The sequence below is a fragment of the Choloepus didactylus genome, chromosome 4 (assembly GCF_015220235.1).
Source record: "Choloepus didactylus isolate mChoDid1 chromosome 4, mChoDid1.pri, whole genome shotgun sequence".
Taxonomy (NCBI): Eukaryota; Metazoa; Chordata; class Mammalia; order Pilosa; family Megalonychidae; genus Choloepus; species Choloepus didactylus.
The window spans coordinates 149636656-149780834 of record NC_051310.1 but is presented as its reverse complement, the minus strand read 5'-3'; the positions used below and the strand labels follow the sequence as shown (position 1 = coordinate 149780834).

The following is a 144179-nucleotide window of genomic DNA, read 5'->3' as shown; positions in this document are numbered from 1 at the left end:
AATTATAATTAACAGTACGAAAATGTATATCTGAATGTGCTTAAAAGGGGAAATGTTATGTTTTATGTATAGTTATAGAATGCAAGTTTTTTAAAGAAAATCATGGAAATGCGCTACACAAAGAGTGAACCACAAGTTAATCCATGGACTATAGTCAATAGTATAATCATAAAAATGTGCTTTTATCAATTGTAACAAAAGTAACATACCAATGCATGGTGTTAATAACATCATGGTAAATGGGAATTCTGTATTTTATGCATGATTTTTCTGTAAATCAACAACTTCTCTAACAAAAAATAATAAATGTTACCAATTCCCTACAATCTCTACAGAAAATAGAAACAGAAGGAACACTTCCTAATTCATTATATGTGGTGAGCATTACAAAAATACAAAGATCAGACAATTACATTATAAGGAAGAATAATCATAGACCAATATCCATTGTAAATATTCATGCAAAATTGGGGAGAAAAAAATAAAACTGTCTTTGTTCACAAATGATAAGATTGCTGATGAAGAAAATTCCAAAGAATGGGGAAATAAAACTCCTGGAACAAATAACTAATAATAAATATAACAAAATAGGTTTAAGAACTATATGAGGAAATAGATGAAACTGATGAAAGAAATCAAAGAAGATCTAAATAAATGGAGAGATAGTACATGTTTCTGGATAGGAAAACTCAATATTATTAACATGTCAATTCTTCCCAAACTCTCTATACATAAAATGCAAACCCAACCAGAATACAAACAAATTATTTGTATATTTCAACAAACTGATTCTAAATAAATAAGGAAATGCAAGAGTCAGATATCCAACAAAATACGAAAGAACAAATTTTGAGGACTGACATTATCTGTCTTCAAGGCTTAAAGCTACATTAATCAAGAAAGTGTGGTATGGGCAAAAGAAAAATGACAAATAGCAATTGAAAAGAATAGGGAGTCCAGAAATAGACCGGAACAAATATGGTTAAATGATCTTTGATATTGGAAACAAAGCAATTTCAATAGAGAAAGGAAATTCTTTTCAATAAATGATGCTGGGATAGTTGGATATTAACACACACAAAAAAAATGAATCTAGACACAGACCTTACACCTCTCACAAAATTTAACTCTAATTGGAACATAGGCCTAAATGTAAAATGCAATACTATAAAACCACTAGAAGAAAACATAGGAGACTATCTCCTTCAATTTGGTGATGACATTTAGATACGATATGAATACAGCATGATCCGTGAAAGAAGCAATTTATAAGTTTTACTTCCTAATAGTAAAATCTTCCGATCTTTGTAAGATACTATTAAGAGAATGAAAACACAAGCCACAGACTTGGTAAAATATTTGCAAAAATAGATCTGAAAAAAATTTTATCTAAAACGCACCAAAATGTTAAAATTAAGCAATAACAAAGCAACCAAATTTAAAAATAGGCAAAATATCTGAGCATACACCTCATCAAAACAAGATAAACCAATGAAAAATAAGCATATGAAGTGTTCACCATGTGTCATTAGGGAATGGTAAATTAAAACAGTTAGATACCACTATATACCTATAAGAATGGCTGAAATCCAAAACAGTAAAACATAATATCATGATAAGTATGTGGATCAACAGGGAATCTCATTTATTATGAGTTGGAATGCAAAATAGTATAGCCACTTTGGAAGATAGTTTTTCAGTATCTCACAATGCTAAACATGGTCTTACCATGACATCCAGCAACCACACTCCTAGGTTTTTAACCAGCTGCGTTGAAAACACAAAAACCTGCACTCAAATGTGTACAGCAGTTTTATTCATGATTGACAAAATTTGGGAGCAAACAAGATTTCATCAGTTAGAGAATCAAAAAACATCCTGTGCTATATCCACACCATGGAATCTTACTCAGCAATAAAAAGAAATAAGTTTCAAGCCATGGAAAGACATGCAGCAACTTTTAATGCATATTGTTAAGTGGAATTAGCCAGTCTAAAAGGCTACATCCTAAATGATCCCAATTATATGTTAATGTGGTAAAAATACAACTATACAGATTACAAAAACTTCGGTGGTTTCTAGTGATTCGGAAGGAGGGAGGCAGGAATGAATACAGGAAGCACAGGGCAATTGTAAGGCACTGAAACTATTCAGTAAAATATTATAACTGAGGATACATGGCATTATGCATTTTTGAGAAATGCACAGAACCCTACAACACAGAGACAGACCCCTAACATAAACTATGTACTTTAATTAATAATAGCATATCAATGTTAGTTAATCAAATGTAACAAAAGTATCAAACTAATACAAGATGTTTGTCAGAGAGGAAAAAATCTGTGGGGAAAGAGGAGTTACGTGGGAATGCCTGTACTTTCTGCAGAATTTTTCTTAAAACTCAAACTACTCTTTAAAAATACTCTATTTAAAAAAAAATTGGCAGTACAAATGTCCTTCCTCAAGAGGATCCAAACTTCCCTTCATTCAAAAGGGTTTTAGGTTGACAAAGTGGATCAAATGTCAGAATTATCTGAATATAAAACAATATTCATATATTATCTACATATTATGTAACATAATAAAATTGTCTATTGTGGTGATTCCAGTCAAACTTTTGTTCAACAGACCTTTATCTGACATAATAACATTATCTATTGTGGTGATTCCAAACTTTTGTTCAACAGACCTAGTCATTTTTTTTTAATTCACCTTATTTTTGAAGTTTTATTGAGACATACTCACATACCATACAAAACAATCAAAGAATACAATCACTGGCTCACAAGTAACACTTCAGAAATCTGTTCATCCATTTCAGTTCTAGCAACACCCTGACTATTGAGCCCAAGCCAAAGATCTCAGCATCTCTGACCATTCTGATTATTGCTTAGGCTCTGGTGCCCTTTAAAGAAATCATGTCTACCTGTACTTTTCAGTTAAATACCACCACTTGGACCTTGCCACCCTGGAAATCCTATTAGATTCAAAAGGCAAGTGTAATTGTAGTGTTTCCCACAGTAATTTCTGGCCACATCAGAGCTTTCACAGATGCCAGGGCTTTAATCAATAATGTATTTCTCACTATTCTCTCCTTAGTCCTGCCTTTACTTCCAGTGCCAGGGAAGCCAAGCAGTGAGAGGTCTTGCCTCTCAAAGACTTTTAGGAGCATCTGTGTGGAACAGGATTTCCACTGAGACTCCTGGCCTTACCAGTCCCCAGATTATGTTACAGAAAGGGTAATTTTATTTTAGACTCTGAATATGTGTGGGAAAAATGTATTTCTCAAACTCTTGGTGAAGTGAGTGTTTGCAGGATCCTTCAAAAAGACATGGCAAGGAGGTGGGTAAATAGGTCTTACATGATGAATCCATTCTAGCATTCCAATATTTATAACTCTGGCAATAACTTCCTTAAGAGTATAACAAGGAAGTTCTAAACTTTAAATTTCATTTTAAATTTTGTGTATTCTACTTTTGGGCCCAGGTTTCATTCAAGTAGCCAAGGAAACCAAGTCAGTCAATCCAAGCTCCTTAAAATAAACATTGAATTTGGAATCTCTGCTCTGTAAAAATTTTAGCTTGATATAATTTGGTATTGCTTCTACCCTGATCCCACACACTTAGAATTCATTCTCATACATGTTCCCCAAGTTTCAATTGCTACCCATTGACAAAAATGCAGTTCTTTGGTTTTATTGCAGTCTAGTTATAGGAACTAGAATGAATGAGATGGAGGCAGGACTTGAGAAGGATGAGGAATCCTTTGCAAATCAACCACCCAAGGAAACGGAATTTCAGATTCATCAGGCAACAGGAGAAAAATCTTATCAGACAATGCTAGAAAGTATCTTTCTACAGGAAAAGAAGGCTCAGAGAAATTCAGAGATTCAAGCTTCATCAGAATATGCCCATATGACTCCATTCCACTCTTCATGGTACCACTCTGCTGCAATCAATGCCCTAACTACAACATAAGAAAACCTACAAGGTTAGAAATTAAATTGATTGGTAAGTCAACCAGCCACGTGATAACAATTAATGTTTTGTTTCAGAAATATCAACCATGCAGCTATGGAGATTAGGGTTTTATTTTCAGAAGAAATAGGAGATTTTACTTTACTTATATGGTCCATAATCTGGGAACTTCAGGCATAAGAGCTTATCATTTTCTTTCCTTTAATTCTTCTGGACACTTACAAGGAAGGAATCCCTCCTGTTGTATGCTTAATTTCCACTAAAACAGACTCTAGCAGATATTACCTGGTCACAAAAACCTTCACTTCTACAAGCACTTGATTACAGGTATCTACAGTAATAATGTAAGTACTTATGTTGACACAGCATTTTCTAAACAACCAGTGTTTCATTTACTATTGAAAACCGTTTGTTTTTGTCTTTAAATGTACATAAAAAAGAGACCAAAGTTGTGATAACCCAAGACCAATTCAGCAACCACACCCTTAAAATTCTGTTCCTTTGAAACTGCTTTAATTCCAAAATTGCTATCAGTCACAGTCTTTAAGAAAAACATAAGCACTAGGAACCATATAAACCAAGGGAATTTTAATGGTATAGACCTTCTGCAATCATGGGAAGTATATAAATAGTTTACACATAGCTCTTAATTCTACGTCACACTCTGGGACTTAAGTGTGCAGGGCAGGAAAATGAGAATAAAATACTTTGTATGTGCATGAGAAAAAGGACAAACAGGAATATCCAAGGAAAATCTGTAACTCACCTCTGTCTCTCATTACCTTCAATCTTCCCAACTTGTATATAGGTGATCTGAAAGAGAACTTGACACCCATTGCCATAGAGTTAAATGTGTACTAGTCCAGGGGTCAGACAAGGTGAAAGAGGAGATATAGGAGAAGTTGAAGGAGTTGAGGGCCCAAATACTGACCCAAGAGCTGCACATACTAGTTTAGGATCAGAGGCTGCTTGTCTCAGACCTCTGAGGTGAGGTAGAAGAATAGTAACAGCATTTTTGAGTTACAATACCTCCTAAGACCTTGAATTGACCTTAAATGTATAAAATAATGTGGCTGCTGCTTCATTTTGCATTCCAAATCTCATACAAAATATTTTTGTGGTTCATATGAACCTGGCACTATTCAAGGAAGAGAAATCTTAGAAACATATTTCCACCTTAGCTGAATTGACACAGTACAGTTCACCACAGGCATTTCATCAAATAACCCGCATATTGTAATGATATATTGATATAATGGTGGAAGGCATTGGAAGTGTGGACTTATCATGGTCCAGAACAATTTAATGCTATATAATGGGAACAAAAGATAGAGGAGTATTTTATCTAGCATATAATTATAACTCCAAGCTTCCATGTTTCTGAACATATTGGACACGATAAAACAGTAGTTTCTCCTTCTGATTTTGATCAAGTAAATACACATAATAAATCACATAATAGTATTTCCACATTGTCTCACTGTTTCATCTTGTTGGCATTATAAAGAAAAAGAGTAGAATTGGGAAACAATAGGGAGTTTAGCTTTTTATAACCTTAGTTCTGAACTCAGTGGCTGGTATAGAGTAGTGCTCAGTAAATATTCAAACACCTTTAATATCCCTATCTCTATCCACAGTCTCTTCAAAGCAGTCCATGCTATTTCCATCAAGTGCCTCAGCATTCTTCCAGCTTCACCCAGTGCCAAAACCACCTCCATATTTTTAGGTATTTACAGTAGCAGTATCTCACTTTCTGGCATCAAAAACTGTCTTAGGTTGCCAGATTGCTATGACAAATACCAATTTGCTGGCTTAAAGAACAGGAATTTATTGTCTCGCCATTTTGTAGGCTAGAAGCACTGCTTCCTCCTGGGATCAGGCCCATTCTGGTGCTGGTTGCTGCAGTCCTTGCAGTTCCTTGACTTGAATTCCTCCCCTCCCTTGCATAGCAATGTTCTCTCCTTTCTCTCTTCTCAGTTCCACTAAATTCTAGCTTCTCCCTGTGGGCTTTGCCTAATAATGCTGCAATAATCCAGATTAAGAACCACCCTCATAAATTTGGGCCAAATCTTAACTAAAAATAACACCCTTGAGAGGTCCTATTTGCAATCAGATCATACCCACAGGGACAGGGATAAAGATTAAGAACATGTCTAATTTGGGGTACATAATTCAGTCTACCATATATTTGTATCAAGAACATATAAAGAGATGCTAAATTAAATTACAGCAAAGAAATGACAAACTACATAATTGAAAAATAAGCAAAAGATTTTGACAGACATTTCACCAAAGTAGATGTAAGAATGGTTAATAAGCATATGAAAAGATGGTAAACATCATTAGTTACTTGGAAAACTTAAATTACAACCACAATGAGGTAGCACTTCACATACACCAGAATGGCTATTAATGAAGCCAATAAAAGGCATTAATATAACCATTGAAAGACTCAATAATAAGGTTCGACAAGGATGTTAAGAAATTGAAAAACTCAAACAACATTGGTTGTAACAAAAAATGGTAAACCCACTTTGAAAAAGTTTTGTGGTTTCTTAAAGATCTAAGCATAAACTTACCATGTGACACAGCAATTGTACCCTAAAGTATACCCTAGAGAAATTGAAGCATTTATCCATGCAAAGACTTAAACATAAATGTTCATAGCAGTATTCATAATCACAACAAACTGGAAATAATCCAAATGACCACCAAGTGTTATACGGATCAATTAAATGTGGTATATATGTAATGGTATACTCTTCAGCAATAAAATGAATAAACTAGTTACACATGCTACAACACAGATGAACCGCAAATACTACACTTAAGCAAAAGTAGCCAATCAAAAAAGTCTACATGTTGTACAAATCCATTAATATGATATATCAGGGAAACGCAAATTATATAGACAGGAAGCAAATTATTGGTCAACTGCATATGGAGGTGGGAATTAGCACTGACTGTAAAAGGATATTAGGGACATTTGGGGGGTAATGAAAAAGTTCTAAAACTAAATTGTGAAGATGGTTATACAACTCTATAAATTTAACAAAAGTCACTAAATTATACACTTAAAAGAGGTGAATTTGCAATGTATAAATTAATCCTCAATTAACCTATTAAAAACTTCAAGTGAAATTTGCCCAGTCTACTTTTGCACTACCTTTGGAACACCCATAAGTTATCAAATACCACTTTCTTATTTATCAAAACTCCAACAAGCAGTTAAGGATGAAAAGTGATGGTTGTTCTTATATCTGGCAGTGGTGCCAAACATATACTATCAGTGGTTCAGTTGAATATCAATAAATCAGTGAACATCTATAGAAACCTAAAATATTCTAATTTGGATAAAAACAATTACCAAAGGGACAAAATCACTAAACATCGCACTGAACTGCTCAATTTCCCTGTGCCTCTTTTCTGCAAATTGTCATAATTTACCATCTGGGAAAACCAATGGGCGCAGAAGACCTGGTTTCCATGAGAAGCAATTATGGACTATGTATTGGTCACTAATATCCAGTCTTGCTAATTAGCTTCTTTCTTAATGGTATGGACTATTTAAAAGTCTTTGTCTTAAGGAATGACGCTGATTCAAAAGGGGTGTTAACTTTTCTGTGTCTCAATTCCATGAAGTGCTGCTAAGCGAAACCTGAGCCTGAACAGGTACATAGGAATCCTGCTCCTATTTTTTTTCCTTTTTGTTTCCCAAAGACTTCCTCCAGTTGCCTTTTGCATTTGAATTATTTGAATTATCTTTACTCATATTGTTTTAAATCCCTCAGGTCTATTTTCATTGTTGCAGTTTTATTATGAGATGAATATATAATGTTCTTCAATGAGATATTGTCTTTAATAAAGTGGTATGGTCTTAAATGTTCCATCCCTTTCTCTCAGAAGATTAGAATCATGGAAATAAAAAGTTATGTCTAAGGCCTGCCTATTCCATTCCAAATGAGCAAAACCCAGCAGAATAAGATCTCTATGTTTGGACAGAATTGAACGACGAAGTCTTAAAAATCATCACAATACTAAACAAAATTCTTGGGCATGTACATAACCAGAGCATGCTCTGATGTTTTTAATGTATTAACTCATTTAATCTTCACAACAGTGCCATAAGGTAAGTGCTATTGTTATCCCTATTTTACAGATGAGGAAATTGAGGGGCAGAGAAGTGAAGCAACTCACCCAAGGACACATAGCTCATAAATCAAGGAGATGGAGATTCAAACCCAGGTTGTCTGGCCCCTGACTCTCTACTTCATAACCAGGCATTATATTAGTGCTTTGGAAATGTCTCATATCATTTTTTTATTTCCCTCAGTACTTTTAAACTTCTTTAAAAACTGTTAAATCCATGAAGTTTTCTTTTAAAAATATAGAAAATAAAGGTTAATATTAAGAAAAACATAAAATCACCTAATTTGCCACAATCTAGAAACATTGGGATATGAAGTCAAAACAATACATATGTACTGTTTTATAATGTTTTTAACTTAAGTGACATTATATATATATAATTTTAAGTTGTTTCAATGTTATAATCACTTTTAAAACCTACATTGTATGAAGTCACCACCTTTCTTATTTAATCAGTCCCTTCTTCTCGGACAATCATTTCCATAACTGAGGTTAATCCCTTTTTTTGAAATATATAGTTTTCCAATTATTTCCTTACAATAAATTTCAGGAAATGGTAATGGCTACTTGTCCATTAGAATATTTACAACCTTACATATCTATCACCTGGGATCACCTGGGAATGAGACAAACTGATTCCATAACAAAGCCGGGTTTAATCTTTCCTATCTGGTGAGGGAAAGAGATATCAAAGGATCTAGTTTCTAGACTTGTAGTAAAACTTAGAAAGGCCTTCTTCATCTCAAATTTATATAGAATTGGTCAGACTTTTATTTTTTACATTTAACCTTCAATTTATCTAGATTTCACTTGTTGTAAGGTATACAGAATGAGGCTAACAAAGTTTTTGCCCTAGTGTTGAGCTGCTAATGCAACAACTATTAAATACAACTATTGAATAAAGCACATCTTTTACATATTTGTAATGTCTCCTTTATGATATAATAAATTTTCATGTATATATATGTCTCAAATCTTTACTTGTGCTTTTGTTCCAATTTTTCTGTTCTATTCTGATTAATCATTTCTCTAGTTATTGAAGACTAGTGGTATATTTCACTATTTTTTTAGAGAAAATATTTCCAACATTTCCACAATTCCAATTATATTTATTTTCCTCAATTTTCATGGCTGTTAAAATTAAAAATGATGATTCTATCATGTTCCAAAAGAATACCCCTAGAATGTTCCTGGACACTGCAGTTTTGTATAGCAAAGTTCTGAGAGAATTGACAATTTAAAAACATTGAGTCATTCTATCTTTTACCATCATTTGACACTGTGTATAAGTTATGTTTTATACTTACTGTTTATTCTATTTTAAATTGTGTCTTTTTCATCAGTATTTTAACAGGTTAGATTGACTTTGTGTACTTATTAAAATGCTTTGATCAGATCTAACTTTTTAAAATTTGGTTTCTTGAATTTTTCAAGGTGTCAGTATTAAGATCTGCACATAAAAATGGTTTTGTTACCTTTCCCCTCCAGTTTTACTACTGCTATTTAATTGTCTTGTCGAATTCTTAGAACAGAATTAAACTCTGGTACTAGCAGTTTTTCTCCGCTGTGTTTCTGATTTTAGTGTACCACCTGTAGTCATGCCTCCAACAGTTAGATTGAAAATTCTATTAAAACACCAAGTTAAAAAAAAATGTCTACTTTTCTTCCTATTTTATGGAGAGTTATTGTCAGGAAGATGTCTGAAAAATATCATACAACTTTTTGTTATATCTGTTTATTAAATTTTTATTGAAAGTCACTGTGAAACCAAGTGTTTCTGGTGCCTTTCTTTTTAAGCCATTCCATTTCCACATATCTTCCATAAGTTTTCTGTTTCTACAAAATTATGCCCTTCATTGAAAAAATCAAATCCATAAACATCAAATTTAGCATTTGATTATCACATTTTTTTTTGTTTTTGTGGTTTTATTTCCTCACTATTAATATAGAATTTGTATATGCTCTATTTTTTCTTTGTCAGCCTTGCACTAGCTTTTTCTACATTATTGATTCTTTTAAGAAACTATTTCATGAAATGTATTATTTTTTCCTTTCTCATTTATAAATTTCTCATTTTCTTTTAACGCTTTCATCCTTTTGCTTTTTATGAGGGCTGATTTTCTAAAATCCCTTATAAACATACAGTCACTTTTCTTTCATTCTCAGTCTGTTGCTTATAAAAGCAACACAAAATATCATTTTTCCTTTCACATCCATCCTATATATTTTGGAATTCTATTCTTGCTATTACAATTTTGTAAATAATTTATGAATAGTCCCTTGATATTTTCTGTACTTAGGAGTTACATAAGGGTACAGTTTTATAAATTTCTAATTTATTTCCTTACTTATTTTTTTGTTTTAATTAAAAATCTGCTTTTTTGTTAAGAAAAAATAGCTTATAAGATTTAATTTTTTTCTAAATTTATTGAAGATTTTCCTTGTGTCTTAGGATATAACCAATTAAAAAATAATGTTCTTTACTAATACAGAGGATATGCATTTTCTGTAAAACATAAACATGTATTTTATGTAGGATATTGTGATTAGATACAGTTTCATAGCTGCATTATCCACTTCTACTTTTTCCTTGCTATATTTAATACCTAATTTGTCAAAAATAAAAGTTTGGCCAAAGTCTTTCAGAATGAGTCTTATTTTATTTAATTTTTTTGACTCAAGCTTTTTTCTGTAATTCTCTCAATTGTAATAAAGTATGTGAACTTCAATGTTAATTCTGTAGTTGATCCATAAATTTTGTGCCTATATAATGTGTATAACACTCTTTAAATTATACTTTTCTATATAGTAACATTTCAAAGATGGGATTTTTTAGTGTATTACATTTTAATTATTAATACTTCAGGTTTTAAGTTTGAGCAGGTAGTACCTGTCACTTATCAGCTGTGTGAATCTTTAAATACTCAATCTGTACATATCTTGATTTGCTGTACTTCATATTTCATGACTAAATGACATAAATAAGCTTAGCACATAATAATCTCTAATTAACAACATTAACTGTTAGCTATTATTATTACTTCTTTCATATTTGTCATTTCATTTTTCCTCAAGTTTGTATTTATGTGTTACATGTCCATTGAAAAATCATGTTCATGTAGCAAATCTCTTTTCAGAGAGGCTCTGATCATGAAATCACGCTGTTCTCATGAACTACTGAATCTTTTAAAATATCTTTCGAATTTTTCCTATTCAGTCATAATTGTGTAACCTGCTGTATGTTAATACTCCATTGTAATTTGAGAAAACGTTCAGATATTCTATGATACCTGCACACATTGTTCTAGGAAAATGGAAAGGAGAAACTTTACACTTTCTTTAGTTTTATTTCATTATATGTAGGGTCTAGCTCAGAACATGGAGAAGAGAGGTTGCTCTGAGTGCACAGTCCTATGACGGGAACTTCGCTGGCTGCCTGAGTCGTGTCTGTTCATCTGCGCCGTGTGCAGGTGCTGGTGAGTTCAAGTCCCAAAGTATTCTTATGGTCAAAATTTACTCTCTCCAAAATTCCCTGTAATCTACCCTTCTTTCCAGGCCCTGGTTGTTTTTATCTATTGATATATATTCACATATCATATAATCCATCCAAACTATACAATCAGTGTCTCACAGTATCATCACCTAGTTGTGTAATCATCATCACAATCAATTTTAGAACATTTTCATTACCCCAGAAAGAAAATACCCAACAAACATAAGAAAGAAACCCCAAATCACCACATACCTCTTATTGCCCCCTATCAGTGATCCCTATTATTGGTGTTGTACATTTGTTACTGTTGATTAAAGAATATTAAGAGATTATTGTTAACTATAGAACACAGTTTACAATAGGTACTTTTATCCCATATATCACTCTATTATTAACTCTTTGTTTTAGTTCATGAAAGAACTTATTTAAATTTGTAGTGTTAATCATAAACATCTTCCATAACAAGGATCACTGTGTTATACACTCCCATATTTTAACCTCTAGCTTTCCTTCTGGTGACATGCATGACTCTAAACATCCCTTTCAAACATATGCACCTACAATTCACTGCTATTACATAAAATCCCAATAATGAACTACTGTTACTTCTATCCATTTACAAACATTTAATTTCAACTTCAGTAAAACATCTGTGGATATTAGGCAACTGCTTACAATTCTCTACCCTCATTCTATCTCTTGGTAACCCAGCTTCTAAGTTTCATAACTATGATTTTACCTATTCTAATTAGTTCATATTAGTGACATCATACAGTATTTGTTTTTTTGTGCCTGACTTATTTCACTTAGCATAATGTCCTCAAGGCTCATCCATGTTGTTATATGCTTCAGGACTTCATTCCTTTTTACAGCTGAATAATACTCCATCATATGTATATACCACATTTTGTTTATCCATTCATCAGTTGATGGACACTTGGATGGTTTCCATATTTTGGCAACGATGAATAATGTGGCTATGAACATTGGTGTGCAAATATCTGTTCATGTCTCTCTTTTCAGATCTTCTTGGTACATACCAAGGAGTGCAATTGCCAGTTCATTGGACAACTCAATCAGTTGTTTTTCTGAGGAAACACCAAACTATCTTCCACAGTAGCTGGAACATTTAACATTCCCACCAGCAGTGAATGTGCCCCTATTTCTCTACATCTTCTCCAAACCTGTAGTTCCTGCATGTTAATTAGCAGCCATTCTAAGGGGTGTGAGATAATCTCTCATTGTGGTTTTGATTTGCATTTCCTTAATAGCTACTGAAGATGAACATCTTTTCATGTGCTTTTATGCCATCTGTATGTCCTCTTTGGTAAAATGTCTATTCATGTTTTTTGCCCTTTTTTAAATTTGGTTATTTGTCTTCTTTAAATATTCTGGATCTCAATCCTGTATAAGATATGTAGTTACCCAATATTTTCTTCCATTGAGTTGACTGCCCTTTCACCTTTTTGACAAAGTCCTTTGAAGCACAGAAGTATTCAATCTTGAGAAGGTCTCATTTGCCCATTTTCCTTTCATTGATGTGCTTAGGGTGTAAAGTCTAAGAAACAACCACCTATCACTAGATTTTGAAGATGTTTCCCTGTATTTCCTTTTAGGATGTTTTATGGTATTGCCTGTTATATTTAGGCATTTGATCCACTTTGAGTTAATTTTTCTATAGAATGTGAGGTAGGGGTCCTGTTTCATTCCTTTGAATATGAGTATCCAGTTCTCCCAACACCATCTATTGAAGAAATTATATATCCCAATTCAGTGGACTTGTGGGCCTTGTTACAAATAACCTGATAATAGATCTGAAGGTCTACTGAACTCTGAATTCAATTCCATTGATCAATATGTCTATTTTTTATGCCTGTACCATGCTCTTTGAACACTGTGGCTTTATAATATGCTTTAATGTCAGGAAGCATGGCAACTCCATCTTCACTCTTTTTTTAAAGAAGTTTTAGGGTTTTCATGTCCCCTTACCCTTCCAAATAAAATAGATAATTAGCTTTTCCAATTTGGAAAAGTACTTTGCTGGAAATTTTATTGGTATTGCATTAATTTTATAGACAAATTTCAGTGGAATTGACATCTTAACAACATTTAGCCCCCCCGATCCATGAACCCGAATGTCTTTCCACTTATTTAGGTCTTCTTTGATTACTTTTAGCAATGTTTTGGAGTTTTCTTTGTACAAGTCCTTTAGATCCGTGGTTAAATTTATACCTAGGTACTTGATTCTTTATGTTACTATTGGGAATGGAATTTTTTTCTTAATTACCTCATCAGAGAGCTCATTACCAAATGTAGAGGAACACTACTGATTTTTGTGTGTTGATATTCTATCCTGCCACTTTGCCTAATTTGCTTATGAGCTCAAGTGTCTTTGTCATAGATTTTTGGGGATTCTCCAAATATAGGATAATGCTGTATGCAAATAATGAGAGTTTATGACTTCCTGTCCAATTTGGATGAATTTTATTTTTATTTGCCTAATTCCTACAGAACTTCTAGCCCAATGTTAAATAACAATGGTGACAGTGGGCATCCTTGTCTCATTCCCCATCTCAGAGGGAAGACTTAGAGGAGAATGATGTTAGCTGTGGGTTTTTAATATATGCCTAATCATGTTGAGGCATGTTGCTATATTTTGAAAAGTTTTTTAAAGAAATGATGCTGAATTTTGTTAAATACTTTCTCTGCGTCAATCAAGATGATCATGTGGATTTTCCTTTTTGTTTTCTCATTGTGTTGTATAACACCAATTTATTCTCTTGTGTTGAATTACTCTTGCAGAACTGGAATGAAACACACTTGGTCTTTATTTATAATTTTTTTTAATGTGCCGTTGGATTCAATTTGCAATATTGTGCTGAGAATTTTTGCATCTATAATCATTATGGAGATTGGTCTGTAGTTCTCCTTTCTCGTGTTATCTGTATCAGGCTTTGGTCTTATGGTGATGCTGGCTTCATAGAATGAGATAGATAGTGTTCCCTCTTCTTTCATTTTTTAGAAGAGTTTGAGCAGGAATGATGTTAATTCTCCTTAAAATCTCTGGTAAATTTTCCCTGTGAAGCTATCTGCTCCTGGGCTTTTCTTTATAAGGAGGTTTTAGATAACCGATTTAATTGCTTTATTTGTAGTTGGTTTGTTGAGGTCTGTTTCTACTCAAGTCAGTTTAGGTTGTTGGTGTGTTTCTAAGAAATTTTCTGTTTCATCTAATTTGTATAGTTTGTGGAAATATAGTTGTTCATACTATCCTTTTATGATCTTTTTTTATCCCCTTCTCATTTCTGATTTTATTTATTTGCTTCTTCTCTTTTTTTTTTCTTTGTCAGTCTAGCTAAGGTTTTGTTGATATTGTTGATCTAAAAATCCAAATTTCAGTTTCATTGATTATTTTTTGTTCTTTTCATTTATTTCCACTTAATCTTTATTATTTCTTTCCTTCTTGCTTTGGGTTTAGTTTGCTGCTCTTTCTCTAGTTTCTTCAGATTTTCAGTAAGATCTCTTGTTTTTTCTCCTCCTTTTTAATGTAGGCATATAAGGCTATAAATTCACATTGCAGCAGAACCTTCACTGTATATCATAAGTATTGAGGTGCTGTATTCTCAATTTCATTTGTCTTGAGATACTTACTGATTTCTCTTGCAATTTCTTCTTTGACCAACTGATTTTTTACAAATGTGCAGTATAACCTCCATTTATTTAAATCTTCCAGTTCTCCAGGTTTTATTGATTTCCACCTTATTTCCATTATGATCAGAGAAAGTGCTCTGAATAATTTCATTTTTTTTTATATTTATTAACACCTGTTTGTGTACCAGCATATGGTCTATCCAGGACAATGATCCATGAGCACTCAACAATATACATACTGTTGTTTTGGAGTGTGATGTTCTATATATGACTGTTAGGTCTAATTCACTTATCATATAGTTCAGGTTCTCTAATTCCTTGTTGATTCTCTGTCTAGATATTCTGTCTATTAAAGAGAGTCATGTGTTGAAGTCTCCAACTCTTATTGTAGAGATGTCTATTACTCTCTTCAGTTTTTCAAGTGTTTGCCTCATGTATTTTGGGGCACCTTGATTAGCTGCATAATTATTTATGATTGCTATTTCTTCTTAGTGACTTGCCCCCTTTAACAATATACAGTGACCTTCTTTGTCTCTTATGACATTTTTGCATTTATAGTCTATATTGCCTGATATTAGTATAGGTACCCCAGCTTTCTTTTTTTTTTTTTTTTTAATTTCTTGCATGGAATATCTTTTCCATCAATTCAGCACTCAAACTATTTCTATCTTTGTGTCTAAAATCAGTCTCTTGTAAACAGAATATAGGTGGATCATATTTTTTTTATCCACCCTGCCAATCTGTGTCTTTTGATTGTGGAGGGTAATCCATTAACATTCAATGTTGTTACTGACTAAGCCATCCTTATTTCAACCATTTTATGATTTAACTTTTATTTCTGAGATCTATTTCTCTTCCTTTTTGTCCTTTTAATTGCCTTTATTAATAATCTATACTCTCCTTCAAGCCTCTATCTCCTTTTACTTTTCAGCTAGCAGAATTCCCTTTAGTATTTCTTGCAGAGTAGGTCTCTTGTTAACAAATTCACTCAGTTTTTGCCTATCTGTAAAAATTCCTTGCTTTTAAGAACAGCTTCACTGGATAAAGAATTCTTTGCTGGCAATTTTACTCTTTCAGAATCTTAAATATACCGAACCACCACCTTACCAATGCCATGGGGCTGGATGAGCAGTCAGAAGCTTAGCCATATGTGGCTTCCCTTGTATGTGGTGAACTGCTTTTCTCTTCCTGTTTTCAGGATTCTCTCCTTCTCTTCAGCATTTGACAGTCTGATTAGTATGTGCCTAGGAGTGAGTCTACTGAGTTTTATTCTACTTGGAGTATGTTAGGATTCTTTGATTAGCATATTTGTGTCTTTTATGAGGGTTGGGAAATTTTCCACAATTGTCTCTTCAAATATCCTTCCTGGCTCTTTATGACACTCTTCTCCTTCTGGGACACTTAACATTCTTATATTTATGTGTGCTGTGTTGTCAATCATTTCCCTGATATCCAGGTCAAATTTTTTCCATTTTTTTCTCTGTTTATTCTTTTGTGTGTTCGAATTCAGTTGCTTGGTACTCTAGTTTGCTGACTCTTCTGCCTTGTTAAATTTGCTATGGTGGTGTCTCCAGTGTATTTTTAATTTCATCTATAATACCTTTCATTTCCATATGATCCACTATTTTTCCATTCATTCTTTCAAATTCTTCTTTATACTCTTCTAGTATCTTCTTCATATCCTTTATCTCTTTAACCATCTTGGTGAAGTTATTTGGGGATTTGTTTGAACATCTTTGATTAGTTGTTCCAAATTTGGTATCTCCTCCAACCTTTAATTTAATTGTTTGGCTTGGCCATATCTTCTTGCTTGATGTGACTTGTGATATTTTGCTGGTTTCTGAGCATCTGATTATCTTCATAAGATTATTTTGAAAGTTTGTTTCTCTGTCTTGTCTAAGATTTTGTTAATGCTTAGGTTCATTGAAGGACACCTTCAGCACTTGGTTTGCCAGTATATCCCACTCAATCCAAGACCAGGGTCTCATGCAGGGGTACGACCCTTTACAGAAAGCTCGTAGAGGCTGGGTAGAAAAGCAGCTTGCCAGGATGTACTTTCCCAGTTTTTCCAGCTGATGGCAGTCTTGAGCCACCTATTCCCCAAACCCTGTCTCTCCCAGACTGCAGCAGGTAACTGGGCAGAGTCCAGACCAGGTCAAGATCCAACTCAGGACTGTGGGAACCAGAGGGTTGCCTCTCTATCCAACTGTTAGCTCAGGACTGATCTTCTTCTCCCTCTTTTCCTGAGGGGAGGGCAGTCCTGTCTCTCCCAGTTCCAGGTGCACCCAAAGCTGATGGCCTTGGGGTTGGACATTGGCACTGGTTACCATGGTGAAGACTGCTTGTGGTGCAATGGAGTGAGTGGTTCCCAGACACTACATGGAAAGACTCTAGGCTATATGACTGAGAGGGTTAACTACTCTGGCTAGCAGTCAACCTAGAAGTCCACTGGGTTTTGCTGGCCAGCAAGACCCAGGTCAATGCACAGCTGCCAGCCTAGGGTGTGGGGTAACTGTGCCTGGTGTCACAGTAGAGTTCCCTCCCTTGCCTAGCCTCTTCATTTGTTAAAGTGGTCAAGACATAAGCAGCCTGGTTCCTCTTGCAAAAAGGATCAAGGCTGTGGAACTCAGAGGATCTCTCTCACTGGCAAACCCTCAGATCAGTTCTGTTCTACATTCCCCTCCCTGTCCCCCAGATCTAGGCAACTAAAGCAGCTAGCATTGTGGGTGGAGGATGGGGACTGGGAAAAGCAACAGGAAATCTGCATGTTGATGTAATGGATCTGCTGGCTCCCATGCTCTCACAGGGAAAGACTGTAGGCTGCAGGACTGAGAAGGTTAACTTCACCTGTTAGCAACCAAGCTAGCCATGCACTGCTTTTCACAGGCTGGCAGGACCTAGGCTACCTGCCTGAGGGGTCAGTGCCTTTGAGTTCAATCATCCCTTTTTCGCAGTCATATCTTCACTGCTTTTTCATCAAGCTTTTCCTTCTATGTTGCAGAGGCCGTTTCTCTGGTCAACTGAGCCCCAAAAAATGTTGCTTTGGACAGTTTCTGTCTGTTCTTGAGGTGTCTTTGGTGGAGGAGTGAATTTAGCTTTTCCTTATCCCTGAGTGTGTTTTAAGTGATTTCTTGAACTTTCTAATACAAATTTTAGTGAAGACAGTCCTACATGAGTGCCTAAATTGTGTCAGAAATTGTGCTAAGTATTGGGGTATAAAAAGGCAAATAAAAGATCCTTTTCTCAGACACTATAGTCTAAAATGAGAACCTAACTTAAAAAATTGCAACAAAATATAATTATAAAGAATGTACAAGATGTAACCATAGTTCATAGACAATGGTTATTTCCTCTCTTTAGAGATTTCAATGAAAAATTCAGAGTAGGTGGTATTTGAACCATGTCTTGAAGGAAAAAAGGCAAACAGAAGTGACATTTGCTCCAAAGAGTTTTACATATGTCATCTCAAATCCTCATAGCATCCAAAGAAGTAGTCTACATTTCTTCTCTTTTATACATAGTGTCAGCATTATTTGGTAGCTATCTCAAGTTTATGATGCTCTTAATTGACAGAGTTGGGATGACAACCACAATCCATGTGGCCTTAGAAGCAGTGATGGTTTTGCTTTGTAATGACCAGGAATAACCCAGGTGAAAGCATATGCAAAGGCAGAAAAGACTGATAAAACATAGAAAGTAGTGTCAAATTCATCAAAGGTCTTAGGTGATATGCAGTTAAATTTACATATTCTCCTGAAAGAACCAGAAGCTTTAATAGGAGGGTAACATAACAATATTTGATCTTTATGTAGACATATCTGAAAGCTTATTCTAGAATGTACTGAACATGGTTAAGATTGGCAAAACAGAGATCATTCAGAAGGCTTTTCACTCACCAGTATGAGAAAACGTATAGAACTGAAGTAAGAAAATGACAATGGAAATGGAGAGGAGGAAATTAAAGTGAGAAATACTGAGGAAGTATAATGGTCTACTTGGGGATGTAAGACAGGGTGCCTCATAGATTCCTGGATTGGGCCTCTGTGACAATTATTACAATATTTTTTAAAGTATTGAGATAGAATATAAAATCACCAGTTCATCCATTGGCAGATTAATTTTCAGACTTGTGAGGGTTTTCCTTCTCTTTATTCAAATACAATTTTTGGCAATATTACACTGAAAACCAAGTATACAGCTATAGGTATAATCTTCAAAAAGTAGAAAGAATTTAAAACAACAAATGTTTGGTATAAAAAAATTAAGATTTAACATAGACCCCTAAGACACCTCAACAATTAAGTAAGCAAAAGAAAACCAATCTACATTTCAGTGAAAGACACAAAGAAGTATAAGTTAGAAATGTAGGGAAAACTATTAACATAATGCTTTCATACAAATGTTAGAAATGCATTCAGATCAAAGTAACAGAATGTCCGATTTACAGTCTGTTATAAAAATTTCGGTTTATTTTTTTCACCTTACAAAATGCCAGGAGGTGAACTTTTGCTAGCAGCAGTTAAGGAATGTAACAAAATCTTAAGGGAAGGTTTTACTCTGCCTGCTCACCTTATCATATTTAACATGTTAGAATCTCATGATTGCTTCACCTTTAGGCATCATGTAAGTATTACATATAAAAAGAAAAAGGCCTTTTCCACATGAAGCATTATATATTTATCTGGAAAAGAAAACCTTCCATGGAAACCACAGAACACACAAAAATCAAAAGATCCCTGCCAAACACCTAATCAGATAGATGTTCTGTTGTGGGGATGGAAAAGGCCTTTGGATAGACAACAAATATAGCAGCTAATGGCAGAGGAAATTTCACAAACCAAGACATAAACATTGGTAATAAGTCTGGATTGGTTTAAAGTAGGATAATGGCTAAGTCATTTTGGAATGTAATACTTTTTATATGTGTTTTATCACTGGATGACTTCTCTAAAATGAGGTGTTGGGGTGGAAGCTAGATTTTTTTCTCTTGTAGAACAAATGAAAGATTTAAAACTTAAGATATCTTTTCTTGATTTCATCCTCATATTGCTCATTACTACTGTATAGGAACAGTACTGATTTTTGCCTGTTGATCTTGTACCTTGATACTTTGCTGTACACATAAATTAGTTCCAGTAACTTTGCTGCAGATTTTTCAGGAGTTTCTACATATAAGATCATGTCATCTGCAAACAGTGAAAGTTTTACTTCATCTCCAATTTGGATCCTTTTTATTTCTTTTTCTTGCCTAATTGCTCTAGCTAGAACTTCCAGCACAATTTTGAATAACAGTGGTCACAGTCGACATCCTTGTCTTGTTCCTGATCTTACTGGAAAAGCTTTCAGTCTTTCCCCAGTGAGTATGATGTTAGCCGTGAGTTTTTCATATTTTTCCTTTATCGTATTGAGAAGAGTCCCTTCTATTCCTATACTTTTGTGTGTTTTCATAAAGAAAGGATATTAAATTTTGTCAAATGCCTTTTCTGCATAGATTGAGATGATAATGTGGTTCTTCTGCTTTGATTTGTTAATGTGGTGTATTACATTAATTGATTTTCTTCTGTTGAACCAGCTTTGCATACCCGGAATAAATCCCACTTGGTCATAGCAGGTAATTCTTTTAATGTGCTAATGGATTCAATTTGCAAGTATTTTGTTCAGGATTTTTTCATCTATATTCATTAAAGGATTGGTCTATAATTATTTTTCTTGGAGTATCTTTAGCTTTGGTATTAGGGTGATGTTGTCTTCATTAGAATGAGTTAGGTAGCTTTCCTTCCTCCAATTTTTTTGAAGAGCTTGAGAAGGATTGGTACTAATTCTTTCTTGAATGCTTGGTAGAATTCACATGTGAAGCCACCTGGTCTGGACTTTTCTTTCTTGGGAGTTTTTTGATGACTGATTCAATCTCTTTACTTATTATTGGTTTGTTGCAGTCACCTTTTTCATTTCAAGTAAATGTTGGTTGTTTGTGCTTTTCTTGGAAGTTGTCCATTTTGTCTATTTTGTCTAGTTTATTAGCATACAGTTGCTCATAGTTTCCTCTCATTATCTCCTTTATTTTTGTGGGGTAGGTGGTTATGTTCCCATTGCCATTTCTGATTCTGTTTGCAATTTCTCTCCCCTCCCCCCCCCATTAGCTGAGCTATGGGTCCATTGATTTACTCAAAGAACAAGCTTCTGGTTTTGTTGATTCTCTCAGTTGTTTTCATGTTCTTAATTTCATTTATTTCTGCTCTAATCTTAATATTTCTTTCCTTCTGTTTATTTTGGGGTTAGTTTGCTGTTCTTTCTCTAGTTCTTCCAGGTGAACAGTTAATTCCTTGATTTTTGCTCTTTCTTTCTTCTTTTAATATTGGAATTTAGGGCAAATAAATTTCTCTATCAGCACCACTTTTGCTGCATACCATAAGTTTTGATATGTTGTGTTTTCATTTTCATTTGACTCAAATATTTACTAATTTCTCTTGTAATTTCTTCCTTGATCCACTGGCTGTATAAGAGTGTGTTGATTAGCCTCCATATATTTGTAAATTTTCCAGCCTTCTACCTGTTATTGATTTCCAACTTCATTCCATTAATATCCAAGGAAGGGTTTTGCATAATATCATTATTTTAAAGTTATTGAGACTTTCTTTGTGACACAACATGTGGTCTATCCTGGAGAAAGATCCATAAGCACTTAAGAAAAATGTGTATCCTGTAAATGTGTAGTGGTCTATAAATATCTGTTAGCTCAAGTTTATTTATCATACTATACAACTTCTCTGTTTCCTTATTGATCCTCTGTCTAGATATTTTATCCATTAATGAGAGCAGTGTATTGAAGCCTCCAAATTTTATTGCAGAGGTGTCTTCTTTCTCCCTTCAGTGTTCATCAGTGTGTCTCTCATGTATTTCGGGGTGCTCTAGCTCAGTGCAAAACTAATTATGGTTGTTATGTCTTCTTGATGAATTGTCCCTTTTATTAATGTATAGTGTCCTTCTTTGTCTCTTTTATTTATTTTACATTTCAAGTCTAATTTGTCTGATGTTAGTATAGCTACCTCTGCTCTTTTCTCATTGTTTTTTGCATGAAATATCTTTTCCCAACCTTTCACTTTCAACCTATCTTTGTCTCTGTGTCTAAAGTGAGTTCCTGTAGAAAGCATATAGATGGGTCCTGTTTTTTAATCAATTCTGCCAGTCTGAGTATTTTTATTGGGGAGTTTGATCCAATAACATTTAATGCTATTACTGTAAGGAGTGTAATTTATTCTACCATTTTGTCTTTTGGATTTTTACGTGTCATATCTTATGTTTTTTGCCTCTTAACTTTTACCCTTCTTGATAGTTTTCAATTCTACAGTCTTCTCCAAACTTCTTTCCCTTGTCTTTTCCTATCAGCCTGTAGCACGCCTTTCAGTATTTATTGTAAAGCAGATCTCTTGTTAACAAACTCTCTGTTTCTGTTTTTCTGAAAATATTTTAAACTCACCCTCTCTTTTGAAGGACAGATTTGCTGGGTATAGAATTCTTGGTTGGCAGCTTTCCTCTTTCAGTATCTTAAATACATCAAAGCACTGCCTTCAAATCTCCATGGTTTCTGCTAAGAAATCCACACATGGTCTTATCGAGCTTCCCTTGTATGTGATGGATCATTTTTCTCTTGCTGCTTTCAGAATTCTCTCTTTGTCTTTGACATTTGGAAAACTTATTAGTAAGTGTCTTTGAGTAGGTCTATTCTGGTGTATTCTGTTTTGGATATGCTGTGCTTCATAGATATGTAATTTTATGCCTTTCATAACAGATGGGAAATTTTCAGTGTTTATTTCCTCCATTATTCTTTCTGCCCCTTTTGCCTTCTCTTCTCCTTCTTGGGCACTCATAACACATATATTTGTTTGCTTCTTGTGTCATTCAATTCCCTGAGACCCTGCTCATATTTTTCCAATCTTTCCCTATTTGTTTCTTTGTGCGTAGGATTTCAGATGTCCTCTAGTTCACTAATCCTTTCTTCTGCCTCTTCAATCTGCTGTTGTAAGTTTTCATTGTGTTTTTCATCTCTTCTGTTTGTGCTCTTCATTCTCATAAGTTCTGCCACTTGCTTTTTTTCAAACTTTTGAGTTCTTCCTTATGTTCACCCAATGTCTTCTTTATATTCTTCATATCTTTTGCCATACCTTCCCTCAACTCCTTGATTTGATTTTTGAATTGATTTAGCATGTTTGTTTGAACATCTTTAATTAATTTTTTCAACTCCTGTATCTAGTTTGAAGTGTTAGTTTATTCCTTTGATTGGGCCATATCTTTGTTTTTCCTACTGTGAGTCATAAATTTTGGTTGCTGTCTAGGCATCTGGTTTCCTTGATTAGCTTATTCTGGAGATTGTTTTCACTCTTTCAGCTATGGATTTTCTTGTTGGTTGACTTTGTTCTCTGTCTGTACTTTGGTGTCCAATTCAACTTATTCTTGACCTCTATCATAGCTTCTGTATAACTGATCAGAATTTTTTAGCTCTTGCCCTGCCTATATGTCTCTTGCTGGGCAGTTATCAGATTAACACTGCCCTCAAGTCTCCTCCTAAAACCAGGTACCCACAGGAGCCTGTCTCTGGGGGGTAGACACTGGGCACCACATCAATTTCACTGTGTGTGGGTAAAACAAGTCTGCTGTCTCCCAGTGGTGCTCTGTTTTTCACCAGCCAGCAAGCACTGGGTTAGTTTTGGAGCGCTTCTTTAACCATTGGGTCATCCATATTTCTAAACTTAAACAGGGCCAGTTTCCAATGCAGGGGGTGTAGACCAGCTTCAGTAGGCCTGGGATAAGGTCTGCAGAGGTTCTGAGAAGTCTTAATGTTCCCTTGCACTTTCTGGTCTGCCCAAAAGATGGCTCTGTTTGGTGACTAAATCATTTACCTACTGAACCCAAGGCTGTGTCTGACCCGGAAAGGCTGAATTACCTCTTGGAGCACAGCTGAGATGGGCAGTGTGGGGCTGAATTACTTTTGGAGCCCAGCTGAGTCTGTCTGAGCAGGGCTGAATTAACTCTTAGAATGGTGCAGCCCATCTGGAGGGCAGTGTGGTGGTTCCACAGGAGACTAAGTACAGGGTTGCAATATGGTCCTGAAACCCTGTTATTGGGTTTATACTTGGAAGAACTGACAGCAGGGATGTGATTGCATATTATCACTCTGATGTTTATGGTGGGAGTATTCACAATTCGCTATGGATGGAGGTGGCCTAAGGGTGCATTGACTGATGAACAGGATGGTGAACTGTGGTGTATACATACAATGGAATTTTGAGTGGCTGTGAGAAGAAATGAATTTGTGAGGTAATTGGATCTTGAGGACAGTGTTGTGTGAATTAAGTGAGAAATGAAAAGGCAGACATTGTAATGCCTCACTAATACGGACCAACTACAATTTGCAAACTCTGAGATCACAGGTTATAAGGGGGAGGCTTATTGAAGTGGTTCCTAGACTGCAACCTATTATAGCTGTTACATTTACTCCTGAGTTGTAATTGTTATTTCTAAATTCTGAAATGCTGAGCTCTTTGTATGTAACCTGGTAAATCCCTGGAACTTCAGGTATCTGTGTGACATCTGAGGCTCAGAGCTGGAGTTTGGCAGCTATGAATGTCAGCATTACCCCATACAGCAAATGTTAAAGAAGAAGAAAAATAGAACAGACTTCAATTAGAGATATGAACAAAATGAACTTGGTTAGGACTAAGGTAAATCAGACTAAAGGGTAAAGGAACTGTGTTTTAAGGCTTCAACTTCTGTGTGAGACCAAAGGAAAAGAAGTTTATTCAGTGGAAAATCTATATTTTCTGTAGCATGCTATATAACTTAACGTATATGTTCAGTTTATTCAAACATCATAATTACATGGAACCTTGAATAGGGAGTGAGATCTGGGGAAAAATGTGGAAATATTATACTTATCCATATGGGGAATTCCTTGTATTCCCACAAGCTTTGGGGATTACCAGTTCAGTAGGCTGAGCCCTCAATCTTGGGGCTTGCCTTTTAAAACCTGTTGCTGCAAAGGAGAGGCTACACCTACCTATACTTGTACCTAAAAGTCACTCTCAGAGAACCTCTTTTGTTTCTCAGATGTGGCCTATCTCTGCAAGCCAACTTGGCAGGTGGTCTTGCTGTCCTCCCCACGATGTGAGACATAACTCCCATGGGTATAAACTCCCTGGCAATGTGGGACATGACTCCCAGGGATGAGTTTGGGCCTAGAATCATGAGACTGAAAAAGTCTTCTTTGCCAGAAGGGGAAAGAGAAAGGAAGTAGAATAAAATTTCAGTGGCTGAGAGATTTCAAATGGAGTCAAGACATCATTCTGGAGTTTATTTTTATGCATTATATAGATCTCCCTTTTTAGTTTTTAGTGTATTAGAATAGCTAGAAGGAAATACCTGGAACTTCTGAATGGCAATCCAGTAGCCTTAATTCTTTTCGAAGATTGTGTTATGAAATAGAATATACGTTATGACCATGTGGTTGTGAAAACCTTGTGGCTCACACTCCCTTTATCCAGTGTATGGACAGATGAGTAGAAAAACAGGGGCAAAAAAGTAAATGAATTATGGGGGGCTGGGGGTGATGGGATGTTTGGGGTGTTCTTTTTTACTTTTATTTTAATTTTTATTTGTATTTATATTTTTGGAGTAATAAAAATGTTCAAAATTAAGTGTGGTGATGAATGAACAACTATATGATGAGACTGTGAATAACTGTACACTTTGGATGATTTTATGGTATGTGAATATATCTCCATAAAATTTCATTTAAAAATCTTAAGATAAACTTGCTCATGAAGTGTTGGAGAAAGAAAGGGGAAATCAGAAGGGAATTCTGCTATTTCAGAGATATTTGATATTTGAAAGGAAAGTTTCTATTTGTAACAGAGCAAGAGGAGTGAGAAGTTGAAGATATAGGAGAAGATTCAAATTATGCATCAATATCCTTAGGGTGATCCAGGGTTGACTTGGAGGTATTAATCTTGAAATGCATAAAGTAGTGATAAAGCATGGATTCTGGACTTCTAAGGCCCTAGATACAAGCCCTGGCTCTGCCAGTTCATCTCTGAGATGCAGTTTCTTCATTTACAATACTGGGATAATCAAAATCAAACCTATCTTATCGAGTTGTGGAAAATTTAAAAAACATAACTGCTTCATACAGCGTTCTTCACTTAGGAGGCTCTCACAAAATGTTATCCAGATTATTATTCTTAATTAATTATCATTGTTATGATATGCTAATCTTTATTCACTGATATCCAATTACTTATTTTTAGTAGACATTAAGTAGCCTATTACTTAAAAATGGCTATTAATTACAACAATGTATTGTGTATCTGGATTTGGCTAAAAGGGGAAATTTTAGGTGGTATGTGTGTTCCTAGAACACCAAAAACAATAGGGCCGTACAGCTTAAACAGGAAACCCTAATGTAAATTATGGACTGTATTTAATCATTCAAATACAATCATATTTTCTCATCAAATGTAAAAAAATTACCACACTAATACAACATGCTAAAAATGGGGGCAGGTGTATGGAAACTATGTATTTTCTGCAAGATCTTTCAGTAAGTCTACAACTCCTTTAATAAGGGAAAAAAAAATGGTTATGGACCAAAACTAACATTTTGTCATGAAAGAAATGTTATAATTAATAATCCTCTGTGTCTGAGATCCTGTCTTCAAGTAGTTTTGTCCTAGTAATATCTATAGACCACAGAGTTATGAGATTAATAGCCTAAGAAAGGTTTGGCTAAAGAGAAAATACCATCTACTGTGAAAATATTAATGATGGTGTTATAGAAAAAAAACTACAGTGATACAGTGAAGGACACCTAGGAAAACAGGAAAAAAGTATCCAGGAATACTAGAGAAAAAGAATAACATAGTTTAACAATTGGATGATAAATTAACCCTAATTGGCTTTCTCTGTGTAGTTTCCAACACATTTTACCTACAGGTGTCCCCTTTGTAATAAACCTACTGCTAACCTTATTTTCCCCTTATCCTTGATTTTTCTCTCCCCCAAAGAGTAATTGCACACCTAGAATATTAACCTAGGATAATTAATTAGCAGGTTAAATAGGGAAATCTATTTCTTGCCTGTGATATTTACTATGTTTCATTTCTTCCTCAGATCACTTGAATATCAGCTCTTTTGTCCCAGTCAATGAATGGATAGACTAAATGACTCTGTGGTCACTGAGCTTGTATTGCTGGCCCTTTCTTGTTCATCAGAGACAAAATTTGCCCTTATCTTGACATGCTCTTTGCTCTATTTAGGGATCTTCCTGGGAAACCTTCTCATTTTGTTTTTGGTGATTTTTGATTCCCACTTACATTCCCCCATGTACTTCCTGCTGGCCAACCTGTCCCTCATTGACGTGGGCCTTTCCTCTACCACAGTCCCCAAGATAATAACAGATCTTTTAAATGACTTTAAAGTGATTTCTTTTCGAGGTTGTATGGCACAGATATGCTTCATTCACACCATAGGAGGAGTGGAGATGGTGCTGCTCATAGCCATGGCGTTTGACAGGTACATGGCAATCTGCAAGCCTCTTCACTACTTGAAAATCATGAGCCCTAAGACTTGTGCTTCATTTTGCATCACTGCCTGGGTGACTGGTGTGGTCCATGCTATGTCTCAATTTGCTTTTGTTATAAACCTACCTTTTTGTGGTCCCAATAAATTAGACAGCTTTTATTGTGACTTTCCCAAGATCATAAAGCTTGCATGCATAGATGGTTACAAATATGAATTTATTATTTCTGCCAATAGTGGATTCATGACCATGGGCACCTTCTTCCTGCTGATCATTTCTTATATATTCATTTTGGTCACTGTCTGGAAACGTTCTTCAGGGGACTTAACAAAGGCATTTGTCACATTATCAGCTCACATCACTGTGGTTTTTTTGTTTTTCATTCCATGTATGTTTCTCTATGTGTGGCCATCACCCCCACCATCAATTGATAAAAATCTGTTCATCGTGGATTTTGCCATCACCCCTGTTTTGAATCCTGCCATCTATACTTTAAGGAACAAAGAAATAAAGACAGCAGTTAAAAGATTAAACAAAAAAAAAATCTTTTGCTAAATTTTGTGGACAAGATTTCCTTTGAGAGTTTTAGAACTGCATGCTGGCCACCTCCATCTAGGCATCTCAAATTGAGCAAGTCCAGAATAAATTCATCATCTACTGTCTTATAGCTGCTTCTGCTTCATCTTTAGAGTATGAGGCCCTCACCATTATCAACGTGGGAAAAGAAAATCTCCTGTACTAATCACTGATAGTCATACAGAGAAGATTACTAGACATCTGCCAAAGAATATTTTAGTCTTCACATTTTTATTATTTTGCAAATAAACCAATATAATATTTCTTCTATCTATAAGGTCTAAAAATAACCTGTAAAATTGTTGTACCTTTTTGTTTTACTTACTAAAAGACCCAAGACAAAATTTGAGTGCAGATTCCTAATAGAAACTGGTTCAGAACTATGGAAGTGAGACAGGGAAGGGACGGCTGCCAATAGAGAGTGCAGTAATTGGCATCCTGCTTCTGTGGACAACTGGGGAACAGTGTTGCTGTGGCCCTCTAAGAGACTGCTAAGATTCTTTGACTTCCACCTGTCCAAACTGAGAGGCCCAGAAGTTTGTAGTTCTTTATTGGTAAAGGACAGCATTGGGGAATTAAGTCCATGGCTTTTCTAGCCTTCCGAACACAGTGGATTGACCACATCTGATATCCAGAGGAACACTTTCAGGCAGGGAATCTAATCAATGAACATTGTATGGGAATAATTAAGGGCAGAGAAATGTGTGTGAAGTATTGACAGCAGATACAGTCCACATCTTCCCAGGCTAAGAGGTATTCATGTTCCACATTAGTTTACTCCATCACTGATTATTCAAAGTTGTGTCTACTTGCAATTTCAAAAAAGAAAGGCCAACAGCCAAATTGTTAACAACGCAAGCTATGACCACTGGTTATACTTCTTCCTGGGACCTAATTGGTGTTCATCATCTTTCTCCTCTGCAACCCATACTAGATTTCCCTTGCCTTTATGCATCACTTCTCTTGGTCTAAATCACTTCCCAGACCCGTATTTTCCTCCTGGGATTCTGGGACCACAAGGGACCCATTTACAGTTACCATCAACCATGGTTGGTGCAAGTGTAGCAGCAGTTCTATTTCTTAATGATACATAAGGTCAATTATTCCTGTCATTATTTTTTTTTTTTTGTCTGCTGATCTACACACGTGAGGAAGTTCAAATGACCAGGGAACAATTAAAAAGTAGTTTTATTGGAACACTCACTGTGCCCCAGAAAAAGCATTCTCCACACCACAGCAGAGCTTCAAGTTGTAAAACCAGGAAGCTCAAATTCTTAAAGGTAGTAACTGTCAGAGCAGCCACTCCCATATCTACCCTTGGTTCCCCAGATTCTTCTGTTTTATCTGTCTGGAACACAACCCCTTATAATGCACCTTGGTTCAAAGTATATATTAAAACTTAACAATAGAGCCCCAGCTCTACTGGGTATCTTCCCCAAGTTGTTCCTTTATTTACACCTTTTAAAAGCTATCCTCATCTTCTATCAGACTTACAGGTTTTGGTTGATGCAGTACATTGCAGCACCAGTGGATCAGTTGGTTATGTGCCTACTGTTATACTTTCCTTCCTGTAAAGTGTATTCCTTGGCCTATCAGTGTCATGAAGGATGTGAATCATTCCAGGAGACATTGGATAGTTCTTCTGGCCAAGGTACTGCCAGTAGGAAAGACAAACCCACACCTGGAATACACATTTATCCCAGTAAAGGAAAAGTTACTTTTCTTCCAAAGTTAAAGTATCCAAGGTAAACAATTTACCATAATGTTCCTGACTGAATGCCTCAATATATGGTATCATATTCAGGGGTTAGCATCCATCTGTATGCTGAAAAGTCAAACATAAAACAGTGGCAGTAGTTAGAACTGCCTTACTGATAGGTGGACCATGCAAGAACTTCATCCTTCCTTTTTAGCTAGTTCACTCATGTTTCCATTGTACAAGATATGAGTGGCTGAGCCACCCATTTAACACTACTATTGGAGAACAGTAAGATATAAAATATAAACACAAGTATATATGTCTTCCTTCCTACATCTTCCTGGTTAAGGAGCAATTATATCACATCTCAAACTGACCCACCTAAACTTAATCCTATTCCAGTTATAAAAAGACTATAAAGTTAACCCACACATAAAAAGTGATTAAGAAGACAGTATCATAAACTACAGTCATTTTACAACTCCCTGTGGAGCACTATTCTCTGATTGTCTTTATACTGTTTTCAGGTGGTAAGATATTCCATGAAAACTGAAGGAGCAGCACTGACAAAAGATAAATTTCTTAATGAGGACTGATCAGACTTCCATGTCATTGTAACTTTGCATTTGGGAAACATTCTTTGAAATCCTGTTGGAAAAAATCTCTTTGATGAAAATCAATACACCTCTTTTAGGTTAAGTGTGGCAGGTGTTAGAATTTGGTTGCTACTTTTGTTTTCCTCAAATACACAAAATAGAAAGATTATCTGTATGCTATGGAAAAGAAAAAAAAATGTCAAATATCAGGTCGAGAAACTAATCAGTTAGCAGTAAGGAAGGAGAAGAAGTAGAAAGCCTGTGCTTCTGAATTGAAACTAAAAAGGCAATAATTAGAATAGCAAAGAAAGCCCAGAAAGAGATGAAAAGTTTAGTCGATGTAGTTTCTCCAAACAGAAGTTAAACAATCCCTACTTTGTGATCAAATAATTAAGCATTTGAATAAACAGAAGACTGGATTCTTCAAACATCCATGGCTAAGACATGTATTATTAAATGAATTAATCAGATTGATATATTTTAGAATTGCACCAAAAAATCACTTGTAAATATATTGGGTGAAATTCATGTAAACTTGGAGAAAAGTATGACTTTTTATGAACAGCAACAGAAGAAAACATAACCTTAAATTTGTCAAAACAAAAGTAAAGGTGTTGTAGGTTGAGTTGTATTCCAGAAAAGAAAAAAATCAAAAATCATGTTTTTAATCTTAATGACATTCTTCTGGGTGTAAAGGTATTGAAAATTGGATTTTGAAGACTTTATTTTTAGTTAAGGTGTGGCCAACTAAATCACGATGGGTCTTAATCCTATCATTGGAAGCTTTAGAAGGAGAGAAAGTCATACGTAGGAACCAAAAGCCAGACAACAGCAGGAACTGGACGAGAAGATGAAGACATCGCTATGTGCAGCACCTTGTGACAGGAAATCCAAGGAACCCGAGCATCACGGGTGGCAGCATCAGAATGCCACTGTCTTTGGCAGAAGCATCACCTTGCTGAATCTAGATTTTGGACTTCTCTTACCGTGAACCTGTAAATTCCCATTGTGTAAACCAATTTGTTTTGTGGTATTTGTCATAGCTTCACTGAAACTGAGACAGAAGCAAATTACAACATGGGAAGGTTATTGGTACTCCATGTATGACAAGGGATTGATACTAAACTTATAGAATATTCTAAATCTTTAAATCAATAAACACAGCAGTTCAAACAGGCAGTTCAGAAAGGTAAATAATACGAATGCCCAACACATAAACTGTACTTCTGTAACTGGTAATTAAAACAATACATACTCAAAATTCCACTTTTTGCTCTTTACTTATTTATAGATTTATTCAGCAATTACTTAACAGGAACAATTGTAGATGCTGGGGATACCATGATGAAGTACTTTCATTCATACAGTTTGCAGTGGTTGAATTGCAACCATTTGTCTCATATTATAAAATTCATTTGTTAACAAGGAATGAAGTCCACAAAAAGTCATTGAATTAAAATATCCAAGTAACAAAAAAATGCCTCAAGCTCCCATTTTTATAATATATATGCAAATAGAATATACACCAAAATTTTAATGTTATTTTTGGTGTTATGGCTTTATAAGTGGGTTTTATTTTGCTCTAGTCTCATATGTGATTTTAATTTTTATTGACATAATTTAATTGGGTAATAAGGGTGTTATATATATAAAAGTAAATTGTGACATATTGTATTTTAATTGATATCTGCTTGATTTTTCAATAGGACTTATCACCTTCTCAAATACTATATGGTTTATTTATTTATTACTGCTATTACATATTATCTCCTTCCCCCCACTAAAATATAAGCTCCACAAAGGCAGAGATTTTGTTCATAGCACCAGGAAGAGTGCTTGGCACATTGGTGATCTGTAAATATTGTTGAATGAGGACTGGTAAATGAATGAATGATTCTTCCCATCTGATTCTCGGTTTGCTTAAACTGCTTCAAGCTGTTTCTGTTTACTGTTTACCTTCTAGTTAATTTATGAGTAAATGTGCTCTTAATCCAGACTCCTATCATCTGGTGTGCTTGGGGCAAGGGGACCAAGGAGAGAGGTCCCAGGACCATGCTGTGCAGGGAAGAGGAGAGAGGCGACAAGATCAAAGGAAGGACAGGCTAGAATCAAGGCACCTCCTTGCTGGAAGACAGACGGTAGAACTCACTGGTCAAGTTCCTGGTATTGGATTTGAAACTGGAGAAGAGGAGACTGCCTCAACGTATTCTCCATCCAGACAAAATTCAATATGGTCTAACAAAAGAATAACTACACAAAGACGTATTTTATTATTTTGTTGTCTAGACAACATATTTGAGAGTTCTATGATAAATTTTTAAAGTAGTGTTAATAGATAAAATGTGTTGGATGGGAAGGAATCAAGACTGCTTATGGAATCATTCCTCTTGTATAAAGCATCTTGTTTCTTTCTGGAAAAAATATTGATGTATACAGTTCAGTGCCCCCACATTCTGCTCCAAGAATGAAGGCATTTGAATCCATTATGGATGACTCCCACTCTCCCTCACCTCAGTAAACTTAAGTAGGACCATGAGCCCATATTTTCTGTGCAAAAACTTCCCACCCACCAGCACATTCTCTCTCCCAATACAGAGGTATTCTTACATATTTCTTCTTTCCTTGTGCTTCATCACCATGTAACTCTTTTGATATTTGTCTCTTTGGAAAACAATATGACTCATGGACTTTGTTCCCAGGAGAAATCAATAAAGGCCTGATCATTAGAAGTATCGATGGGTCACTAACATGTAGTACTACTAATTAATTGTATTCTCATTGGGAAGGAACTTAAATACTTTTCTCTGAGGTGATTATACTACAAAGGAAACATAAAAATTATGTAGAGTGCTGCATATCCTAGAAAACAGGTAGGTCAAGACAATGCCCCTAATATTAAGCAAAACTACAGTGATTTTTTTCTTCTTACCTTTCCCTTCCACTTTCTGTCTTTCTCGTCTGTTTGTTTACTTTGATTCTATCTCCTGTTATTCTAAACTTTTATACCATTCTTGCAATTTGCATCAATAAATTATTTTAGGTCTGAAGATGGAGATATGTCTAAAAGAATTGACATTTATTGCATCTCTATTTTTGAGCTGATATATCAAGAATCCTGTCTTTTCACCACTTTCATTACCATCTTGTGTGGTAAATTACACTTTCCATTGTGGGAAACTATTATGTCCATGTTCTACCCTTTCCATTCCCACCCATGGTACTTATGGATTATACCAAGGGAAATGATTCTCTGTCCTCATGTAAGGAATTATGGAAACACTTTCCTAGGCTTTTTTGGAGCATTTAATAGCATTAGCCAATGTGTGGGTACAGCGTTAAAGGGAGAATGATCAAGATGCACATGGCTTAATGGAACTGGTGTCCATCATTCAGAAAAGGACATTTATCACAAGTAAGCTAAGGTGGTTATGAGTAGAGATAAAAAAAAATAAACAGTACTTGGGTGAAATGAAGTGGGAACAGCTGAGCTTCTCTGTTTCATTCTTAAGATGGTTACCATTGTTCTTGGCCACTTAAGGTAGTGGAATTTTCAATCACTGTGAAGTCAGGGCACCTGAATTCTATTTCATTTTCTGCATTATCTGCTTTAAAGATGAGTTCCAGTGCTTAGAGTGTTAAAGCCAAAATATCCAAGAGGAATAGCAATAGGAATACCGAGACTTCCAAGAGGACGTCTTATGGGACCCAGTCTCTGGAGAATTTCTGACTCTTTAATATTTTCTAAGAAAGGAAAAGAAGTAAATTTTGTTTCTTTCTTTATGACATATTGAAAGAGATTTTTCGCTCACTGCTGTCAACATGAATTCAAAGTTTTAGAATGAACTAAATGTTAGAACCAGTTCCTGATATGTCATGAGGAAAAGATGGGATCATCTTTAAAAAGGGTAATAACAACATAGCAGTATTTGGAGTTACTACTAAATCTGATTTCACTCCACATTTTTAGCCTTTCTCTTTAGATATATTGCTTCAGTCAATGTCATCTGACTGAATATATGTTATAGTGAGACTTTTTCAAACTTTCCCCATATATGTAATTATAACAGATATTCACTGTAAAAATGTACTGATAGTAACTTTACTCACCATCAAATAGCATTTTAGCAGCATTAAGATTCAAATATGTGAAGACCAGTTAGCATGCACTTTATCTTGATGACTCTCTGTTCTCTGTAGTTTTTACATGCAGTTCATGTGTTATGATTAAATACTTTGTTTCAGTGAGGACCCCATTATTTCTCAGCTTCATGTTTGATTTACCCAAAGTTATTAAACCTAGAACAAAGCACTCAAAAGCACCACTCAGTCAAAATACTGAAATACCCCTTTTTTGAGTCTTGATTTGAAATGAGTCTGATTTTCCAATAGCGACTAATTGGAACCATACGTGTTGCATGGAGGAGCAGGCCTTTGCATTTTATGCTGCTTCCCCTCTTAGATTCAATCCTCTTTCTCTCATTGGCTGGTCACTATTCTATGTGTGATTAATGCCTGAGCTTACTTAGGGGTGAAGTAAAACAATGATTGGGGAATGTGTGCTCTAAGAATATGTGCTGATTAATGTGATTAAGTGTTTGAATACTCCAAATACAGCTGACTATGCATGACATGGAAAATAGTTTACGGAACATATGTGGGATTAAAGAAGTGAGAGATACTGTACAATAAGTATGCAAAGAAGCACACTGCCAGGGGAATATTACTCATTATAAGCCACTTTGCCTCCCTTATCTAACTTCTAATTATCTCATTTCTCTTATTCCTATTCATTTATCTTCCTTTCCCCAACCCTCTCTGTGTTTTTTCTAACCTCATATTTTGGTGCTTGCAACATATTTCCCACAACATTGTTAATGGGCAAACAACACATCAATGTTTAGTGCCCTTAATTCTGAATTCTTCCTTACTTTTTGCTTTCAGGATACTTCTGTTGCTTCTCTACTGATTGAGTCAATGGGTAGAGTAAACGACTCTGTGGTGTCTGAATTTGTATTGATTGGACTGACAAGTTCATGGGAGATTCATATTTTCCTTTTTTGGTTCTTCACTGTGTTCTACATAGCAATTATCCTGGGAAACCTCTTCATTGTGCTCACAGTTATTATTGACTCACATTTGCACTCACCCATGTACTTTCTACTGGCCAACCTCTCTCTTCTTGATTTGGGTCTTTCCTCTACCACCATCCCCAAAATGATCTCTGACCTTTTCACTGAGTGCAACATCATTTCTTTTCCAAAATGCATGATACAGATATTTTTTATTCATGTCATGGGAGGAGTTGAGATGGTGCTACTCATAGCCATGGCCTATGATAGGTACACAGCAATCTGTAAGCCTCTCCATTACCTGAACATCATGAGCCACCAAATGTGTATTTCCTTTGCAGTGGCTGCCTGGATAGTGGGGATTATCCATGCTGTTTCTCAGTTTGCTTTTGTCATAAACTTGCCTTTCTGTGGCCCTAACAAAGTAGATAGTTTTTACTGTGATTTCCCACGGGTCATGAAACTTGCATGTGTAGACACTTACAAGCTAGAATTTGTAATCATTGCTAACAGTGGGCTGATATCCATGGCCACCTTCTTCTCTTTAATTATATCCTATATTTGCATTTTGCTCACTGTCTGGAAACGTTCTTCAGGGGATTTATCCAAAGCTTTTGTCACATTGTCAGCTCACATCACTGTTGTGATTTTGTTTTTTATGCCATGTATGTTTCTCTACGTGTGGCCTTTCCCTACAACATCACTGGATAAGTATTTATTCATTGTCGATTTTGCTATCACTCCTGTCTTGAATCCTGCCATATATACATTAAGAAACAAAGACATGAAATTAGCCGTGAGAAGACTGGGCAAACAGATTGTGGGTCCGAGTGGGATCTCATAATTAATGCTACAGACAAAGAATATAAGATGCCTCAGGCTCACCAGGAACACTGAGTCATATGACTGTCAACATTTTCTGGTAAGAGCAACTAGTTGGGGAGATAGCACATTAAGGTACATGTGTGAAAAATGAGCATAAGTCAGAGGTGACAAAATACCAACCACAGAAAATAGATTGAGTTCATCAACCGCCACTGAGAAGGGAGATGAGAATAGAAAACTGAGCTGATTTCCAGGAGTAAATTTAGTATACAAATACCGTTTTCCAGGTGACATTGCTAATTGTAATTACCTTCAGTTGGTAATAAATACCTCACTAGGTGTGTACTAGGTTGGAGCTGTTATGTACCCCAGAAAAGGCTATGTTCTTTTAATCCATCCCTGTGGGTGTAGACTTATTGTGGGTGACACCATTTGGTTAGCTTATTTCAATTGAGATGTTACCCAGCCCATTCAAGTTGTGTCTCAATCCTTTTACTGGATTCCTTTATGAGGATAAAAGAGAGAAATACCCAGGGATTTTTAGGGAGAAAAGTCCCAGAGAAACAAGCAAGGACCCACAGAAACTGAAGGAGAGACTGAAGCCAGAACCTGAAAGCAACGAAACCCGGGAGTGAAGGACTAGCGGACGCCATCCACGTGCCTTCCACTGTGACAGAGGTGTACCAGATGCCAGCAGCCTTTCTTCAGAGAAGGTAGTCTTCTGTTGATGCCTTAATTTGAATATTTTCATGGCCTTAAAACTGTCCATCAATAAATAAACCAATAAGTCCTCTTTGTAAAAGCCAAGCTATTTCTTATATATTGCATTTTGGCAGCTTTAGCAAACCAAACCAGGTGGATAAATATCTCTCATAGTAAGCTTAGGGATCCAATAGATAAAATGTGAGCTTATATAAATCATAAAACAATAAGGAATTTTTTTTTAATTTCTATTTTAATTTCAGTTTAAATTAGAATAAGAAGAAAATCAATTATATGCAAGCCCTAAACTCAGACTTGACTTTATTAGGAGCTTTGCCAGTTTATGATGCTATTTTAGTTTTGTGTTTAGTTTTGAGTGATTTCAAATGGAAGTACATTTCTTTTAATGGTGTCGATATTCTAGACAGATACAGACAAGAGCTTTTTGGGCTATTCTTCCTGATTATTCTAAAACTGAAGACTTTCCAATATTCAATAGGCCCAGTTCTTTTCTCAACAAAAGGCATAGGGAAAATAGCTCTTTCACAGGGAAATAATCACCCAAAGATGTGTGTTTAGGGAGATTGATTTCTTTGAATATGGTTTCCAGGTCAGGAAAAAGCTCTCCCAGAGCTCATGCAGCTGTGTTTGATAATCTTGGATAAGTGTAAAGCCACAAATGATGAAACATTCAATTTAATTGAGGATTTCTACATTTGGAATTAAAAGCTTTATTAAAGTTACACATAACTGTATGTATTTGTTTCTACTGCTCTGTAAATAAAAGCTGCCAAGTTAATAGCAACTAAAGCCTGTTATTTTGTTCTACAGTTCTCCAGGAACATTTCCAGTAACATCTCTGGCTTCTTCTGTGTAACTAAATCAGCGCCGTTGCTTTCTGTTGCCTTGAAATTCATCTGACAGAAATTTCTTCTCTTAATCATTGCTAATATCCCTCAAGTATTCTACTGGGTTTCTGAAACACCTCCTGGTTTTCCTCCTGACTCTTGAGTGATTCCTTCCCAGTGTCCTTTGTTGAGTTTCCCTCATTTTTCCAACTACCAACACTGGTTTTCATCAGAATTCCATCTTTAGCCTCTCCTCACTCTATGTTCTCTCCCTAGCTAATATCATCCATTCCCATGGCTTTTATTAGCATCTAAACACTAGGGGCTCTGAAACATGGTACTAATTTCTTGAGCTCTAGATACACATACCCAACTGCCTCCCTACTTGGATTCCTCACAGGCACCCCCCATTTATCATGTCTAAAACTGAACTCATTGTCTCCTCCTCGAATCTGTTCCTCATTCAGGGTTTCCTGTCACAAATGGCACCAACATTTACCCAGTTGCTCAACAAAACCGTGGGAGTTATACTGTCTTCACTCTCTCTCTTATCTCTAATATTCAATAAATTAACAAGTCCTATTAATTTTAACTTCCAATGCCTCTTGAATCTGTCCTCTTATTTTCTTCTCAAAACCCACCATCCTAAGTCTTCACATGTCATTTACGGAATAGAAGATTAAGTCAACTATGTGGTCTTCCTTCAAATCTTAGTTGCCTTAATTCCCATGATCTATATTTCTGTAAGAGAGATTTTTTTAAAACGTAAATCTGACCATGTAATTATCTTGCTTAAGACCCTTAACAGGCTTGCCACTGGGCTTTAAATTAAAATGCTACCATCTTCTTGGGGATTATCAGACCTACACAGACCTGGCCATCCCCCTCTCTAGCCTCAGAAAACAGCATGCTTTCTACAAACAAGACCACAACCAATTTTGGATTTCTTATTCTTTCCTGAAAACTTCAAACTCTTTCACCTTTGGTTCTTTACACTGGTTAATCACTGTGTCTGAAATCACATCTATTCATTCTTCAGATCTCTGTTTCAACATCATTTTCTCAGGGAAGTTTTCCCTGAACATGATTCCAGAAGAACTGCTTCCATTGTATATTACCTTAGCACTCCCTATTACCAAGTTTATAACATTATTCTCACAGAAAATTTCTTAGTCAATGCATGTCTTCATCATTACATTGTAAGTTCCATGAGTGTAGGGGCTGTGCCTATCATGTTTATATCTATAACATCAGTAACAACAGTATAGAAAATGCTCAATAAACCTTTGTTATTAAATAAATAAACCCAACAGAGTAAAAATTTGCAACATGATTTATCCAATGAATATTTTCCAAACTTTCTCTTCATATTTGATCAAAGGGCATGTGTTTAAAGAACTTCTTCATTTTTTTTTTTTTTTCTCTTCTCAATCAATTTTTTCTGCCACTATCCTCCTGAATTCCCTGCAGCTAAATCCACTGATAAGCTCCATTTGTAGGCTTAGGCCAATTCATATCTTGACCCAATGTCATCTGAAGCAGCCTGTAAAAGAGCCTCAGCTCTTTCTAGCACTTTCAGATCACGGCAATTCTACATTAATAACTTCTGCTCCCATATGAGTCCACAAACCTTTTCTGCCATCAAGAAAACCCATGATCCATATATGAGGTAATAGTTTTCTCAAAACGCAGCATGCTCTGTGCCTGCCTGGACAATGCTCTAAAACTTTATTCTGGCCTAGATTCTCCCTCCTTCATCTTAATATGCTGTTCTACTGGAACTACGGTCTGTGACTGAGAACAAAGGACTGGAGCATGTTGGCATGATAAAATGACTTAGGAGGCTGTGCATTGTTCACTGCAATACAAAAAGGCCCTCTGTGGGGGCAAACATGAGACATTTCCCTCTCATCTCAGAGTAGTTGTGCTTCTCCTAAGCAACTATGTTGTTTTACCTCATCTTATGGATACTATGTTTCATGCAATTGATCATATTTCTTTTTTTATTCATATTTCTTTAATATTTAATTTTTTATGATATTTCTGCAGCTTTTATTTTTGCCTATGAATTTTTGCAGTGTCACTACTTTTCAAAAATTAATTTGGGATCAACCAATCAACATTCCTCATGCTGCAGCTGTTTTTGAGTTAACTATTCCCCTTGTTTCTAGATAAGTAAAAATGAAATACAGCTCAATACAAATATATCATTAAACAAAATAGAGGCTTGTCATTTACAGGTCTCCATGATTACATGGAGATCAGATTCTCTATACCTAAATATCAATGGTAAAGCTAGTTTCCCCAGAGCGATGCGCTAGATTTGTCTCAATGGCTTGTCACAGTTTCTTTTGAATTTTGTCTCCCTCTCAGGTAAACATGATCCTATTATAGACAACTGTAGGTAACACCCTATATGTTTTTCTTTTACATTTATATGTGCAAAATTTTTTCTCAAATAAACTTTTCCAAGATCTCTGAACAAATTGATGTAATAAAGTACAAGATTTACTTTTTACTGAGTTCACTCAGAAAGGATAAAGGTCAAAACTTCACAAGAACTTCATCCCAGCTCTCTAAAGTTTGGAAGCACATGTAGATATTCACAGATAAACATTTGCTATGATTGATAACAGGAAATAAATCGGTGTATTTTGATTCACCTGACAATTATAGGCATTGTCCTTACATGGAAGGGTATTTGGATTTATTTATTCAAGTTTCATTCCTGGCACTGTGCATGAAGGTACTTCTGACCACCCTAAATGTTTTTTACTCTCCCTTAGTCATTCCAAGCAATCCGTGCACGAAGGTCATCCACCCCAAATGTGATTATTTTACACTAATCAGTATGTTACTTCAATCCTTCCGCTTCCCCTATGCTTTACCAGACTTTTTTTTATACTTCTCTCTTAGGGAAACCAGTGTGACTCAAAGACCCACCCCCAAGAGAAACTAATAATGGGCTGAGTATTGGCCTTCTCAGCAGCATCACTGAGCCACTCTCCTGTGCTGCTAATTACTTTCTTTCCCATTAGAAAGAAACTTTTATATAGCTTTGTCTTGAGGGTGATGATTATTTACAGAAAAGAAGAGTAAGCTCTTTGAATTTCCCTTCTAAAATGCACATCTTGTGACTGAACAGGCAAGTACCGCTGCTGCCCTGACTCTAGCCCTCAAAACTCCCTTCCAACTTCTACCCTTCTGTAAAATATGTATGTCAGATGTTTTCTCCTTCCTGAAAAATTTTGTCTTTTTAGCCCACATCTCTCTCCTATTCTCAAATTTCAATCCTTGAATTGTATTATCTCTAGTAGAATTAATTCCACACAAACCCCTTTAATATTTTCAATTAATTTCTGTAGTGTGAAGATTTTTCAAAGTTAATGTATTTCTGGTCTTTATGCCCTCCAACTCATTTTGAACTTCATTTTTCACTGTAGAAAGTAAGAAATAAGGGAATTGGGAAGACCAATGTCCAGTGAAAGACAGCGAATGGTCTCTTACGGAGGGAAGGCAGATTTTATTTTTAAAGAAATGAAGACTCAGGGAATAGAAGGCACTTCCAATTAGGTTAGAGTGTTTCTATCAAAGTATAAATAATTCTAGTTTTTTCCATGACCTTTTCTATTAAGCAGGTATATAGCACTATTAAGAAAAACCACTGGGCTGGGAGATGAGAGGTATGATTTCTGGTTCTGTCTTTATGAATTATTTCTGTGAACCTGCTAGCTGGCATTTAACCTCACTGCACTGTTTACCTCTAGCATGAAGTGATTGGATGAGTTAATCTCAAAATTCTTTCTCACTTCTATACAAAACTGTCCTTCTGATCATAACCTTTTGTTTTGTTTAAAATATGGGTATATGTTTCATGTTTACAGATCTCCCCCAGGCCTTGAATGACTGACAAATTCTAAATCTCTTATGTGAAAAGACGGCAAACTCCAGTGGGAACTTGTCCTCTGAAGAAATTCTGGGAGCATCATGAAATCATCAGTGTTTCCTAGGAAAGCAGAGGAGCCAAACATACGGTCTTTTTCTCCCAACAATTCCCTCTCTCCATGTAATTTGTTTTTTTATCAAAAATATATAATGTAAATATAAAAATAAATACGTTAATTGAAAGCTATTTCAAAATCTTGGGGGAGATTAAAAGCAGTCACTAAAAGCAATCATTGCGAATTTTGGAAATGTGCAATTTGTTTTCTTTTATACCACTTAATATTAGAATGAAAAATCTCCATGCATGCTTACTTTAATGATTGTATTAAATTCTATAATGTGCATATATTATAATACAAGTAAACCTAAAATTTTATATCATTTCAAGTTTTGCCATATAAGTAAAGTGTGATAAACACTTTGAGTTGTAAATTTCAATACAAATAGAATTCCAGGAACATTGTTCTGCAAAAAAGTATAGATTCAAGATTCTTGATAAATCATTTCATATTTTCTTTAATATTTCAATCAGTTATATCCTACTTCAATTTATGAAGATGCCTATTCCACTACACCTTTGCCAGTTTTGCTAAATTTTGGACATTCTTCTAATTTAATAGAAAAATAAGAGCATCATGTTTTATTTTGTTTCTTTGATTTCTACGGAAGTTACATACACATTTTGTTTACTTTTTTAAACAGTCTCTTCATATCAATTGTCTGTTTATCTATTAGGTCTTTTTATTAGTTGGTTTGAGTATAGTATGATGATATACCTTTTATATTTCTATACCATTTCAAATTCAAGTATGATTCATGTGTTGGTTTGAGTATATAATTTTTAATCACATGTAAGAACCAGCCTTTAGAGATGTCTTAACTGTTATCGTGCATTGCTTTTCTCACTTCTATTTTTTCTTCATTGTAGTTTTTTAAAATTTGCCTGTTTTCTTTTTTTTAAAAACACCCATTTTATGTTTTTACAAAATCTTCTTATTTCCTAAGATTCCATATTCATTTATTTCTATTTTAATCTTTAATCTTCTCTTTCAGCTGAATTCCTTGAATTTACCTTTTGCCTATTTTTCTAACATCTTAAGTTGCCTGATTAGTTCATATATCTGAACAAATGAGAACATATAACGCGATAACATATAACACAATAATACACTAATCTGTCATACCTGAGATGCCATTGTTTCGTAAATAGTCTACTATTAATTAAAGTAAAAGTTTTGTTAATAAATTATCAATGCCTAGCATCCTTATTTTCAGTGTCTTTATTTTGATTCCTTCTTTTTATTTTAGGTCACTTGAGAATCTTGCCTTCTTTATGATTCAATGGACCAATTAAATGGCTCTGTAGTAACCGAGTTTGTACTACTAGGACTTGCACAATCCTCAGGAATGCAGTTTTTCCTTTTATTCTTATTATTATTATTCTACATGGGAATTATCCTGGGAAACCTTTTCATTATGATCATAGTGATTTTTGATTCTCACTTACATTCCTCCATGTATATTCTGCTGGCCAATCTATCTTTCATTGACATGGGCCTTTCATCTACCACAGTTCCTAGGATGATCTCTGATCTTTTCAGTGTTTGTAAAGTTATTTCTTTCCATAATTGCATGGCACAGATGTTCTTTATTCACATCATGGGAGGAGTTGAGATGGTGCTGCTCATGGCAATGGCATATGACAGATACACAGCAATCTGCAAGCCTCTCCATTATCTAACTATTATGAATCCCAAAATGTGCTGGCTTTTGGTAGCACTAGCTTGGGTCATCGGGGTGATTCATGCTGGGTTTCAGTTTGTTTTTGTTATAAACTTACCCTTCTGTGGCCCTAATAATGTGGAGAGCTTTTATTGTGATTTTCCTCGGGTTATGAAACTTGCATGCATGGACACTTACAGGCTAGAATTTGTGATCACTGCCAATAGTGGCTTCATATCCATGGGCACCTTCTTTTTCTTAATTGTATCATACATCTTTATTCTAGTCACTGTCCGACAACATTCTTCAATTGATTTATCCAAAGCATTCTTCACTTTGTCAGCTCACATCACCGTAGTGGTTTTGTTTTTCGGGCCATGCATTTTTCTCTATGTGTGGCCTTTTCCAACTAAGTCACTGGATAAATGTTTTGCCATTGTGGACTTCATTTTCACCCCACTCTTAAATCCTGCCATCTATACTTTAAGAAACAAAGATATGAAGGTGGCAATGAAAAGACTGAGTCAACAGGCTGTAAGTTCTAGAGAGAAGACATAAAGAAATTCATTGATAAGAGCACAAGGTGAATTCCATGGACCATCCAGACCACCATGGTCACCATGAACACTGTGGAATGTTTAAATTTTCATTATTGCCTTTAAACGGCTGAGAAGTCTGCAGAAATGGAGGCACTGAATCTGAGAATTTCATTTTCAGATGGTGTTGCAACAATGCTTGTTAATCATAAAAAATGCAAGTATTATATACTTCTGTCTAACCTACAAACCTAAATTGTAGTTCATTAGAAATGACTACATTAGCATCTCTGGAAATCACTATTTCTTACAAAATTATGTTAATCCAATGGATAAACTATGGGTTTACATAAACAAGCAGATGTTAAAATCAAGAAAAAAAACAATTCTCATTCTAACTGTTAGATAAACAGGAAGATCAACACTATGTTACATGATTTAAGTATTGTTTCCATCTTTGACCTGTCAATGCAGTTTGTACGATATTTTAGTAATAGACTTTAGTTCATTGTATTTTGCAAAATTTGACTATGTTTCACTTTTTCAACAGCAAAATTCTGTTGCCCTTGTAGTCTTCCCCAAAGCATTTCTTGAAGCTCTTCTCAACAAGGCATTAAGAGAATGGCTAGTTCACCATAAAAAAAAAAAAAATCATGTATAATTCTAAAAGTATTTGAAGGGATGTATTTCCTAGAGAAAGACACCACATTTAGATTTCAAAGGTTTGGTTTATGTGCCTGATCTGAATCCAGGATGCTTAAGACAAAGATAAATCATCTTTTAGGTAAACCCTGGAAAGCTTGTTTGGTGGTCAAAGAGCACAATTTAGAGGTCAGTTAAATGTATTTCTATGATGGATTTAAGGAATATTCATTGCAGTGACTTACCTCAGTTTTAACTACAGCATGGTAACAAAAGATGCTTAATGAAATATGTGATAATAGCTTAGATTTTCTTATTATTGATCAAGGTATTTTTCCTATATTTTCTCCACAAGTTGGCCATCAATATTAAAGGCTGTTCAGAAAATCTACAGCATTATTTACTGTCTTGTTATTTCATCTGGAATTTAATTTTGAAATTTTATCTTATTTAACTGTTTTAATAGTTTACTTAAAAATTCACCTTTAGATTCAGTGAGGGAGTAAAAATATATAAACGGACTAAGTAATTGCAGCAATAGTCCTTAACTCAAGAAGAGTTTGTGTTTCATTTAATGACCAAGGGAAAACTTGTGAAGCTATAAAAGTTAGTACTGAAAGCTCGGGCTGACTATTCCCAAATCTCTTCACTGCCTTCAATCACCTTCATAAAGGGCTCATAATTTCCAAGTGGTTTACTAGTGAGGATGTTCATATAGATTTTATTTTCTTGGAAATTTTATGCTTCAAGGAACAGTGCAATTAACAGGGACATCTGCATTCCTCTTTACTCTGAAAATTGTTGTAGTCTCTTCCAGTTATGAAGGAGGTAGGTGGAATGATGAAACTGAATTATATTACCAGAATGACCAAATTGTAGGATTTTATTTATGAGATGCTTCTATTAAAAACTCCTTTTGCAGATTCATGCACCTGTTTACCTTCAGGTAAAATGGAAGGACCCTGTGAAAGTGGCTTACTTAGAAAAGTTAATATGAAAAATGTTAGCAAGGATAACCTTGTTAAAAGTGTTACACTGGCAACAGTTGTCAAATCCTTATGCTGAATCTTTTGAGCTAACCTCTCCTTTCCTCTCCATTTGTGGGGTATTTTCCTATCTTCTCTCAAATCCAGTGTTGTCTTTCCTAATTCCTTCCCTTTCTGAAGCTCCAGTGACAACTGGTTTGGGACATTTTTTTTTCATATAAAGATGAAATGCATAGAGTTGTGGGTATTTTGAGAGCTTTTGAGCCAATGAACTCATTTCAAAAATAGGGAAAATGAGGCTCAAAAATTTTGAATGATATGCCCAAAATCACACTGTGAATTTGTGCTGGAAGCTAAATCGCTAGACTTCCATCTCAGTGAAATATATAAAGAGTTAATAGTGTTTTTCTTTAAATAAGGATTTAAAGGTTTAAAGATAAAAAGATAAAACACCCTCCTGGTTGAATTTCAAGATTAATCTGATGCATGGGGAAGCATTTTCTTATGCAATCATGACTAGAACTTCATAGTTGCTATAATCGGTATTTAAGATTCTGAACAATTCCTTTCAACTAACCTAAACATAATGTTTAACTTGGAATCAATACAATTCTTCTACAACTTCTTGAATTATTTTTGAGTAGTCAGAGGCGAGCTTTGAAATGATTATGGTGGTGAAGTGTCTACTATAGCCCAGGATCCCATGCCACCACTCTTATACCTCAGAAAATGAGGTGATTGAACAAAATGAGAACGACATTCCTTTTGCTGAGGAATATCATTCCTGAATTCTCATTTTCCACCATGGTAGAAAGTCTTTCTTGCCACAGGTCAGAACTATTGGTAAAACAATTATTCTTGGTATAGTTCTTGTGTAGAAATAACAATCAAGTTTGTCCTTACTTAGTGAAATGAAATGGTTTCACACAAGTAAATCTCTAAAATCAATTCTAAATTGCATGTACTGATTCTAAGAAACATACCAAACAATCAGGCATGTCAGAAATTATCTCACAATCAAAATACCATCCTTTTATCATCAATCATTAAAATGATTATATTTATTACTGTGCTCAGCAGCAAGGAACGACAATGAGTGTCTATGACTTGTTTTACTATTAGAATTCTCTGTTAATTCATTAATTTAGAATCATTAAATTTTTTATAGAACTTTGGAAACAGTAACTTAGAGCTTGAACTGGTAATGATAAGGAATATGTTTCATGATAAGGAGGAGGAAAGTGCAATTTCCAAGAGCTATGGAATAACTGTGAATAAAGTAAACTAAAACTACTCTTCCCCCAAATATTTTGGCAAGAGCAACCCTCTATGCCTTAATGTATCCTTAGGAACCTCATTGCATCAATTTCCACTTCTCACTCTTCCATCTTATTTGCCCATTAACTCCTATACCTCATCCTACAAGTATTCTTGTGGCTGTGCCTCCCTTTCAGGATATCATTCCATTTCTACTCCCTTCACTGCAAAACTTCTTGAAAAAGTAGTCTTGTTTTCTCTCCTCTGTACACAACTGAAATGGCTTTTTTCAACTCATGTCCAACAGCCACTTTTCATGCTCTCACCTAGAAGACAGTGACTTACAAGGACGCCACAATCATGCTTCCACATGTATAAAAAACTGCCATAATCTTCTAATACTTCCAAATACATTCCTGCTCCTAAAAGTGATCAATATATTGTATATTGCTATCCTAGTGTTATAATTATTATCAGAGGTAAAACCATCACAATGCTCCCAGTTACTCAAAATAAAACATTGGAATTACCTTTTTTCATATCCTATATCCTGTAGACAATTTTCCTTTTACTATCTTAATAATGACAATTGTATATTGACCACTTTCCAGGCGCAAGAAATTTTACATACACGGGCACATTCAACCTTCACAAACTCCTTTGGAGTGGTGGTATTGTCACTCTTTTTTCCAGATGGGGCAGTAAGACTTAGAGCAGTTAGCAACTTGCCCAAGGTCACCCTGCTCCACAGTAGATAAACCCAGGATTTGAACCTAGGCCACCCAGGACACAAGCACACATGTTAACCTTGCTTGATGGGCCTTCACAGATCTTCCCTTACCCTGTTCCAAGTGCAACTAGCAGCTTATTACTCTTGTTCAGCTTAAAACAGTAAGAAGGCTTTACTTCCAAACTCTGTATTCCAGTTTACAATAAGGCCAGAATTATTACTTAAATATTGTTCATTAATCTTCACTGGTTCCTCACTGACTTAATAATGAGTATGAATCTCTTAATAGGCATTCCAGAATGTTTTCAATAATATCTATTAAACCCTTCACACCTTTTCCCATGCAAACTTTAATGCATTTACTCACTTTTTCTCACTTCACCTCTGATTTCCCTACCCCTTTGTCCTCTTTCTCATTTTTTAAATGCTAAATTTCTGTTATTCTTTTTATTTCTAGTTTTCCTTTCATTTTATTTTGGCATTACTTTTTCCCTCAATGCTTTAATACTACTAAATGATAATTATAAATTCTATCCTCGACAAAGCCATTATGATTCCTAGTTTCCCTTTTAGAGTCCTCATAAACTTAAACACTTCCAATGGCTCAATCTCTAAATCTGTGTCTTGCATTTTATGTTTCCATCAAAGCTTCTGACAGAAAATCATTTTGGAGTTGTAACTACTCCAGCATCCCCCACCAACCAAGATGGTTAAATAATGGAGATTATGAGAACTCTTGATCGAATGCACACATTTTAAAGACAGGAAAATAGAGGAAAACAGGGGACTTGATTTCAATCACCTTGTTTTGATTTTTATTTCTAGCATATAGGTGAGACATTGCAATGATTACTGGAAAACCAGGCTGTCTCAATGAATCAGAAAGTGTCAAATCTTATCTTCTAACAATTAGCTTAAATCTCTTGAACACTTACTAAATTCAAAACTCTGTGTAAAACATTTTACATTCAGTACCTCATTTGAAATTAATAATCATAAGAAGTTGCTATAATATTTTACAAAATGGAAAAATATGCCTTAAAGGGGATTTATAAGTGTGCAAGTTTCAAAGACTACAAAGAAAACTCATATACTTTATGTCACAGAGTGAAATTGTAAATGAGTATTTGTTTTAGTTTGATGCAGAGGAAGTTTTACAGCAGCTATATACAAGATCGTCATGATAGATGACAATATTATTAAGAATACTTTTCTAAAAATGCATGTCATAAAAATCTTTTGTAAATATGACATCTGATACTTAAATAACCTCTCTATTTGATGGAAGACAAGACTTAGCAAATACAGTACAGTACTGTATATTTAAGAGCTAAATTAAGTATTACAGAATATAAACTGTTTTGGAGTTCAGAAAGAAAGGAGATAAATGTAGATTGATAATAAATTCTTAAAATGCTATGGAGGGCAGCATAAGCAAAGATTTTTTAGGAATAAGCCTAGCATAAGTAGAGATAATGAACAGATGTGAATAACAGACTATAAGGCATAAGCAGGGTAGTAGTGTTGGATAAAAGAATGACTTCAGTTTGCGTGCATTTCAAAAGCCTTTATATAATAAACCATAGAAAATCATTGTAAACATGAGCAGAATGAAACAAAATAGGCTTTGAACATCAATGCAAAAATTCTGACTTCCTTTTCATTCCCCTCTACAAGGTAACCTCAGAGGCTACATCCTGGAATAAGACCATAAGTGAAACAAATCACACCATGGTGTCTGAGTTCATTTTTACAGGACTCTCCAATTCTCAGGAACTCCAGATTTTCCTCTTTGTGTTCTTTTTTGTATTTTACATAGGAATTGTGTTTGGAAACCTTCTCATTGTTATAACTGTGACTTCTGACTCCCGTCTTCACTCTCCCATGTACTTCCTGCTTGCCAATCTCTCACTCATTGACCTATGTCTATCTTCAGTCACAGCCCCCAAAATGATTGCTGACTTCTTCCGTAGGCACAAAGTCATCTCTTTCAAAGGTTGCCTTGCTCAGATATTTCTCCTTCACCTTTTTGGTGGGGGTGAGTTGGTGATCCTCACAGCCATGGCCTTTGATAGATACATAGCAATCTGTAAACCCCTTCATTACACCACAGTTATGCGGAGCAATGTATGTGTTGCTACTGTGGCTGCTTCATGGGGCATTGGTTTCTTCCATTCAGTGAGCCAGTTGGCCTTTGCAGTGAACTTACCCTTCTGTGGCCCAAATGAGGTGGACAGCTTCTACTGTGACCTACCTCGGGTCATCAAACTTGCCTGCACAGACACATACAGGTTGGATATCATGGTCATTGCTAACAGTGGTGTGCTGACAGTGTGTTCTTTTGTGCTCCTAATCATCTCCTACACTATCATCCTAGTGACCATCCAGTATCACCATTCAGACAGGTCATCCAAGGCTCTGTCCACCCTGTCTGCTCACATCACAGTAGTTGTTTTGTTCTTTGGACCATGTATCATCATTTATGTCTGGCCATTCCCTATCAAGTCATTAGATAAATTCCTTGCTGTATTTTATTCTGTGGTCACTCCTCTCTTGAACCCAGTTATATACACACTGCGGAACAAAGACATGAAGGCTGCAATGAGACGGCTGATTAAATGGAATAAGAATTCTAGAGTAAAGTTTTAGACGTTCTATAACTATAAGACTAGTCTGAGATCAAGACATACTATATATAGTAAAGTCGATAAATTACTTTGCAAAATTCATAATGTTTGTACTTTTCACTTCCTATCACCTAGGAATTTTCAAAGAATTTCCCATACGCTGCTTCGATTTATCCTCAAAAAAACAGTGTCCTTCATATTTTTGGATACAAATGCAAAGTTAGCATTGTGTTTCAAAATATCATCTCATCTAATTCTCAGTAAAAAGAAAGGCATAAATACATTAGTGCTTTGCACCCTGCCTTCCTGGATGGTCCTGAGAGTACTAGAGGGAAGGAGAGAAACCAGCCTGGCTTACAAAATTTTAAAAAAAATTTATGAGGCTCATTTGACCTAAAAACATCAAGGAATAAACTTCTTCCTGTCTAGCTCAAAAATTTTGCTTAATGATATGAAGTTGGAAAAAAAAGAAAAAACTCCTTCCATTGTAACATTTTACTATAGTTCGTGTCCTTTCATGACATAATCCCTAAGTGCATTATAGGAGTGACGGGAAGATGGAGTGTGCCAACATGAACTTTGCCTTGTAGGCACTTGACATCTTGTGATATACAGCACTGACGCAGAAGCAGTGAAACATATTTAGAGGGATCCAGGTCTCTTAACATATTGTTCCAAAGCAAATCATTCAAATCCATTCATGTCATTTTCCATGGTTAGATTTTAAGATAGCAATCATTGAAGTCAGAAAGTCTTGGGGCTTCAATTCAATGTTTTCCTTATTAGTCATGACTTTGATCACATTATTTAAATTTCCCAAGCCTCAGCTTCCACATCTTTAAAAAGGAGATGATAATACTTATCACATACAGTTATTATGGGGGATGAGATAATAGGTATAAATCACAAAGCACATTTTGTGGCACATTTCTAGCTCTCAAAAATATTAGGTATTTTGATGATGATATATAAATCACACATATCAACAAAGACCAAAATTCTTCACCTTTCTTTTTATCCCAATATAACTGAGAAATAGGCAACATTCCTATTGTTAATAGTTGCTCATTTGTGTATTATGGATGTAAGTGGGAGTGTGTATATTTTATGTGCAAGTGTGTACTTTTGCACTCACAACCTACCCCATATAGGAAGGCATGCCAAAAATTCAAGGTATACATAAAGGAAAATACAAGTTCAAAAACATCTTGACAAGTGATTCTGATAAATATCTCCTCTCTCCAGTGAGAATCACTGAACCAGGCTAAAAATGAAGAGTAAATATTCTTCATTTACTTTAACATTAAGTAAAGAGGAATGCCATTTCTCAAAGCTTGGTTTAAATTAGTAGATAAGAAGTGTTAGATGATTAGAGGCTAAGTTTTTTAACCCAGAAAAAAAGAAAATATAAAATCCAAAAATAGGTTAAAAACACACAAGAAAATTAGTACATGGCAATGACATTATCTTGACCCAGTGGGAAAAGGAAAGACCTATTAATGTGATGGCAGATTTACTGCATAGAAATATGTGAAAAGATACGTTACATCTATCCCATACCATATGACAGGTTGATCCATAAATGAATTCAAGATACAAATATAAACAAAAAACTGTATAAATTTTAAAGTAAAACCTGAATTAATGTCTCTATAATCCTTAAATGTGGTGCAGATTAAAAACAGGAAGACGGCAAAATAGTAGACACAGAGCTAACTTCTCCATGAAAAAAAACAGAGAAAAGGCTGAAAATGCCTGGTACAGTGGTTCCAAGGTACAAACTGCCAGAGAAAGACCTCTACTCCTAGTGGGGATTTGGATGAAAAAGCAGAGAAACTGTGTCTGAAAGAATGGGATGAGTTTATTCAGCTGGGACTCCTGGGCACTGGCAGTTGCAAGCTAGCCACCAACCAGGGGAGGGAGCAGCTTTCCACTCCTGTGCACCAGTCTCAGCAATTAGCTGGGGAGATTCTCCTTCACAGTCACACAGTCAGGAACTCCCATGAGGGAACTCACGTAAGAGTGGACCTGGGTTGACACACACAGAAAAACAAGTCCATTTATTCTTCCACCACAGAAACCCACAGTGTGCATGGGTGAAAGCTGTGGACAAGCAAGAGTGCCACACAAAACACCAGGAACCTCTCCCCCACCTTGGAGGCTCACAGGCACACAGAGGAGAGGAACTGGGCTCATTTGAACTGGAGGGTGAGAGGCACAGCCCAACAGCCTGAAAGTGACATGGTTGGAGGCCCCGGAATCACCGGACCCACTGTGCCATTAAGCAGATTCCCTGCTGAACTGCACAGGGAGTACACTGAACCCCAAGGATGGGAGTCCCCAGTGCACATGGAAAACAGCTGCATTGACTGGATTTCCACCCGGTTTGGACCCTTTCCAGAGAGTAGCTGCAGTTAGGAAAAAACTGGCTTGAAGATAAGAAGTGGCTCAAGAGCACCATCTGCTGGGAAGACAGAGAGAGTGCACACCAGGAAGCTGTAGTTCTGCTAAATTCTATATAAATGTTCAGATAATCCTGCATTTCCCAAAATAACCTTATCAAGATAAGCAAATGCCCCAAACTCAACAGAAAATCACAAAGCACATGAATACCCAAGAAGATATGGACAACCAAATGACCAAATTTAGAAGGCAGGAGAGACACAGAACTTGGAGCAATTAATGAAATAAGTGCATACAAATCTCCAAAACAACTTCATTGGGTTGGCTAAAGACATAAAAGACATCAAGAAGACTCTAGAAGAGCATAAATAAGAATTTGAAGGGGTAAATTAAAAAATAGTATCTTATGGAATAAAAAGAGATTGGAAACAGTCTTCATAAAATTAATTTCTTTAAATTCATGGTAAAGCGATCAGAAAAGTAAAAAGATAAATAAACCACATGAAAGAATATTTACAATTCACTTTATAAAGACTGATACTCCTAATATGTAAAGAACTTCCAAAAACTTACATGAAAGAGACCAACACAATGATTTAAAAATGGGCAAGACACATGAACTTATAGTTCACAAATAAGGAAATTAAGGAGATGCAAATGATCCTTAAATACATGAAAAAATGTTCAAGGCACTCACCTGAGTGTATGCCCGGGAGTGGAGGGAAAGGCCAGGATTCCCACTGGTCATTCACTGGTCCCCAGCTGTGACCAGCAATGGCTCCTTCTCCCTTCTGCTTCCAACCGGGTCTGCCAAGACGTGTATGTGTGACAAGAACAAGTCAGCCCTGCTGCACACCTTCATGCCTACCACTTGCAAGGCCACTGAGGTGGTTATTTTTCTTCATGGATTGGGAGACACAGATGATGGTTGAGCAAAAGCCTTTGCAGTTATCAGAAGTTCCCATATCAACCATGTTTGCCCACATGCACTGGTTATGCCTGTTACATTAAATATGAATATGAGTATGCCTTCTTAGTTTGATATTACTGGACTTTCACCTGATTCACAGGAAGATGAACCTGGAATCAAGCAGTCAGCAGAAAACATCAAATCTCTGATAGACTAAAAGGTGAAGAATGGAACGCCTTTTAACAGAATTATTTTGGGAGGATTTTCCCAGAGAGGAGCTTTATCTTTAATCTGCTCTTAAAACACAGCAGAAAGTGGCAGGTATCATTGCACCTGGTTGCTGGCTTCCACTTTAGGATTCATTTCCACAGGGTCCTATCAGTGGCACTAATAAAGATATGTGTATCCTCCAGTGCCATGGAGACTGTGACCCTTTAGTTCCCCTAATGTTTTGTTCTCTTACTGCTGAGAAGCTTAAAACATTGGTAAATCCAGTCAATATAGCCTTCAAAACCTATGGGGACTTGCACAGTTCTTGTCACCAGGAAATGATGGATATCAAGCAATTCATTGATAAAGACCTATCATCAGTTGATTGATTTCACTAAGAGGCCTTGGGTAGAAGTACAACAGCATCATCATAGTAGAGTAGAAATTTTAAATTTGCCCAATCCTGAAACTTCTTGTTTGCAGGGTTAGAATGTTTAGCAAATACATAACAATGACACAGACTAAATAATGTCTCCTCATGGGAAATGCATGTTCTTTTAAGTTTCTATTCATATATTTGTATAATGTGACCTCAGAATAATACTAGTATTAAAATAGGTGAAGTAGCTGGCTTCTTTTTCCCAAATGTAATTCAGAAAAATAATAAAATACTGCAACAAGAATATTTATTACCTCATTTGGAAATTATTAGTATGCTTAAAGAAAATTTGTTCAGGTATAAATGAGTAATTAAGATATAAATGATTTAAGCTCACTGTAACTTAGACTATGGATTTATTCAAAATTTTAATTTCTAGGGTGACTTTATCTAAGATGATTCTCCTTGTAGCGTAGAGTTTAATTTTATTCACTTTGTACATGTCTGAAACCAGTTTCTGTGGAAAATTGGAATCCATCAAAAAATTTTGCTTTATTTTTATCTGCCATTGAACTTGAAATTTTGACTTTAATCAAAAGATTTTTAAAACTGGTTTTTGTGAAAACATAAAAATAGTAATCCTTTGATTCTATAAGGTCAATATTTTCAGATTACTGATAAAAATTATTTGAAAACAAATTTCTGGGTAATAAAAGCTAGCCAGAACTTGATACATATGGTGTAATTACCACATGATTTAATATTTAATTGAAGTATATGCTTGGTATTTTTGAATTGTTAATTTTGGGGCTGTATTCCAACTGATAGAACAATGATGGGATTGCATCTGTATAAATGGGTGCTAATTGATAATGGAAATAATTTGGCATTGTACAAAATAGAATGTTAATAATTAAGCCATATGTTTATGTCTGAATTTAAAACTTTTAAACAATCGTTTGCCTGGAAGACAGTCTTTCATGGCCCCAGGGCTGGGAGTTTGTAGTTGGCTGAGCGATAACTTTTTACAACCCAGCAGCTGGGCATTTCCTTGAGGGAATTTGGGATTCAGCAGGCTTGTGTTGACATACACTCTTCCCCCATGGACACTCCCAGTGCACACAGCATAGAGGCAGTGGTGCCACACAGAACTGCTAGGAGCCCTCCCCCAACTTCAGGGACTCTTGAGTACATGGCAGAGAGGGACAGTGAGACATTTGATCTGGAATGTGAAATGCAAGCTCTGAAGCCCCAGAGTACTCCACCACAGACCTGGGAAAGGATGGGACCACTGGGTCCTGGAGTGGACTCCCTACCAAACTGCACATGGCATGCCCCTCACCCATATGACTGACAATCTCTAGGGCACATGGAAAATTGGTACAATTTTGAACTCCCACTTAGTACATAAACAAAGTTGAGGAGAACTGGCTTAAGAGTAAAAGGAGCACCACCTGATGGTAGGTCAGGAAAGAGCACTCCAATAATTGGTAGCTCTGTCAAATTATAGATAAATGTTCAAATAATCCTGAATACTCTAAAAAAGCCCTATCAAGATAAGCAAATGTCGAGAGGCCGAAAACAACAGAAAATTAAAAGACATATGAAGAAACTAGAAGACATGGATAATCTAAACACTGAAGTGAAAAACCCAGAAGAGACACCGAATCTGTAGAAATTAATCAAAGAAGTACTTAAACACATTAATATTATGGCTCAGGACATAAAGGATATGAAGACCCTATAAGAGCATACAGAAGAATTTGCAAGAGTAAATCTAAAAAAATCAGATCTTATGGAAATAAAAGATACTGTTGATCAAATTAAAAATATTCTTGAGACACATAACACTAGATTTGAAAAGGTAGAAGACCAAATTAGTGAACTTTAAGATAAGTTGATGGAATGCGAAAGCACAAAAGAACGAATGGTGAGAAAATTTGAAAAATTTGAAATGGATCTCAGGGAAATGGTGGACAACGTGAACCACACAAATATAAGAATCACCAGTGTACCAGAAGGGGAAGAGAAGAGTAAGGGCTAGGAAGACTATTCAAAGATGTTGTCAGGGAAATTTTCCCACGCCTTCTAAGCAACATAAATATGCAGATCAAAGAAGCCCAATAAACTCCAAATAGAATAAATACAAATAAAGCCACTGTGAGATGTATCCTGATCAGATTGTCAAATGTTGAAGAGAAGGAGAAAGTTCTGAAAGCATCAAGAGAGAAGCAATTCACCACATACAAGAGAAACAGTATAAGATTGAGGACTGAATATTCAGCAGGCACCATGGAGACAAGAAGGCAGTGGTATGATATATTTAAAATTCTGAAAGAGAAAAATTGTCAGCCAAAAATTCTTTACCCAGCAAAATTTTCACAAACAAATGTTGAGAGAATTTGTTAACAAGAGACCTGCCCTACAAGAACTACTAGGGGGAGCTCTACTGGATGAGAATAAAAGGAAGGAGAGAGAGGTCTGGAGAAGGGCACAGAACTGAAGAGTCTTAGTAAGGGCAACTTAAACAAAGTAAAGAGAAAAAGAGAGTAAAAATAGATCTGACAAATAAAAATCAAAGGATAAGATAGCTGATTCAAGAACAGCCTTCACAGTAATAACATTGAATGTGAATGAATTAAACTCCCCAATTAAAAGATATAGATTGGTCAAATGGATTAAAAAATATGAACTGTCAATATGTTGTTTACAAACTATAATGACAAAAATAAATTGAAAGTCAAAGCAAGCAAAAAAAAAAATATTCCTTGCAAGCTACAGCCAAAAGAAAGCAGGGGTAATGTTCTGGATTGCTAATGCTGCCATTTTGCAAAACACCAGAAATGGATCAGCCTTTATACAAGGGGTTGGTTTAGTTACAGATTTACAGTCTGAAAGCCATGAAAATGCCCAAATTGAGTCTTCAACACAAGTATACCTTCACCAAAGGAAGGCCAACGGTGTCTGGAAAAACTCTGTTAGCTCAGAAGGTACATGGCTGGCGTCCGCTGATCCTAGGTTGTGTTGCATCTCCATTCTCAGCTCCTGTGCATTCTTCAAACTGTTGCTCTTTGGGTGTTTTGTCCTCTCTTAGCTTCTCTGGAGTAAACACTGGGCAAACATCCCCAAAGTGTCAGCAAAAGTCTACTTTCAACAGCCATCTCCAAAATATCTCTCTAAGCTGCTTTGCTTTCTTCAAAATGTTGTTCTTGGCTGCAGCACCTCCTTCTGACTGTGAACACTTTTATAGGACTCCAGTGATTCAACTAGGACCCACCCTGAATGGGGGGGATAACACATCCATGAAAATTATCCAATCAAAGGTCTCACCCACAGTTGATTGAGCCAAAACTCCATGGAAAAACTCAAAGGATTACAGCCTAATCAACACTAATACATCTGCTCCCACAAGATTGCATCAAAGAACACTGAAATTTGGGGGACATAATACATCCAAACCAGCACAGGTAGCGATAGTAATTTCAGATAATGTTGACTTTGAATCCAAGGATGTTATAAGAGACACAGAAGGATGCTATATATTAATAAAAGCAACAATTGACCAAGAAGAAATAACAATCATAATATTTATGTAGCCAAACAAAGCACTCCAAAGTTTATGGGACAAATATTGGCAAAACTGAAGAAAGCAATAGATATTTCCACAATAATTTTGGGAGACTTCAATATGACACTCTGTCCTATAGATAGATCATCTATACAGAAGACAAATAAGGAAATTCAGAATTTAAACAGTGTGATAAATGAATCAGAATTAATGGATACATATAAAACATTACATACCAAATTACCAGGATATACATTCTTCTCTAGTGCACACGGAACTTTTTCTAGGATAGATCATTTATTGGGGCATAAAAGAAGCCTCTATAAATTTAAAAAGATTTAAAGTAAATTTAAAATTCTCAGACCATAATGGAACACAGCTAGAAGTTAATAACTATCAAGGAACCAGAACACTCACAAATATCTGGAGATGAAACAACACACTCCTAAACAATCAGTGAGTCAAAGAAGAAATGAGAATGAAAATGAGAACACAAATTTCAAAATTTATGGGATGTAACAAAGGTGGTAGTAAGAGGGAAATTTATAGCTCTAAATGCATACATTAAAAAGGAAGAAGGAGCCAAAATCAAAGAACTAATGGAACAACTGAAGAACCTAGAAAACGATCAGGAACTTAATCCTAAAGCAGGTAAAAGAGAAGAAATAACAAAATTAAGGGACAAATAAATGGTATGGAAAACAAAAAAAAAACAATAGAGAGAATAAGTAAAATGAAAAGTTTGTTGTTTGAGAAGCTCAACAATATTGACAAACCTTTAGCCAGACTAACAAAGTCAGAAAGAGAGAAGACCAAAATAAACAAAATAATAAATGGGAGGGAGGAAATTACTATAGATCCTGAATAAATCAAAAATATCATAAGAGGATACCATGAACAACTCTATGCCAATAAACTAGATAATTTAGAGGAAAAGGATAATTTCCTGGAAACATATGAACAAACTAGATTGCATAAAGAGGAAATAGAAGAACTCAACAAACCAATTACAAGAGATCTAAACAGTTATCAAAAAAGCTTCCTACAAGTAAAACCCCATGTCCAGATGGCTTCACAGTGAAATTCTACCAAACTTTCCAAAAATAACTGACAGCATTCCTACTTAAACTCTTTCAAAAAATTGAAGAAAATGAAACATTACCTAACTCAATTTTTGAAGCCAACATTTTACTAATACAAAAAACAGATAAAGATGCTACAAGAATGGAAAACTACAAGCCAATTTCCATAATGAATATAGATGCAAAAATTTAAAAAAAATACTTGCGAAGCAAATTCAAAGGCATATTTAAAAAATTATACATCCTGACCAAGTGGAATTCATCCTAGGCATGCAAGAGTGGTTCAACATAAGAAAATCAATTAATGTAATACAATACATTAACAAATCAAAAGGGAAAAATCAAATGATCATCTCAATAGATGCTGAAAAGCATTTGACAAAATCCAGCATCCTTTTATTATAAAAGCACATCAAAAGTTAGTAATTGAAGGAAACTTCTTCATTATGATAAAGGGCATTGCCACTTTCAATATATTATGCCCCCCAAAACACCATTATCTTTGATGTAATCTTGTGTGGGCAGATGTATCAGTGTTGATTAGATTGTAATTCTTTGTTTCCATGAAGATGTGCCCCACCCAATTGTGGGTGATGACTCTGGATAGTTTCTGTAGAGGTGTGGTCCCACCCATTCAGCATGGGCACTGATGAGTTTACTGGTGCACTATATAAGCTCAGACAGAAGGAGCAAACTTGCTACAGCCAAGAGGGACACTTTGAAGAATGCACAGAAGCTGAGAGAGTAGCTGCAGATGAGAGACAGTTTGAAGATGGCTGTTGAAAGCAGACTCTTGCTCTGGAGAAGCTGAGAGGACAAACACCCCAAGAGCAACTAAGAGTGACATTTTTGAGGAACTGCAGCCTAGAGAAGAACATTCTGGGAGAAAGCCAATTTTGAAACTAGAACTTTGGAGCATACGCCAGCCATGTGCCTTCCCAGCTAACAGAGGTTTTCTGGATGCCATTGGCACCCTCCAGTGAAGGTACCCAATTGTTGATGCATTACCTTGGACACTTTATGGTCTTAAGACTGTAACTGTGTAACCAAATAAACCACATTTATAAAAGCCAATCCATTTCTGGTGTTTTGCATTCTGGCAGTATTAGCAAACTAGAACAAGGAATATATGAAAAACCTACAGCCAGTATAATTCTTAATGGTGTGAGAGTGAAAGCTTTCCCTCTAAGATCAGGAATGAGAAAAGGATACCTGTTGTCACCATTATTATCCAACATTGTGCTAGAAGTTCTAGCCAGAGCAATTTGGCAAGAAAAAGAAATAAATGCCATCCAAATTGGAAAGAAGCAAAACTCTCTTTATTTGCAGATGATATGATCTTATACTTGGAAAACCCTGAGAAATAGATGACACACACCTACTTGAGCTAATAAATTCAGCAAAATGGTGAGATATAAGATTAATGCACATAAGTCAGTAATGTTTCTAAACAGTAGAAATGACCTGACTGAAGAGACACTCAAGAAAAAGATTCCATTCTCAATAGCAACAAAAAAAATTATGTACCTAGGAATAAACTTAACCAAGGATGTAAAAGATCTTTATACAGAAAATTATATAACTCTACTAAAAGAAATAGAAGGCAACCTAAAGTGATGGAGGGATCTTCTGTGTTCATGGATAGGAAGGCTAAATGTAGTTAAGATGTCAATTATACCCAAACTGATCTACAGATTTAATGCAATTCCCATCAAAATTCCAACAATCTACTTTGCAGACCTAGAAAACCCAGTCATCAAATTTATTTGGAAGGGAATGGTGTCTCAAATTGCTAAAAATATTCTAAAAAAAGAAAAACAAAGTAGGAGGAATTAGAATTCCTGACTTTGAAGCCTACCATAAAGCCACAGTAGTCAAAACAACAAGATATTGGCACAAAAATAGACATATCAATCAATGAAATCAAATAGAGAATTTGGAAATAGAACCCCCAGATCTATGGTCAACTGATTTTTGATAAGGCCCCCAAATCCACTGATTTGGGATATTACAGCCTCTTCAATAAATGAGACTGAGTATTGGATATCTATATCTTAAAAAATGAAAGAGGACCCCTACCTCATACCCTACACAAAAATTAATTCAGCATGGATCAAAGATCTCAATATATGAGACTCCACCATAAAACTCTTAGAATATAACATAGGAAAACATCTTCAAGACCTAGTAGGAGGAGAACACTTCTCAGGCCTTACAACTAAAGCACAAGCAATGAAAGAAAAAAATAGACAAATGGGAACTCCTCAGAATTAAAAGCTTCTGTACTTCAAAGGAATTTGTCAAAAATGTAAAGAGACAGCCAACTCAATGGAAGAAAATATTTGGAAACTTTCTATCTGATAAAAGACTGATATCTTGTATATATAAAGAAAACTTACAACTCAATGACATTAGTACAAATAGTCCAATTATAAAATGGGCAAAAGATATGAATAGACATTTCCCCTAAGAGGAAATACAAATGCCTAAAAAACACATGAAAAAAATGTTCAACTTTGCTAATTACTAGGGAGATGCATATCAAGAACACAATGAGGTATCATCTCACACCAATAAGAATAGCTGCCATTAAGCAAACAAGAAACTACAAATGTTGGAGAGGATGTGGAGAAATTGGAACTCTTATTCATTCCTGGTGAGACTGTATAATGGTTCAGCCACTCTGGAAGACAATTTGGTGGTTCATCAGAAATCTATGTATTGAGTTACCCTATGATCCAGCAATTACACTTCTCGGTATTTACCCAGAGGACCTGAAAGCAGTGACGTGAACAGATATTTGCACACCAATGTTCATAGCAGCATTGTTCACAACTGCCAAGAGATGGAAGCAACCTAAATGTCCCACATCAGATGAGTGGATAAATAAACTGTGGTACATACATATGATGGAATACTATACATCAGTGATAAAGAATAAGGTCATGAAGCATATGAAAACATGGATGAAACTTGAGGACATATGTTGAGTGAAATAAGTCAGATACAAAAAGAGAGATATTGTATGATGCCACTAACGTGAACACTGTAAAAAAAAAAACATAAACCAAGTGTTTTATATTGTAGAATATAGGGGATCTTGACAGATGGCAAATAGCAAAGGGGAAAACCATAATCTAATAAGAACAGATAAGATATTGAGGGTAATCTCAATGATATGGGAATGCTCAGGAATGACTATGATTCATTAATTTTCTTTCGGTCTAGTAGGAGCACATTGGAAGCAAGGCAGCTATTTTAGTATTTGTTTTCCTTATTCTTTTGTTTTGTTTTGTTTGAAATGTTTTTTTTTTAATTTTTTGATAAATAAAGTTTTAAAAAGCAATATTTACAAATGCATTGTCTTTCATTTCGAAGAATATAAGCTTTTATATTCAGCTATAAAATCAACATCTTATTTATGGTAAGATATCTTATTCTGCTAAAAATTTTTACTGTAGTGTGAGAAAATGTAAATCTTTTTAACTGTTTGTATCAATGTGAAATAAAACTCAATTCTGAAAAAATAAGTCAAGCTCTCCCACATTGAGATATGAAAAGAAAAACTATAATGAAATACTCCTGACCTATCACATTAACAAAACTTTCAATATTTGATAATACAATCTGTTGATGAAGGTATACAGAAATAAGCACTCCCATGAACTGTTGATTGTTGGTGGAAATACAAAATGGTACAACCTCTTGGCACTATCAAACAAAATTAACATGCTAACTTTTGACCCAGAAATCCCACTTCTATCCCAAAGAGACATTGAACAAAAATACAAAATAATCAATTTGCAAAGTTACAACATAGTAATTAAAAATAGACTAAAATAGCCAAATGGCCATCAGTAGAAAACTGCTTACATAAATTATACACAAAGAATAAGCAGCTATAAAAACAAATGAGGAGGATGATATCAACATGATGAATTAAGAGAGCTAGTGAAAACCTTTCCCCAGACATTCAGGAAAATAAAAAAAAATGAGAAAAATGTCACATGTTGAGAATTCTGGAGGAATGCAATGACTGGAGATGGATACCACAAACACAGAATCAAAGAAAGAAAAATATCAGGTAGGAAACTTCCTTCCCTGAACTGGCCAGTCCTTTTCCCCCCTCACTTGGTCCCACACAGCTTGAGAAGTGCCCAGAGGCAGCAGTCAGTATCCCACCCATCTGCCTCTGGAGACAAGACTATAAAATCCCATACAGCAGTGAGACAGATCCCTCAATCCACTGGAGAGGGCATAATACAAAACAGCAATAAGGAGTTTCCAAAAGGAAGGATAAGGGAGAGAATGGCAAAGTCTACTTCTTTCTGATAAGCAGCAAGCAGCTAGGCAGAAACAGTTCAAATAAACTGTTTCAGGACATGGGGGACAGGGGAGGACAACTCAAGGTCCAGGCCAGTGTGAGATGAAGAGTCTGAGAAAACATGGCCAGAGAAAGTGTTTCCAGCTGTGGGTCCTGGTGTCCACACCCACCCTTGAGGGGAGTAGCAGCAGACAGCCAGATCCTGGCCTGAAAGGTGGCTGCAGACTAGGATGGCTGTGGGTATCCTATGCCCCAAGTAGAGGGGACATAGCTCCATACTGAACCAGATTTTGGCAGGTGACATGAGGACACAAGAACCCCAAGGTTTCAGCCACCCCTGGTTAGATGCTGTGGGAATCCAGGAGCTAAACAACTTCTGAGGAGGAATAAGTAACTGAAGAGTGCCATCTCCTGGACAAGACAGAAAGTATAGGTGAGATAGCAGGGTTTTACAGAGCTTTCAAGACCCTACTCCAGAAACATCAGGACTGGCCTACATGCCATGGAAGGGTGCCTGGCCCTGTTTTAGCTGAGAAATACTGACAAGCCAATTGTCAAACAGTGCCCTAAAACAAACCAGGCAACAACTAAACCCTAGACAAGACAGAGAAACTGACCTCCAGAAGCAAACCACCAAGATAATCAGATGATCAGATATCAGCAAAAAATCAAAAGCATACTAAAACTCATGAGGAAATGCCCCAGTCAAAGGAACAAATAAAAGTCAGAAGGGCCTCCAAATCTGGAACTAATAATCACAGCTGTTAAAACAAATCTCCTGAATAAGTTCAAAAACTGAAGGAAAATATGTGTATAAAGAGTTAAAGGATACTGAGGAGACAACAGAAGAGCATAAAAAAGAATTTGAATGAATATATATAAAAATAGCAAACATTATGGAAATAAAAGACAATGTAGATGAAATTCAAAATATACTGGAGAAACAAAACAGCAGATTTGAAGAGGCAGAAAAAAGAATCAGTGAGCTATTAGACAGAACAACCAAAATTGAACAGACAAAAGAACAAATGGAGAAAAAACAGAAAAATTTGAAAAGGGTCTCAGGGAAATGACTGACAACATAAAGGACACCAATATATGCATAAAGAGTATCACAGAAGAAGACAATGAAAAATAGCCAAGAAAAGATTCAAAGAAATAATTGCTGAAAATTTCCAACCCTTATAAAAGACATAAATATGCAAATCAAAGTAGCCCAACAAACTCCGAACATAATAAATCCAAATAAACCCACTCCAAGACACAAACTATTCAGGCTATCAAACGCCAAAGAGAAGGAGAAAATTTTGAAAGTAGCAAAAGAAAAGTGATTCACCACATACAAGGGAAGCCAAATAAGACTAGGAGCTGATTTCTCATCAGACACCATGGAGATAAGAAGGCAACAGTATGTTATAGTTAATATCTTGAAAGAGAAAAACTTCCAGCCAAGAATTCTCTATCCAGAAAAGCCATCCTTCAAAAATGAGGGGGAGTTGAAAATATTCAAAGATAAACAGAAGCTGAGTTCTTTAATAAGAGACTGGCCCTACAAGAAATACTAAAAGGAGTTCCACCAGCTGAAAAGACAGAAAACAGAGCTCTGGAGGAGGGTACAGAATTGAAGAGTATTTGTAAGGGTAACAAAAGGATAAAAAGAGGGAAAAGAATGTAGATCTAATAAATAAAAAACAAAGGATAAGATGTTTGAAGAACTGCCTTTCTATAACTACTCTGTTAATTGAATAAACTCCCCAATCAAAAGACACAGATTGGCAGAATGTTTTTAAAAATATGATTGATCTACATGCTTTTTGCAAGAGACTCATTTTAGACCCATAAATATGAATAGGTTGAAAGTTAAAGGATGAAAAAAGATATTCCACTCAAGAAGTAACAAAAAAATGCTGGAGTAGCTATACTAATGTCAGACAAAAATAGACTTTAAATGCAGAAATGTTATGAAGTAAAGAAGGACACTATATATTAATAAGAGGGGTAATTCACCAAAAAGAAATAATCATAAATTTTTATGTTTTTAATTGAGGTACCCCAAGGTACATGAGGAAAACACAGGCAAAATTGAGGTAGTAAAAGACAACTCTACCATAATATTGTGAAACTTCAACACAACACACCCTCCAACAGATTGAACATCTAAAGAGAGGAACAATAAAGAAACAGAGAACCTACATAATGTTATAAATGTTCTAACAGACTTATGTAGAACACAGTACCCCAAAAGAGCAGGATATATGTTCTTCTCAAGTGCTCATGAAACATTATCCAGAATAGACCACATGCTAAGGCAGAAAACAGGTCTTAATAAATATAAAAAGACAGAAATAATACAAAGCACTTTCTCTGATTATAATGAATTGAAGCTGGAAATCAAGAGCAAATGGAGAACCAGAAAAATAGACAAATATAAAGAATTAAAGAACACACTTTTAAATGATCGGTGGATCATAGAAGAAATTGCAAGAGAAATCAATAAATATCTTGTGGCAAAAGAAATTGAGAACATGAAAGATCAAAACTAATAGGATGCAGCAAAGGCCATGCTGAGAGGGAAATTTATAGCCCTATGCCTACATTAAAAAAGAATAAAGAGCTAAAATCAAAGACCTAACTGAATAATGGGAGAAACTGGAAAAAGAACAGAAAACTAATCCTAAAGCAAGAAGAAGGAAAGAAATATCAGATTAGAACAGAAAGCAATGAAGGGAGAATTAAAAAAGAGACAGAGAGAATCACAATACCAAAAGTAGATTCTTTGAGAAGATCAGTAAAATCAACAAGCAGCTAGACTGACAGACACGGAAAGTGAAAGGCTGCAAATTAATAAAATCAGAAAAGAGAGGTAGGGCATTACCACAGAACTTGAAGAAATAAAAAAAGAACATAAGAGGATTCTAGCAAACTAGACAACTTACATGGAATGGACAAGTTACCAGAAACACAGAAAAATCTACAATAACTCTCAAAGAAGTAGAAGACCTCAACAAACAGCTCACAAGTAAGGAGATTAATCAGTCATCAAAAACATACCAATAAAGAAAAGCATAGGACCTGATGGCTTCACAGGCAGATTTTACCAAGCATTCCAAGAAGAATTAGACAATTCCTTCACAAAGTTCCAAAAAAATTGAAAAAGAAGGATCACTACCTAACTCATTCTATGAAGCCAACATCACCCTAACACTAAAGCCAGATAAAAATACTACAAAGAATGAAAACTTCAGATCAATCTCTCTAATGAATATAGGTGCAAAAATCCTCAACAAAATACTTTCAAATTAGATCCAACAGCACCTTAAAAGAATTATACACCATGAACAAGTGGGTTTTATTTCACGAATGCAAGGGTGGGTCAATACAAGAAAATCAATCAGTATGTTACACCAAATTAACAAATCAAAAGTGAAAAACCACATGATCATCTTGATTGATGCAGAAAAGGCATTTGACAAAATTTAGCATCCTTTCATGATAAAAACACTTCAAAGGGCAAGAATAAAAGGAAACTTCCCCAATATGATAAAGGAAATATATGAAAATCCCACATTAATACCATACTCAATAGTGAGAGATTAAAACATTTCCCTCTAAGTTCGGGAACAAGACAAGGATGCTTACTGTCACCACTGTTATTCAACATTGTGCTAGAAGTTCTTCCTAAAGAAAATAAGAAAAATTAAAAAGCATCCAAATTGTAAAGGAAGAAGTAAAATGGGCACTATTTGCAGATGAAGTGATCCTATATTTAAAAACCCAAAGCTACTTGAGCTAATAAATGAGTTCAGCAAAGTGATGGGATACAAGATCCGCATGCAAAAATCAATGGTGTTTCTATACACTAGTAATGAGCTATCCAAGGAAGTAGTCAAGGAAAGAACTCCATTTATGATAGCAACTAAAAGAATCAAATATTTAGGAATAAACTTAACCAAGTATGTAAATGACTTGTATACAGAAAACTATAAAACATTGCTAAAAGAAATCAGAGAAGACTTAAATAAATGGAAACACATTCCATTTTCATGGATTGGAAGAATAAGTGTCATTAATATGTCAAATTGTTGTAAAGATTCAATGCACTACTGTCCTAGTTTGCTAATGCTGCAGAATGCAAAACACCAGAGATGGATAAGCTTTTATAAAAACAGGGGTTTATTTCGCTACACAGTTACAGTCTTAAGGCCACAAAGTGTCCAAGGTAACACACCAGCAATCGGCTACCTTCACCAGAGGATGGCCAATGGCCTCCGGAAAACCTCTGCTAGCTAGGAAGGCAGCCAGGGTCCGCTCCAAAGCTCTGGCCTCAAAACAGCTTTCTCCCAGGACATTCCTCTCAAGCAAGCTTGCTCCTCTTCAAAACATCACTCCCAGCTGCACTCAGTTCCCTCCCCCCAAGTCAGCTCATTTATATAGCTTCACCCATCAAGGCCCACCCTGAATGGGCGGGGCCATGCCTCCATGGGAACATCTCATCAGAATCATTACTCACAGCTGGGTGGGGCACATTCCAAGCAAATCCAACCATCACCAAAACGTCTGCCCCACAAAACTACAAAGACAATGGCATTTGGGGGACACAATACATTCAAACCGGCACATTCCACCCCCTGGACCCCAAAATGACATTATCTTTCCGAATACAAAATACATCCATCCCACAACAACACCACAGAAACTTACATCATCTCAGTAACAATAGTCAAGTACAAAATCCCATAAAAATCAATTTAGGCATGGTCAGTCCTAAGGCATAATTCCCCTCTAGCTGTGGATCTGTGAACTTAGAACAAGTTATATGCTTCCAATATACAAAGGAGAGACATTCACAGGATAAACATTTCTATTGCCATAAGGAGAAACAGTAAGGAAAACAGGGTTAACAGGAGCAAAACAGTTCCTAAAACACACAGGACAAACTCCATTAGATTTTAAAGTCTGAGAGTCATTAACAGAACAATGTTGCATCCTTGGGGCTTGAGAGTGAGGGAGCCTAACCCTTCCTAAGAGCCTTTTTGGCAGCTGTTTCCTCTCCAAATGCTTGGGTGAGTGCTCCAACATATCCACACATTGGGGAGACCACCTTCTCAGCCCCACACTCCTCAAACATCGGGGCAGCTCCCGGATTCCCTTCCATCTCCGGGGCACACACTCAACCCCTTCAGAACAGTGTGGTGGCAGCCAGGCTCTCCCCTGGAAATGTGCTCCACCCTCTTTGGGGCTTGGGGTGGCAGGACATTTCTTGAGCAACGAGGTGGAAGGCCTGCCCTTGACCTCCAGGGCAAACTCACCCTTTCCATGCATGTGGGCTGCTCTACTCTCCCAGCCCAAGACCTCCTGACTCCAGACCTCAACCTCCATGGCTCTATCTTTGAAGAAATTTTTCCTTTAATTTTTTCCTTGTCTGTCTCCTCCAGTCCAGGCCAGCAATGGCTCTGTCTGTAAAGACCTCGCAAAAATTCTGTCGGCTTTGCATGAAGCACACAGGGGTCAAAGCCATTAGACAATAGGACTTTCCACAAATCCTTTCTGGATAATACCATCTCCAATCTTGGCTTGTACTGAAATGGTGGCTGGGTTCCATGTTTGGTTACATCCTCATGTTCGGCTGTAGCTTCTGGGATTCCACCCCCTGGAAGCTCATAATTTTCCAAGCAATCAGCTTCTGGTCTCTTTGAACCCAAGAGTTCAGTTCTAAGTTTATCTCTCTCTGCTCGCATTTTACTATAAGCTGCAAGAAGAAGCCAGGGTATCTCCTCCACATGTAGTCTGGAGATCTCCTCAGCTAAATATTCCAGGTTGTTGCTTTTAAATTCTTCCTTCCATCCAACACCAGGACTCAATTTTGCCAAATTCTCTACCACTTTAAAACAAGGATTGCCTTTCTTCCAGTTTGCAACAACGCATTCATCATTTCTGCTCAAGTCCTCATCAGAAGTATCTTTAGACTCCACATTTCCACAAACAGTCTCTTTAAAGCAGTCTTGGCCTTTTCTATCAAGCTCCTCACAACTATTCCAGAATCTTCCCCTTATCCATTTGAAAAGCCGTTCCAACATGCTTGGTATTTGCAAACTCAGCAGCAAAAGCACCCCACTCTCAACACCAAAATCTGTCCTAGTTTGCTAATGCTGCAGAATGCAAAACACTAGAGATGGATAGGCTTTTATAAAAATGGGGGTTTATTTCGCTACACAGTTACAGTCTTAAGGCCACAAAGCGTCCAAGGTAACACACCAGCAATCGGCTACCTTCACCGGAGGATGGCCAATGGCCTCCGGAAAACCTCTGCTAGCTAGGAAGGCAGCCGGTGTCCGCTCCAAAGCTCTGGCCTCAAAACGGCTTTCTCCCAGGACGTTCCTCTCTAGCAAGCTTGCTCCTCTTCAAAACATCACTCCCAGCTGCACTCAGTTCCCTCCCCCCAAGTCAGCTCATTTATATAGCTTCACTGATCAAGGCCCACCCTGAATGGGCAGGGCCATGCCTCCATGGGAACAGCTCATCAGAATCATTATCCACAGCTGGGTGGGACACATTCCAAGCAAATCCAACCATCACCAAAACATCTGTCCCACAAAACTACAAAGACAATGGCATTTGAGGGACACAATACATTCAAACCAGCACAACTACTAATCAAAATTCCAAAAGATTACTTTGGAGAAATGGGAAAGCTATTTATCAGTTTTATTTGGAAGGGTAAGTGGCTTCAAATAGCAAAAAAAAAAAAAATCTTGTAAAGAAAGAATGAAGTGGGAAGTATCATGCTTCCTGACTTTAAAGCATATTAAAAACCCACAGTTATCAAAATAGCATGGTACTGGCATGGAGATAGACATATTGATCAATGGAATTGAATTGAGAGTTCAGAAATAGACCCTTAGATTCATGGTCAAATTATTTTTTACAATGCTTCCAAGTCCACTCAACTGGGACAGAAGAGTCTTTCAATAAGTGGTGTTGGGAGAGCTGGATATACATACCCAAAGAATGAAAGAGGACCTCCATCTCATAACCTACAAAAAGAAAAAAGCAAAATGGATCAAAGACCTAAATATAAAAACCAGTACCATAAAACTACTAGTAGAAAATGTAGGGAAACATCTCCAAGATCTAGTGATAGGGCATAGCTAGACTTTATACCCAAAGCAAAGCAAAGAAAGAAAAAAATGGATAAACAGGAACTCAAAATTTAGCACTGTAAGTGCTTCAAAGGACTTTATCAAAAGGGTGAAAAGGTAACAAACTCAATGGGAGAAAATATTTGGAAACTATCTGATAAGGGTTTCACACCCAGCACATATAAAGAAATCCTACAACTCAAAAATAAAAAGTCAAACAACCCAATTACAAAATGAGGAAAAGTCATGAATAGACTTTTCCAAAGAGGAAATACAGGTAGCTCAGAGGCACGTGAAAAGATGCACAGCTTCACTAGCTAACGGGGAAATGTAAGTCAAAACCAATGTGAGATATCATCTGACACCTACTAGAATGGCTGCTATTAAACAGAAGGGAAACTGGATGCTTGAGAGGATGTGGAGAAATTGGAACACTTATTCAATGTTGGTGGAAATGTAAATTGGTACAGCCACGTGGAAGACTGCTGACTCCTTGAAAAGCTAAGTTTAGTGGTGCCTTATGACCCAGCAATCCCACTACTTGGCGTATACCTAGAAGATATGAAAGCAGGGACACAAACAGATGTTTTCTCACCAATGTTCATAACGGCATTATTCATAACTGCCAAAAGATGAAAACAAATCAAGTGTCCACCAACAGATGAATGGATAAACAAAATATGGTATACGCATGCAGTAGAATATTATTCAGCAGTGAGAAGGAATGAAGTCCTGAAGCATGCAACAACATGGATGAACCTTGAAGATATTATGTTAAGTGAAATAAGTTAGACAAAAAAATACAAGTATTGTATGATCTCACTGATATGAACTAATTATAAGTAAACTCACAGATGTAAAATATAGAATGCAGATTACCAGGTGTGCTGGTTTGAATCTCCTAGGTACTGCATAAAAGACGATGTTATTTTAATCCAATCTTGTAGAGGAAGACTTATTGTGGGTGGGATCTTTGATTAGGTAGTTTCTGTGGAGATGTGTCCCTCCCCATTCAAGATGGGTCTTAATCAGTTTACTGTAGTTCTTAAGAGAGCTCAGGGAGAGAGAGCTCACAGCTGACCCAGACTCAGAGGCTTGGTGATGCAGGCATAAAGATGTTTGGAGGTGCTAAGCTAAGAGATGAAATCCATAGGTAGCTCTCAGAAGAAGCAAGGAGGACCCACAGGAGCTGAGAGAAGCTAAGAGAAATGCTTAGACAGAAGTACAAAGATGCTTAGAAGCCCAGTGACATTTTGGAGAAAGCCACTGATGCCAGAAGATAAAGCTGTGAGAGAAGGTTCACCAGAGCCAGCCATGTGATTTCCCATGTGACAGAAGAACCCCAGATGCCATCAGCCTGTCTTCAGAGAAGGTATCTACTGCTTCATGCCTTAATTGGGACATTTTCATGGCCTTAGAACTGTGAATTTGTGAATTAACAAATTTCCTTTATGAAAGCCAATCTATTTCTGGTATATTGCATTTTGGCAGCTTTAACAAACCAAAACACCAGCATATGGAATGAGTGATTGCTTAATATGTGCAGAATGTTTAACTAGGTTGAACTTAAATGTTTAGAATTGGATAGACATGATGGTAGCATGATATTGTAAGAATAATTAACAGTAAGTACTGAAAGGTGTGTGGATGTGGTGGAAAGGGGAAGTTTAGAGTCACATGTGTCACCAGAAGGAAATTTGGAGGTTAAAACATGAATATGTATAACAGTGAATCTTGTAGTGGACAATATCTGTGATTGTGCAAATATTATGAAGTTCTTTCATGAAGTAGAACAAATGTACAACACTATTATAAGTAATTAATAATGATGGGTATATGGGGAAAATAGTACCTACCTATTGCAAACAATGGACTAGAGTTAACAGTAATATTTTAATATTCTTTCATCAACACTAACAAATGGGCCACACCAATACTATGGGTCAATAATAGGGGAGTACACATGGTTATGGGAGAATTTGGGGTTTTATTTTTATTTCTTTGCTGAAGTAATGAAAATGTTCTGAAATTGATCATGGGGATGATGCACAACTATGTGATGATACTGTGAACCAGTGATTGTATACTTCTGATGATTTGTATAGCATGTGAATATATCTCAAAAAAGTGTCTTAAAAATAATGACAGAGAAGAGGTGAGACAAGATGGCAGAGTGGTGAGGTATGGAATTTAGTTACTCCTCTAGGGCAGCAGGTAAATAGCCAGGAACTGTCTGGAACAACTTTTTGTGGGACTTTTGTGACCAGACAATATCATGCACCTGTCTGGAATTGGTGGAATGGCTGAGATTTCAATGAAGAATTGTAAGTCTTCCTGGCCAGGGAGTTGGCACCTGTGCTGGTTTGTATATATTATGTCCCTCAGAAAAAGTCATATTCTTTCATGCAATCTTGTGGGGCAGATGTATTAGTGTTCATTAGGTTGGAACCTATTGGCTCAGTGTTTCCATGGAGATGGACTCAGTCAAGTATGGGTGAGAATTTTCATTAGATTATTTCCATGGACATTTTCCCCACCCATTCAGGGTGGGTCTTTATTAGATCACTGAAGAATCTTAAAAAGAGTGACACAGACCCAGATGCAGAGCAATTGCAGCTAAGAGAAGACAAAATGCCCCAAGAGCAACACTTTGGAGAATGCCATTTTGAAATGCCACCTAGGAGCAAGCAGACACCAACCACATGCCTTCCCAGCTAACAGAGGTTTTCTGGATGCCAATGGCCTTTTTCCAGTGAAGGTATCCTTTGTTGATGCCTTACTTTGGATACTTTATGGCCTTAAGACTGTAACTTTGTAAACAAATAAACCCCCTTTATAAAATCCAATTCATTTCTGGTGTTTTGCAAAAGGGCAGCATTAGCAAACTGGAAGAGCACCCTCCTTTAACTGGCATGGCAGACTGTCTTAGACTTGGTTCCCTGAGGGAAAAAGACACAGTCTTTGCTGGGAGCAAGGACTGTGACTCAACCAGGCTCCAACTGCAGAGTTAACAAATTCAGACTGCTGAATAAATGCTCCAAGCACAGGTAAACCAAGAGCAAGCACAAAAGGAACCAGGAGGTTTTGCTCTGACAGAGAGGAAGCAGGTCTAGCAAAAAATGGAGAGGCTTTTGAAGTTGGAGCTGCTCAGAATACTGGAAAAGGGAGGAGTAGGTCCTAAGAAAAGGGGGATATATGGTGCTGGGTACCAAATCTGGCTCTTGACTGGTGAACAGGGGGCCTAGGGTCCAGCTCAGAAAAAGGTTGTTTTTTTTTTTTTAATTTCTCTCCATTTTTTTTAATTTTCTTTTTATTTTTTATTTTTTATTTTTTATTTTTCAATAGAACATTAGAGCTGTGGGCATTCTCAAGTTTCAGCATTGCCCCAAGCAAGGGAAGAATTAATGTATGTCTGAGAGAAACTAGTCAAGTGAAGGAGATAATTCACTAAAGGTGTATATTTAAGTAGTCCCTACTGGGAGCAAGGGAAGTTAGCTCAGCCAAGCAACAAGTGCAGTTTTAATCCTGGCAGAGAGGAGGCAGAGTTAACTAAAAATAACAAAGGTTTTTGGAGTTCAATGAGCTCATAGTGCTGAAAAAGGGCTGTGCACCAAGAAAGGGGCAACAGAGAACTGGATAACAAATCTGGCTCTTGACCAGAGAAACTTGGAGGCTGGGGACTGGAACTGAAAATGGGATTTCCTTTTTTCTTTCTCTCTTTTTTTTAAAGCTATTCTAAATAGCTGGTTTGAGAAAGCCTCAGGCACTCTCAATTGTCAGCACTGAAGCAGGCAAGGGTAGAGTGAAGACAACTCTAAGAGACAAAGAAAAGAGCAAGGTGAAGGAGATAATTCCATAAAGTGTGTATCTTCCCCAAGACAAGGAGGGGTGGAGCCAAGTTCAAGTGGTGGCCCTTCTAAAGAGAATTCAAACCCAAGGGGATGGAAAATAAACAGAAACAGCTTAACCTTGCCTTAACCATGCCCCTGGCAGGGACAGGATATGCTGAGAATTAAAGGCACTGCACCTCTTTAAGCCTGTAGAGAGATGCAGGCTGACAAGCACCACCTTTTGAGTATGATAGGAAAAGCACACAGTCTAGAGTACTCAGAGGAGAGGCTGACAACATTCCGTTCTCATCCTCAGAGAAAATTGATAATTATTGCCCATCCTCCTGAGACCTGGGCCTGTCTGGTTTGGGAAAATCAAACTGGGGTTAATCATATCTGGGTATACCTTCCTAAAAAAGTAATGGGAAGATCCATATAGGCAGGGCAAGAACCAGAAAAAACAAGGTATGAAAAATTCTGATTAATTTTTCTAGATGTCTAGAATAAGTAGAACAGAACCACAAAGAACAGATAGAAAACAAAGCCAACCAACAAGAAAACCCTAGATAAAAGAGTGAAAACCACCTACAGAAAAAACAAATCAAGAAAATCAGATGTCTAGACACCAGCAAAAATTTATGCATCACCCAGTGGAAAAAAAAGATATGACCCAGTCAAAAGAACAAACTAACATTTCAAATGAGATACAGCAGTTGAAACAACTAATTAAAGGTGTTCAAAGAACATATAAAATTACATCAAAAATCAAATCAATGAGTAGAGAAAAGATATGGAAAAAAAGAAATAAAAGATATAAAGAAGACAGTGGGCAAACATAAAGAAAAACTCAAAAGTTTGAAAAAACAAATGGCAGAAATTATAGTAAGGAAAGGCACAATAAAAGAGATGAAAACAATGGAGATCTAGAATAGAGGCATGAAGAGGCAGAAGAAAGGAATAGTGAACTAGAGGATAAAACATCTGAAATCCTACACACAAAAGGACAGGGAAAAGAATGGAAAAATATATGAGCATGGTTTCAGGGAATTGAATGGCAACATGAAGCACATGAATATACATGTCATGGGTGCCCAGAAGAAGTGAAAAGTGGCAGAAAGACTAATGGAAGATATTATCACTGAAACTTTCCCAACTGAAGTGCAGCATACCTCAAACAGAATAGATTCAAATAGACCTATGCCAAGACACTTAATCAGATTGTCCAATGTCAAAGACAGAAAATTCTGAAAGCAGCAAGAGAAAAGTGATCAATCACATAAAAGGAAAGCTTGATAAGACCAATTATAGATTTCTGAGCAGAAACCATGGAGTCAAAAAGGCAGGATATGATATTTTTCAGACACTGAGAGAGAAAAACTGCCAACCAAGAATTCTAGACCTGGAAAAACTCATTCAAATTAGGGGGAGTTTAAAATATTTTCAGAAAAACAGGCACTGAGGAACTTTGTGAACAAGAGACCTGCTTTACAAGAAATACTAAAGAGAGTGCCATAGGCTGATAGGAAAGGCAAGAGATAGAGAGTTGGAGAAGAATGTATAAATGAAAACTATTAGGAAAGGCAAAAGGAGAGAGAGAAAAAAATAAGATATGACATACAATCCAAAAGGCAATATGGTAGAAGAAAGTACTGTGCTTACATTAAGAACATTAAATGTTAATGGATTAAACTCCCAATAAGACATAGACTGGCAGAATGGATTAAAAACAGGACCCATCTATATGCTGTCTACAAGAGACTCACTTTAGAAGCAAAGACAAAAATAAGTTGTAAGTGAAAGGTTAGAAAAAGATATTTCACAGAAACTACCAGAAAGGGGTGGGGGTAGCTATACACATATCAGGCAAATTAGACTTCATATGTAAAACAATAAAAAGAGACAAAGAAGGATATTATACATTAATAAATGGAACAATCATCAAGAAGACATAACAGTCAAATATTTATGCATCAAGCCAGAGAGACCTAAAATGAGGCAACAAGTGACAACACTGAAGGGAGAAGTAGACAACTCGGCAATAATAGATGGAGACTTCAATACACCACTCTCATCAATGGATAGAACATGTTAGACGGGATCAATAAGGAAACAGATGTTGAATAGTATGATAAATTATTTGATAGACATTGATAAAACACTACACTCCACAACAGTAGGACACACATTTTTCTCAAGAGCTCATGGATCATTCTCCAAGATAGATCACATGTTGGGTCACAAAACGAGTCTCAATAAATTTAAAATATTGATATTATACACTTTTCTGGATCATAATGGAATGAAGTTGGAAATGAATAACTGACAGAAGGCCAGAAAATTCACAAATATATGGAGGCTAAGCAAAACACTCTTAAACAACCAGTGGGTCAAGGAAGAAATTTCAAGAGAAATTAGTAATTATTTCGAGACAAATGAAAATTTTAAAAACATATCAAAACTTATGGGATGGAGCAAAGATGGTGCTGAGAGGGTAACTTATTGTCCTAAATGTCTATATTAAAAGTAGAAAGAAAGAACAAAAATTGAGGAATCCACAGTTCACTGTGATGAGCTAGAGACACAACAGGAGCCTAACCCCATAGCAAACAGAAGGAAAGAAACAATAAAGATTAGAGAAGAACTAAATGAAACTGAGAAGATGAAAACATAGAGAAAATCAACAAAACCAGAATTTGGTTCTTTGAAAAAATAGATAAAATCAAAGGGCCCTTAGCCATGGTGACAAAAAGAAGAGAGATGATGTGAATAAATAAAATCAAAAATGGGAAATGAAACATAATCACTAACCTGCAGAAAGGAGAACTATGAGCAAATATATGCTAATAAACTAGACAACTTAGACAAAATAGAAAACTTCCTAGAAAAGAATGAACAACCATTGACTCAAGAAGAATTAGTCAACCTCAACAAACCAGTCACAAGTAAAAAGACTGAATCAGTCATCAAAAAACTCCCAAAAAATAAAAGTACAGGACCAGGTGTCTTCACAGGTGAATTCTACCAAGCATTCAAGAAAGAATAGGTACCAATCCAGCTCAAACTCTTCAAAAAAATTGAAGAGGAAGGAAAACTATCTAACTCATTCTATGAAACCAGCATCACCCTAATACCAAAACCAAACAAAGCTACTAAAAGAAATGAAAATTATAGACCAATCTCTAATAAATATAAATGGAAAAATCCTCAATAAAATTCTTGCAAATTGAATCCAGCAGCACATTAAAAGAATTACACATCATGACCAAATGGATTTTTCCAGGTATTCAAAGCTGGTTCAACACAAGAAAATCAATTAATGTAATACACCACATCAATAAATCAAAGCAGAAAAACCACAAGTTCATCTCAATTGATGCAGAAAATGCATTTGACAAAATTCAAAATACTTTTTTGATGAAAACACTCAAAAGGTTAGGAATAGAAGGGACCTTCCTCAATAAGATAAAGGCAAAATATGAAAAATCCACAGCTAACATAATACTCAATGGGGAAACGTTAGTGGTTTGCAGAAAACATGATAGTATATGTCGAAAATTCAGAAAAAATTACATTAAAGTTACTCGAGGTAATAAATGAACCCAGCAAAATGTCAAGGTACAAGGTAAACATGCAAAAATCAGTAATGTTTCTATACACTAGTAATGAGTAATCTGAGGAGGAAATCAAGAAAAAAAACCATTTAAAATAGCAACAAAAAAATCAAATATCTAAAAATAAATTTAACCAAGGCCACAAAAGACATATACACAGAAAACTACAAGAAATTGCTAAAGGAAACCAAACAAGGTCTAAATAAATGGAAGGCCATACAATGTTCATGGATTGGAAAACTAAATACAGTCAGTATGTCAGTTCTACCTATATTGATTCATAGATTCAATGCAATACCAATTAAAATCCAAACACCATACTTTGCAGAAACAGAAAAACAAATAACCAAATTTATTCAGATGGGCAGTTTGTCCCCAATCGCAAAAGGTGTCTTGAGAAAGAGGAATGAGGTGAGAGGTCTCACAATATCTGACTTTAGGGCATATTACAAAGCTACAGTGGTCAAAACAGCATGGTAGAGGCATAAAGAGAATGACCAATGGAATCAAATGGAGTGTTCAGAAATAGACCCTCTCATCAGTGGACAATTGATCCTTGATAAAGTGGTCAAGCTAATGCAACTCAGACAGAGCAGCCTCTTCAATAAATGGTGTTGGGGGAACTGGTTATCTATATCAAAAAGAATGAAAGAGGACTCCTATCTCACACCTTATACAAAAATTAACTCAAAATGGATTAAAGAGCTAAACATCAGAGCTAAGAACATAAAACTTTTAGAAGAAAATGTAGGGAAATATTGTAAAGATCTGCTGAAAGGAGGTGGTTTACTAGAACATACACCCAAAGCACAATTATGAAAGAAGAAATAGATAAATGGAATCTCCTCAAAACTGAATACTTTTGTGCATCAGAAGACTGTCAGAAAAGTAAATGGCAGCCTACGTAAAGGGAGACAATATTTGTAATCCACTTATCAGATAAGGGTTTAATATGCAGAATATAGAAGAGATCCTATGACTCAACAACACAATTTAAAAATGGGCAAAAGACATGGGCAGGCACTTAAATGAAGAGGAAATACAGATAGCTCAAAAACATATGAAAAGATGTTCAACTTTACTGGCTATTGGGGAAATGCAAATCAAAACCAAAAGATATCATCTCACAACTATTGGAATGGTCGTTATCAAAAAAACAGAAAATTACAAGTGCTGGAGAGGATGTGTAAAAAAAGGCACATTTATTCACTGTTGGTGGGAATGTAGAATGGTGCAACCACTCTGGAAGGCAGTTTGATTGTTCCTCAGAAAGCTAAGTATAGAATTGCCATGTGACCCAGGAATCCCATTACCAGGTATATGTTTAGAGGAACTAAAAGAAGGGCCACAAACAGAAACAGACATTTGCACACCAATGTTTACAGTGGTATTAATCGTGATTGCCAAGAAATGGAAACAGCCCAAATGTCCATCAACAGATGAGTAGATAAATACATACAATGGATACACAGCAGTAAGACAGAATAAAATCATTAAGCATGCAACAACGTGGATGAACCTTAAGGACATTATGTTGAAGTGAAATTAGCTAGAAGCAAAAGGACAAATACTGTATAGCCTCACTAATATGAGCTGAAGAAATGGTCAACTTCGCTGGCTATTAGGGAAATGCAAATCAAAAACCACAAGATATCATCTCACACCTACCAAAATGGCCATTATCCAAAAAACAGAAAATTACAAGTGCTGGAGAGGATGTGGAGAAAGAGACACACTTATTCACTGTTAGTGGGAATGTAGAATGGTGCAACCACTCTAGAAGACAATGTGGCAGTTGCTCAGGAAGCTAAGTATAGATTTGCCATATGACCCAGCTATTCCATTTCTAGGTATATACTCAGAGGAACTGAAAGTTAAGATACAAACAGACATTTGTAAACTGAAGTATATCATGGCATTATTCACAATAGCCAAGAGATGGAAGCAGCCCAAATGTCCATCAATGGACAAATGGACAAACAAACTGTGACACATACACATGATGGAATATTATGCAGCTGTAAGACAGAAAAGGGACGCAGAACATATAATAATGTGGACAAACCTTGAGGACATTATGTTGAACAAAGTTAGCCAGAAACAAAAGGACAAATACTGTAGGGTCTCACTAATATGAAATGACATTAATGAGCAAACTTTGAGTGTTAAAAGATGATAACACAGGTTACCAGGAGATAGAAAGAGGGTAGAGATCAGGCATTTCATGCTGAAGGACTGCAGAATATTTAGCAAGATTGATTGTATAGATCCAGAAATAGTAGCTTAATACTGTGTGATGGTAGCACAATATTATAACTGCACTGAACAAAGATGTCTGTGAGAAAAGCTGAAAGAGGTGGGCTACAGGCATGAATGACACCTGAGGTAAAGATAGAAGATAAAGACTAGGACTGTTTAACTTAGCACAAACTGGGTGTGACTTAGCACAATGATTGTGACTAAATGTACAAATATGAAACTGTTCTTGAATGTGGGAGAACAAACGAACATCAACAATGCAGAGTGCTGGAAAGAGGATGGTATTGGGGAAAAAATATAATGAAAGCAGACTGGAATCTATGGTCAACAGTAACATTGTAATATGCTTCCATTAAATGTAACAAAGTCAATATACCAAAGCTAAATGTGTATGAGAGGGGGATATAAGTGAGGGATATGGGATTCTTGGTAGTGATTTTGTTGTCTGATCCTACTACTATATTTTTTGTATGATGTTTTATTTTTCTTTTTATTATCTTTTTTATTATTCATTAAAAAAACTTTTTTTCATAGTAATCAACATGTACAAGCGCTGACTGTGATGAGAAATGCACAACTCTATGATGATATTGGGAACAACTGACTGTACACTATGGATAATTATATGGTATGTGAATATAGCTTTATAAAATTGTATGGAATAATATAAACATGGATAAAAGTGTTGGAGAAAACATGGAGAGAGGGATGTACCTATTTACTATTGGTTAGGAGGCAGAATGGTATAGCCTTTCTGGAGGACAGTATGGTGTTTCCACAAGAAACTAAGTATGTGGGTGCCATAAGGTCCCACAGCCTCATTAGTGGGCATTTATTGGAGGATCTGACAGCAGGGACAGGAATGGACATTTGCACACTGATGTTTATGGAGAGAGTATACATGACTTGCAATGGGTGGAATTGGCCTTGGCCTAAGGGTACATCAACTGAAGAACAGAGTGGTGAACTGGTGTGTGTGCATACAATGGAATATTGAGCAACTGTGAGAAGTGAAGCTGTCAGACATGCAAGGAGGTGAATGGAACCTGTAGACAGCATTTTGAATGAACAACACCAGAAACAAAGGCAAACACTATAATGCCTCACCAATATGGACTAACTACAATGTGTAAACTCAGAATTGAACCTTAGAGCACAGCTTATCAGGGAAATGCTTATTGCAACAATCCCTAGATTGTAAGGTCTTACAGAAATCACATCTATTCCTGAATTGTAATGGCTGTCTCCAGATTCTGAGGTGCTCATCCCTTTGTGTGTAACCTGGTTGATCCCTGGAACTTTGGGTATCTGTATGACACCTGGAACTCAGAGCTAGAACTCAGCAGATATGAATGTCAGTATTAGCACATATAGCAACTGTTAAAAAAAGCTGAAAATGAGTCCAGACTTCAACCAGAGATATGAATGAAGATGTGGTTAGGACTAGGGCAAATTGGGCCAAAGGGTAAAGGACAAAACTGACTGCATTTTAAAACTTCAAATTCCTAGTGAGACCAAGGGAAGAGATGCTTAGTTGCTGCAAGATCTATATTTCCTAAACAATTTAACTTGCACAGTTTGTTCAAATACAATAATTACAAGGAACTTTTAATAGGAAGTGAGACCTAGTAGGTTTGCATAGGTCAGTGTGAAACAGCAACACATCCCAAAGTAATTTGGACAGAGAATAAAAATATATATGCAGGGCCTCCCTGAGGAGCTGGGGGAAGATGCAGAGGTGTTGGGCTTACTCATCTGGATTGTTGCTGATGTTCTCACAGACATGGAGAACTGACGGTGTGATGTACTGAGCCCTCTAACACAGGACTTGCCCTTATGAAGCTCATTACTGCAAAGGAGAGGCTTAACCTGCTTGTCATTGTGCCTAAGAGTCTCCCCTGAGTACCTCATTGTTGCTCAGATGTGGCCCTCTCTTTCTAGCTAAGCCAACTCAGCAGGTGAACTCACTGCCCACCCCCCTGCATGGAATCTGACTCCCAGGGGTGTAAATAACCCTGACAACATGAGATATGAGTCCCAGGAATAAATCCAGATCCAACATCATGGGATTGAGAACATCTTCTTAACCAAAAGCAGTATGTGAAATGAAATAGAATAAAGATTCAATGGCTGAAAGATTCCAAATGGAGTCCAGAGGTCACTCTGTGGGCATTCTTACGCACTATATAGATAACCCTTTTTATGTTTTAATGCACTGGAATAGCTAGAAGTAAATGCCTGAAACTATCAAACTGAAACTCAGTAACCTTGACTCTTGAAGAGATGATTTTTTAGCAATGTAGCTTACAAGGGGTGACAGTGTGATTGTGAAAACCCTGTGGATCAGACTCCCTTTATCAGTGTATGGATGGATGAGTAGAAATATGAGGATAAAAACTAAATGAAAAATAGGGTGAGAGGGATGATTTGGGTGTTCTTTTTTACTTTTATTTTTTATTCTTATTTTCATTTTTTTCTGGTACAAGGAAAATGTTCAAAAAATAGACTGGGGTGATGAATCCACAACTATTTGATGGCACTGTGAACAACTGATTGTACATGTTGGATGATTGTATTGTATGTGAATACATCTCAATAAAATTGAATTTTTAAAAAGACAGAGTTAGATTTTTAAAACATAATCTGGGTGGACTACTTCCACATTGTGCTCTGAACTGGCTGCTATTCAGAGCTGTTCCTGAATCCATCCAGAGAAACTCCTGATTTCAGGGCAAAGTGGCTTGACTTCCCCACCCTGTAGGTAAGCTCTATAATAAAAGCTCATGTCTTAGAATGTGTCCAGTGCTTTCTTTAGTCCTTTGGCTACAAAAGCCGTCTTGGGCTGTGACAATTGGCGAGCCAACCAGGAGACTAAAGAAATCCCAGCCACTGATGATATGAACTGGGGGAAGGGAAAGGGGAAGTCCCCAGGTGGGATACCAGGGTGGCCTGCGACACTTATGTGGGGAGGAGTGGCTACCCTCCTAGATGAATGGGGTCTGTCAAGGGAGTGTGGAGATGTGTATGACTCCCTGACTGGACTAATAATCTTCCTGCTTCAGGCCACAGGACTAATAGGATTTCATAAGAAAAAGGTAAGCCACCAGGCTGCTGCAGCAGTAGCCTGGCCATTCTTGGAGGCTGTGTGTGCAGCTACAGAAAAGACCTTAATAGCTGATGTGGCAGTCTGCCACTTAGAAGAGGAATTGAAGTTAGAGAGGTATATGCAATTAACCCAAACTGAATTGAAAGACACTCTGGATAAAAGTTTAGAAATACTGGCACATCACTACACTAGAGTAAGAGGGCATAAGCTGCCCAAAGGGCAAGCTAGGCATATCGTAGCTTCCCTTGACTGGAACCCTAAAGTGCGGGACTCTGTTGATACCTCATCAAAAGATGATGAGTCCCTGTCTGATTGGGAAATTAAAACTGAGGAACGTAAGCATGAGTGTCCTCTGGTCCAACAAAAGCTGCTTTCCCCAGATGTTCTGTGGCAATATATCAGTATAATTTACCAGTGTCATTTCATAGCCCTGTCTGGCCAATGGAAAAAACTAATGGTACCTAGCAACTATTACTTTTTTCTAACTTAATAACTTCTTTGTTTGCAGCTGTGTCAAATATAGCTACCTTGTGGCAGGATATGAATACTCAATTAAGCCAATTTCACTTTGTGTTAAACCTCATCAAAGCTTATTTTACTATTTTAGATCTCTCCAGCCAGACTGCATCCATCTTCATGGGGGAAAACCAACAATGGACATTTGCTGTGCTTCCACAAGGATACCTCCACAGTCCCACCATCTGCCATGGACTGGTAGCACAAGATTTATCATGCTAACCAGTAATTCTTTTCCAGAACTAGAAATTGCCCCTAACACAGTGGTGACCCACCTTGAAAGTCAAGGATAGGTGATAAATCAAAGCAAATTCCAAGAACCTGAACATTCTGTCAAGTTCTTGTCCGGTTGGATAAATCTAAAGCTATTCCTTTAGCTGTTGTTGTTAAAATACCAAGTTATCCTATACTGCTAACTTCTAAACAATTAATAGCTTTTCTTGGTTTATTAGGTTATTGGAAACTGTTTAAAAATTTTGAAACTTTTGTACACCCTAATTAGAAAAGGAAAAGCATGGGAATGGGAATGTTTATAAAAGTACAAGCACAGGCTTTAAGGGGGGTGAGCCCTGATATATCCTGTGAATTGGATGTGGCCAGTGCCAATATTGGCTTTGGGTGGGGTTTGTGGCAAAGGCAACAGTCTAAATGTGTAACCATTAGATTCTGGTCCCAACTTTGGAAGGACAGAGAACTCAGATCTAGCCCATTGGAAAAACAATTGTGTGCAGCTTGTAATGCTCTGTTACAAGTGCAAGGTTTAACTCAAATTTGCCCAATGGCTGCAGTCACACAGGAGTGGACACAGGCAACTATAAATAAGCCCCATTCGGGGAGTGCTAAGCTAAGCATGCTGACAAAATGGAAAGCCTATGTCTTGCAATGTTAAATTTTTAACAATAGCCCTGTGAGTGCAGAGATGCATGAAATTTTAGGATGGGTCTCCCAAGTGGAAGAGCAGCATGCCCTGCCTCCTGTTGATCCTCCTGAGGTGGCTCCTCCCATGCCCACCATTGACAGATAAGGGAGTATATCTGACTCTACATGGTATACTGAAGGATTGGCACTTGGGCAACAGGCTATCTGGATGGCCATGACCATCCAGCCAAGTACTCACATCATCTGGTGGGAGACTGGAACTTTGCAAAGCAGCCAGTGGGCTGAGCTGCAGGCTGTACAGATGGTAATTGCACATGAACTGGGAGATACCATGACTGTCTGTCCAGATAATTGGGCCATATATAGAGGCCTAACAATATGGATGGCCACGTGGAAGCAGAAGCAATGGAAGGTGGTCAACTGCCCCCTATGGGGGAAGGAACTGTGGGAAGACATATGGATGGCCTACCAGAAATGTAAGGTAACTGCTTTCCATATTTCTGCCCATGTTAACTCATTGCCAGGTAATGCAGTTGCAGATGCCCTATCGAAATTCCACAACCTAACAGCAATGATGCATGAGGTGACCAAATGGCTGCATCGGAAAACTGAGCACTGAGGCTACCAGACCCTGTGGAAGCTGGTGCAGCAGTTTCAGCTGCCTATCACCCAAAAAGAAATAGAGGACACTAGCCCCTCCTACTTGCTGCAATGGCCTGGAATGCTTCCTCACCAACTTGGACCCATCTGCCGAGGCCAAATTCCTCTTATCTGGTGGCAAGTAGACTCTATTGGCCCCTTCCCCTGTCCAAAGGAGCAGAATATACCTTCACCACTGCAGATACAGCTACTGGACTGCTGCTGGCCTTCCCAGGGGTCAAGGCCAGCTAATGAGCTACCATAAAGAGCTTTAAAAAAAATTAAGTGCCTTTTCCAGGGTCCCCACACACATGGACAGCAATGGGGGGGGCCCCCTTCACTGGGCACTTAACGCAACCTGGGCTACAGAACATAATGTCCTTTGGACTTTTCACTTGCTCTATAAACCCATAGCAACTGGGTTAATTGAAAGAATATACGGCCTTTTAAAGGATGATAGAAACTCCTTACAACAATGGACTTGACGTCTGTACCAGCATTAACTCCAGACCCAAAGCAGCGGCTCCCACTCCTGTGAAAATGGTAACCACGGGGCCCATGCAGGACTTATGAATTCAAATAAGGGGGCCAGTTGCCTTCAAGCTGCAGTGAGGCAGCGATAAAAATCTGCTCTTGCCTGTGCCACAAACAGTAGCAATTGGGGGAAGAAAGGTCAATTTGCTCTGGTTCTGGCAGCCAACCTGGTTGAGAATCCTAAGCCCATGGAATATTATGCCAAAGGTTATATGTATTCCCCATCTAGGACCCCCAGCCCCAAGGGAACTGTATAACTTTGCAACCCCAAACTAACTGTACATCTGACCCAGAAGGGCTCCCTGCAGGGGGAAGAAAATATGGCATTAAGAGGCGGGGCAAGATGGCAGACTGGTGAGCTGTATGTTTTAGTTACTCCTCCAGGAAAGTAGGTAGAAAGCCAGGAACTGCGTGGACTGGACACCACAGAGCAATCTGACTTTGGGCATACTTCATACAACACTCATGAAAACGTGGAACTGCTGAGATCAGCGAAATCTGTAAGTTTTTGCGGCCAGGGGACCCATGCCCCTCCCTGCCAGGCTCAGTCCCGGGAGAGGAGGGGCTGTCAGCTCCGGGAAGGAGAAGGGAGAACTGCAGTGGCAGCCCTTATCGGAAACTCATTCTACTGATTCAAACTCCAACCATAGATAGACTGAGACCAGACACCAAAGAATCTGAGAGCAGCCAGCCCAGCAGAGAGGAGACAGGCATAGAAAAAAAACAACACGAAAAACTCCAAAATAAAACTGGAGGATTTTTGGAGTTCTGGTGAACATAGAAAGGGGAAGGGCCCTGAGGCGCATATGCAAATCCCGAAGAAAAGCTGATCTCTCTACCCTGTGAACCTTTCCTTAATGGTCCTGGTTGCTTTGTCTCTTAGCATTTCAATAACCCATTAGATCTCTGAGGAGGGCCCGTTTTTCTTTTGTTTTTTTTTTTAATCCTTTTTTCTTTTTCTAAAACAATTACTCTAAGAAGCCCAATACAGAAAGCTTCAAAGACTTGCTATTTGGGCAGGTCAAGTCAAGAGCAGAACTAGGAGAGCTCTGAGACAAAACGCAATAATCCAGTGGCTGAGAAAATTCACTGAACACCACAACTTCCCAAGAAAAGGGGGGTGTCCGCTCACAGCCATCATCCTGGTGGACAGGAAACACTCCTGCCCATCGCCAGCCCCATAGCCCAGAACTGCCCCAGACAACCCAGTGAGATGGAAGTGCTTCAAATAACAGGCACACACCACAAAACTGGGCGTGGACATTAGCCTTCCCTGCAACCTCAGCTGATTGTCCCAGAGTTGGGAAGGTAGAGCAGTGTGAATTAACAAAGCCCCATTCAGCCATCATTTCAGCAGACTGGGAGCCTCCCTACACAGCCCAGCAGCCCAGAACTGCCCTGGGGGGACAGCACTCACCTGTGACATAGCACAGTCATCCCTCAACAGAGGACCCGGGGTGCACGGCCTGGAAGAGGGACCCACTTGCAAGTCTCAGGAGCCATACGCCAATACCAAGGACTTGTGGGTCAGTGACAGAGACAAACTGTGGCAGGACTGAACTGAAGGATTAGACTATTGCAGCAGCTTTAAAACTCTAGGATCACCAGGGAGATTTGATTGTTAGAGCCACCCCCCCGTCCCTGACTGCCCAGAAACACGCCCCATATACAGGGCAGGCAACACCAACTACACACGCAAGCTTGGTACACCAATTGGACCCCACAAGACTCACTCCCCCACTCACCAAAAAGGCTAAGCAGGGGAGAACTGGCTTGTGGAGAACAGGTGGCTCGTGGATGCCACCTGCTGGTTAGTTAGAGAAAGTGTACTCCATGAAGCTGTAGATCTGATAAATTAGAGATAAGAACTTCAATTGGTCTACAAATCCTAAAAGAACCCTATCAAGTTCAGCAAATGCCACGAGGCCAAAAACAACAGAAAATTATAAAGCATATGAAAAAACCAGACGATATGGATAACCCAAGCCCAAGCACCCAAATCAAAAGACCAGAAGAGACACAGCACCTAGAGCAGCTACTCAAAGAACTAAAGATGAACAATGAGACCATAGTACGGGAGATAAAGGAAATCAAGAAGACCCTAGAAGAGCATAAAGAAGACATTGCAAGACTAAATAAAAAAATGGATGATCTTATGGAAATTAAAGAAACTGTTGACCAAATTAAAAAGATTCTGGACACTCATAGTACAAGACTAGAGGAAGTTGAACAACGAATCAGTGACCTCGAAGATGACAGAATGGAAAATGAAAACATAAAAGAAAGAATGGGGAAAAAAATTGAAAAAATCGAAATGGACCTCAGGGACATGATAGATAATATGAATTGTCCAAATATAAGACTCATTGGTGTCCCAGAAGGGGAAGAAAAGGGTAAAGGTCTAGGAAGAGTATTCAAAGAAATTGTTGGGGAAAACTTCCCAAATCTTCTACACAGCATAAATACACAAATCATAAATGCTCAGCGAACTCCAAATAGAATAAATCCAAATAAACCCACTCCGAGACATATACTGATCACACTGTCAAACACAGAAGAGAAGGAGCAAGTTCTGAAAGCAGCAAGAGAAAAGCAATTCACCACATACAAAGGAAACAGCATAAGACTAAGTAGTGACTACTCAGCAGCCACCATGGAGGCGAGAAGGCAGTGGCACGATATATTTAAAATTCTGAGTGAGAAAAATTTCCAGCCAAGAATACTTTATCCAGCAAAGCTCTCCTTCAAATTTGAGGGAGAGCTTCAATTTTTCACAGACAAACAAATGCTGAGAGAATTTGCTAACAAGAGACCTGCCCTACTGGAGATACTCAAGGGAGCCCTACAGACAGAGAAACAAAGAAAGGACAGAGAGACTTGGAGAAAGGTTCAGTACTAAAGAGATTCGGTACGGGTACAATAAAGGATATTAATACACAGAGGGGAAAAATATGACAAACATAAACCAAAGGATAAGATGGCTGATTCAAGAAATGCCTTCACGGTTATAACGTTGAATGTAAATGAATTAAACTCCCCAATTAAAAGATATAGATTCGCAGAATGGATCAAAAAAAATGAACCATCAATATGTTGCATACAAGAGACTCATCTTAGACACAGGGACACAAAGAAACTGAAAGTGAAAGGATGGAAAAAAATATTTCATGCAAGCTACAGCCAAAAGAAAGCAGGTGTAGCAATATTAATCTCAGATAAAATAGACTTCAAATGCAGGGATGTTTTGAGAGACAAAGAAGGCCACTACGTACTAATAAAAGGGGCAATTCAGCAAGAAGAAATAACAATCGTAAATGTCTATGCACCCAATCAAGGTGCCACAAAATACATGAGAGAAACACTGGCAAAACTAAAGGAAGCAATTGATGTTTCCACAATAATTGTGGGAGACTTCAACACATCACTCTCTCCTATAGATAGATCAACCAGACAGAAGACCAATAAGGAAATTGAAAACCTAAACAATCTGATAAATGAATTAGATTTAACAGACATATACAGGACATTACATCCCAAATCACCAGGATACACATACTTTTCTAGTGCTCATGGAACTTTCTCCAGAATAGATCATATGCTGGGACATAAAACAAGCCTCAATAAATTTAAAAAGATTGAAATTATTCAAAGCACATTCTCTGACCACAATGGAATACAATTAGAAGTCAATAACCATCAGAGACTTAGAAAATTCACAAATACCTGGAGGTTAAACAACACACTCCTAAACAATCAGTGGGTTAACGAAGAAATAGCAAGAGAAATTGCTAAATATATAGAGACGAATGAAAATGAGAACACAACATACCAAAACCTATGGGATGCAGCAAAAGCAGTGCTAAGGGGGAAATTTATAGCACTAAACGCATATATTAAAAAGGAAGAAAGAGCCAAAATCAAAGAACTAATGGATCAACTGAAGAAGCTAGAAAATGAACAGCAAACCAATCCTAAACCAAGTAGAAGAAAAGAAATAACAAGGATTAAAGCAGAAATAAATGACATAGAGAACAAAAAAACAATAGAGAGGATAAATATCTCCAAAAGTTGGTTCTTTGAGAAGATCAACAAGATTGACAAGCCCCTAGCTAGACTGACAAAATCAAAAAGAGAGAAGACCCATATAAACAAAATAATGAATGAAAAAGGTGACATAACTGCAGATCCTGAAGAAATTAAAAAAATTATAAGAAGATATTATGAACAACTGTATGGCAACAAACTGGATAATGTAGAGGAAATGGACAATTTCCTGGAAACATATGAACAACCTAGACTGACCAGAGAAGAAATAGAAGACCTCAACCAACCCATCACAAGCAAAGAGATCCAATCAGTCATCAAAAATCTTCCCACAAATAAATGCCCAGGGTCAGATGGCTTCACAGGGGAATTCTACCAAACTTTCCAGAAAGAACTGACACCAATATTACTCAAACTCTTTCAAAACATTGAAGAAAATGGAACACTACCTAACTCATTTTATGAAGCTAATATCAATCTAATACCAAAACCAGGCAAAGAAGTTACAAAAAAGGAAAACTACCAGCCAATCTCCCTCATGAATATAGATGCAAAAATCCTCAACAAAATACTTGCAAATCGAATCCAAAAACACATTAAAAAAATCATACACCATGACCAAGTGGGGTTTATTCCAGGCATGCAAGGATGGTTCAACATAAGAAAATCAATCAATGTATTACAACACATTAACAAGTCAAAAGGGAAAAATCAATTGATCATCTCAATAGATGCTGAAATCAGTTGACAAAATCCAACATCTGTTTTTGATAAAAACACTTCAAAAGGTAGGAATTGAAGGAAACTTCCTCAACATGATAAAGAGCATATATGAAAAACCCACAGCCAGCATAGTACTCAATGGAGAGAGACTGAAAGCCTTCCCTCTAAGATCAGGAACAAGACAAGGATGCCCGCTATCACCACTGTTATTCAACATTGTGCTGGAAGTGCTAGCCAGGGCAATCCGGCAAGACAAAGAAATAAAAGGCATCCAAATTGGAAAAGAAGAAGTAAAACTGTCATTGTTTGCAGATGATATGATCTTATATCTAGAAAACCCTGAGAAATCGACGATACAGCTACTAGAGCTAATAAACAAATTTAGCAAAGTAGCGGGATACAAGGTTAATGCACATAAGTCAGTAATGTTTCTATATGCTAGAAATGAACAAACTGAAGAGACACTCAAGAAAAAGATACCATTTTCAATAGCAGCTAAAAAAATCAAGTACCTAGGAATAAACTTAACCAAAGATGTAAAAGACCTATACAAAGAAAACTACATAACTCTACTAAAAGAAATAGAAGGGGACCTTAAAAGATGGAAAAATATTCCATGTTCATGGATAGGAAGGCTAAATGTCATTAAGATGTCAATTCTACCCAAACTCATCTACAGATTCAATGCAATCCCAATCAAAATTCCAACAACCTACTTTGCAGACTTGGAAAAGCTAGTTATCAAATTTATTTGGAAAGGGAAGATGCCTCGAATTGCTAAAGACACTCTAAAAAAGAAAAACGAAGTGGGAGGACTTACACTCCCTGACTTTGAAGCTTATTATAAATCCACAGTTGCCAAAACAGCATGGTACTGGCACAAAGATAGACATATAGATCAATGGAATTGAATTGAGAATTCGGAGATAGACCCTCAGATCTATGGCCAAGTGATCTTTGATAAGGCCCCCAAAGTCACTGAACTGAGTCATAATGGTCTTTTCAACAAATGGGGCTGGGAGAGTTGGATATCCATATCCAAAAGAATGAAAGAGGACCCCTACCTCACCCCCTACACAAAAATTAACTCAAAATGGACCAAAGATCTCAATATAAAAGAAAGTACCATAAAACTCCTAGAAGATAATGTAGGAAAACATCTTCAAGACCTTGTATTAGGCGGCCACTTCCTAGACTTTACACCCAAAGCACAAGCAACAAAAGAGAAAATAGATAAATGGGAACTCCTCAAGCTTAGAAGTTTCTGCACCTCAAAGGAATTTCTCAAAAAGGTAAAGAGGCAGCCAACTCAATGGGAAAAAATTTTTGGAAACCATGTATCTGACAAAAGACTGATATTTTGCATATATAAAGAAATCCTACAACTCAATGACAATATTACAGTCGGCCCAATTATAAAATGGGCAAAGGATATGAAAAGACAGTTCTCTGAAGAGGAAATACAAATGGCCAAGAAACACATGAAAAAATGTTCAGCTTCACTAGCTATTCGAGAGATGCAAATTAAGACCACAATGAGATACCATCTAACACCGGTTAGAATGGCTGCCATTAAACAAACAGGAAACTACAAATGCTGGAGGGGATGTGGAGAAATTGGAACTCTTATTCACTGTTGGTGGGACTGTATAATGGTTCAGCCACTCTGGAAGTCAGTCTGGCAGTTCCTTAGAAAACTAGATATAGAGTTACCATTCGACCCAGCAATTGCACTTCTCGGTATATACCCGGAAGATCGGAAAGCAGTGACACGAACAGATATCTGCATGCCAATGTTCATAGCAGCATTATTCACAATTGCCAACAGATGGAAACAACCCAAATGTCCTTCAACAGATGAGTGGATAAATAAAATGTGGTATATACACACGATGGAATACTACGCGGCAGTAAGAAGGAACGATCTCGTGAAACATATGACAACATGGATGAACCTTGAAGACATAATGCTGAGCGAAATAAGCCAGGCACAAAAAGAGAAATATTATATGCTACCACTAATGTGAACTTTGAAAAATATAAAACAAATGGCTTATAATATAGAATGTAGGGGAACTAGCAGTAGAGAGCAATTAAGGAAGGGGGAACAATAATCCAAGAAGAACAGATAAGCTATTTAACGTTCTGGGGATGCCCAGGAATGACTATGGTCTGTTAATTTCTGATGGATATAGTAGGAGCAAGTTCACAGAAATGTTTCTATATTAGGTAACTTTCTTGGGGTAAAGTAGGAACATGTTGGAAGTTAAGCAGTTATCTTAGGTTAGTTGTCTTTTTCTTACTCCCTTGTTATGGTCTGTTTAAAATGTTCTTTTATTGTATGTTTGTTTTCTTTTTAACTTTTTTTTCATACAGTTGATTTAAAAAAGAAGGGAAAGTTAAAAAAAAAAAAAAAAAAAACAAGGAAAAAAAAAAAAGATGCAGTGCCCCCTTGAGGAGCCTGTGGAGAATGCAGGGGTATTCGCCTACCCCACCTCCATGGTTGCTAACATGACCACAGACATAGGGGACTGGTGGTTTGATGGGTTGAGCCCTCTACCACAGGTTTTACCCTTGGGAAGACGGTTGCTGCAAAGGAGAGGCTAGGCCTCCCTATGGTTGTGCCTAAGAGCCTCCTCCCGAATGCCTCTTTGTTGCTCAGATGTGGCCCTGTCTCTCTAGCTAAGCCAACTTGAAAGGTGAAATCACTGCCCTCCCCCCTACGTGGGATCAGACACCCAGGGGAGTGAATCTCCCTGGCAACATGGAATATGACTCCCGGGAGGAATGTAGACCCGGCATCGTGGGATGGAGAACATCTTCTTGACCAAAAGGGGGATGTGAAAGGAAATGAAATAAGCTTCAGTGGCAGAGAGAATCCAAAAGGAGCCGAGAGGTCACTCTGGTGGGCACTCTTACGCACACTTTAGACAACCCTTTTTAGGTTCTAAAGAATTGGGGTAGCTGGTGGAGGATACCTGAAACTATCAAACTACAACCCAGAACCCATGAATCTCGAAGACAGTTGTATAAAAATGTAGCTTATGAGGGGTGACAAGGGGATTGGGAAAGCCATAAGGACCACACTCCACTTTGTCTAGTTTATGGATGGATGAGTAGAAAAATAGGGGAAGGAAACAAACAGACAAAGGTACCCAGTGTTCTTTTTTACTTCAATTGCTCTTTTTCACTCTAATTATTATTCTTGTTATTCTTATGGGTGTGCTAATGAAGGTGTCAGGGATTGATTTGGGTGATGAATGTACAACTATGTAATGGTACTGTGAACAATCAAAAGTATGATTTGTTTTGTATGACTGCGTGGTATATGAATATATCTCAATAAAATGAAGATTAAAAAAAAAAAGACATAATGCTGAGCAAAATAAGCCAGGCACAAAAAGAGAGATATTGTATGTTACCAACTAATGTGAATTCTGTGAAAAATGTACAATGTTTTATACTGTAGAATGTAGGGGACCTAGAGATACCAATTAGTGGAGGGGGAATGATAATCTAACAAGAACAGATAAACTATGGAGGGTAATCTCAATGTTATGGGAATGCTCAGGAATGATTATGGTTTGTAAACTTTCTTGGATATAGTAAGATCATGTTGGAAGCAATAGAGTTATTTTAGGTTTTTTTTTTCTCTTATTCCTTTGTTTTCTTAGGGGTTGTTAATTTTCTTGGGGTATGGTAGGAACATGTTGGAAGCAATGTAGTTATTTTAGATTATTTGTTTTTCTTACTCCTCTGTTTGGACATAGTTTATTAATTTTCTTGGGGTATGGTAGGAACATATTGGAAGCAAAGTAGTTATTTTAGGTTATTTGTTTTCCTTAATCCATTGCTTTGTTTGAAATGTTGTGGGGTTTTTTTGGTGGTTGTTTGCCTGTTTGTTTTTAATTTTTTGATAAACAAAGTTAAAAAATTGAAAAAAAATCAGTAGAAAAATGGGAGTAAAAACTAAATGACAAATAGGGTGGGATGGGGGGATGGTTTGGGTATTCTCTTTTCACTTTTATTTTTTATTCTTATTCTGATTCTTTCTGATGTAAGGAAAATGTTCAGAAATAGATTGTGGTGATGAACGCATAACTATATGATCATACTGTGAACAGTTGATTGTATACCATGGATGACTGTATGGTTTGTGAATATATTTCAATAAAACTGAATTTAAAAAAATAAATAAATAAATAAAGGCAACTTGATCCTAAAAAAAAAAAAAAAAAAAAAAAAATGGCATTAAAAAATCTTCACCTGGAACTCTTCTATCCAGTAATGAAAACTCAGCTTATATATTATTCCTACATATGCTATTAATTCTTGTTTAAAAAAAAACTGTATATTATTGTTTCAATAATTCATTAACTAAAGTGTTGTATTTAGCATTATTCTAACAAGTTTTAATTTTAGTCGTAATTGTATGCTGTAGAATGCTTGAAAATGGTTTTCAAAATTATTTTGGTAACTTAAGTATAAGAGGTATAAAGAATGTTTTGCATGAAAAGGATAAGGAAAGTAGTTTTGTCCTAAATGGCTGGTTGTTTCAGATTGGAAAACAGAAAATGTAGGACAAAAACCTGGATGGTTATAGAAAGCTGCAGAAAGTTTGCAGAAAGGGAAATTCACTAGATATAGAATAAAGCAGGCTGCCTGGTAGTTTTATCCTTTAGCTATTTTAGTCCCAGGTGTACCTGTGCTTTAATTAATATTCAATTTTTGTATATGTACCTGATAACTCAGAAAATGTAACACAAGCTCTTGATCACATGCCAGATCATATTGAATATTTATCTGATAATCCTTTGTCCAAATGGTATAGTTCTTTAACTTGGCCATGGTGTCATGAAGATTATTGCCCAGATGTACTTGTTTACTAGTACTCTGCTGTTTGCTGTATTGTTGTGAATTATGGATGCAATGTCTGTTCCATCGTCAATGTAAATTGCTGTGTGGGGGTGGAATGTGGGAGCCCCTGGCCCCCAAGTGTCTTGAAAACTGCACACAGCAGTTTGCTTGACCTAGAACCTATTGTCCTTATAATATCAGATGCTAACTGTAATCTACACCCAAAACTAGCTCCTCCCTGAGATTCCCTGAGATACTGTTACCTCTATAATCCTCTCCTCCTCCCTGTTGATTACAATCAACCCCTTCCTATGTTGCACAACCCCTGCTCCCTGCCTTATGCTCTCATGCCCATTGGAATGTTGAGCCCTTATAAGCAGCTTATTCAGCCCCCCCCAAAGTGGGGACTGTTTCCATGTTGTGCTCTGAACTGGCCACCATTCAGAGCAGCTCCTGAATCCATCCAGAGAAGCTCCTGATTTCAGGGCAATGTGCTTGACTTTCCCACACTGAAGGTAAGCCCTATAATAAAAGCTCATGTCTCAAAAAAAAAAAAAAATGGTCTGTATGTTGTCTACAAGAGACTCACTTTAGATAAAAAGACACAAAGTGGTTGACATAAAAGGATGGAAAAATATATCCCACACAAACAGTAACCAAAAGAGACCTGGAATGGCTATACGGATAGACAAAAATAGATATTAGGTCCAAAATTTCTACATGTGACAAAGACAGACAGTATATATTGAGAAAAGAGTTAACTGATAAAATATTTATGAATATATATGCACCAACCACAAAAGTCCTAAATATGTAAAACAAGCATTGATTGAATTGAAGATATAAATAGACAGCTCTAAAATAATACTTGAATATATTAATACCCCACTTTCAATGAGGGATGGAACTAGAAAGATCAATAATGAAATAGAAAATGTGAAACATTAGGCATACATTCTTCTTAAGTGAACATAGACTACTCTCCAGGATACTCCACATGTTAGATATAAAACAAGTGTCAGTAAATTTTAAAAGTTTCAAGCCATATGAAGTATCTTTTCTGACCACAATGAAATGAAGCTATAATTCAATAATAGGAAAAACAAAAGTTCACATATATGTGGAAATTAAACAACACACTCTTAACCAATGGGTCAACAAGGTATTACAACAGAAATTATAAAATAATTATGGACAAATGAAAATGAAAACACAAATACTAAAACTTAAGAAATTCAGCAAAAGCAGTGCTCAGAGGGTATTTATAGCTTTAAACAATACATCAAAAAGAAGGATCTCATATGAATAACCTCACTTTACAACTTAAGGAATTATATAAAGAAGAGCAAACTAACTGCAAAGCAATCAAAAGTAAGGACATAATAAAGAATTGAATGGAGATAAACAAAATAGAAAATAATAGAGAGAATAAATGCAAACAAAAGTTGCTTCTTTGAAAAGATCAATAAAATTAATAAACCTTTAAGACTTACAAATAACTAAAATTTAAATGAAAGTGGACACATTTCTATAGACCCTATGTAAATAAAAGGAATTTTAAGAGCATGCTATGAACAACTGTATGCCAAAAAAATAGGTAACCTTAAAGAAATGGATAAATTCCAAGAAACACACAAACTACCAAAAAACAAACAATCAGAAATAAAAAATTGGAATAGATCAGATTTTTCAATGGCCAAAGACTAGTATAACAAGTAAAGAGAAGCAGTAATTCAAAACCTCAAAGAAAATTCCAAAACCAGATTGTTTCACTGGTGAATTCCATCAAACACTTAAAGAAGAATTAAAACCAATCCTTCTCTAATTCATCCAAAAAATTGAAGAGAATGGGGCACTTACAAACTTGTTTTATGAAGCCAATATTACCCTAATGCCAGAGCTAGAAAAAAAACCACAAGAAAAGTAAACTACAGACCAATATCTTTTATGAATAAAGAGGCAAAATTCCTCAGCAAAATATTAGCAAACTGAAACTTATAGCACATTAAAATTATTATACACCATGTCTGGGTGTTTCATGCATTCCAGGAAAGCAACTGGTTAAACATGAGAAACTCTATCAATATTATGTGCTACATTAATAGAATAAAGGAGAAAAATCTGATGATAATCTTTAATGACAGAAAAAGCATTTGATAACATCCAACATACTTTCATGATAAAAGAAAATCACAAAACTAAGAATAAAAGGAAATTCCTAAACATGATAAAGGACATTTATGAAAAACCACATCTACCATCATATTCAATGGTGAAAGACTGAAAGCTTCCGCTTCTCCAACTAAGATCAGGATCAAGACAAGGGTGTACACTCTTGCCCCTGGTATTCAACATTGTACAGGAATACTAGACAGAGAAATTCAGCAAGAGAATCAAATACAAAACATCCAAATTTGAAAGGGAATAAGTAAAACTATCTGTATTCAAAGATGACATCATCCTATATATAGAAAATTCCAAAAGATTCCATGAGAGAACTACCAGAGCTAATAAAGGAATTCAGCAATATTGTGCTTCTATCCACCAGTGAACATTCCAAAAGAAAATTCAGAAAAACAATTTCATTTACAATAGCATCCAAAATAGTAAAATGCATAAGAATAAATTTAACCAAGGAAGTGAAAGACTTGTACAATGAAAACTACAAAATATTGCTAAAAGAAATAAAGAAGATCTGAATAAATGGAAAGACATTCCATGTTCATGGATCAGAAGACTTAATATTGTTAAAATGGCAATGCTACCCAGAACAATCTACAGATTCAATGCATTTCCTATCAAAATACCAATGGCCTTTTTTGTAGAAATTGAAAAGCTATTCCTCATATTCATAAGGAATTACAAATAGCCAAAACAATTCTGAAATAGAAGAACAAATTTAAGGAGGCTGTTCTCAATTTCAAAGCATACTACAGAGGTATAGTAAGCAAAACCCTGAGGTAATCATATGAATAGACATTCAGACCAATAAAGAAGAATTGAGAGAACAGAAATAAACCCATATATCTATAGCCAAATGATTTTCAAGAAGGATGCCAAGCCCATTCATGGGGAAAGAATAGCACAAACGGTTCTGGGAAAACTGGATATCCACATGCAAATGAATGAACCTCTACCTCATATCCTATAGAAAAATAAGTAAAAATGGATCAACTGCCTTAATATGACAGCTAAAACCAAAAGACTCAGAGGAAAATGTGCTGGTAAATCTCATTATCTTGGATTTGGCAATGGATTCTTAGATATAACACCAGAAGTATGAACAACAAAAGAGAAAACAAATTGGACTTCATAAAAACTAAAAACAATATTATCAAGAATATGAAAAGACAACCTACAGAATGGAAGAAAATACTTGCAAATCATATATCTGAGAAAGGTCTGATGTCATCCAGAATATACGAAGAATTCTTATAACTCAACAACAATTATACAATTAACTCAGATTTTTCAATGGCCAAAGACTAGTATAAGCATTCACTAAAGATGATATACAGATGGCCAACAAGCACATGAAAAGATGCTCAACATCGTCAGTCATTAGGGAAATGCAAATCAAAACTTAGAGATAACACTTTACACCCACCAGATTGGCTAAAAAAAATAATAAGTATTGGCAAAGATGTGGAGAAATTTGAATCCTTGTGCATTTTTGTGGGGATGTAAAATAGTTTGATGGTTCCTTGAATAGTTAAAAATACCATTACTATATGATCTATCAGTTCCGCTCCTAGGTACATATCCCAAAAAATAAAAAAAAATAAAAAATCATTAATAAAATCACATGTTAAAATTCACATCAAACTTCAGCTTTCTATGTAGGACCAAACAAAGAACAAAGGTTTATGAATTGCTCTTTTGTCTCCAAGCATTTAGCAATGTGAAATACCTGTTTTTATGCTGAAATGTTTATACAGGTTTATAAATAGCAAGTCCAACTAACTGGAGGCATGCCTTGCAACACATTTTGATATATTAGCCAAGCTCCAGATAAAGGCAACCCCAAATTACTTACTTTGTGCAGTCTTTCTGGGATCAGTAAAAGAAAAATTGTATTCTTAAGAAGTGAGACTGTATGTATGTATATTTAACTTTGTATAGCCCATGTACTTACCTTGAATAGAAAAATAATTTTTAAAACTTCAATGGAAGGGGGTAAAATAAGGAAGTCATTACATCTTTTGCATTTTTTATTTAAAAGAAGAAGTTCTAAATAACTCACCTACAGGTTTTCAGCACCAAAATAGCCAACGTAAAGTGTTAAAATTTTAAATACTTATTCTTTCTGGGATAAACAGTAACTGTAATCTCAGTTATGGTTTTGGTTTTTTGTGTATGTTTTTGTTTTTTGTTGGTTTTGTTTTTGTTTTTGCAGTCCTTCTTATCTGCTGTAGTATTAAGTACTGTTGCTAGAACAGATTACTATAAGATTATATTTTGAAGGAAGAATCACTGGCATTATATATAATCAATTAACTTAAAGTATTGCCATTTAAATTACACACTGATAGCATGTCCTATTCAGATACAGATTTTTCTGTTTGATTATTTTTCTTTATTGCTGTGGATTGATTTGCTAAATATATGTGTAGAATTACTACTACATTTGCTGTACATATTATTTAATAAACTTTATGCAGAATTGTGTAGCATAAAAAAGCAAGTTCTCAAACAAATACTTTTACAGATATGTTTATAGAAGCGTTATTCACAATAGCTAAAAGGTGGAAACTACCCAAATGTCCATCAATGGATGAACAGAGAAACAAACCATGATATATACAACATTGGAATATTAGTCATAAAAGGAGTGAAGTACTGATACATTCCACAACATGGATGAAACTTGAAAACATTATGATAAATCAAAGACACCAGACACAAATGTCATGTATTGTATGATTCAATTTATATGAAATATCTAGAATGGGCAATCCTTAGGTAGAGAAAGCAGGCTGGCAGTGCCAGGGGATGGGATATGGGTGAATGGGGAGTAACTGTTTAATAGACACAGTGTTTCATTCTGGGTTGATGAAAATGTTTTGGAATGAGACAGAGATGGCAGTTGTACAATATTGTGAATGCGCTAAATGCTACTGAATTGCTAACTTTAAAATGGTTACTTTTATGATATGTGAATTTCACTTCAAAAAAATTGAATATAATAGGCAAAAGGGATTGACAATTTCCAAAACAGATATAAAAATATCACTTAAACATACAAAAATGTTCAACTTCACCCATAATAAGAGAACGGCAAACTAAAACCACAGTGAGAAACCATATCTCACACATGATATTGGCAAAATGCAAAAGCTGACAATATACTCTTGTGAAACTGTGGAAAAACAATAAGTTTCTGGTGTTTAGACAAATAGTTCAACCACTATGGAGGGTAATATGGTGATATTTAACAAAACTATTTATACATTAGTCATACAGGATTTCTGGGATGGCTGGCAAAGTTCTATATCTTGACCTGACTGATGAATACAGGAGTATTTGTCATATAAAATCATTAAGACATAAATTTACTTTGTGTGGTTTTCTGTATATTTTGTATCAATGAAAATAATGACTAAATGTAATAAAAGTCAAAGCATGGTGAACAAGTGGAGCACAAGCCTCCGAACTATAAACCACACTTTGTTGAAGGCCTGCATTCAACTAACCATTGTAGAAAAAATACATGTTCCCATTAGGGAACTCATTTTTAACACCGAAACACAATGATCAAGGGAAAATTTGCACCTCTGACTCAGGGCGTAAGGCAACAGCATCTTAAGGAAGTCAGAACAACTCAGAAAGTTTCTATCTGTTGCATAATTCTCCCCTGTGCAAAGAGTTACCCAAAATGCTTCCATAGTAAAGGCAGTTAATTAACTTCAATAATTGCACTTGGGTAGTGACCAAGTGGAACTTCAGAGACATGGTCTTGCCAGCCAGAATTCAGTCTGTTATGGGAATTATCTCCTAGAATCATATTGGATTTCCCAGGGTAATTAAGGGGGAAAGTGGTTAATGGGTCACTTGGGGATGACATCTCCTTCTGTAAATTAGGATTTTCTTTTCTTACTAAGAATTTTTTTCCATGTATCCAAAAAGAGAGTCCTAGAATAACAAAGAAAGCAATATATAATATAATAAAGATAATAGGAAGAAAAACTACATGAACAATTTTAAGCTTTTTAAAAGAGGTCTACATTCTGAGTTCTACATAAGAAACATAAACCCTGGCCTAATTACAGATGCAGAAATAAATTGAAGCAACAATATATTGCTTGTCTATCTCTCCTCTTATTGACTTCTCCATGAGAAATGGAGAAAAAGGAATGGGATGAATAAAGGAAAGGTCACAAAAATCTAGGTAGTAGAACCAAGGAGAAATACACATTTCCTGTTTGTCCAAAAATTTTAATTTAAAATAATGCAAGGAATAAACACCAATGATTACCACTCAAACTAGAAGTGAGATATCGAAAGTGTTAGCTTTAGTCTGAATAGGATCATCCAAAGGTTCAATTTCCATATAACAGTTTTAAAGTAAACTTTTGATCCTTGAAAAGCTAAAATAACCCATTAAAATAAAATGAATAAAAAAAAACATAAAAGTAAAAATAAAAATCTAGCTTTCAAAAACAGCCAAAGAAAGGGAGAATTTGGGATAATTATTTAAGTGAAGGGTTAAGAAACAAATGCAAAAATATTCGCTAACAATTACTGAGTGCTTCCTTTGTGCCAGAAAATATGTTAATACTCTATTGTATTTTTCACTTAATCCTTGCTCTAACTTTACATGTTTGTGGAACTTGCATTTGAACTTAGGAGATCCGATCTATAACATGCACATCTAATCATTAGGATATATTTGTTCTGTGTGCTTTTTTCTAATATTTCAGTATATGTATATATACAGTAAAAAATAGAGGGGGTATAAAGGGGATTTATGGAGTTTTGAGTTACTATGGAATATTTATATAATTATACAATTAAAGATTTTTTTCAAATAATCTGTATCAAATAGAAAAATAAATATAGGGGTCAGGAGAATGACCACATCAATCTGTGATTTACCATCATAACACTACAATCTCAAGTCAGTGCCTTAAAACCAGCTGCCTACATACAATTTACTCACCAAATATTTATTGAGTGACTACTGGGAACTAGAAAATGTGCTAAATGCTGAAAATGCAAAGATGAATAAGCCTTTAGAAAGCTTATCATGCAGTAGGAGAGTTAGACATGTAAAGAGAATAATCCAAGAAAACCTAAAATGTGATAAATTGGATAAATTCATAAAATAATACAGAAACACAGAGGAAGGGAATCAGACAAGGCTTCTGAAGCCAATGACACTTAGATGAATCTCGAAAGTAAGTAGGGGTTGACCAAATGAAGAAAGGTGTAGGTATTCAGAACAGAAAAGAACAGCCTGAGCAGATATAAGGAAGCAAGACGTAGAGGGATATGTAAACAAGGATAGTTAGAAGACAATTAAGGGTAAGAAATGCTAGTTAAAAAGCATCCAGATCATAGAAAGCATGTATTATATTATAAGTAAAGGGAGGGGGAGACCCCAAAAAGTTAAATAAAGAGGCATTTTTTTTAATTTCTGTAATTCTGCCACCATTGAGGGATAAAAAAGATTTAGAGACAAGGCTAGAGACAAAGAGAATAATTAAGAAACTACAAGAGTTCAGATGAACGATGACTAAGGCCTGAACTGAGTGGGAGAAACAGGGATAAGGAGACAAATTCTAGATATGTGTTTGGAAGTAAAATCAACTTGACCTGTTATTCAACTGAATGTGGAGTGAGAAAAAGGACAAATAATTGGTGGAGGATATTTATTACGCCAAAAGTTCCATTCCACTCTGATGACAGAATAATATGTAAGCTTTCCCATGTCTCAAAACTTATATCATCCCTGGTTAGAAATTAGGAAGAGGAAGGGGAAAAAGAGGAGACTGAATTTTCTGGTGGTTTCTGTTCCACGGAGAAGAATATAATAGCATATAGTTAGTGTTTAAATACTAACACAAAGTGAATATCCATGTAGCCACCATACTGGGTACAAAATAGGACATTATCAGTACATTAAAAACCCTTGGGGTGACCCTTCCCTCTTTGTATTCTCCTTTAGTTGGGTCTGAAAATGACCACTATCCTTTTGGGAAAATATTCCATTTTTTTAATGTAAAGTTTGATCCATAAATGCATCCCTTCCCAAAAATCCATTGTTTACTTTTGTTCTTTGAACTTTATATAAATGGAATCATATTGTAGAAGTCCTTTAGCCTACTTTTACCTTTATTCAACAAGTTTGCAAATTTCAACCATGTTGATGCATATTACTGTAGTTTATTCATTCTCACTGCTGTATGGTATTCCACTGCATGAATATATCAGACTTCATACATCAAGTGTACCCTTGGTGGACATTTAGAATTTTTATAGTTTTTAGCTATTACAAACAATACCGCCATTAACATTCTATTATACATCTCCTGGCGCACATGTACAAGACAGTCCCTGGGGTATATATTTAAGAATGGAATTGTTGCGCTGCTCAATGTTATCATGGAGTGATTTTTTTTTCAAAGTGTCCTATCAATTTTCACTCCTGCCCAAAATAGATACACATTACCATTGTTCCTCATCTTCACAACACTTAATATTATGAGATATTTTAATTTTTCTCAGTATGGTAAAATGTCATCACATTTTTATAATGAATTTGTATTTCCCTAATTATCAGTGAGGTTAAATATTTTTCATTTATTTAGTTGCCATTAGAGTTTACACATGAGTGAAGAGCATCAATTAATATATGTCAATACACAACATACCGACACACACGAATGCACACATACACACATATTCTGGCTTCAAAGACTTCATCATTTATACACATAATGTATTTTCTCCAATTTCTGATTTGCCTTTTCACTTCCCTTAGGAAGATTTTTTAAATAATGGAGGATCTATATTTTGATATATTTAAATTTACCAATCTTTTCCTTTATTCTTTGTTTCATTTGCATATTCTTGGGGAAAAAAAAATCCTTACGTAATCCTATGTAACAAAGATATCCTATAATTTTTATAGAATTTTTATCTTCCTGCCTTTCACTTTTAGATCTTTAATCTGAGTTAACTTTAAGTATGATGTGAGATAAGTTTATTTTTCCTATATGAGTAATCAGATGTCTCAAAGTGATTTATTGAAAAGTCCATCCTTTATGCACTGATCTCCAATGACAGCTCTGACAAATACAAACTGAAAATACAAAGTTTGCCATCTAATTGTGTATGAGTATTTTTCTGAGCTCCCTAAAATTCCCATTAGTCTATTTTGCTGTGAGTATTATAACACTGCAATGCCTTTATGATAATTGTTGTTATCTCCCAATTTGTTCTTTTAAGAGTATCTTGGATTTTCTTGGTCCTGTATAGTTCTATACGAATTTAAGAATTAGATTTTATGCTCCACCAATAAATTAAAAATAAAATAAGCTTTTGAGACATTAATTGAAACTTTGAATTTAGAATCATTTGAAGAGAATTGACAATTTTAAAATATTGTTTTCCAATCCAAGCATATAGTATATCTCTCAGTTTGCTTATTTTAATGTATTTCTCCAAAGTTTTATGGTTTTCCATACTACACATCCCTTATTAAATTTACATCTACATATTTTAAATTTATTACCTGAATATCTTCTTTATATTAATTTCTGTTTCTTGCTGGTGTTTAAAATGTACTTGATTATTAAATATTATTTTTAAATGAAGCAAACATACTATCATTTCATTTTGAATCTAATAGTTTATTGTTTTATACTTCTGCTATATACAACCATTCATACAAACATTGTCAGTTTTGTTTCTTGATTTTCTATCTTTATACATATTGTTTTTCTTTATCTTAATATTCTAGCTAGACCATGCATACCATGTTGGCCATGTTGGTGGTAGTGGGAAAATGCCTTGTTTTGATTTCAACTGGAATACTGTCACTGTTTTACTTTGTCCTTATTTGTAAAAAGCCTTTAATCAAATTTAAGAAAATTCTGTTATTCCTAGTTTGCTAAGAGTTTTATCATGAATGTTAAATTTTATCCAACACTTTTTGAAGTGAACAAATTTTTTTCTATAACTTGCTAATGTAGTGAATTATATTAATCATTAAACCACTCATGATTTCCCATGGCAAACCAATATTGCTGACTGATTACATTGATATCAATTTGTTTAGGATTTTTACACCAATATTCAAGAGCAAGATTACTCATAAATTTTAAACATATTCTGTCCTTGGTTTAGTGTCAATGTTATGTAGCCTCAATAAAATACTTAGAGTGTTGTTGTAAAGCCATTAGACACAAAGTCTATTTGTGGGGCAAGTTTTTTTAATACAGTTTTAATAAGATATATTCATACACTATAAAACATGTGGGGCAAGTTTTAATAACATATTTAACTGGCTTGATAGTTATAGGATTCTCCAGGTTTTATATTTCACCTTGAGTCAATTTTAGTGTTAGTTTTTTTTTAATTTGTCCAGTTTAGATTTCTATTGGCATAGGCTTTGTTGTATTCCCTTATCCTTATTATACATAGCATAATTTCATAATCAGCTTATCAAATTCTAAAAATTTGCTATTTCATTGTGACTGTATTGAATCTACAAATCTTTAGTTCTAAAATCTTAATATTGAATATTCAGATCCATGAATATGGTGTATCTTTCTTTTTCTTTGCAATTATTTTGACATTTCCAGTGTATAGGCCTTGAACTACATTGATTTTTTTGTTTTGTTTTCTAGTTCCTCTTTCCTGCTGCTTGGAGATTGAGTATTTTTAATATGCCACTTTATTTCTACAAGTAGAATTTAGATATCCCTTTTTGTGTGATTTTGAATGGTTATTCTAGAGATTACGATATTCAATTCTCACTTATCACAGGCTATTTGAATTAAAATTATATCACTTTACACAGTATAAAAACCTTATCCTAGTATAATTCCAAATTCTTCCCTTTTCCTTTTGCTATTGTTTTCATACATCATATTGTATCTATATTACACACCCCAGAACACATTATTATTCCTTAAACAATCAGTAATTTATTAAGAACTATTCAATAATCCTTCATATTTACCCACATACATTCTATTTCCAATGTTCTTCATTTCCTTCTTCAAATTAGGTGTAATTTCCCTTAAGTGTAAGAACTGCCTTCAACATTTCTTTTAGTGTGGATTTCTCTGGTGACAAATTCTCTCAGTTACTGTCTGGAAATATCCTTATTCTACCTTCATTTTTGAAGGTTATTTTGCTGAGTATAAAATTCCAAGTTGATAATTACTTTCTCTTTTATCACTTTAAAAGTAGTCCATTGTCTTCTGCCTCCAATTGTTTCTGATGAGAAGTCAAGATTCATTCTTATTGATGCTGAATACAGCACATGTTTTTCCTTCAGTAGCTTTCAAGATTTTCTTTTTGTTTTGGATATTCAGAAGTATCACTATGATCTTGTTAGTGTGGTTGTGTTTGTATTTATCCTGGTTGAGGTTTTCTGAATTTCTGAGATCTGTGGTTGAGTTCTTTCATCAGTATTGGAAAAAATCTCTTCCATTATCACATCAAATATATCTTCTGCCCTATTACCATTTTCCTCTCCATCTGATATTCCAATAATGCATGTTAGACCTCTCGATCCTGTTTCTAAGTCTCTGGAATTCAGTTATGTTTTTTATTCTTATTCCTTCCTGTGCTTCTGTTTGGATAATTTCAATGTACTGTCTGAAATTTCCATCTTTAACTTCTTTAATATATCTGTAATAAATAAAGTCATTGTCAGGTCGTTCCAACATCATATCTTCTTTTATTGAAAGCTTTTCTCCTAATTATTTGTGACATGTTTCTACTTCTCTGCATGACTCATAATTTTTTATGTCATGGCAGTCTCTGTGCAAAGAAACAACAGAAAATGTAGATTATAAATTTTTTTTTCTCTTTGAGAATCTTAAATGACGTTTGATCTTTTCAAATTGATCAGTAGTTAAAATAGATTAGGTCCTGATTGCATCTTTAACTAGTTTCAGTTCAACACTGGTTTTAAATGACTTGTGTATAGGGTCAGCCAATCCTGAAGAAGCATTTGATTGTGGTAGAATTAGTTATGCATTTGAGTCCCCATCAGTCTATAATCCAGTATGCTAGACCACAAGATTGATAAGAGATCTAATAATTCCTACTTACTCCAGCAAATAATTTCCTAAAACATATTACAGTCTCATTCTACTTCTCACCCATGCCCACAGGGATGAAAGCAGCCACCAGTATCTGTTCACTAATGAAAGGCCCACAACTTTCTGAAATTTACCGCATATGGACAATTTTGTATTCTGAGTTCTCTGATGACTTTATATAAATATTTAATATATTATTTAGTTTTCTCATTATGAAGACTAGTGATGAGGTTTTGCTTCTTCCACATACAACAAATAGAAGAGATATTTTTATACTGAATTTTACTTTAAATATATTGTGACTACAGAGCATACTTTGCATACTGTCAATACATTGATTTTGTTGGGACTTTTTATATAGCTAAAATATGGCCAGGTTTTATAAATGTCCTGTGTATGCTTGAAATAAATAAGCATTCCTTAATTATTGATTGAATCTTTATTCAACAATTGTCCTATATACATCCAATAGATGAAGCTTAACTGTATCCTTCAAATATTCTATATACTTACTCACTTTTTTGTCTGCCTGATGTATTATCTACTATAGAATCTCCCACTATGATTCTGAATCTATCTGCTTCTCTCCATAGTTCTACACATTTTGGTTTTACATGTTTTGATACTAACTTCTTAGATGCCTCCAAATTGATTTTTTTTTTTACATTTTTCCTGGTAAATTTAAATTTTCATTAGTATTAGGTGGCAGTATGAGATAATGCTTTTTGCCTCACAATACATCTTGTCTACACGAGATTTTTGTGGTAGGTATATTAAGAACTTTATTCATCATTTTATTTTTCATTGTCTTTGTCTTGATGTTTACATATTCATATAGATCAACATTTTAGTGTACTACAAGCTTCATCATTAAATTTAACCAAAAATTTTGTACATTCAATAATTTATTTTACTTACTGACATTTGGATTTACAGCTACCAACTTACTTTATTATTCTATTTGTTCTATCTTTCCTACATTCCTTTGTTTTCTTTATTGCATTCTTTAGAGATAATTTCTTTCTCAGATATTTTTCTATTTTAATTTTGAAACTGTACACTGTTATCCACATTTTGTGGGTACCATAGGGAAAAAAAATGCACAAGTTTTCAAGGTATAGAGGTAATCAGTATCTTTATTCACCTGTTAAAGTCTATAGAATACTTTAACTTTCTTCATCCTTTCCCAGCTAATTTTTTCACATACATTAATTCCAGATTTTAACCCCTAAGATATTATTTTTCTTATGGTTTTATATAGTCAATGTTATACATATTCACTTAACTCACTTTCTTTGCTCTTTATTTTTTTACAGCTTAGATATTTTATATGTGATAAATGGTCTCCTTTCTGTAGAATACATTTTTAATATAATTTTATTGAGATATATTCATACATCTTACAATTAAACCAAAGAATAATATCAATGGGTCACAGTATCATCACATAGCTGTGCATTAATCACCATTATCTGTTTAGAACATTTTCATTACTACAGAAAAAGCAATGAAATGAAAAAAGAAAGCCTCAAACATCCCATACTCCTTATCCCCCAGTTCCTCATGCCTAGTATTGCACTGTACATAATTTTAAAGTAAAGGTAAGTTAACTAAAAGAGTGTAGTGTTGTCAGAGATAGACATATAGATCTATCTATATATACATATATACATATATACATATATGTATATATACATATACATATATATCTATATATATACATATAGATAGCTGTACAATCATTATCAAAAATAAGGGCTGCTGGATTATAGCTCAACAATTTCTGGAATTTCCTTCTAACTATCCTAATACACAAGAAACTGAAAGAAACTATCTATAGGAGTCACTATTTATATTCTAATTTAACCCTAATTAATTAATTAAATCCTAATTTCTCAGTTACAACCCCTCCCTCTAATTTCTTCTTTCAAGAGGCATTCAGGGATAATTGAGCAATGGCCATTTAAACTTCTTCATGCTGGAAAGGGGTATTGACATTATGGGGTAGAGGAATGAAACTGGTTGATGTTCTTGGAGAGACTGGTACCTCTAGGTTTCAGAGCTTATCTGGCATAGGAAAAATCTGGAGGCCTTAAGTTTCTGAAAAAATTAGACTACTAGGTAAAACATTCATAGAGTGTTAGACAGAGCCCAAAGTATTCTTAAGGGTTTTCAGGAATAACATTGGTTGGGGCATGACACACTGTGGAAATATGCAATGTCTGGCCAAAGTTTGCTTAAGAATAACCTCCAGAATAACCTCTTGATTCTATTTGAAATCTCTTAGACACTGAACTTTTATTTTGTTCTATTTCTTTTCCACCTTTTGGTCAGGAAGATGAGGAATTCATTCTCAATCCTATGATGCCAGGGTCAGGCTCTTCCCTGGTAGTAAAGTCCCACATTTCCAGGGAGAGTTAGACCCCTGGGAGTCATGTCCCACATAGGGAGAGGGCAGTGAATTTATTTACAAAATTGGCTTAGTGAGAGAGGCTACATTTGAGAAACAAAAGAGGGTCTCTGGTAGTGACACTTCAGCAAAGTTATAAGTAGGCTTAGGTTCAGCATTTGAGAGATAAGTTTCATAAGGGCAAGCCCCAAGATTGAGGGCTTGGTTTATTAAATTGGGAGTCCCTAATGCTTGAGATAATATAAGGAATTTCTCAGATTGGTAAATTTAATAGTTCCACCTTTTTCCCAAGTCACTCTGTGAATACTTGTTTATTTTCTGCCCCAAATACTCTGGAATGTATTAGGGTATTACCTTAACCTATAAAGAATGACAAGATCTCATTCATTACTCTAGGTTCCATGTAATCAGATTATTTAAATAAACTAACCAGACAGGTTAAATTAGATAGTGTGCTACAGAAAATTTAGATTTTGGACCACATAAATATTTCTTCTTTTGGTCTCACACAGAAGTTGAAGTTTTAAAATACAAACAATATCATCTTTTACCCTGTATTCTGATTTACCTTAGTCTGAACAAGATCCATTTCATTCATATCTCTAATTGAAGTATGACCTCTTTTTCAGCTTATTTAACAGTTGCTGTATGGAGTAATGCTGACTTTCAGAGCTTCAAACCTCTAACTTTGAGTCTCAAGTGTCACACAGAAACTCAAAATTCCAGGGAACTACCAGATTATAAACAAAGAGCATAACATCTCAGAATTTAGAAATCACTCAAAACTCAGGAACTGATGTAATTGTGTAATAGCTTACAACCAAGGAACCTTTAAATGAGCCTTATTGAACATTCTGTACTCTTTAATTGATTGCCCAATCTCTGTCCACTTCCTATCCCCTGTTAACCTATACTCTCAAATTCAATTCTAAGAATTTTCTCATTACAGTTAGCTTTTAATCATTGAGACCATACTATATTTGTCATTTTGCTGCTGGCTTATTTTGCACAACATAATATTCTCAAAGTTCATTCACCTTGTTGCATGCCTTGCAACTTCACTCTTGTCTGAAGTTGCTCAGTATTCCATTGTATGTATACACAACAGTTCTCCCTTGCGTTTATCAGTTGATGTACCCTTAGGCTACCACCAACCATCGCAAATCATGAATAATGCCACCATAAAGATCAGTGTGCAAATGTCTATTCATGCCCTGGTTTTAGTTCTTCAAGGTATATATCTAATAACAGCATTGCAGACTCATATGGCAATGCTGTACTTAACCTCCTATGGAACTACTACACTGTCCTCCAGAAGGGCTGCACCGTTCTACTTCCCTACCAACAGTTAGTAGATATATCACTCTCTTCTCATCTTCTGCAGCACTTTTATCCTTCTGTTTATTTTTTAAACAGTTTTATTCACACATCATACAACCATCCTAAGTGTACAATGGCTCCCAGTGTAATCACAGTTATACATTCACCACCACAATCTATATGAGAAAATTTACAGTTCTTCTGCAAAGAAAGAAGAGGAAAAGAAGAAAAAGGGGGGGACAGCAAAAAGAATCCCTTACCCCTCCCTTATATCCCTCTCTTATTTATATTTAGCTTTGGAATATTGCCTTTGTTGCACTTAGTGAAAGATCAATACAATGTTACCTCTTAACCATAGACCCTAGTTTGCATTAATTGTACATTTTCCATATATCATCCCAGTTTTGACACCTTACAATGGTGACATTCATTTGTTCTCCCTAACATAAAAACTTTCTTATATTTGTACATTCAGTCACCACTATTGTCCACTCTACATTTTGCTAAGTTATACACTCCTAGTTTTTATCTCCTTTATTTCCTTCTGGTGTCAGTCATGCCCCTAGCCTTCCTCTTTCAACCATACTCTCACTCTGCTTTGTTCATTATATTTACAATATTGTTCTACCATCTCACTGTATTGTGCTATCCATTTCTGAATCTTTGCAATCAATTCTGTTGAACACTCTGTATGCCTTCAGCATCAACTGCCCAATCTATACCCTCTATCTGCTGATAACCTGCATTCTCAACTATCCCTCTCAGAGTTTGCTCACTATAGATAGTGCATATTAGTGAGACCATACAGTATTTATCTTTTTCTAACTTATTTCACTCAATATAATGTCCTCAAGATTCATCCACATTGTTGCATGCATCATGACTTTATTCCATCTAATAGCAGTGAAATATTCTATCACATGTATATATCACAGTTTGTATATCCACTCACCCACTGACAGACCTTTGGCCTGTTTTCATCTCTTAGCAATTGTGAAAAATGCTTCCATAAACATCAGTGGTCAAATGTCCATTTGTGACACTGCTTTCAGTTCCCCCAAGTATATACCTAGTAATGGGATTGCTGGATCATATGGCAATTCTATACTTAGCTTCCTGAGGAAACACAAAACTGTCTTCCGGAGTGACTGCATCATTTCTCACCTGAAGTGATTAAATGATGTGTACTATTTCTCCACATCCTCTCCAGCATTTGTAGTTTTCTGGCTTTTTTTTTTTTTTTTTATTAAATAATGGCCATTGTAGTAACTATGAGATGATATCTCATTAAGGGTTTAATCTGAATTTCCCTAACAGGTAGTGAAGTTTAGCATCTTTTCATATGATTCAAGTGATATGTCTTTCCTCCTTGGAAAAGTGTTGGCCCATGTATTTTGCCCATTTTTTCATTGGATTGTTTGTCTTTTCATTGTTGAGTTCTAGTGTCACTTTATATATCCTGGATATTAAACCCTTATCCAAAATATGGTTTCTGAATATTGTCTTCCATTGTATAATATACCTTTTTTCCTGACATAGTCCTTTGGCACTCAAGAGTATTCAATTTTGAGAAGATCCCATTTATCTATTTCTTCTTTCATTGATTGTGCTTTGGGTGTAAGGTCTGGGAAACCACCTCCTACCACAAGATTTTTAAGATATTTCCCAACATTTTCTTCTAAAAGTTTTATATTAGCTTTAATGTTTAGGTCTTTGGTCCATTTTCGGTTAATTTTTGCATAATGTGTGAGATAGGGGCACTCTTTCATTCTTTTGGATATGGATGTCGTGTTCTCCAAACACCATATTTGAAGAGGCTGCTGTGTCCTAGTTGAGTTGACTTGACTGCTTTAACAAAATCAATAGTTCATATGTGAAAGGGACCAATTCTGAACACTCAAGTCCACTGGTCAGAACATCTCTGTTTAAGCCAGTACCCTGCTGTTTGACCACCATTTATTTGTAATATGCTTTAAAGTCAGGTAGTGTGAGACCTCCCACTTCATTTTTCTTTCTCAAGATGCTTTTAGCTCTTTGGGGCACTCTGCCCTTCCAAATAAATTTGATTATTGGTTTTTCTACTTCTGCAAAGTAAGTTGTTGGAATTCTCATTGGTATTGCATTGAATCTATAAATCAATTTGGGAAGAATTGACATCTTGACTTAGTAAGACTTCCAATCCATGGACATAGTATGTCCTTCCATTGAATTCCTTTGCAATGTTTCTAGTTTTCTGTGCAGAGGTCTTTTATGTCCTTGGTTAAATTTATTCCTAAATCTTTTATTCTTTTGGTTGCTATTCTAAAAGGAATTTTTTCTTGATTTCCTCCTCAGAATAGTCACTGTAGTATATAGAAATACTACTGATTTTTGCCTATTGATCTTGTATCCTGCCACTTGCTGTACTCATTTATTAACTGTAGTAGCTTTTCTGTAGGTTTTGCAGGATTTTCTACATATAGGATCATATTATGTACAAACAGTGAAAGTTTTAATTCTTCCTTTCCAATTTGGATGCCTTTTCTTTTTCTTGCCTAATTGCTCTAGCTAGAATTCCTGACACCATATTGAACACCAATAGTGAAAGTGGTCATCCTTGTCTTGTTCCTGATCTTAAAGGGAAGGATTTCACTCTTTTCCCATTGAGTATGATATTAGCTGTGGGTTTTTCCCATATTCCCTTTATCATGTTGAGGAAATTTCCTTCTATTCCTATCCTTTGAATTGTTTCTATCAAGACAGGTTGCTGAATTTTGTCAAATACATTTTCTGCATCAATTGAGATGATCATATGTTTTTTCCCTTTTATTTATTGATGTGGTGTATTTCATTAATTGATTTTCTTGTGCTGAACCACCCTTGCATATCTAGAATAAAATACACTTGATCATGGTGTATAATTCTTTTAATGTTCTGCTGGATTAAATTTACAAGTATTTTGTTGAAGATTTTTCCATCTATACTCATTAAACAGATTGGTCTGTAATTTTCTTTTCTTGTAGTATCTTTTTCTGGTTCTGCTTTAGGGCAATGTTGGCTTCATAGAATGAGTTAGCTAGCTTTCCCTCCTCCTCAATTTTTTTGAAGAGTTTGAGTGGGATTGGTACTAATATTTTCTTGAATGCTTGGTATCATTCACATGTGATCCACCTAGCCCTGTATTTTTATTTGGGGGAGGTTTTTGACAACTGATTCAATCTCTCAGTAATTGGTTTCATCATTGGTTTATTGAGGTCTTCTATTTCTTCTTGAGTCAATGTTAGTTGTTCATGCTTTTCAAGGAAGTTGTCCATTTCATCTAAGTTATCTAGTTTGTTAGCATATAGTTGCTCATAGTATCCTCTCATTATCTCCCTTATTCCTGTGGCATCTGTAGTTATATCCCTCCCCCCCCCCATTTCTGATTTTATTTATTTGCATCTTCTCTCTTTTTTTTGTCACCCTTGCTAAAGGTCCATCAATTTTATTGATTTTCTCAAAGAACCAACTTCGGGTTGTTGATTCACTCTAACATTTTCATGTTCTCAGTTTCATTTATTTCTTCTCTAATATTGTATTTCTTTTCTTCTGTTCACTTAGGGTTTAGTTTGCTATTTCCTAGCTCCTCCAGGTAAGCCATTAATTCCTTGATTTTTGCTCTTCTTCTTTTTCAATATAGGCATTTAGAACAATAAATATCCTTCTCAGCACTGCCTTTACTGAATCCCATAAGTTTTGATATGTTGTGTTCTCATTTTCATTTGCCTTGAGATATTTACTGATTTCTCTTGTAATTTATTCCTTGACCCATTGGTTGTCTAAAAGTGTGTTGTTTAGCCTCCAAATATTTGTGAATTTTTCAGCATTCTGCCTGTTTTTTGATTTCCAATTTCATTCCATTTTGATCTGAAAAAGTGTTTTGTATAATTTTGATCTTTTTAAATTTTTTGAGACCTGCTTGCAACCCAACATGTGGTCTATCTTGGAGAATGATCCATGAGCACTTGAGAAAATTGTACATCCTGCTGTTGCGGGGTGCATATGTACATATGTCTGTTAGGGCTAGTTCATTTATCATATTATTCAAGATCTTTGTTTTCTTATTAATTCTCTTCTAGACATTCTATCCATTGAGGAGAGTGTTGTATTGAAGCCTCCAACTATTATCGTAGAGGTGTCTACTCACTTTATTGCTGTCAGTGATTGCCCAATGTATTTTGGGGGCTCTGGCTCAGTGAAGAAATACTGATGGTTATTATGTCTTCTTGAATTGTGCCTGTTATTAATACATAGTGTCCATCTTTGTCCATTTAATTGCTTCACATTTGAAATCTAGTTTGTCTGATATTAGTATAGCAACCCCCCTCTTTTCTGATTGTTGTTTGTGTGAAATATCTCTTTCCAACCTTTCACTTTCAACCTATTTTTGTCCTTTGGTCTAAAGTGTGTCTCTTGTAGATAGCATATAGATGGATCCTGTATTTTATCCATTCTGCCACTCTATGCCTTTTGGTTGAAAAGTTTAAGCCATTAACATTTAATGTTATTACTGTAAAGACAGTACTTCTTCACCCATTTTTTATTTTGCATTTTATATGTCATACCTTATTTTTTCTCTTTTTACCCTTTTAGATACTGTTACTAATTATCTTCATTTCTACACTCTTCTCCATACCTCTCTCTCCTGTGCTTTCCTATTTGCCTGCAGTGTTCCCTTTAGTATTTCTTGTAAAGCAGGTCTCTTGTTCACAAACTTTCTCAGTCTACCTGTAAATATTTTAAACTCTCCCTCATTTTTGAAGGACAGTTTTGCCAGATATAGAAATCTTGGTTGGCAGTTTTTCTCTTTATCTTAAAAATATAATACCACTGCCTGTTTGCCTCAATTATTTCTGTTGAGAAATCTGCAGTTAGTCTTATTGAGCTCCACTTGTATGTGATGGGGCTTATATCCCAGCCTCTAGGATCTTAATTCTCTTAATACACTGGGATCTTTCACCACCACCTTCTTGGGGAAGTTACACCTTCACCTGATTAATTACTTTGTCTCTCAGGCATTTCTTAGGTCCACCTTTTGCTCAGGCAGGGCTGAAAACTGAGAATGCCTGATGCCTTCTTTAATGGGCTGCTAAAGAGGAAGAAAAGAAAAAAAAATCCTTTTCAGATCCAGTGACCAGCCACAGCTCCAGGTTTGCCAAACAAGAGCCAGAATTGTTACCCAGTTCTATGTGCCCTTTTCTTGGGGCACAGCCCTTTTCCAGGATTCTGAGCTCAGCCAACTCCAAAAGCCTCTGTTTTTCTTCATCAGCCTTGCTTCCTCACTGCTAGAGAGAGACCTTCTGGTTTCTTTCATGATTGCCCTATAGATTTACCTGCACTTGGAGCTGGAATTCAGCAGTCCAGATTCATTAATGAAATCCACAATTGGAACTTGTTTGAGGTCTCCTTTCCTTGTTACTAGTAGAGAGGGCTTCTGTTTACCACTGGGGAGAAACTCTGAGATAGGCTGCTGTACCCATGGGGGACAGGCACCTGCCTCTACAGCAATGAAGAGTTTATTTGCAGTTCTGTGCTGTGACCTTGGCCCATCCACTCATTCCAGGCTGGTGTACAATGTACATCTGGTCACAGAAGTCCCCCAAACAATTGTTCCAGACAGTTTCTGGCTATTTACTAGCTGACCTAGAGGACAAATTAAATTTCACACCTGCCTAGGCCACCATCTTGCCCCTGATAGAATATCTTTTAAGAGCATATTTATTGCCAAGAGTCCTTTCCTTAATTTGAAAATACATTCAATTTGGCCTTATTTACCTTATTCATAAAAATATATGATATAGAATTCTAGATATAAAGTTATTTTTTCTTAATGCATTAAAAACACATTTCAATGCCTTCACTCTTCCTTTGCTGCTAGTTAGAAGTTGGTGTCAGTCTATATTTGCTCCTTTTAAGGGAATCTCTATTATTTCCATGGCTACATCTATGATATTCTCATTGTCCTTAACATTCTATAATTTTTATAATGTCTCTAGGTAAAATTTTCCACTTTTATTTTTCCTGTCTGGAATTCATAAGGAATATTTTGATCTCTGGATGATGTCTCATCTTCTCAGAGAAATTTTCAGTTAACATCTCCTTGATATCAACTCATTCATTCTCTTTTCTTCTCTTCTGAAATTCTCCTTAAACATTTTTAGAAATCCTCACTCCATTTTCAATAGTTTTTTTTTCTCATTTTTTTCTCATTTTCAAATGCCTTGTTTCTGTGTGTATTCTAAATGGCTTCTTAAACTAGATCTTCCAATTTACTAATTTTATCTTCCTCTGTTTCTAATATACTAAAATGTTGTTAAATCCATCCATTTGCATTTTAAATTTCAATTTACTTTTTATAGAAGATGTGTTTGGTTTGATTTCTTTTTCTAAATGCAATTTTATTGTGATATATTCACATAACATACAATCCTTCAAAGTACAATCAGTTGTTCACAGTATCATCATATACTTGTGCATTCAACACCGCAATCAATCTCTGAACATTTTCATTACTCCAAAAGGTAAAATAAAAATTAAAAAAAGAACATCAAAAACATTCCATTCCCCTCCTTGCCCAATTGTTGATTTACTTTTTTTTAATTAAATCCAGTTTGAGATACATTCACCTACCATACAATCATCTATGGTGTACAATCAACTATTCACAGCACCATCATAGAGTTATGCCTTCATCACCCCAATCTATTTTTGACCACTTTCCTTACACCAGAATCAGAATAAGAATAAGAAATAAAAGTAAAAAAAAAAGAACACCCAAATCATCCATCCCATCACATCCTACTTTTCATTCAGACTTTGTCCCTATTCATCTTCTCATCCATCCATACACTGGATAAAGGGAGTGCCATCCACAAGGTTTTCACAATCACACTGTCACCCCTTGTAAGCTACTCTGTTACACAATCATCTTCAAGGGTCAAGGCTACTGGGTTTGAATTTGATAATTTCAGGTATTGACTTCTAGCTATTACAATAAATTAAAACCTAAAAATTGTTTTCTATACAGTGCATAAGAGTGTCCACCAGAGTGATCTCTCAACTCCATTTGAAATCTCTCAGCCACTGAAGCTTTATTTTGTTTCATTTCACATCCCCCTTTTTGTCAAGAAGATGTTCTCAACCCCATAATGCTGGGTCCAGATTCATCCCTGGGAGTCATATCCCTTGTTGCCAGGGAGATTTTCAACACTGGGAGTCAAGTCCTACATAGGAGAGAGGGCAGCAAGATCACCCATTGAGGTGGCTTAGCTAGAGAGAGAGGGCCACATCTGAACAAAAAAGAGGCACTCAGGGGGAGACTCTTAGGCACAATTACAAGCAGGTTTGGCCTCTCTTTTGCAGTAACAAGCTTCATAAGGGCAAGCCCCAAGACAGAGGGCTCAACATACCAAGCCATCAGTCCTCAATGTGAGAACATCAGCAACAGTCTAGATGAGTAAGCCCAACACTTCTGCATTTTCCCCCAGCCCCTCAAGGGGGACCTGCATATATATTTTTATTCTCCACCCAAATTACTTTGGGATGTGTTGTTATTTTGCTCTAACCTATACAAACCTACCATATCTCACTTCCTATTCAAAGTTCCATGTAATTGTGGTTATTGGACAAACTGAGTGTAGAAGTTACATTGTTTAGAAAATATAGATCCTACACCAAACATCTCTTCCCTTGGTCTCACATGGAAGTTGAAGTTTTAACACACAGTCAGTTTCAGCCTTTACCCTTTGGCCCAACTTGCCTTAGTCTTAAGCAGATCTGCTTCATTCATATCTCTAATTGAAGTCTGGGTTCTTTTTCAGCTTTTTTTTTAACAGTTTCTGTATGCATTAATACAGACATTCATATCTGCAGAGATCTAGTTCTGAGTTTCAGGTGTCACACAGATACCCAATGTTCCAGAGACCATTCAGGTTATATGCAAAGGGATCAGCTTTGCAGAGTTTGGAGATAGCCATTATAATTCAGGAACAGATTTGACTGCTGTAAAGCTTACAATCTAGGGATGATTGCAAGAATCATTTCCCTGTTAGGCTATGCTCTAAGATTCAATTCTGAGTTTACATATTGTAATTAGTCCATATTGGTGAGGCATTAGTGTTTGCCTTGGTTTCTGGAATACTTCACTCAAAATGCTGCCTAAAGGATCCATTCACCTCATGGCAGGTCTTCACAGCTTCATTCTTTCTCATAGTTGCTCAATATTCCATTGTATGCATACACCACAGTTCACCATTCTGTTCCTCAGTCAATGTACTATTAGGCCACCTCCACCCATTGCAAATCATGAATACTGTCTCCATAAACACCAGTGTGCAAATGTTCATTCATGTCTCTGCTCTCAGTTCTTCCAAGTACATACCCCATAAAGAGGTTGCAGGACATTGTGGCCCCCACATACTTAGCTTCTTGTGGAAGCACCACACTGATCTCCAGAAAGGCTATACCATTTTGTCTCCTCATCAACAGTAAATGGATACATCCCTCTCTCCATGTTTTCTCCAGCACTTTTACCTGTATTTCTATTTTTCCTACAACTTTATAGAGATATATTCACATACCATACAATTATCCACAGTGTACAGTCAGTTGTTGATGGTGTCATCATATAGTTATACATTTATCAACACATTCAGCACTTGAACATATTAAGATTTTGCTGATCTCAGCTGCTCCATACCTTTGTAAGTGTTATATGAATTATGTCCAAACTCAAATTCCTCTGTGGTGTCTGGTCCACACAGTTCCTAGCTTTCTATGAACTGCCCTGCAGGAGTAACTAAAACCCACACCTCACCACTCCACCATCTTGAGAGTTGGTTTAGTTTCTTTTAATCTTCTTGTCCATACTTTCAAATTTCTTGTTTCATATTTTTTGATATTTTTATTTTTTACTTTAAGGAAGCTAAGCATGGTTATTTTATTTTCTGTTTCTGATATTCCCAATGTCTGGAATCTTATCAGTCTTTTTTCTGATGTCTATCTCTGCACATTTTCATGCTGTGTTTTATTCCCTTGTTTAGTGATGAGAAAGAGAGGGTGAGGGAGAGAAAAAGAAGGAGGAAGGAAAGGGAGGGGGAGAAGGGGGAAATGAAATAAGGAAGTGAAGGACTAAGTTTATTCTAGCAAATGGTTTTGGAATCAAAGTTAGACTGGCAAACACTTCCAACTGGGGGAATTTTAGAATATTGTGATTAGCCTAATTCTCAGATTATAAACTCTTGACTCAAATCCTTTAATTCTAAACTCATCACCTGAATCCTTTTATAATTATCCTTCATATCTTAAAAACAAATCTCTCCAATTTTGGATCATTCAAACTTTGCCCTTCTCCCTTTGGCTGAATACCATCACTTTTTTTTTTTTTTTTTTTTTTTAGGTCTTAGCACATTGTGTCTCATTGCTATTAAAAATCCATAATTTCTCATTTCAATAAATCTTAAGTAAACAACTTTGGTTCCTCTTGTTCCTTTACTGAGTTCCTTTAAAACTTTACATTCTTTTTCTCCAAAACCATAAAATTTATTTTCTATATTTCCCCTTAAAAAGAAAACATTTTACACCATGCTTTTTCCCTCAAATAACTAGTTTCAATATTCCCTAAGGTCTGGGGCCTTCTAGATATAAATTTATTTATATCTAGAATATATAAATGAATGGATTAAAAAATGGTAGTTTGAATAATGAAGAAAACCCCAGACATGAACACCTTTTTGAAGTGACCTTGACTCTAGCTGCAGGCAAATGTGATGAACTGAAAAAGACCATGGTAAAAACAGTACACTTGAGGCTATATACTGATTTTGTCAAGTTCCTATAGGAACCCATAGCAAATGTGTGCCATTCTCTGCAGAAAATAATTCTGCTTTTGAGAAAGAACTTCTGACTTCTACTTGGTCCTAGGAGAGGCTGAACACTTGACTAGGTGCCACCAAGATACCATGAGACATCAGTTTCCCATGATAAAATTGGTATTGTGACATACTAATCTATAAAATTTGGTGTGCAAAGCAACATTCTCAAAACATGTAAGTGATGTATAAAGATTAGGCTTAATTGGAGCTTGAAAACAAGTTTCATGAACACATGGCTCAAAACCCATCCAACATAGTCCTTCAACAATGCCTTCTCTGTCTACCTGTACCTAGAACTTCATGGGTAGTTTCTTAAGGCCAGTTGACTGAGGAAGAAAAAAAGGGTATCCTATTTTTAATAGATGGTGTGCCCATTTGGATGTATTATATCCCCCAAAATGACATGTTCTTTGATGCAATCTTGTGGAGGGAGATACATTAGTGTTGATTGTGTTGGGAACTGTTGATTGAGTGTTTCCATGGAGATGTGACCCACCCAATTGTAGGTGATAATTCTATTGTATACTTTCTGTGGATATGTGGCCCTGCCCATTCAGGGTGAGTCTCAGTTGATTTACTGGAGTACTTTAAAAAGAGCCACACAGGCCCAGATGCTTGCTACAGCCACAAGGGATACTTCAAAGAATGCACAAAGAGCTGAGAGCAACTAAGAGTGACATTTTGGAGGAGCTGCAGCTAAGAGAGTACAAAATGCTCCCAGAGCAACATTTTGGAGAATGCCATTTTGAAATGTAACCTGGGAGCAAGTGGACACCAGCCACAAGCCTTCTGAGCTAACAGAGGTTTTCCAAAACCCAATGGCCATTCTTCAGTGAAGGCACCCCCTTACCTTGGACACTTTAAGGCCTTAAGACTGTAACTTTATAACCAAACAAACCCCCTTTATAAAAGCCAATTCATTTCTGATTTTTTGCATAATGGCAGCATTAGCTAACTGGAACAGATTTTGAAGATTTTGGTACCAGAAGTGGGGGGCTGCTGTGTTTGCAAATACAAAACATGTTGGAATGGCTTCTTAAATGAATAAGGGGAAGATTCTGGAAGAATTGTGAGGAGTTTGATAGAAAAGGCCTAGATTGCTTTGAAGAGACTATTGGTAGAAATATGAACTCTAAAGATACTTCTGATGAGGCTTTGAGCAGAAATGATGAATGTGTTGTTGAAAACTGGAAGGAAGGTGATCCTTGTTTTAAAGTGGCAGAGAACTTGGCAAAATTGAGTCCTAGTGCCAGATGAAAAGCAAAATTTGAAAGCAACAACCTGGAATACTTAGCCGATGAGATCTCTAGACTACATGTGGAGGATGTAGCTTGGCTCCTCCTTGAAGCTTATAGTAAAATGCGACAGGACAGAGATAAGCTGAGAAATGAACTCTTGGAAACAAAGAGCCAGAAGCTGATAGTTTGGAAAATTCCAAGCTTCCAAAAAGTGAAACCCCAAATGCTACAGCCCCATGTGAGGATTTAACCAAACATGGAACCAGGCCACCATTTCAGTACAAGCCAAGATTACAGATTGAGTTATCCAGAAAGGATTTGTGGAAAGTGTTTTGTCTGATGGATTTGACCCCTGTATGCTGCATGCCAAGCCAACAAATTTTTGCAAGATCTGTATAAACAGAATGACTGGACTAAAAGGGACAGAAAAGAGACAAATTGAAGGAAGAATTTCTTCAAAGACAGAGCCATTGAGATTGAGGTCTGGAGTCAAGAGGTCTTGGGCTGGGAGAGTGGAGCAAACCAGGAAAACAGAAAGGGTGAGTTTGCCCCAGAGGTCAAGGGTGGGCCTTCTGCCTCAATGCTCAGGAAGAGTGCTGCTACCCCAGGCCCCAGAAAGGGTGGGGTGCAGTCTCTGGGACTGGGAAGCCTAGCTACCACCCATTGGTTGGAGAGAGGAGAGCCTTTGCCCCAGGGAGTTAGAGCCTGGGGGGCACCCTGATGTTTGAGGAGGGTGGGGCAGAGAAGGTGGTCTCCCCAATATGTGGATATTTTGGAGTATTCACCCCAGCATTTGGAGAGAAAAGGGATGCCAAGAAGGCCCTTGGAAAGGGCTGGACTCCCACTTTCTCAAGCCCCAAGGATAAAACATCATTTGATAAATGACTCTCAGACTTTAAAGTCTAATGGAATTTGCCCTGAGGATTTTAGGAACTGTTTTGGTCCTGTTAACCCTGTTTTCCTTTCAGTTTCTCCCTATGGAAGTGGGAATGTTTATCCTATGACTGACCCTCCCTTGTATATTGGCAGCAGATAACTTGTTCTAAGTTTCACAGATACACAGCCAGAAGGGAACTTTGCTTTAGGAAAGACTGCCTGTAACTGATTTTGATAGGATCTTGTATTTAACCATTGTTACTGAAATGATTACATTTCTGCAATATTGTGATGTGATGAATGTATTTTGTATATGGAAAGATCATTTCATTTTGGGATCCAGGGGGTGGAATGTGCCAGTTTGGATGTATTTTATCCCCCAAAACAACATGTTCTTTGACTCAATTTTGTGGAAGCAAACATATTAGTGTTGATTGTGTTGGAAACTGTTGAATGAGTGTTCCCATGGAGATGTGGCCCACCCTTCTGTAGGTGATAATTCTGATTGGATAGTTTACATGGAGGTGTGGCCTCACCTATTCAGGGTGGGTCTTGACTGATTTACTGGAGTACTTTAAAATGCCACACAGGCCCAGATTCTTGCGACAGCCATGAGGAACACTTTGAAGAATGCACAGAGAGCTGAGAGCAACTAAGAATGACATTTTGGAGGAGCTGCAGCTAAGAGAGGACAAAACACCCCAAGAGCAACATTTTGGATAACACCATTTTGAAATGTAACCTGGGAGCAAGCGGACACCAGCCACGAGCTTTCTGAGCTAACAGAGGTTTTCTGAACACCAATGGCCATCCTTCAGTGAAGGCACCCCCTTGCCTTGGACACTTTATGGCCTTAAGAATGTAATTTTGTAACCAAATAAACCCCCTTTATAAAAGCCAATCCACTTTTTGTATTTTGCATAATGGCAGCATTAGCAAACTGGAACAGATTGTTCTCCAGGATTTGCTGGCATATAGGGAAAGATAAACTCTTTGTTGTGTTCAACTGCCCCTTACCTTTAAAGGCATCAAACACCCCTACACCTCAAACACAAATACTAGGAGCTTTGGTTATTATCCTCACAACTAAAACTATCTCCACATTTAAGAACAATTATATGCTAATACATTACTAATAGTTCTTTCACTATTTATCATTGTTATTGTCCCTCCAACTTTTTCCTCCATCAGCCATAGCCCTCACAGAATTCAGATTGTTTTTCACAAAGCATTCCTTACACACATTTTAATCAAGATGACAATGGCATTATCCTACCAGATCCTATCCCTAGTGTTAAAATAATAAAGCATACAGAAATTGCATCTTACACATCCCCAAATAAAATCTTTCAAGCAGTTATCTGGATCATCTAATGACAGCTTAAACAACAAATACTTTAGTTTAAATAATCCCCAAATAAATATTGCTCCTAGTGAATGTATAAATTCTAGGCCCCAAATTTTGGGAAAAACATTACAAAGCTCTTATTCTTCATGATTTGTAAAATAAGAATAGCACAAGGCCTGGTTTAGGTGATGCTTGGATTGCCGTTATACCTATTGAGACTTCAACTGGTACTTCCTATATTTATCTGTACATAAAATTGAGCTTTGCCTACCACCTGAATTATTAGTTAATTTTTTCATGCAACCACTCATGTCTCCTCAACAAGATGGAAGTTCCTAGAATGTGGGCACTATATCCCTTAATTTATTTGTACCCCATAGGACATATCTCCATTCTTTGAGCACAAAAGGCAGCCAGCAGAAGTTTGCTTACTGACTTGAGATCATTAAACTCACCTTCACAAGCTGAATAATCCAGCCTATAACACCAAATAACTTAGCTATTGAGATAGTGGTTGGGATTACCAAAAGGAGTTGTTACTGACAAATCTCCAAAGCTTTGATAGAAATCCAAAACAAACATATACTTTGTTTTAAAATTAATTGTAAATTTCATAATCACCAAGAAACATCACATGTATATAGAATATCCAGTCAATCAAAGGATAAAAGAAAATAAAAAAAGAAAATCTGTTAGAGAGAGGTGTATTTCAAAAACAGGGTAGATAAAGAAGATGAGAAGGAGATGAAGCAGAAAGAGTGAATCTTTTTAACAAAAGGAGAAAGAAGAAAAGATATAAGTAGACTGTGTTAAAATAGTTTCAAAATGCTGAAACAAAATAGTCAGTGGTGGTGGGGAGTGCAGACCTAGCAGGGAGGGACAGCAGTCTGAAAAAACACTTGATGTGAAGAAAAGTAACTCCTGTGAAGCTGATGCCTTTAATGAATTAGAAAAGAAGTATAGAATTGATATAAACTGTCTTAGCCTGAAGATTTCTATCACTTCTGGAAGTTCTGTGATGAACCTGATCATGAAAAGCTAGCTGTTTCACTTTCCACAGGCCTTGGACTTTGATTTGTGTGTCCTTATGATATCCTTGCCAGAGAACAATAAAATCAGAATAAAATATCAGGACTGAATTTTAACTTTCACTGGAGATTCTACTATGATCTTCCTTAGTTCCAGAACATTACTACTGGATACAATAAAATCAGTAACACATGGAGTATTTCAGGGATTCTGATGAACTTCCTGTTTTGTTTTGTTTTGTTTTTTTTGCACAAATGAAACAAAGTTTGTATAATTGTATAATTGTTCAAAGGGAAAATAATGTGTTTGCTGCAGTCAAATTGTTTTTGATGAAAAAACTTAAATATGTAACAGATACAAAGAAAACTAGTTCATTGAAATACATAGATGAAAAACTCACAGAAAAAGTATGGGAACTGGAGTACTCACTGGAGCAAAGAAACGTGAAAATGAACAGAAAGATAAGAAAGTATTGAAAAAGAACTTTTATGGTGCAGACTTGGTTTTCCCAGTATATAAAAACGATGTTGGGTACAGAGAGCTCCCTGAAACAGATGCTGCCATGAAGCAAATTTGCAAAACAATTGTTGAGGCACCAACAGATGAGGACAGATTGAAAGTGTTTTGCTCCCATTCAGGAAAGGACTTTTGTACAGTTTGCTAATGATGAGTATGATTATGGCATGGGCTTGAGTTGGGAATAGACCTTTTTGCTATGACTCACTATTTTCATAAAGATGCTGGTCAACTTTTATTCCTTGTATATAATCAGTTGAAGAGGAATCTGAAGAAATAATTGAGATCATCTGTCAAACAGAAATAGAGAGAACATAGACCAACTTGCAGCAAGAGAGTTGTCTTTGCTTCATACATAGTATTTTAAAGCATTAGTATTAAAATTGTTGCTTTTGTGTTTTAAAAAAAATAATACAGAAAATAAACTGATGGACACATTTACTAAAAACTTTAAAAAATAATATCAAGAATGGGGCAAGATGGCAGCATATGGAGGTGTGAAATCTAGTTAGAGCCCTAGAGAAATTAGCAAATAGCATAGGACAAATAGTAAATAATCTGGAACAACTGTTTGGGGGACTTCTGTGGCTAGACAAACATCATACACCAGTCTTAAATGGGAAGAATAGTTAAGATCCCTACCCTACTGACATGGTAGGCTGAGTTTGAACACTTCCTTGGGGGAAAAAAGTAGTCTATTAGGAACAAGGGAAGGTAGTTCTACCAAGCTCCAAGTGGTTTTAATTAACAAATTTGGACTACTGAATACACACTATGAGCACATATAAATCCAGAGAACACAAGGAAAGGAACCCAGAGGTTTCTCCCAGCAGAAAGGAGGTGGGGCTGATGGAAAAAAATACATAAATAAGTAAAAACAGAGGCTTTTTGAGTTGGTTGAGCTCAGAATGCTGGAAAAGGGCTGTGTCCCAAGAAAAAGGACACAGTTCTTAACTGGTGAATTGGGGGGTTAGGGACTGGCTCTGAAAAGGAGATATTTTTTCCTTTTTTTTCTCTCATTCTCCATAGCTCTTTTGAGAAAACCCCAGGCATTTTCAATGGTCAGCACTGACCCAGGCAAGGGTGGAGTTAAGATACTCAGAGAGTCAAAGAAAGAATCCAAATTTAGGAGATAATTCCTGAAAAGGGTTATCTTCCCTAAGAAAAGAGGGACAGGGCCCAGCTCAACTGGCTGCCTTCCCTCACAGAACTCAGACCCTAGGGCCTGCATGAAAAAAAAAAAACAGCTTAAGTTTGGCTTCTGACACCCTTGGGCCATAGCAGGGACAGGGTCTGCTGAGAATTAAAGGCACCACACCTCATTATGCCAGTGGGGAGCTGCAGGTTGACAAACTCCACCTACTGGGAATGATAAGAAAAGGACAGAGTCTAGAAGCCTCACAGGAAAGTATGGCTATCTTCTAGGTCTCCCCCTCAGGGAATCCTGATATTGATAATGCCCTCCTTGATACCTGGGCCCATCTGATCTGGGAAAAACTTATTGGGGTAATCAAGATGTTCCAGTTTGCTAATGCTGCATTTTCACAGAACACCAGAAATGGATTGGCTTTTATAAAGGGGGATTATTTAGTTACAAAGTTATAGTCTTAAGGCCATAAAGTGTCCAAGGTAAGTCATCAACAACCAGGTACCTTCAATGGAGGATGGCCAATGGCTTCCAGAAAACCTCTGTTAGCTTGGAAGGCATGTGGCTGGCAACTGCTCCAGAGTTCTGGTTTCAAATGGCAGACTCCAAAATGCCAGTGTCAGCTTCCAATGGCCATCTCCAAAATGTCTCTGTAAGCCGCAACTCCTCTCTCAGCTCAGTGCATTCTTCAAAGTGTCCCTCTTGGCTGTAGCAAGCTCACTCCTTCTGTCTGAGCTTATATAGTGCTCTAGTAAACTAATCAAGGTCCATGTTGAATGGGCAGGACCATACCTCCCTGGAAGTTATCTAATCAGAGTTATCACCTACAGTTGGGTGGGTTGCATCTTCATGGAAACACTCAATCAAAGAATTACAATCTAATAAATATTAATACATCTGCCCACACAAGATTTCATCAAAGATAATGGCATTTTGTGGGACATAATACATTCAAACTGGCACTCAAAGAAACCACATGCCTAGAAAACAAAAAATTATGAATCACACTAGGAAAAATGGATATATGGCCCAGTCAATGGAACAAACAAACACTTCAAATGAGATACAGGAGTTGAAACAACTAATTAAAGATCTTCAGACAAACATGCTAAATCAATTAAAAATCAAACCAATGAGTTGAGGGAAGATACAGCAAAAGAGATAAAGAACAAAAAAGACATTGTGGAAACATAAGGAAGAACTCAAAAGTTTGAGAAAACAATTGGCAGAACTTATGGGAATGAAAGGCACAAAAGAAGAGATGAAAAACATAATGGAGACATGTAACAGCAAATTTAAGAGGCAGAAGAAAAGATTAATGAACTAGAGGACAGAACATCTGAAATTCTACATATAAAAGATCAGATAGGGAAGAGAATGGAAAAATATAAGCAGGGTCTCAGGGAATTGAATGACAACATGAAGCACACAAATAAACATGTCATGGGAGTCCCAGGAAACAATAAGGGAAAAGGGGTAGAAAGAATAATGGAGGAAATAATCACTGAAAATTTCCCATCACATATGAAAGGCAAAAAATTACAGATCCAAGAAGCACAGCATACTGCAAACAGAATAGATCCAAGAAGACCTACTCTAGGACAATAATCAGATTATCAAATGTCAAAGACAAAGAATTCTGAGAGAGGTTTGGATGTATTATGTCCCCCAAAATGCAATGTTCTTAAATGCAATCTTGTGGAGGTAGATGTACTAGTGTTGATTGGGTTGGAGTCTTTGGATTAGGTTGTTTCCATGGAATTGTGACCCAAATTTGGGCAATACCTTTGATTAGATTATTTCCATGGAGGTGTGGTTTTGGCCATTCAGCCTGGGTCTCAATTAGCTTACTGGAGCCCCATAAGAGCTCAGAGAGAAAGAGCTCAGTGCTGCAGCCAAGAGAGATATTTTGGAGATGGCCACTGAAAGTGAACTTTTGTTACCCAGAGTTTGACTGTGAGAAACTAAGAGAATACCCCCAGATACCCAGAGAGAAATTCCTGGGAGAAAGCAATTTTGAAACCAGAACCCCAGAGCAGATACCAGCCACATACCTGTGCCTTCCCAGCTGAAAGAGTTTTTCCAGACACCATTAGTGTTCTTCAGTGAAAGTACCCTATTGTTGATGCCTTTGGACACTTTTATGGCCTAAGGACTATAACTTTGTAACCAAATAAATCCCCTTTATAAAAGCCAATCCATTCCTGGTATATTGCATAACAGCAGTATTAGCAAACTGGAACAGGGAGGGGGATATAAGGGATGCACAGGATTCTTGGTAGTGGTGTTGTTTTCTGACATTTTCACTGTATTTTTATTTTTAATTTTCTTCTACTTTTATATTCTTATTCTTCATTTTTTTCTCCTCTTCCTCTTTCTTTGTGGAAGAAATGGGAATGTTCTCATTTAGCTTGTGGTGGTGAATGCATAATTATGTGATTATACTGGGAATCTTTGATTGTTTACTATGGATGGATTGTATGGTGTGTGAATAAAACTGTTAAAAAATAAACAGAGGGATACAAGTACCGGCAAAAATGCGGAGAGAGGTATGTACATATTCACAGTAAATAGACTGGTGAAGCCCATCTGGAGGGCACTGCAGTGGTTCCACAGGAAGCTCAATATGGTGTTGCCATGGTCATACAATCCTGTTATTGCATATATATTGGGAAGAATTGAGAGCAGGGATATGAATAGACATTGAACAATGGTGTTCACAATTTGCAATGGGTGGAGGTAGCCTAAGGGTACATGGACTGATAAATGGAATGGTGAACTGTGGTGTGTGTGTGTGTATATATATATATATATACATATATATATATATATATATATGTATATATATGTATATATATATATATATATATACATATATATACATATATATATACATATATATATATAATGGAGCAGTGAGTGGTGGCAAGAAGGAATGAAGTTGTGAGGTATGCAACTAGGTATGGAACTTGAGGAACTTGAGACAAACATAACACCTCACTAATATGGGCTAAGTATAATGTTCAAACTCTGAGAATTGAATCTAAGAACATAGGTTTTCAGGGGAAAGCTTTATGATAAAGGTTCCTAGAGTGTAAGCTCTTAAAGCAGTCACATCTATTCATGAGTTTTAACAGTTCTTTCTAAATTCTGAGATGCTGAGCTCTTGGTGTATGACCTGGTCTGTCCCTGGAATTCAGTTATCTGTGTTACACCTGAGACTCAGAGCCAGAGTTTGGCAACTATGAAAGTCAGCATTACTCCATAAAGCAACTGTTAAAGAAGCTGAAAAAGAGATCAGACTTCAGCTAGAGAAATGAACAAAATAGACTTGGTCAGGACAAAGGTAAGCCAGACTAAAGGGAAAAGGATGATATTGACTGTGTTTTAAATCTTCAACTTCTTTGTGAGATCAAAAGAAGAGATATTTATTTGGTGGAAAATATATATTTTCTGTAGCACTCTGTATAATTTAACTTGTATGTTCAATTTATTCAAATACCATAAATACATAGAACTTTGAATAGAGGGTGAAATATGGTTGGATTATACAGGTTACTGTGAAGCCCTGATACATTCCAGAGTAATCTGGGAAGAAAATAAAAAGTATTTGCAAAGCCCCTTTGAGGGACTAGGGAAAATTTTGGAAATAGTAAACTTCCCCACCTGGGGAATTCCTGATATTCTCACCAGCATTGCGGACTACCAGTTTAGTAGGCCAAGCCCTCAATATTAGGGATTGAACTTATAAATCTTGTCACTGCAAAGGAGAGGCTAAGCTTACTTACAATTGTACCTAAGAGGCACACCCAGAGAACTTCTTTCATTTCTCAAATGTGCCCTCTCTCTCTAAGCCAACACTGCAGTTAAACACTGCCCTCCCCACTACATGGCACATGACTCCCAGGGGTATAAATCTCCCTGGCAACATGGGACATGATTCCCACAGATGAGCCTGGACAGGGCATTGTAGGATTGAGAATGCTTTCTGGATGAAAGAGGGCAAGAAAAATGAAACAAAATCAAGTTTCAGGGGCTGAGAGATTCCAAATGGAGTAGAGAGGTCATTCTTGATGCTATTCTTATGCACTATATAGATATTCCTATATAGTTTTGGGTGTATTACAATATCTAGAAGGAAATGCTTGAAATTGTTGAACTGCAATCCAGTAAACTTGATTCTTGAAGATGATCACACAACTATATAGCTTAAATAGTGAGATGGTGTGATTGTGAAAACCTTGTGCTCACACTCCCTTTATCTATTGTATGGGTAGATAAGGAGAGGAAAATAAATGAATAAATGAATATCAATTGGTCATAATTTTTGGTCATAATTCTATCAGTCTGTATCTTTTAATTGGGAAGATTAATCTATTTGCATTCAAAGTTATTATTATGAAGGGAGTTCTTGAAATAGCCATCTTATCCTTTGGTCTTTAGTTGTTAGATCTATTTTTTCCCTCTCTCTATTTTTTCCTTTATGTTGCCCCTAATAATACTCTTCAGTTCTGTGCCCTTCTCCAGATCTCTCTCTCTCTTCTTTTTTTCTCAGCAGGTACAGCTCCCTTTAGTATTTCTTGCATGGCAGGTCTCTTGTTAACAGAGTCTCTCAGCATTTGTTTATCTGTAAAAATTTTAAACCCTCCAACAATTTTGAAGGAGAGCTTTGCTGAATAAAGAACTCTTGGCTGGAAATTTTTCTTTTTCAGAATCTTAAGTATGTCATACCACTGCCTTCTTGCCTCATAGTACCTGCTGAATGATCAGTACTTAGCATTATATGGTTTCCCTTATATGTGGTAAATTGCTTTTCTCTTGCTGCTTTCAGAACTTCCTCCTCTTCAGCATTTGACAACCTAATCAGTATATATCTTGGAGTGGGTTTATTTGGAGTTATTCTTTCTGAATTTCATTGACATCTTTGATTTGCATATTTATGTAATTTAGAAGTGTCAAGAAGTTTTTCCCAACTATGTCTTGAAACACTATTCCTAGCCCTTTACTCTTCTCCTTCTGGGACATCAATGATTCCTATATTGTGTGCTTTATGTTGTCCATCATTTCTGGGCAATCCATTTCAAATTTTTCTATTTTTTTCAACATTTGTTCTTCTGTGCATTCACATTCAATTGCTCTGTATTCTAGTTCACCTATTCTTTCTTCTGCCTCTTCAAATCTGCTGTTGGGGATCACTCACTGTTTATTCTTCAGAAACTTAAATCCTCCAGAGAACTCCTATGCCAGCTAAGTAAAAACCCTAGAGGCAATAGCTCTTCAGTAATATCAACCAGATGTTTCCCCTTCTCCCATAATTTCAATACCTCTTTTCAATGTGAACAAGTTAGGGTGGTCACTGCCTAGACATCCCTGAAGATAAGGAGAGTGATTGAACTAGAGGAAGGGGTAGCAACAGACAAGATGGAATTTAGCAGAGGATTATGAATACTGAATCTCTATATAATTTTCTTCTTAGTTCCTGGGGTATTAGAATAATTAGATAAAAAGAACAGAAGTGGTAGAACTATAACACATGGCATCCTTTGAAATTTGTTCTATAGCTAGTTGTTAAATTGTAATTTGAAAGTTATCACCTTTTGTATACATATTTCACAATAAGGAAGTAACTGAAACTATCATACTGTAATGCAAACATTTTTGGAAATTTCCTGTATAACTACTTACTAAATCATATTTTGAAAGATATTGTTTTGCATATATGTTATGTTTCAAAATAAGGAAATAACTGAAACTATGGAACTGTAACCCATAACATTCTTTGATATTTGATCTCTACTTGCTAAACTGCACTTGGAAAGTTATCACTTCTATGGCTGTATCTTTAAAAAAATGGTACGTGAATAATGGGGGAAAAGGAGTCTGAGATGTGTTAGGTGTTCTTTCTTACTTTTATTTTTATTTTACTTTTTGGAGTCAAGAAAATGGTCAAAAAATTGATTGTGTTGATGGTTAATGAATGCACAACTATAAGATGATACTGTGAATAAATGACTGTAAGCTTTGGATGATTGTATGATATGTGAATATATCTCAATAAAATTGAGGTATAAAACAAATAAACCAAAATAGTATCAAAATGAAACTATTGATTAAAAATAGTATTTAGGAAAATCAGGACAATTTGATTCTTTAGATTTGTAGGAATTTCTAGGGCAACAAGAAGACAGTTTACCAAGCATCTGTCTTCAGGATATCTCCAGTGAAGACATGGCATGGCATGGTCACTATAAAGAAGTGTTTTTGATCTTATAAAAAATATAAAAGGAAACATAACAGAAATTATGAGGGATGAAAATCACAATAGAAGAGAAGAAAACAAACAGAAGCATGCAAAAGCAGATTTGAACAGGCAGAAGAAAGAACCAGCAAACTAAAAGGCAGGACAATCAAAATCTTATAGACAGAAGAGCAGACAGAGAAAAGAATGGAAAAAATTGAGCAATGCAGGTATCAGACATTGTAATGACAGCTGAAACATATGAACAAATTCATCATGGGTGTTTTAGAAGGAGAAGAAAAAGGAACAGGGGCAGAAAGAATATTTGAGAAAGTAATAGCTAAATATTTCCCAACTCTTATGAAAGACATAAATATACATGTAGAAGAGTGCAATATACTCCAAATAAAATTAATTCTAATAGATCTACTCAGAGATACACACAAATCAGAATGTCAAATGCCAAAGACAAAGAAAGAATTCTGAAAGCAGCAAGAAAAAGCAATTAGTCATATACAAGTGATCTGCAATAAGACTAAGTGCTAATTTCTCATCAGAAACCATGGAGTTGAGAAGGCAGTAGGTATGATATATTTAAGGTAGTGAAAGAGAAAATCTTCCAACACAAAAATCTTTATCTAGCAAAACTGTGCTTTAAAATGAGGGAGAGTTTATAATATTCACAGATAAACAGAAACTGAGAGAGCCTGTCATCATGAGATCTGCTGTACAAGAAATACTAAAGGGAGTTTTGCACACTGAAAGGAAAAGACAAGAGAAAGGAGCTTGGTGTAGAGTGAAGGAATGAAGATTAACAGTAAGGGTATCTAAAAGGTTAAAAAGAGAGAGAAAAAAAAGATATGAAATACAAAGCCAAAGGATAAAATGGCTGAAGTAAATACTGCCTTTATAGTAATGACACTGAATGTTAATGTATTAAAGTGTCCAATCAAAAGACACAGATTGCCAGAAGAGATTAAAAAGTATGATTCAAATAATGTGCTATTTACAATAGACTCATCTTAGACCCAAAGACACAAACAAGTTGAAAATAAAAAATTGGAAAAAGAAATTCCATGCAAATAGTAACCAAAAAAGAGTTACAGTAGCTATATTAATATTAGACAAAATAGACTTCCAATGCAAAACCGTTATGAGACAAAAATGGCCACTATATATTAATAAAATAAACATTCTACCAAGAAGAAATAACAGTGGTGCCCCAAAGTACATGAGGCAAATACTGGCAAAACCAAAGGGAGAAATAGTCATCTCTACAATCATAGTTGGAGAATTCAATACACCACTCTCATTGATAGTAGATCTGGACAGAAGATCAATAAGGAAGCAGAGAACTTGAATAATATGATGAATTAACTAGACCTAACAGACATGTGTAGAACATTGCACTCCAAAATGTAGGATATGCATTCTTCCCAAGGGTGTATGGATCATTCTCCAGGAGAGACATGTTGACTCATGAAACATATTTAAATAAATTTTAAAAGATTGAAATTACACAAAGCACTTTCTCTGACCAAAATGAAATGAAGCAAAAAATCATTGACAGCCAGAGAACAGGAAAATTCACAAATATATGGAAGTTAAACAACCCACTCTTAAACGATTGTGGTTGAAAGAAGAAATTATAAGAGAAATCAGTAAATATCTTGAGACAAATGAGAACAAGAACACAACATAAAGTTATTGGATGCAGTGAAGGCAGTGCAGAGAAGGAAATTTCTAGCCCTAGGTGCTTACATAAAAAAAAAAAAAAAATTAAGATCTAAAATTAAAGACCAAACTGAATACCGGAAGAACTAGAAAAAGAACACCAAACCAATCCCAAACAAGCAGAAGGAAAGAAATAACAAAGATTACAAAGATTAGAGCAGAAATTAATGAAATGGAGAATAAAAAACAATAGAGAGAAGTAGCAAAATGAAAAATTGGTTCTTTGAGAAGCTCAATAAAATTGGCAAACCTTTAGTTTTACAGACAAATAAAAAAAGAGAGAAGATACAAATAAAATCAGAAATGAGATGGTGGACATTATTACTGATCTCACAAAAATAAAAAGAGTCATAAAGGATACTATGAACAACTGTATGCCAACAAACTAGACAACTTATGTAAAATGGACAAATTCCTAGAAACACGCAATCTACACTGAGTCTAGAAGAAACAGAAGACCTCAACAAACCAATTACAAGTATAGAGATTGAATCAGTCATCAATAGCTTCCCAACAAAGAAAAGCCCAGGACCAGATGGCTTCACAGGTTAATTTACCAAGCATTCCAAGAAAAAGTAATACTAATGTCACTCAAGCTCTTCCAAACAATTGAAGAGGACAGAACACTACTTAACCCATTTTATGAAACCAACGTCACCCTAATACTAAAGCCAGATAAAGATACTACAAGAAAAAAAATTACAGACCAATTTCTTTAAGGAATATAGATGCAAAAATCCTCAAAAACATACTTGCAAATAGAACCCCACAGCACATTAAAAGAATTACACATCATGATCAAGCAAGTTTTATTCCAGGTATGCAAGGGTGGGTCAACACAAGAAAATCAATTAATATAATAAACCATATTAACAATATGGAGAGAAAAAAGCCACATGATCATATTTATTGATGCAGAAAAGGCATTTGACAAAATCTAGCATTCTTTCTTGATAAAAATGTGTCAAAAAGTAGGAGTAGAAGTAAACTTACTCAATATGATAAAGGGTATACATGAAAATCCCACAGCTAACATCATACTTAATGGTAAAAAATTGAAATCTTTCCCTCTAAGCCCTGGAACAAGAAAAGGATGCCCACTGTTGCCACTGTTACTCAATATTGAGCTAAAGTTACAGCCAGCACAGTTAAGCAAGAAAAAGAAATAAAAGGCGTCCAAATTGTGAAGAAAGAAATAAAAATTTCATTACTTATAGATGACAGGATCCTATAAATAGAAAGACCTGAAAAACCTACAGCAAAGCTACTAGAGCTAATAAATGAGTTCAGAAAACTGGCAGGATAAAAGATCAAACATGCAAAAACCATTAGTGTTTCCCTACACTAGGAATTAGAAATCCAAGGAAATCAAGAAAAAAATTCCATTAACAATAGCAACTAAAAAATCAATTATCTGGGAATAAATTTAGCCAAGGATGTAAAGGACTTGCACACAGAAAACTATAACACATTCCTGAAAGAAATCAAAGATGTAAAGAAATGGAAGAGCACTTCTTGCTCATGGTTGGAAGATTAAATATCATTAAGATATCAATTCTACCTAAAATGATTTACAGAATCTATGCAATCCAAATCAAAATGCCAATAGACTATTTTGCAGAAATGGAAGTCAATTATCAAATTTTTTGGAAGGGTAAGGTGCCCCAAAGAACCAAAAACAACTTAAAAAAGTAGAATGAAGTTGGAGGACTCATACTTCCTGACTTTAAATCATATTACAAAGTTACAGTGGTCATAACAGCATGGTAATGATATAAGGATGGATATATTGACCAATGGAATCAAATTGAGAACTCAGAAATAGACCCTCACATCTATGGCCAATTGATTTTTGACAACACAGCCAAGTTGACTCAACTAGGAAAGAACACTCTCTTCAACAAATGGTGCTGGGAGAACTGGATATCTATATCCAAAAGAATGAAAGAGTACCCACATCTCACACCTTGTACAAAAATTAACTCAAAATGGATTAAACACCAATTCTATTCAAACTCTGAAGAAATTTTAAGAAGAAAGATTTCACAACTCATTCTAAAAGGCCTGCATTACCTTAATAAAAAACAGAAAAAGCATTTTACAAAATCCAAACTCCATTATTGAGTTTAAAAAAAAAAAACTTTCAGCAACCTGTCAATGGAAAAGAACTTCCCTAACATGGCAAAAACATCTATGGAAAACCAACTTATATCAAACATCATACTTAATGATGAAAGACTGGATGCTTTTCCCATAAGATCAGGAACAAGTCAAGAATCTCAACCCTTAACCCCTTCTATTTACATTGTACCGGAGGAGGTAGCAAGTGCCATAAGGGAAGAAAAGTGAATAAAATGAATTCATACTGGAATAGAAGGAGTAAAAATGTCTTTATTTGCAGACAACATGATAAGGTATGAAGAAAATCCTGCATAACCTATAAGAAACTAATAGAACTAATAAATGAGCTTTGCAAGTTTGCAGGACAAAATGTCAAAAAAATCAATTATATTTTAAAAATAGCAGTGAACAATTGTAAAGTGAAACAAAAAAGCAAAACCATTTAAAATAGTATCAAAAATACGAAATTTGTAGGGTTAAGTCTCAAAAAATATGGAAAAATAGTGCAATGAAAATTATAAAACACTGCTGAAAGAAATTAAAAGGGAATTACATAAATAGAGTGATACACTGTTTTCATGGCTCACTTTTCACAAGGAATAAGTACATTCATCAGTTAAGAATTACATTGCAAGTATGATAACACTCAAATATTCTGTGCCTCAAAGCTCCTGAAACTAAAATATCAAAGATGAAAATATAAGGATACATAAACCATTTTCAGTGGAAACTTTTATCACATCATTTATGAGATTTTCCTGTAAATCACAAGGTGCTTGCATACTCTCTTCATTGCAGCCTTCATATCTTTATTCCTGAATGTATAAATTACTGGATTAAGAAAAGGAGTGAGAACTGCATCAAAAATAGCAAGAAACTTGTCCATCTGTGAATTGGGGTGTGGCCATGTATAGACAAACATGGTTGGACCAAAAAACAAAAGGACCACTGTGATATGAGCAGACAGAGTGGAGAGAGCCTTGGAGGAACCACCTGAGGAATGCTTCCAAATAGTAAACAGGATGATAATGTAGGAGATGAGAAGGATGAAGAAAGAACCAATGCAGGTAAACCCACTATTGACAGTGACCATAAACTGCAATCTGTAGGTATCTGTACAGGCCAGTCTGAGCAGTCGGGGAAGGTCACAGTAAAAGCTGTCCAATACATTAGGGCCACAAAAGGGTAAGTTCACAATGAATGCCAGTTGGAACAGTGAGTGACTGACACCAAGGGCCCAGGCAGCAGCCAGAAACAACATGCACATCCGTGGGCTCATGATGGTCTGATAGTGCAGAGGTTTGCATATGGCCACATACCTGTCAAAGGCCATGGCTATGAGCAGCACCATCTCCACACCACCAATGACGTGGATGAAGAAGATCTGAGCAATGCAGCCTCCAAAGGAGATGGCTTTGTGCTTTCTGAAAAGGTCATAAATCATCTTGGGTGAAGTGACAGAGCAGGCTCCTATGTCAATGAAGGAGAGACTGGCCAGTAGAAAGTACATGGGTGAATGTAAGTGAGGATCAGTGATCACAGAAAACACAATGAGGATGTTTCCAGTCATGCTTGCCACATACAGCACAGAGGAGAACACCATGAGGAGAAGCTGGATATCCCATGAATTAGTGAGTCCAAGAAACATAAACTCAGAGATCATAGAATGATTCCCTCCATCCATGATCTAGCCAACTGGACTGCTGCTGAAATTAAGAAAACTAAGAAAATGAGGATGAAATTGTGAGTTGGGGGATTATAATATGCCCTAGAATCATTTGTGTTGCAGTGTTTTCAATAGGAATAAAAAGTATATAGTTCTCCATTTCCTCAAATACAAGAAAAATCCAAATAATATAATCACAACTTGTGAGCTGCAACATGATTCAAACCACTCATCAATACTCTCTCACTAGAATGTTCTGGCTTCAAATTAGGTGAGAACAAGATTCAGATTCGGTGAGAACAGTGACAAAAGATTCATGAGTGTCTATGACATTCATCAGCTGTTTAAATCACCTTTGATTTGACTAGCCCTCATTTCCAACACATTCTATCTTGCTTTAAAATATAGTCCCATAATCCCCTTACCTCTCCACTCTGTGCACACAATTCTTTTACAGAAAATAGGAGTGAGAGGAAAACATTATGATTGGTAGATGGTTCATCACAAGGAGTGAGAGATAAAGTCTTGGGTATGTGATATTAGAGATCCTGTTAGGGCAGTAAAACAGAAGTATGTGGAGTTTCATTTAAAAAAAAATAGAACAACCACTACTTTCCCTTACATTTTCTCATGTTCACTGCTTTTCTGAGTACCTCTAGTTTGTGCACAATCTTTCTTAATTGCAAAACCCTAAACTGGCCTCAACACCCAACAAGACTTTCATGGAGCTTAAACCACCTGGTCCTGTAGGGTTTCTCCAGGCCTAATAAATGTGTATTATGTGGATTTTACCAGAGTTTCTGCTAAGGCCTAAGTGGCCACAAAGAATGTAAAACAAATATGCAAACAGCTTCCCTCTGTACACACACATGAAGGTATCAAGGACCAGCTCTTGGAAGGTTGAGATACTAAGCTTAATTCAGCAGTCTCTCAGCCTCCACTTAGTGTCACCCCTTCTGTTCATTGACATCCCCCACACTCTAAGGTATTGGTAACTTCCTGCATTTTAACTTGTTCTGATATTTAATATTATCCTGCTTACTTTGTCTAAAATACAGATGTTTTATCACAAGGCAATGTGTAACTTTATACTTTTAATTCATGATTATAAAGTGAAAGGAATATCAAACATTAAAAATTAACATTTTAGGAGGACAGATGAGCTTTCTTCTTGACCTTCCACCATAAAATACAAATTGTGACACTGTATATTTAGTCCTTTAATAAGTATTTTGTTCATATGTGAACACATATGTGAATGGGGGTAAGCAGAGAGCAGATTGATTCTCTATGTCTGGATACCCACCTCAACCATTTCCCTAGAGTAGACAGTAGTTCCTGAAAACATTTAATAGATGTTTATAATTCTGCTGTGAGGTACAGTAGAATAGGTATAGTGACTCCCTTCATTTTGCAGCTACACCATGGAACTTTGTCACAAAAAAAGCCCTCTGATTGATGCCCTCATTCATCCTAGACCACAAAATTCACAGTGTCACTTACAGTGTCCTGACCCCAATTCTGTGTCACTGCTGTGGGCATAAGTCTCTCTCTCTGGTCTCACCTGCTCTTGGTGATTATATCATCATCATTTGAGCTAAAAGTCCATAGTCTCAAGGTAAACACTTTCTATAACAAAAAGCCTGGAATGTGGAATCAGAAACAGGGACCAGCCATATATGCTGCTCATCAGAGGAAGAAGAGTCAGCAGGGAGATGATTGATGGGAAGAGAATGTAGGAGCAGATGATGGAGACACTGGAAAGAGGGGTATGGAAAAACAGTAAAATTTTTAAAAGATCCAAGACCATGTTGAGGGAAAGTACAAGTCCCCAGTGTGATGAGATGAAAATTCTCATGTAATCATATAAAGACCATTATGTCCTAGTTGGTTATTTAGGTGAAAACCATGAGTCTCACCCAGAAAAGTAAACTGAGTTCTCCAGATTCACCAATTGGCAGAATTAGAGATCAGAACCCAGATCTCTTGATTCCCACTACAGAAAAACAAATCCTAGAGAAAACAACCAAATAAAAAAAGGCAAATTAACAAAGTGTCAATTGTTAATACTAAATTTTATGGCAGCCCAATGATAATTAAAAATTACACAAAATACATATCCAATTAAAAATTGACTAGTATAACAGTAAATTATATTTGGAAAAGTGGTTTTACATTGCTATCATGATTTGTGCACTCACTTTTTATATTTCACTGTTTATGCAACTGGCCACTGCAACTTTAAAAAAACTTGGGATGACATTTATTACAAGTACATCCTTTTGATCTTTCTAAATTTTATCCTCCTCAAACATCAGTTAAAATCCCAATTACTTCTTCTAGCTTTTACTGACAATTCTCCTTCATTCTGATGTAAGAAATAATTCTTTCTCTACTTTTTAAATCAAAGAACCATGAAAACAAATGAAAAACAATATGAATTGTACACATAACAAGTACAATATAAAGTGGTATACAATACATTTTTAAAGTGAATGGTAAAATAAAAATTTACTGAGTTTTGGGAGGAAAGTCCAAAGGCAAGTTCAGAAGAAGAAGATAAAAGTGTCAGCTAAAGCAGATGGGGAAGACTATGCCAAGGACATGGACATGATTCCCTTTAGGAGTTTGTGAGAACTAAATAGTAAGAGTGAATAGAAAGATATACAATGTGTGGAAAATGCCTTGAACTATATAATATAAAAAGATCTTTTCTATTGATTAATATTAATGCATATATGGTCATATGATACATGTAGGATTGTATAGAAAGTCAGTAAATTGCTCTTGATTGGGAGATTAGGTTAATAACACCAGCCAGTAGAAAGTCTATGCCTTTGGGTCAGTAATCTTCATTATTCCTGATTCTTTCTTCTCTCCATCATTTTTCCAATAGGTTCACCATTCACAAGGGGACATTTTTCATTTAAAACCTTATAGTAGCCATAACTACTACAGCCACGACTACCCAGTTAGAAGGCACCTAAGGCTTTAGAATGTATTTCTTGTTTGGAATTAGATAGCATTTAAACTCCACACCTATAGCTAGCATTCAACCATTTTCCTGAAATCTATGGAATCATTTGAGATGCAGAAAAACTATGGCAGTCAACTCTGCAGATAAATTCATTACCCTCCCTGCTACGTGGGCCGTGACTCCCAGGGGAGTGAATCTCCCTGGCGACCTGGGACAGGACTACCAAGAACAAGTCTGACCCCAGCATTGAGAGATTGAAAATGCCTTTTGACCAAAAGGGGGAAAAGAAAGGTAACAAAATAAGGTTTCAGTGGCTAAGAGATTTCAAATAGAGTTAAGAGGCTATCAAGGAGGTTGCTCTTATGCAAGCTCCGGCTAGATATTCCAAATGGCCATAGTATGCCAAGTCCTAATCAACAGTAGTCCCCAAACTACTAAATGATACCTAGGTCTCTACCTGAGACTCTAGAAAAGTTTCGCTCACTAAGTTTACTTTTCAGAAACTTGTAGAGTGTTCCTATGCCGATTAAGTTCCAAAACCCAAAGACCACAGCCTCTCCACGAACATCATTCAGATGCATGTCCCTTCCCTATAATGTCAACACCCCTTTTCAATATGAACAAGTTAGGGTGATGACTGCCCAGATATCCTTGAAGATTGAGAAAGTGATCAAACAAGAGAGAAACAAAGCAACAGACAGGATTAGGATAGGATTTAACAAGGGATTATGAAAACTGAATCTTTACATAATTTTTTTTTTTAGTTTCTAGGGTTCTAGAATAGTTAGAGTGAAATAACTGACATGCTGAAATTGTAACATATCACATTCTTTGAAATATGCTCTATAGCTACTTGTTAAATTGTACTTTGAAAGGTATCACATTTCTGTGTTTTTGTTATACTTCACAATAATGAAATAACTGAAATTATGGATCTGTAACCCATAATATTCTTTGAAATTTGCTCTCTAGCTACTTGTTAAATCATACTTTTAAAGTTATCATTTTTGTGTATGTATGTTATATTTCACAATAAAAATGTCAAAAAAAATTAAAAACTAGGGCAGAGTGAAAGGAGAAAGAATGAAGACTTAAAGTATGGGAAAGTATGTAAAGAGAAATCAGGGAAGATATATACAATGATAAAAAAGAAAAGAAAAATGAAAGCTTCAGGGGAAAAGAGAAAGAGATGAACAAGTTTCAGGTAATATAAAATAGATTCTTTTTCTGAGATCACAGTTGAGGAGAATATAAATAAGATCAACCTCTCACCTTTATTACACTGGTTTGGGGCTGCTCCTGACTTTGACATGGGGTTGCATTTAAAGAAGGAGAGAAAAGGCAGATGCTTCTGTTACCTGCACTGTTAGGCTTCACAGAGTTTCTGTGAAAATCATACATGATAATGAACAGGAAGTTTGCCTTACACTATGCAATGATATACACATGTAATTCTCTGCAAAAATTGTCATTGTTATTATGATTTGAGGAGCCAAGTATAAACTAAACAGGAACAGAACAACAGACAATAGGCACATGAAATTCTCCCCATGATTTATGTGCATTCTACATCCCAGGAGTATTTCTTGTCCAGTCATCTACTGCCACTGAGAGTCCCAGTCCAGTGATTACCAAAGGTCTGTGGTTCTTCAGAGTGGACTTATCACATAGCTATAGGATCACATTCAAAAGTCTAGAAATCATTTCCAAATTGTCATCCACCTCTTCTTCAATCATCAAAATACTGAAATTCACATATTGCCTTTCATAAATTATA

The 144179-nt window shown here is 36.0% G+C and overlaps 5 protein-coding genes and 2 pseudogenes across 5 annotated transcripts; 6 read left to right on the top strand and 1 right to left on the bottom strand.

Annotated features, from left to right (window-relative positions):
* The first annotated feature begins 27466 nt into the window (after positions 1–27466).
* Positions 27467–28393, top strand: LOC119532843 (olfactory receptor 4F3/4F16/4F29-like). The gene has a single exon (XM_037835111.1). It carries the CDS (start codon positions 27467–27469, stop codon positions 28391–28393), a length of 927 nt encoding a protein of 308 aa, XP_037691039.1.
* Positions 28394–35665: 7272 nt separating this feature from the next.
* Positions 35666–36622, top strand: LOC119533415 (olfactory receptor 4F21-like). Its single transcript, XM_037835459.1, has one exon. The coding sequence runs from the start codon at positions 35684–35686 to the stop codon at positions 36620–36622; it is 939 nt and encodes a 312-aa protein (XP_037691387.1). The 5' UTR covers positions 35666–35683.
* A 6808-nt stretch (positions 36623–43430) lies between these two features.
* On the top strand, positions 43431–44378 carry LOC119533414 (olfactory receptor 4F17-like). Its single transcript, XM_037835458.1, has one exon. It carries the CDS (start codon positions 43440–43442, stop codon positions 44376–44378), a length of 939 nt encoding a protein of 312 aa, XP_037691386.1. The 5' UTR covers positions 43431–43439.
* Positions 44379–49645: 5267 nt separating this feature from the next.
* On the top strand, positions 49646–50620 carry LOC119533413 (olfactory receptor 4F4-like). The gene has a single exon (XM_037835457.1). The coding sequence runs from the start codon at positions 49703–49705 to the stop codon at positions 50618–50620; it is 918 nt and encodes a 305-aa protein (XP_037691385.1). The 5' UTR covers positions 49646–49702.
* A 3202-nt stretch (positions 50621–53822) lies between these two features.
* Positions 53823–54510, top strand: LOC119532842 (annotated as a pseudogene).
* A 4157-nt stretch (positions 54511–58667) lies between these two features.
* LOC119532841 lies at positions 58668–126878 on the top strand (annotated as a pseudogene).
* Positions 126879–138504: 11626 nt separating this feature from the next.
* On the bottom strand, positions 138505–139443 carry LOC119533412 (olfactory receptor 4F3/4F16/4F29). The gene has a single exon (XM_037835456.1). It carries the CDS (start codon positions 139441–139443, stop codon positions 138505–138507), a length of 939 nt encoding a protein of 312 aa, XP_037691384.1.
* Between the last annotated feature and the right edge of the window lie 4736 nt (positions 139444–144179).

What these genes read in the sequence shown, in the direction of transcription:
- LOC119532843 (XM_037835111.1), top strand. Translation starts at nt 27,467, where the DNA reads ATGGATAGACTAAATGACTCTGTGGTCACTGAGCTTGTATTGCTGGCC.
- LOC119533415 (XM_037835459.1), top strand. Translation starts at nt 35,684, where the DNA reads ATGGGTAGAGTAAACGACTCTGTGGTGTCTGAATTTGTATTGATTGGA.
- LOC119533414 (XM_037835458.1), top strand. Translation starts at nt 43,440, where the DNA reads ATGGACCAATTAAATGGCTCTGTAGTAACCGAGTTTGTACTACTAGGA.
- LOC119533413 (XM_037835457.1), top strand. Translation starts at nt 49,703, where the DNA reads ATGGTGTCTGAGTTCATTTTTACAGGACTCTCCAATTCTCAGGAACTC.
- LOC119533412 (XM_037835456.1), bottom strand. Translation starts at nt 139,443, where the DNA reads ATGGATGGAGGGAATCATTCTATGATCTCTGAGTTTATGTTTCTTGGA.